Source organism: Leucopleurus acutus (assembly GCF_964270905.1).
Source record: "Leucopleurus acutus genome assembly, chromosome: 14".
NCBI lineage: Eukaryota > Metazoa > Chordata > Mammalia > Artiodactyla > Delphinidae > Leucopleurus > Leucopleurus acutus.
In genome coordinates, this window is record NC_139156.1 from 74,612,429 (window position 1) to 74,754,689 (window position 142,261).

Here is a 142,261-nt window from a genome sequence, read left to right on the forward strand (position 1 = left end):
TGTCTCATCTTATGAGAGAAACACCAAGACCAAGAAAAATCCCTCAATTCAGGTTAACAACCGTGCTCCAAGGAAGGAAAAGCACACAATACCTGCCGTACCCTTAAACACTCAGGTGAATTAACTATAAATATAGAAAGTGTGTTGGCTTCCCAGGGCTGTTGTAACAAATTACCACAAACTGGGTGGAATAAAACTACAGAAATGTATTCTCTCACAATTCTGGAAGCTAGAAGTCCAAAATCAAGGTGTTGGCAGGGCCATGCTCCCTCCAGAGTCTCCAGGGGAGGATCCTTCCTTGCCTCTTCTAGCTTCTGCATCACTCCAATATCTGCCTCCATCTTCACATGGTATTCTCCCCGTGTCTTCTCTGTGTCCCAATTATCCTCCAATCATTGAATTAGGGCCCACTCTAATCCAGTATGCCCGCATCTCAATTTGCATCTACAAAGGCCCTATTTTCAAATAAGGTCAAATTTACAGTTTCTGGAGGTGAGGACATATCTTGTGGGGAGCACAGTGCCACTATAGATGGTAACCTCATCAGTTTCAGGTAGCTACTGGTGCTAATATTTCTACATTAAACCTTGCCACCTTTGCTCAAACTTTGCCTGGCAGTAAACAAACATACGTCATAGGTGGTAAGCGTTTCAGGTAATCCACAGCTGTTCTCTATCTCCCGGCCCTTAACTGTAAGCCTTGAGCCCTTGATTGCAAACATTCCTTGCTGCTCTGTGATACCACCTCTGCAAATTTAACAGGGAGAGACTTACTTTGCAATATTAAATATACACCAGAGTATCTGGGACTATTTGTGAGATTCCAGAGGACTCCTCTACTCATAAGCAAGTTGATTCTGTTCTGGATATACATTTGCCTTCTCTCTTATATTTAATGCATACCCCAGACAAGTATTGGAACCGAACCTGACACTCTATGGGCTCAAATTTCCACTGATACGGAAAAATAATTGGAGCAGAACCTACTAAAGTTCACATAGATCTTACCAAACCATTACCTAAGCTTCCCCAATATCCCTTGAAGCCATAAGCATAGTAAGGGATCAAACAGATAGTTGAAAGCCTTAGCTCCGAAGGTCTTCTCAAACCCCACCCTTCTAATATGCCCATCCTGGCAGTAAAGAAACCCGTGGTCAGGTTTAAGACCGCAGGGCTGTCAACGAAATTGTTATTCCTCATTTCCTAATTCAAATACCATCCTGCAGGCCACCTGCTGTAGTGAATCTTAGCTCAGCTTTTTCAGTGTGCTTCTAGAACAAGACAATCAATAGTTTTCTTTGTGTGTGTATAGTAAAATACACATAAGATTTACAATTTTATCCATTTTTAAGTATACAGTTCAGTGGCATTAAGTACATTCCCATCGTTATGCAACCATCACCACTATCTCTAGAACTTTCTCATGACCCCAAACTGAAACTCTGTACCAATTAAACATTAAATTCCCACCTTCCCTTCCCCCAGCGCCTGGCAACGACCATTTGACTTTCTGTCTCTATGAATTTGACTTTTCTAAGTACTTCATATAAGTGGAATAATCTAGGGCTTGTCTCTTTGTGTCTGTCTTATTTCACTTAGCATGATGTTTTCAAGCTTCATCCATGTCGTAGCACATGTCAGAATTTCATTCCTTTTTAAGGCTGAATAATGACAGTCAATACCCTTTTGCCTTCACCTGGGGAGGGAATATGTTACAGCAGTGAAACTTTAGGGCGTCAATCCTTGGGTTCACCTTTCACAACTAGGAAGCAATCTGGAATTCCACACAATTGGAGGGCTATTCCAATAGGGGACCTCAAACTGAGGATTCTGAGACCCTCTAAAAGCAGCTGATCTTCAGAAGCAGACAGCTGACTCAAGACCTTTAGAACAACAGATGACCTAGGACAGTGGACAACTTCTGCCCAAGACGTCGGATCAAGACCCTAATTCTTGTTTTGTTTTTTTTATTTGCTTGCTTATTCTTCTTGTCATTTTCTATAGATCCCTGGTTGTCATTCATCAATAATGGACCTTTTCCTCTTTTGTTTTTTCTCTTTATTACAATGGTTAGGTCAGAGCATACTAATTCTAAATGCCATTGTTAGATTATCCCAAGCAGTAGCCAGTGCCCTAGATCTTAAACTGACTGCTGAATCTACTCTCCATCCCCAGAACCCCATGATGAAAACCACAAGGAAGTTATCATCTCATCAAGGGAGGCAATAAGGAATTACAGCTGTTGGCAGCTCCATTTGCAGCAACATGGAAAACAACCTTAAACAAGTTAACCTGTGAATTTTCTGCTTTCCCAGAAAAAGAACCAATTATTACAATCTATTGACCAGACCTTAGGTAATTCTAAATTCGGATTCAATAACTTCCATAGGGTGATGAGTCAAATGTTTGCCACCTGTAAGAGACCAACAGATATCTAAACATGTAACACAACTCATGTAAGACCTGGTTCCAGCCTTCTGTCACAAACAACTTCTTTCCTAGATCTCCACATATCCCTACCAGATATTACATCTTTTGCGGTCAGGATGCCTGGTCCTGTTTGCTTCAGACTAACATCTCATGCACGTTAGGAATAATATTCCAAGACTTGTCTGTACAAGTCTTGTCTGTATAAGTCTGTAAATTACCAAGGCTGAAAAATCCGAGCTCCAAAACAGTCACCTTGATTATTTAGCACTCTACCTGGGGGAATTACTTACTATTTATGTGAACAATTACAGCAGTGTTCCCACTGGTAGGAATCATGCATACAGGATTGTAAGAAACTTATCACTAACTCTGGCAGAAGTCATTAGCAGTACCACCTCTTCCGTAGATGGAACACAGATCAGTCCCATCTTGTTGGCACAAGTAGGGATGGACAGGTGCGTTGCTCTAGATTTCTTGTTCGTTAGTCATGATCTGTACCATTCCTAATACCACACTTGGATCAATGAAACAGGGAAGCTGGGACAGACCATCCAATGCCTTAAGGCAAAGCTACTGGGCTCTCTAAATTTGATCCTCATGGTCTATATGGGATTTATTCTTGGCTTGGACTGGGGTTCTTGCTTCAAAGCATCTTACAGGGGTTATTAACTGTTCTTGTTTTTGTCCTAGTGGTCATGATGCTGATCCACTGCATTCTATCCAGGTCTCAAATGCTTCTGCACAGCTACTTTCTCGTCAGATGATCACCATGATGATACAACAACAGAAAGGTCAAGAATACCTCACAGTACAGTTAACCACGGAGATGACTGAACAATCAGTTTCTAAGTGGTGAAGATCTGGACTTCTAAACTTACCTGAATTCATCAACCTACAAGCAAGAAAATTACCGAAAGGGGGGAACTGAGAGACTGAACATGCGAACAGACAGTGGCCAGACCACATATAACCGAAGATCTCTGACCCACGAACTCTGACCCACACCCTCTGCAGTAACTAGCCCAGAACGGTCAGAGTTTAGTCAATGACTGCCAGAGTCCCCATTTTTTTGGCCCCAATTTCCAACTTGAAACCAACGAGAGAAAACCAAATATATTCTCCAAGTGATCACAAGACGCTCTGTTCCTAGTTAGCTGCCTCCAGTCTCCCCATGTAAACAGCCTCCAATCACAGTACACCGGAAGCCTCCCCACTATTTTTTTTTCCTGTAAAGCTTTCCCACTCCTCTGCCTGCCTTTGAGTCTCTGCCAAAAGCAAGTGATGGTGGCTTCTCCCCTTGCTGTAGTTAAGTTCAAAATAAATAGCTCCTGCTCCTTCTCCTTCAGGTGGTCTTACTTATTTCTGCAAAGCTAAAGATTATTAGGTAATTTACCTCTCTTAAAAAAATACAACTTTGGGGGACTTCCCCGGCAGTCCGGTGCTTAGGACTCCGAGCTTCCACTGCAGGGGGCACGGGTTCGATCCCTGGTTGGGGAACCAACATCCCACAAGCTGCAGCGGTGCTGCCAAACAAAAGAATTTTCTGCCGCAACACTTCTTTTAACTTCTTTCAGTGACTATCCTGTGAGGCACCGGAGTCCTTCCCGCGTCTGTGTCCTTCCGGTCCTTAAAAATTGTTTCCTATTATCTTACCTTTCTTTCTATATATTCATGAAGTCCCTCAACCCCTTTACCCTGGAGTTTTGAGCAATCCAAGAGCTATGGCCTCTCAAGCCCTGTGGCCACAAAGCCTCAAGGAAGATTTTCAAGCTCTTTAAAACTCCCAGAAAAAAGGTAGAAAATATGGAGCAAGGCACATGCTCTGGTTGAGAGGAAACTCCGAGGACAGAGGCTGTGACACAGGCATGCGTGGGCTACCTGCAGTCCTCCAAACAAAGTCCCCTGCCTCAGGTAGCAAAAGGCAGCCTTAACGTTCCTCCTTCTTCCCAACCCACAGCAATGACTTTCCTCTGTGGGGAAATGACAAGTGCAGAAAAGGACTGGACTAAAGAAAAGGTGAGAAACAAGGGCAGCCAAAGAGTACCGTTGACAAAACTGACATCAATAAATAGGGACACGAAAAATGAACTTTGAACTTTTATTCAAGAAACTGACAGTCTGCGTGGTAAATACAGTCTGTGTATGAAATATCAAAATGGTTTCTTTCTCGAAAAATGATTTTTTTCCCCTTAGTTTTAGAATGTACTTTCCTTACCTTGCCTGCCCACGCCAATTTTGAACTGGGATTGCTCAGTGTCATCTGAGAGGATGCAGGATTATGGTCTCTCCTGATGTGGAACCCAAGTCCTGAAGTCGCAGTGATTGGCATGGTCTCTGGTCATGGCTCCCTCCACACTGCCTAGCCCAGTTCCCCGTGACACTGATGTCCCTGAAGCTGCCACAGCAAGACGGCCTCCCTGTCACAGCTCCCCTGAGAGATCTCCGTTGGCCAGGCCCTGTGGTTTAGCACATACCAGAAACATCTGCAAAAATATCTTGCCATTTGACACAGCAATAAAAGCCTGAGTTGCACAGATTAACCGGGATTTCTTTCAAGTGTTCACACACGTGCCTCTTTAACTCTGGGTGTGAAGCTTATTCTCCCAGCTGTCACCCAGTCACCCATCCAGCCTCAGCTGCAGGCACAGCAATGCGCCCCACATTGAAAAACTCTCTACATACAGGTGCTGGTTTCTCATGATCTCAGCCAAGAATCATTCACATGAATCTCAGTTCCCTAAAGAGGTGGGAGACTCTACAAAGTTCTTTGTTCTTTTTTTTGGCCGCGCGGCGTGGCGTGTTGGATCTTAATTCCCCAACCAGGGATCAAATCCGCGCTCCTTGCAGTGGAAGCTCAACGTTCTAACCACTGGACAGCCAGGGAAGTCCCTACAATGTTCGGAATGAGGCTACCAAGGTTGCTGCCATGGAGAAGGGGCGGGGCGGGGCAGGCAGCGTCAGCGGAGGGTGTTTTCTGGATGTACAGGCCCCCCCAGAGGGTAAGCACCACGTGCAAGTTCACGCTAAAGGGAAGGTGTGCCCTAACCGCTGCATGTGCCCTTGGGGCCCACTCTTACTACATCTTTTCCAGGGCCACGGAGATAAGGATTTCTCAGGCACTTTCTAGAACCACCCTAAATACCACCATCCAAATATCCTACATGTTAACATTTTCGAAGGAGGAGAGGAAACCATTTGCTCCTCTGCCTGGGAAAATGCTCTATTTATAGTGGGGGAAATTATGCTTTCCCTTTGAATTTTCTCTTATGCGTTAAGTATTTGTCCAAGACCTGTTCTCAGACATTATATTCAAACTACACTTCCACCCAAATAAGCTGGCCTCATGCCATCCTTTGTGGAGGTTGGTGGAGAACATGCTTTTTCAGAAAAATAAACCACACACACACACACACACACACACTCCCCTAATGGAAGTTCTCTGCTCTTGAAAAAGGGGTTTTTAGTTATTTTAGTATAAGCTTTTTTCAACATGGTTTCTAAACATTCAGAGGCAAAGGCTGTAGCAAATAACTGACCCTAGAAATTACGTTTATTTCCTGTCCCTGTGGTCCAGATTGAAGGAGGAAACTGAGAACAGATGCAGGTGCTGAGGGCGGGAGCTGTGGCACCGCGGGCCTGGGGCAGCCCCTGGGTGATGTGGGCACGTGACTGTGTGTGCACATGTGCACCCAGGACGGGACACAGGCCCTCAGCACCCAATGCACAAGGCAACCACACATCAGATTTATGCTGGTAACGACTCACGTTTCCCTATTGACCCACCTGCTCCTTGCCAGGTTTTTGAGGAGGAGCTCATACCATTCCTACACAGCCCGACAGGAAGACATAAACAGAAGCATTTAGTATTTTAAGTTTCACAGTGGTTCGGGTCAAAATTTTTCCTCTCATGGACCTTCGGTCATGTCTATGCATTTTACATTCTCTCCCACAACTGTCCAACTCCAGCTTCAAGAAATAAGCAGTCAGTAAATTGCTAGAGAATACCTGAACTCGACACTGGCTGCTGCTCTATTTTAGGAAGGAAACCTAAAGGAAGAATTCCTTGAATGGCAGGATGAGCTGAGTTTTAACAATGACTATAAATGTGGCTGTTCGTGTACATATTATGCAAGACAAGTCAACAGTATCACCAAGAACCTCCTAGTCCTTCAATCGGTATCACTTCCCTGGTGGTCACCACAACAGATTCCCTTGTGACACCTTACTCCTTACACTGAAACTTCAAAATCAAAAACCTGATGTTTCCAACCAGGAAGTTAAAAAGAGAAAAGAAGTTTACACATTTTAAGATACACGATTTTATTTACATAACTGAGATTATTTTCTTAGTCACCTTGATTACAAAAGCAAATTAACATGGTATGGTTTAATAACCTTTCATAAATAGATTTAACAAATTTTAATAACGGACAGATTGCTACTTAATACTCAGTAATGCTTAATAATTAGTCATCTCTGCGTATATGCATATGAAAACTCTGTCTGATAGGGCTAATAAGTATGAGTACCTTTATAACTTAGGAATAGACAATTAGATTATGAGTCAAGGGTTAATTCCCCATCACTGGGTCAGCCAGTTAGACCTGGAGTTCTCACCCTGCCGAGGACAACCTGCTGCACCCACTCACACTGAGTAGGCATTCTTAATAACTTGAGAAAGTTTATCCCCACTTCTGCATTTAACAAGATTATCATTAAGCACAGCTGAAACCCCAAAGTTTACCACAACTAGATATTTGTAAAAGAACGTATCACACAGCGTGTCTGAACAACGGCCCAAACTAAAGCCGCAATGCATCTGCAGTAAGTGTTTCTCCAGCGCTCTTCCTGGGTGTGTGCACACACATGGGCGCGTGCGCGCACACACACACACACACACACACGGCTCCTCCACATACTCATCCAAGCCTTCCTGGCCACAAAAATGCCATAATTTTACTGCTTTCGTGAAATGGTTATAAAATCCAGTATTTTAATGAGACGACATTAAGTCCTTTCACAGTGGTTTAAGTATGAAGCCCAGACAGTGTTTTGGTAACTGACCCTCTCCTGCAAAGTGACAGCGCTGGGACAGAAAGAAGAGCTGCCGGGACTTCCTGAAAGCCACCCCGGCAGGATGGGAGGAGTGCTGAGTGTCTGTGACCACAAACAAGCAGTGAAGAATGACAAGAAGCTTACGAGTCACGGTCAGAACCTAAAAAACAAAAATGTCTTCCCATAGCAGCATTATGTTACAAACACAGGAAGAGTGGACACATGTACCTTTTCACACAAGCTCTATAAGAGCCAAAACACTGTCTTTTCCATCAGAATCGTAATCAGAGGTGTCACTGTCGATGCTACTTCTAACCTAACTAGCTGAACTGTCCCTCTGAAACTGGGCACAAGTTCCACCCCACTAATGTGTGAGACGAGCCTCCGCCACTTTTCAGCGCTGGACGGGGGGACGCTGAAGGCTGTGGGGTGCAGGGATTCACCGCAAGTCTCTGCAGTCAGCAGTCCTTGGACATGAGGCCACTCCACTCAACGGCCCCACTCCTCCACACACTTCTCGTCAGGGGGTTAGTGATTACTCAGCGATGGGAACAACTGTGTCCTGGGAGCCCTCTCCCCTCACACCACCTACCTACACAGCAAATGCGGCATCATGTCTCTCCACTGTGCTAAATCTAAGAATCATTTTAATCATGATAAAAATCAAATGTCTCCCTAAGAAAAGGTTCCATGATTTAAAAAAAAAAAAAAACATTCTCAGGATCTCGAAGGCTGAGCCGAGGCCTGTCCCGAGGTCCCCTCTCCCGCTCCAGCCCTGGCTGGGCTTTGACAACCCTATGAGGCCTGGCCGGGCTCTCATTCTGAACAAGGACAGGTCGTCTGGGCCAGTTTTTTTTTCCTGCTGCCTTTTTGGTGTGTGTGCTTCATGTTTAAATCGTGTGGCCTCGTTTGGCGGCAACCGGAAAAATCAAACAGTTCGGAGAGTGCGCGAGGGACCCACACGTGTGAGCACGGAGTATGTGGTGCTCACTGCTGAACCCAGACCAGTGCTGGGTGCTGCCGTGGACTGAAGAGGAAGGGACACCTACATGCTGGACTCAGAACACTGGTCCAGAGCGCTACGTCTGCTGGGAGGGAAAATCACCAGCCAGTGTGAAATGTGCAAGGAGGGGCCAGCAGACTTTCTGTTCTCGGTATGTTTCTTCCCCTGTGAGTCCATTACCTTTCACAAAGAACTGTTAACTATCAAACGTGTCCATTAATTGTGCCGCGGAGGGTGAAACCATCCAGTTAGCATATACACTATCATTTGCATATCTTGGACACCCAGTGTTGGTGCCATCGGCTCTCGTGAGTGGTACAGGACTCTCTTCAGGCCAGTTCGGGTCTGACATGCCTAAAAATGAAAACAGATCATTTGTTCTGCACTGAAGAACCCAAACTCCACGTGCAGACAGTAAGGCCTTGGCAAAACTCCCTTTGAGGTTCAAACCAAACTTCTGGTTTCTGGGCCAACTGCCTGCAGAGTTTCGTGCTCCAGGTTTCCAAAACATGGGTAACATTTGGGCAGAAACATCACGTGCTCTCTGGTAACTGCAGCTTACCAGAAACTACCAATTTGGACTTTTATAAGCTTCAGACTCTCAAATCTGATAAATACTTGTTGACCTGTTTAACTCTTTTTCTAAGGCAGCATAAGGCATCAGCACCTTGCTGTACTACATGGCTTACTGCAGCAGGAAACTTTCTATAAAAAGTTCTCTAACGTAAAGGAGCCTACTTGTCTTCCATCCCAGCCTACCACGGAGGAGAATCTTCCAAACCAAGGGTGCACGCAGGCGAGCCCCACAGCGTCGACAGGACAAATGGCAAGTAGCACTAGCCAGTAAGGAATCAGTGACCCAGGAGGCATGCAAAAGGAACAATCTCGGCAGAAAAATGCCTGAAACTCCCAAGATTTCAAAACAATCCATGATGAAGTTAGGAAACAGGAAAAAATTTCAAGTACTGAATCGAAGACAAAAGAAGGAGTTTTGGCAAGAACCATATTTACTGTCCATTGCAAGACCACAGCACCACAGACTACGTTCTTTCAAAAAGCATTTTGCTCCAGCTTTTTGCACTGACTTCATAAGTGACAACTGTCATGACAGTTTGTAACGCAAAGGATGTGAAAACAGCAGTCTGCATGTGTCCTCCCATTCCCCCCCCCCCCCGCCATTGTGGTCCCCAGCACCAGGTGGCCTCCAAGAGCTGCCTTCCACCCAGGCAGGGTCTGGGGGAGCGGCCACTGGCTGTGCTCTTAGTGCAGGCAGAGTGGTGCTGGCTCCTCCTTTATAAATTAAATGCCTCCCCGGATCAGGTAAATTTATCCCAGTAGTTAAATTAGAAGTACTATGACTTGATACCCACCCAGGAAATGACTTAGTCATCATTTTCTCAATATCCCCTGAGAGTTCTGCCCTGCTCTCTTTCTTCTCTATCGTCCTAAGTTGCTGGGCAGTGTGGTAATTACACATATTTTCACATCCTTTTAAAAAAACATAATAGTAAAAATGCCTGAATGTAAACGGATGCAAAGTCAGACATTTACAAACAAAAAGGTTCAGAGCAGACTTTGGCTTCATTCAGACCAGAAACACTCTTAAAAAGCATTACAGAGAGTAAGGACAGTGCAGAGAGGAACAACGTGGCTAGAATCTAGTAAATGCATGTGAAATTCTACCATAGAGTTTGTTTTCAATCCACGTGGAGGGGAGGGTTCGAGGGAGGGGAGTGTTATTACAGTCCACCAGGGGCATCTCCTCCTCCGACAGGCCGTCGTCGTACAGCAGGGAATCAGATGGGGTGGACGCGGCCAGGTCCAAGTAGTCCTGGAAGGGAGAGAGGGCTGGTCACCCCGGCGCAGGCCACTACTGGACACGCCTGCCACTCCCTGCCCAAGAGCAGAAGCCCCGGCAGAGTCCCACCCCATGCCTACTGGCCTCTTGTGAGACCGGAGCCCCTCGCCAGGGTGCCAGCACTGAGCTCCTCCAGCCCCTGCCTCGCCTGGCCCTGCTCCATGGTCCTCATCGCTCCCCCCTCGACAATTACCTCCTTGGGGGCACAAATGTGCTCCCTCACTGTCCTCGTTCTCTCTCTGCAGTACTGGGGCACCAGGCCCAGCACTGGAGAATCAGCCTGTTTAAAAAACCCAAGGCTCTGAGAGAGCTCGCTGCAGTCCCATGACTCATTGCAGGAATGCCAAGAAGCACTCTCCGGCTTCCCTCCAAGCATCTCGAACATCATGTCAGGACTCAGAAATCTGAGGCACTGATGTGGGTTTTGCAGAGGACACTGCTATAGATAAGCTTCAGCTCCCAAGCATGACGATTCTTGAATACCTGCTATTTCCACTTCCCTGGTTAAACGTGTAAAGAATGGTTCCAGCGTTTTGCTGGCTGGTTCTCGGCACTGTTCTAGGAAGGCCATCTCTTGGCATCAGCTATCGCCTTTGTTTGGGACAACCCTGCACTCACAGGGTTCACCCAAACGGTACACTGATGCTCTGATGCTGAGTTTTATTACAAGTGGCCGAGTCCACGCATCTTGCTCTGAAGAAATAACTTTTAGTAAATGTGTCAATGGAAGGACAAAACGACGATGGCAAGGTCTGTGCCTGTTTTGTTTACTTGCGTGCCCAGCATCTAACACAGAACATGGGAGTCAGCGATTGCTTAATCAATGTTAGTGGAAACTTTGTTGACTTCCTCAGTCACCTGGAGTTGTAAATTTGGAGGCACACGGATATGACTGTTTGGCCCACACAGAGGTTTTGGAAATTTAAATGAGTTGCTATTAAAAACTGGGAAACAGGGCTTTCCTGGTGGCGCAGTGGTTGAGAGTCCGCCTGCCGATGCAGGGGACACGGGTTCGTGCCCCGGTCTGGGAAGATCCCACATGCCGCAGAGCGGCTGAGCCCGTGAGCCATGGCCACTGAGCCTGCGTGTCCGGAGCCTGTGCTCCTCAACGGGAGAGGCCACAACAGTGAGAGGCCCGCATACCGCAAACAAACAAAAAAACAAAAAAACTGGGAAACAAAATAAATATCCCTTAAAATTCAGAAGACCCGGCATGCCGGCACTCATGTTCATACAGGTTACAAGTGTCCACAGTGAGGGGCCTTTCAGGGGCAGCTGGTGGGCTCCTGTCTGTCACAGTCTGCTGGTGTCTAGTCACTTCCCACCCCCAGCCGGGCCCCTGACAGCATATGAATTTAGGACACAGTCATTTCAACTCTACTTCCTCATGTTCTGTTATTGAAAATGATTCTGTTTGGCTTTGGAATATTTTCCTTCCTAAGGAAGGAAATTTTCCTTCCTAAGGGTCAAGGTAAAAATCTTGGTTTCTTCCTGATTTAAAAGAAGCCCAAAAGGCCTGGATTAAGGACAAGGGTTCAGTCGCTGGCTCCCCCTGGGGGCAGCACGACCAACTCCCTCCAGGCAGCCTCGCTCTGCGTTCCGCGCTGGGAACTCCACTGACCGGAGGGCGGGAGGCCCGCGGGAAGCTGGCACCAGGAATCGTCTCGGGGTACTCACTCTGCTCTTAACCATCATCTTATCCAGGTCTTTGCTGATGTCAGCGAATACTGGCCTCTTGTCTGGCTCCTCCTTCCAGCACTGCAGCATCAGACTGTACCTGATGGGACACACAGGTGGGCGGTGACGATCCAGCAAGGACTGCCCGGTCATAGCCACCAAACTCAGTACAGTGCCCTGGGCCCCGCGGGCTCTGTTCCTGAACCTCAAAGCTGTTTTTGTGTCACTGACATCCTTCTCTGAGGTGGGTCAGAGTTTGAAGGGTCAGCAGGGGCTCACAGCGTCTGGTGCTATGATGGCTAAGGCAGAAATGCTGGTCGTTAAAACTCTTATGAAGGACGAACCGGGTATGAACACAAACACCTGCCAATCACACTCTGACTTGTACCTTCCTCCCTCCCCTGGGGCCCTGGCCTGGTTGCAGGGCTTCCAGAGCTACTGTGTGGGTGTGTGCTGGGCCCCTGCCTGCCAGCCCAGGCCGTCCAGGGAGGTGGCACCTACTCACCCTTGCGCTCCCCCATCTAGCCTCGAGCCAAGCACGTGGCAGGCGCATGACAGACTTCATAGAATGAATGGACCAGTGTCTCTCTGCCTGCAGATGACCCCTTCTCATGTGTTCTCAACCTGTCCTCTGAGAATCGTCTGATGGAACCACCATCAGATGAGAAGATTCCAGTGCCCTAGGGCTAAAGTCCAGGCTCCCCCTGCCCACTCCTTGCCTGCCTTTGTGCCGCCACTTGTGTACTCCCCTATATGTGCCCTTGGGGCCATTCTGAATTACCCACCCCTCTCCAAGCATCCTGGGACAGGTCTCTGGCTTCTGGCTCAAGCTGATCCCTCAGTCTGAAGCACCCTCTCATCCTTCCACCACCTTTCCCCAGGTCCTGCCCCCCCCCACCCCTGTAAGTCCCTCCAGGAGGCCGACCCAGCCCCCAGTGGAGTCAAGGGTCCCCAGCATCTGCCGTCACACCCAAGGGTGGTTCTCTGACTTCTGCCCCGTCATGCCCCGCCTGTCACTACCCGCCACCGAGCTCGCCCTGGGCTGGCACCCAGGGCTGCCCAGGAGCGGGAAGGAATGAGTGCATGTGTCTCATCCCCAGCAAAGTCCAGTGTGTCTGTGTCTGAGGAAGGCTGGGCCGGAGCAAAGCCTGCTCACATCTCCTCGCTGCAGTTGTCTGGCCTCTCCATCCGGTAGCCTGTCTTCAGAAGGTTGAAGAGCCGCTCTGGAGGAATCCCAGGGTAGGGGTTGCCCCCCAGGGTCACAATCTCCCACAGCAGGACACCGAAGGACCACCTGCAGGGAACAAGAGGACCAGTGAGTGGTTGCACTGGGTCTGCAGTGCCCTCTGCGCACCAGACACTCATCCGCCCCAGCAGCGTCTGACCCCGAGTCCCCAGTACAGAGAACGGCCCAAGTGCTCACAGCTTCAGCCTGTGCTGACCTAACAGATGGGGTGGGGAATAGAGGTGGGGATGAGCCATCTGCCTGCCCTGCCCCCACCCCTGCCAAGCCGCTGCCCAAGCTCAGCCCCTTCACCCGAAAGGGCACACGGCTGGCCCCTGAGGTGATGCTCTGAAGCATCAGAGATGGCACAGGGCAGCCAAGCAAGCATGTCAAAACGTAGGCGGGACCTAGGCCACAGGGCAGAGGGCTCCCTGCACAGTTCCTTCACCTTTTCTTGTGCTTGCAAATTTTAGTAAGATCTTAGAAGAAAAAAAAGCACTGCTATAGAAAACATACTTAACTGTGAGAGAAAATTTACTGTGAAGTGGGGACAAAATCATATCACAAAACAGTATTATCACACGAGCCCACTTACAGTAACAAAAAGCATATACCTGCACGCCACAGAAAACTCCAGGCCATGCCTGCGAGGGCCAGCAGTAGTTACTTAGGGGTGGTGGGATCCTAGTGGCTTTTAGTCTCTTCATTTTGCTTTCCCCTGCATTTCTAATTTTCTTACGGTCAACTTTGTAATCAGAACACAGTTGTTAAAACTGTCTAAGAACTGCCTTTTCACAGCCCACATTATTCAAAATATGCAAGCCTGTTCAGAGCAGAACACTTGGAAACAAGTCTGTTGTATTTTTGAAAACTATCAAAAATGTAATTGGGGGCTTCCCTGGTGGTGCAGTGGTTGAGAGTCGCCTGCCGATGCAGGGGATGCGGGTTCGTGCCCCGGTCCGGGAGGATCCCACATGCCGCGGAGCGGCTGGGCCCGTGAGCCATGGCCGCTGAGCCTGTGCGTCCGGAGCCTGTGCTCCGCAACAGGAGAGGCTACAACAGTGAGAGGCCCGCGTACAGCCAAAAAAAAAAAAAAAAAAATGTAATTGGACCTGGAAGACTGAGTTTTGGTCCCCAACTTGGAGTAGTTTGGGGCACCTGCCTAGAAACTCACTCAAGACCACCCCTGCCTATGGGCGGGGACCAGTCCCCAGGGACCTGCTTGAGCCCAGCCTGTGCTCAGGCCCATAGGAGGGGAACTGTTTGGCTGAGCCTGTGTGTCAGAGACACCCAGAGAGGAGAGGGGAGGGGAGAGGGAGGGAGGCGAGGGGGTCTGCAGCTATGGCTCACACCCTTACACTCCACCCTTACGCTCTGAAAGAAGCAGCTTTCAGAATTACTGCCTGGGCCCTCGCCAATTGCTGAGGGAATACACAAAGCCCCGGCAGCTTGGAGGGTTTACTCTGGATGGTTGGCATGAGCTGACAGGCGCTCAGGGCCAGCACTGTTCCCCAGTGGAGGTGCTGAGACAGGCGGCATGGCCCTATACACGTGTAACCTCCCCCGCTCCCGGGAAGGCAACACCCACTCACACATCACTCTGGGTGGTGTAGATGTGATCGAAGAGGGACTCGATGGCCATCCACTTGACTGGGATCCGACCCTAAAGAGGGTGTGAAAGCAAGGCATTAACGTAGCTCTGACATCCTGGGAACTGGCGGCGGGTGGGGGGAAGGGGGGCCACGTCCCAGGCTCTTCCAGCTCTGAGGGGATGCTGAGTAATGACACCAGAGTGTTCCTGGGTACAGGATTGGTGCCTCGCAGGGGCCGGAGCCCCAGCCTGGCCCTCCCAGGCTTGGCTGACACATCAGAGGGAGTCAGCTGGCCTGCCTACATCTACACAACGTGTGCCTGTCACGCACCACAGCCCTGTTGAGAAGAAACCCAAGAAGTTGATATTGAGCACAAGCCACGTCCCCCTATGGCCGCTTCCCTGGCTGCTGCCGCCCAGTGGGTGGGCCAGGAATACCATGCAGCGACGTCTCCCTTGATTTCTGAGGGTGAACGAGTTTGGGAAACTGACATCCAGCATTTTCCATCTTGGGGACTTCGGATGCAAACAAACACACTAAAGGCTCTTCTGAGAAGCTCTGAGGGAAGAAATCAGTGTGTGTGCCTTCGGGCTGGTTTTCACCTCTTATTTTATCCCAGGGCCCTTTCAGCATCCTCTGAAAGAGTGCCCCCTACCACAGAGGTGCTGGGGTCAGACCTAACAAATCCTTTCTAATGCAACTCGAGAAATAGCTTTTCAGTACAAATAGGTCAGCCTTAAGGCACAAATCAATTTTTTTTTTAAAAGGCATGCATTAGACTTCAATGCAACGTTTACTATAATTCTTTTTTAAAAAAGTATTCTTGGGCTTTCCTGGTGGTGCAGTGGTTAGGAATCCGCCTCCCAATGCAGGGGACATTGAGCCTGGTCCGGGAAGATCCCACATGCCGCAGTGCAATGAAGCCTGTGAACCGCAACTACTGAGCCTGCGCTCTAGAGCCCGCGAGCCACAGCTACTGAGCCCACGCACCTAGAACCCATGCTCCGCAAAAAGAGAAGCCACTGCAATGAGAAGCCCACGGGCTGCGATGAAGAGTAGTCCCCACTCGCCGCAAATAGAGAAAGTCCGCACACAGCAACGAAAACCCAGCGCAGCCAAAAATAAAAAATAAATAAATTAAAAAAAATTGTCTTTAGGATTTATATCCTTAATGAAGTGTGACTGTTTCGGGGGGGTGTGTTCCTAACAATGCTGCCTATAGCCTGTGCTCCTGGGGGACGTGCTTGGCCACATTGTGCTTCTTGCTTCATGACACGGGGCCTTCCTGAGGACCTATGTGTCAACAGGAAAGCTCTGTCCACCACCCTCCACAGGGCAGGGAGCAGCCCCTCTCCACTTCCCCTTCAGCACTTCTGAGATGTGCTGTCACAACAGACACCCCAGAAGAAATTAAACAACACCCTCACGGCCCCTGGCAACACCAGGTCTTCTCCTGACCCTCAGAGCAAAGCTGAGGTGTATGCCGTCACTTTCTGTGGTTTTCTTTTTGAGCAGCGTATGTTCTGAATGCCAGGCTAGCTGAGTGTCTTGAAGGTACCCGTGAGCTGGCCCTGTCCAGTCTGTCACAGGGAGGCTGCAGGAGAGGGGCTGAGAGGGCAACAGAACTAGAGGGTCAAGACCAATGCCACAGAGAACTGGACCGCGCCAGGGAACCAGATTTCCCGAGAAGGGGCCCTGACCACCTGTTTCAGTGACTCGGAAAAAGCTTCTGAAATCCCTACATTGTGACTCCAGACCCTGTCTCCAGGGCCTCCTGGTGCATCTTCCAAACTCTCTTAGGCAGGGGTTCCCAGGCCCTCGTCCCAGGAGAATCCCCACCTGTAAAGCGATTCATTCCCTTCTGCAAGGAATGAATAGCAAGCTTGGGTTTATTTCATTGCTCTCCTCTAAGCAAAGGACTAAAGGAAACAGTGACCTTCGCCCTGTAGGATCAAGAGGAACAACTGCAGAGAAGAAGGTTGTTATTTCTGCAGTGTTAGGTGACCTTCAAAAAGGACAGTGATCAAAAGCGAGAGAAGCTGCAGGGTCCCCACTACCCAGTGGGCAGCTCTGCAAGACCACGTGTGGCCCTGAGGAAGAGAAGAAACAGACTTGGGGCTGAGTCCTGAGCTGGGTCTCTGGGGACCCAGGACTGGGGAAGGGTTTAGGGATGAGGGCTGGAAATTTATACTCTAAAAACCTGCTTTATCTTCTCCAGATAAAAATCTTGCCCCTGCCCTGTGGGTACCCTGACGGTTGCCCACACCCAGCCCGGGAGCCCCAGGACCCGGTACCTTGCTCCTCTTCACGTAGGAATCCTCTTCATAAACATCTCGGGACAGACCAAAATCCGAGATCTTCATCCTGCGCCCCTCGGCTACTAGGACGTTTCTGGCTGCCAAGTCCCGATGGACGAGCTGCAAGGGCGACAACGGCAGGGACCCCTGACACCCGGGCCCATGGCAGGCGGAGGGGAGGGCAGGGCTGGGACGGCACACACCTTCATCTCGGCCAGGTACTGCATCCCCCGCGAGATCTGCCAGGCGAAGGAGATGAGGTCGCCCATGGTCAGGGCCCGCTCCTCCGGGTTGTCCAGGTAGCTGGAGTTGCGGCTGTCTCTGCTGCCCACGTAGCCGGGCCCCGCCTTGCGGCTCTCTCGGAGGAAGCCCCGCAGGGAGCCGTACTTGGCATACTCCACAATGAGGAGCAGCGGCCCTGGGGGCAGAGGGGGCTGTGGGCTGGCTGCCTGTAGTGCCCCGGGCAGGCCAAGTCAGGCCAGCTCTGGGCAACTGCTTCCCAGAGCACGGGCCAGGCCGCAGGGCCCCTGGGCAGGCTCTGCACCCGGGCAGACAGACCCAGCCCTGCTCTGGGGGGCAAGTGCCTGCGTTCTGGCAGCCTGAGGACTTAAGCTCCAGCTCACTCTCACATCACTGGCTCTCCGCCTTGCGGGGGCCATGCCAAAGCCAGCTGCCTGGGTGGTCGAGCGTGACCTCTTCCCTGGGTGCCCCAGGCAGCCGGTCACTACATTCAGGACTGTCCTGGGAGGCACCCCCTGCTGCTAGGATGTCAGGCCTTTCTGCATCCTCGGTCCTGCCACAGCATGGCCTGGGGACGGCTGACAGAGGCAGGGTCTGGATCTGCCCGTGGCCACCTGCTTCCTGCTCCTGTCTGCTCTCAGCAGCTCTGGGCTGCAGTCCTGCCCGAGGCCCAGCCCTGAGTTCTGCTGGCTCTGACCAGTGTCCCTGCTGCCCTCTCCCTGTCAGCCCCGTCTCCCTCACACCCCAAACACACACACACACACACACACACACATACACACACATACACACACACACACACATACAGTGGGAGGTCCCTTGGGTGATACAGCAGGTTTGGAAAACCAGCAGAGCAGGATGCTTTTGGAGGGCTGGGGTTGGGGTCACCCGGAGCTTATGGCATGTCTGGTTCCCCGTGCCCAGGAGGCAGTGCTCATTTCTGGAGCTCCCTGCCTTGGGGGCTCTGCCTGGAGCAGGGGGCTGACAACCAGGATGTCCCCAGAGACCTCATGGCAGCCCTGGCAGGCCCAGGAAACACACTGCGGGGAAGGCCTCACACAAGCACTCCTGCTGCACCCCTTCCGGCCCTCTCACTGACACGCAAGCTCCAGGCAGGAGCCAGAGACCCTGCTTCCGGGAGAAGAGAGAACAGGCGCCCAAGGAGGAAAGGATGGGGAAGGGGAAGGAGGCAGAATGGAGCGGCCCAGAGCCCCCTGGCCTGCGCCTGGTGGCTGCTCGTCCCTGGCTGGCCTTACCGTCCTGGCTGCAGGCCCCGTATAGCTTGATGACTTGCGGGTGGCTGACCTGCGTCAGGAGGTTGAACTCTGACAGCAGGTCCCGCAGCTCGCTCGCCGAGGCGTTCTCTGAAATGCACATAAACACAGCAGGTTGCAAAGCAGTCCCTTCTGTTAGCCCCTTCTGCAGCCCTGCTGGGTCACGGCACCCACAGCGCGGGGGTGGGGGGCGGTCTGCACAGACCCATTATCCCCTTCAGAGACATCCTACCCAGGTTCAGACGAGGCCTGCAAGGGTCCCACTGCTTGGAGCTACTCTCAGCCCGTGGGAGGGTCAACAGCAGCCTCGTGTGCCTCCGGGGAGTAAGAACCCGAGAAGCACACTTCCACACGAGCAGATCTTTCCATGGAAAGCCTCCCAGGGCTGGGCTGTATGCACAAATGGCATTATTTCCCTGCAATCACCATCTTTCAAAGACAGTGGTGCACAGAGACCCCCTCGTTAACCCTTCTGGGAAAGTAAAGGGACTCCCTGTTGTCCCCAAACACCTGCTGACCAAGCGCTCAACAGTGGCGGGTGAGGCCCTGCAGAAAGGTGAAGACCGCCAGACATCACAGAAGCCCTCCAGCCACGCTGAGCACGCGTGTCCCAAGGGTGGACAGAGCATGCTCGGGCTCCCACCAGAAGCTTGGGTGTGGAGGTATTCTGAGACAAAAGCTGTGGCTACCCAGTTCTCCTGGGTTGGTGGTCCCACAGCCCACTGCCCAGCTGTGTCACCTCCTCTGGGTGCAGACTTGTCTGGAGATGAGAAGACAGCTGGGAGATGGGGCACTGGGACTCTCTGGACCACATGTAGGTGACCCAGGGCCAGTCTCACTGTGCCCCTTAGGGCCTGGGATCTCATGGGCAAGGGGCGACCCCAGTCTGAGGGCCTGGGCAAGTATCCAGAAGCACTCTCCACTGCACGGCCCCCCGACTGCTGAACCCACGTGTGCAGCAGTCGACTGTGTCCACTGCACGGCCGCTGGGCCCTCAGTCGGTCCACCTGGGCCAGAGCCTGGCTGTGCCCAGTCTCTGCTGAGAAACTCCAGTGAGGATGCCTAGCTTGCGGCAAGCCTGGGGCGGGGCAGACCCGCTGAGGACCAGTGGGGATTGGGCAAGGCAGGGCCCTAGGGGGCAGGGACTGGTCCTTACAGGTGGTCTCTTCACCAGGACTCTGGTGGATGCTTGGCTGAGAGAAATGAATGCAGCAGACTGGGTTGGGGAGAGCTGTCAGTCCAAAACCCAAAGGGCTTTTAATTTAAACTCGGATCTTTACCCAACACTGGTACAGAAGTAGCACCACTCCAGAACCTTCCAAGGGAGGAATATCCTCACCCTGCTTCTCCAGGGACCACGCCAGCCCACATCATCCATGGTGGGGATCCCCAGACTGCAGCCACTCAGGAAGAGCAACGGGGGGGGCCTCTTCAGGAGGCAGCAGGCCAGCTGCCAGAACCCTGGCTGTCGCGTGGCTTCACCCATCCCTTGGGGCGCCCGCAGGTGTGCGTGGCAGAACCATCATTGTGTACTGCCTGGACAGATACCTTTCAGCATCTTTACAGCCACAGTCGTGTACCCTGCTTTGCCTTTCAGCCGGAAGGCCGTTGCCTTGACCACTTTTCCAAATTCTCCTTCTCCCAGAGTTTTTCCAAGAACCAAGTTCTTCCGAGGGAATTCCCACTTTGGATCCTCCTAGGTTGGGTGTGAAGGAAGGGAGACAAGAAGAGAGGGAAGAAAGATGGTGAGAAAAGAAAGAAGGCAAGATCTGGTGGACAGCTCCAGTGTGCAGACAACTGACCGTCACCTGAACCAGCCCGTGATAGTCACCATGTACAAGGGCAGGACCCCACAGTCAGGCCCTGAGGTGCCGTGACATGATGTGTCTCCCGCACGGGAAGGCAGGTGTTGCCACAAACCAGCCTGGACTCCGTCATGTCCGTACCCTTGCTGGCCCCTGTCTACTGAAGATGCCCTGTGCCACCCAGGCCCATGTCCTTGTCTGTCCAATGAGGGATTCGGGGCTTACTCAGCACCCACAGGTGCTCACAGGGGAGCATGGCCTCTTCCCTGGGAGTCAGACCCAAGCCGCTCAGCACCGCCTCCGCTTTGGACACCAGGCCACAAGGCACTGACTGGCCAGCAGCCCAGATCTTCAGGTGCCCTTTCCAGAGACCCCCCCAGGACTCCCAAGAGAACCGAACTGGCACCAGTGGCCCAAGTTGCCTACCAGCCAGCCCAGGACCCCTGGCTAATGGTGGGAGTGTCAAGGACACCTTCCCTGTGTGGCAGCCCCTGGAAAGGTGCCACTATGTTCCTCGGGAACCTCCACCCCAACGCGTGGAAAAGCCTGCTCCTCCCATAGGCCCAGTCGTTACCCTGAACCTGCACCCCCCTGCCTCCCCACCGAAGTCCCATCCACATACCATGCCCACTCAAGACCGCACCAGGGCAGCTTCCCAGACCCCCAGCCCGGCTCATGTACTTGAATTCTGGGGATGCTGAATCCAGTCTGGAACCTGCCCTCCTGTGCCAGCACTGGGCATCCTTTACCCCAAGCCTCGCTGCAACTGGGTGGCGAGTGGGTGTGGCTTCAGGTGCTGTTTACGCCGTGCCCTGCCAGGCTCGCCTAACACACGGAGATGACACCACTGGGGACGCAATGCCCCCCAGTGAACAGAGCCTTGTGTTCTGACATCTGGGAGCAAGGCAGTCTCCTCTCAGCACCATGGCCAGGGGCGCCTTCCAGCCAGTTCCCGGGCGTCCTGGTATCTCAGGTTCCCCAAGAACCCATTAGTCAGGGTCAGTGCTGACAACACGGTCACCACCGCCCTGGTGTCCACACTGCACTGGATAACAGTTTACTGCTCACAGACACTGCGCTAAGGTGGATATCACTGATTTAATCCTCTTAAAAATGTCAAAAACCATTCCCCCCACTTTACATGAGACAAAACAAAGGCCAAAAGATTGCGTAGCACATCGAAGACCTCGGAGCTGGTCAGTGGGGCCCCCGGACCTTGGGCCCGGCTCTGAGTTGCTCTGGGCTCTGGGCTGGAGGCAACACGGGCCGAGGGTGGTTTTTGCGGAGGAGTTCCCCCTGCGCATGCACCTTCCAGCACCACTCTCACCGTGCGCCTCAGCCCCAAACCGCCAGGGCATTTAAAGGAATCAAACGGCTCGTCCCACACGCCTGCTGTGGAGGCTGAGATGCCGCTGGGGCTGGAGAACCCCACCTGCGGAGCGATGGGAACTAGGGAAGTCAGGAGGGAGGCCTCTGTGGCCACCACGTCAGGGAATAGCCCTCACGGCCCAGACCCTCACCGAGGGGCCAGCACCCCTTGGGTGGCACCTCCTATGAATCCTGGCTACCTCCTACCCTGGGCTGCGGACGGTGGCCCCCGGGTGCCGAGCTTCCTGCACACGGCGCAACGCTCCCTACCCAGCCTCGTGGGGGGAACTTCTGTTCCCACGCACCCTCGGCTCTGGCCACCTCCCTCAGCCCCTCCCAGCACCCGGCTGCCAGCAACTTGGGCGCTCCCAGCAAGCACACTGAAGGGCACGGCAGGCAGAGGAGTGGCCTGGCCAGGTCGGGGTGGTGTCTGATGCGCACACGCTGACCGCAGGCCCAGGCCCTGCCATGCAGGAGGGGCTCGGGAAGCCTGCTGGCTCTGGGTGGCACTCTTCATCGACCGGCCAGCCACAGGCCCTGGCCAGGCTCCCCCGCAGGTGCCCTAGAGGCCCCTCAGTGCCCCCTCCCTCGGGGCCAGAGACAGACTCCCCTCTCTGCTGCTGCCACCCTGACCAAGCCCCCGCCTGCCAGCCTCTCTTGCCTGGATGAAGACAGTGCCTCATCACGGGGCTCCCACCCCACAGACTCCCAACAGAGCGGCCTGCGGAAATGAAGGCAGAACATGGGCCCCACCCCCAGGGGTCCCACCCTCTGAGAATAAAATCCACGGTCCTCCTCAGCGCCTCCCCCAAGCCTTCCTCCTCCCAGCGCTTGGAGCATCTGCAGGATAGCTCCCGGTCAGGTTCAGCACGGCCCACTCTCCCCGTATCCTAACGGCCCAGATCTCAGTCCATATAAATCAGCACCCATCATTCTCCACCCTGCTCCACGCTCTCCGCCGCTCCCTGGAAGGCCGCTCAGTGAAGACAGGGGGCTGTTGGAATGCTCAGGGTGTCCTCCCGGTGGGTGAGAACGTATTAGCCCCAGGTGACCCGTCCCCTCCTCCCCTCCCAGCTGCCCGAGACCAGAGGCCCGGCGCCACCTGCAGGCCCCCTCCCCCCGGGGGCGGCTGCCTCCCCAGCCCCGAGGCCACACGGGGAACCTCACCGGGATCTTGAAGGTGTGCACAGAGACCTGGTTCTCCACGGAGTCCAGCGAGGGCCGGCGGGCACTGGATGAGGAGTAGCTGACCGGAAAGGCCTGGGCAGGCCGGCGGAAGGTCATCTCAGCTGAGGCGATGGGTGGCTTGTGGGCGTTCTTGTGGTAGCGGTGGATGCAGAAGGTGGACAGCAGCACGGACATGATGAAGGAGAAGAGCACGGCTGCCGCGATCACTGTGCGGCAAAGCTCGTCACACAGAGGGTCTGCGGGCAGCAGGGGTGGGCCGTGAGAGATGACACCCCGGGAGGGGGACCCCAAATACCCTCAGGAGCTGGTACAGAGCAGCTCTCCAGCCCCCCACGCCCAGGATAGCCGGGAAGTGTCTGCTGTGACCAGCTTTGAGCATCCTGGAGAGCACTGCTTGTGTGAAGGTCTGAGAGTAATTGCCAACCCTCCAACAGAAGCGGCCCACAGGAGGAACTGTTCTGTACGTTCTTGCTGTTGGAGACTGTTACCACCCTTTTCCAGAAGGAATGAGAGTTTATAAGCAGCCTGCCTAAGGTCACACAACGGACATCATGCACACCTGCACCCACCCACCCTAGAATGCTGCACTGAAGCCAGAGGCCCAGGGGCACTGGTGGGGAGGTGCAGCTCTTCCCCTGTGTTCCTGATGTCTTTTGTATTTTCTTTATAGTCAGTATAAAGGAAGGAGGAAAGAAAACTGGCCCAGGACCTAGGGCTGTGCAATAACAACCCAAATACCAGAAAAGCATCCCTGGGCTCAGCACATCCGCATGTGCTCAGTGGGGCACCTGCTGTCCCAGAAGAAGCACCTAGAGGCTCTGGCTAGGAGGATGGGGACCCATTTGGCCAATGCCATGGGCCCAGCAAAGGCCCTGCACAGCGACAGTCCGAGCAGACACTGAGTTATCTGGTGAAAGAAATAATTTTCCAGCCCAACCCTTACCACAGAACTTTGGGCCAGGGAGTTCCCTGGTGATTCAGTGGTTAGGGATCTGTGCTTTCACTGCCAAGGGTACGGGTTCTATAATCCCTGGCTGGAAATGGAAGCAACCTAAGTGTCCATCGACAGATGAATGGATAAAGATGTGGCACATACATACCATGGAATATTACTCAGCCATAAAAAGGAACGATATTGAGTTATTTGTAGTGAGGTGCACGGACCTAGAGTCTGTCATACAGAGTGAAGTAAGTCAGAAAGAGAAAAACAAATACCGCATGCTAACACACATATATGGCATCTAAAAAAACAAACAAAAAAAGGTTCTGAAGAACCTAGGGGCAGGAGAGGAATAAAGACACAGACGTAGAGAATGGACTTGAGGACATGGGGAGGGGGAAGGGTAAGCTGGGAAGAAGTGAGAGAGTGGCATGGACATACATACACTACCAAATGTAAAACAGATAGCTAGTGGGAAGCAGCCACATAGCACAGGGAGATCAGCTCGGTGCTTTGTGACCACCTAGAGGGGTGGGATAGGGAGGGTGGGAGGGAGACGGAAGAGGGAGGGGATGTGGGGATACGTGTATAGCTGATTCACCTTGTTATAAAGCAGAAATTAACACACCATTGTAAAGCAATTGTACTCCAATAAAGATGTTAAAAAAAAAAAAATTCCCTGGCTGGGGAACTAAGATCCTGCAAGCACGCCAAAAAAACCCCCAAAACACCACCAAACTTCAGGCCAGAAGGCAGTCTTAGAGGCCCTGACCCAGCTACCAGTCTGCACTGATGGGGGAACCAAGACCCTGAGGGAAGGAAAAAGGTCTCCTGGGTTTCTGCGCCTTCCTGCAATTTCCTCCCTCGCTCCTCGGGGCTCAGGGAGGCGCGGGGATCCCTGCCCGCGTGGCCCCAGCCAGCTCACCTTGGCTGTCTTCTGGCTCGCAGAAACACTTCTTCTCCTCCGGGAAGCAGTTGCAGATACCGAAGCCGGCTTTAATCCCCCGGCGCTCCCCAGGCTCGTGCCCACCAATGATGCTGCCGCCCCCTGATGATGGACACAACTCACTCAGCAGCCCACTCAGCCTCGGGGGGACCTGACCAGCCAGACCACCCAGACAGGAGCGTGAGAGGCCCCTCCCCACCTGATGTCAGCACTCTCAGGCCCAGGGAGCGCGGTGAGCTCAGAAGTCTGTGTCACCCAGGCAGGAGTCTCAGCACGACAGGCCCCTGAATCAGTCCCCTGGCCACAGCGGGCGCGAGGAGGAACCCACAGGCTGCCCAGGGCCCTTGCTGAGGTCCACACATGGTTACTTTTCAGAAGCAGAGCACGGGCAGCAGGGGCAGCCTGGAGCCAGCGGAATGGGGGACAGGGCGCTGCACCCCCGTGAGTCGGCCAGGACAACACTGGAGAGGGTGGGTCAGGCCAGCAGGCGCTAGTCTTGGGGGAGGAGAGCCCTTTGTTCAAATGAAATGTTAGAAAAAGGCTCAGCACATGCAACCCAGGAAGTCGGCTGGCCTGGCTGAAGTGCAGGTGGGAGTCCGAGCCCCTTCAGCTTGCTACCTACACCCCCTTCCCAGGCCCTGCCCTTCCTCAGGTGCACGCGCAGGCTCAGTGCTTACGGAGGCAGTCCTGGGGGCAGATGTTGGCGTCTCTGCTTTCCACGGCGTCACAGTGGCCGTCGGGGCAGGTCTTGATGCTGGGGGAGCAGGTGGAGAAGTTCCTGGTGATCCCTATGGCACACAGCAGGCAGTTACTACCACAAGGGAGCACCCATCCTGGTCAGACTGCCAGAGCCGGGAGGGCCGCACCCCAGGGCCTCCCAGGCCAAGCCTGCACCGCCCCCCGCAAGGAGAAGCAAACCGAGGCCTGAGCCGAGAAAAACCACACGTGGAGCCCATCCCTGGGGAGAGCTTGGGGGTCCGGGGTGTACAGGGAAGCCCAGGCAGTGAGGGCTGGGCAGTCCCAGGGCTGTGCCCGGGCTCACATCAAGGAGGCCAGAAGAGACCAGACAAGCTGGGACCCTCTCAAGGCGGTACCATGAGCGGGACCCTCACACCGGTGGGCGAGGCTTGGAGCCAGCAGTGGGCTAAGCCCAAGGATGTGCAGGCCCCATCTGCTTAAGGCCACGCTCCCTGGGCTGGGATCTCCCAGGTAGAGCTTCTCTGAAGATTGTTTTGGATATTTTGAATTTTTTTTAAGGTTTGTGTTTTTATGAACTAAAGCCAACTATGAATGATGTGCACAGTATAACCTACCTTATACTCATCCACCTTTTGGATCTTTGAAAAGGGTCTGTGAACTATGTGTCTAAAAGCAGTGGGTGAGGGCTTCCCTGGTGGCGCAGTGGTTAAGAATCCGCCTACCAGTGCAGGGGACACGGGTTCGAGCCCTGGTCCGGGAAGCTCCCACATGCCGCAGAACAACTAAGCCCGTGTGCCGTAACTACTGAGCCTGCACTCTAGAGCCCACGAGCCACAACTACTGAGCCCATGTGCCACAACTACTGATGCTTGTGTGCCTAGAGCCCGTGCTCTGCAACAAGAGAAGCCACCGCAGTGAGAAGCCCGCATACCACAACGAAGAGTAGCCCCTGCTTGCCACAACTAGAGAAAAGCCCGTGCACAGCAACGAAGACCCAATGCAGCCAAAAATAAATAAATAAAATAAAATAAATTTATAAGAAATAAAAAAAAATAAAAGCAGAGGGGGAATGGGGGAAGGTTAGGGGGAGGGATAGTTAGGGAGTTTGGGATTGACATGTACACTCTGCTATATTTTAAATGGATAACCAACAAGGACCTACTGTAGAGCACAGGGAACTCTGCTCAATATTACATACAACCTAATCAGGAAAAGAATTTGGAAAAGAATAGATGCGTGTATGTGTATAACTGACTCACTATACTGTGCACCTGAAACTAACACAACGTTGTTAATCAACTATGCTCCAATATAAAATAAAAAGTTTAAAAAAAATAAAGGCATTGGGTGAATACGTTCACAACTGCACATGTAATTTATGTGTATATGGGTGGAGAAATGGAGACACAGATGCCAATTCACATCTAGTTTAGGGACAAATACATATACAGAAATTTAGAATAAAATAAAAAGAAAACATGCACATCCCAACTTTGGCCCAGACCCTCCCAAGCCCAGAGCGAGTCCAGCCTCAGGCACCTGTGATCCCACGGTGATAAACAGTCCCAGTGTCCTCATGCCACCCTGCACTAATGTCCACCCTCTCCTGGCATCAGGAGTCACAGCAGGGGACAAGGCGCTGGGGAAGAGACTCAGCGTGGACGGGGGTGGGGGGCATCGCAGAGGCTGGCAGGGCCCACACAGACGCCCTCTCCACTCAGCCGTCATCACCCTCCCGAACACCTGGCTCTGCACGGGGCCTACCTTTGCCGTCTCCCTGTCTCCACTCGCACCTGCCCGTCAGAGAGCCCAGGCCGCCGCATTCCTCACACTCGGGCCGCCTCTTGCTGACCGCGCAGGACAAGGGGCAGCCTGGCTCCTCTGCCACATCTGGGGGTGGCAGAAAGCAAGTCACAGGGGGCCAGCCTGGGCCCTGTGTCCAGCCGCCAGCACCCACGGGCGAGGGCAGCAGTGGCTTAGCTGTCCCCACAGGTTGAGCCCAGAGGGGAGGTAGTAACTAAGCACCGGGGCACAGGGCAGTGAGGGGGCTGCTGAGGAAGGGGTGGTACCACAGTCACAAAGCGGGGACAGCTACTGGGCTGAGATAAGTATGGAGGGAGGGTGTGAGGTGGCCAGACTCGGCCAGTGACACACAGGACACCCAGTTAAACCTGACCTTCAGGTAACGGTGAACACCTGCTTTGTGTAAATACGTCCCTAATATCACGGTGACACGCTTGGAAGTTTGTCTTCTAAGAGACACTGCAAAAGTTGCACGAGACGTACTTACACCCAAAAAATTGCTTGTTGTTTGCCTGAAATTCACGTTTAACCAGGGTCCTCTATTGTATCTGGCAGCCCTAAAGCAAGTGCATAGGTAGGACGCATTGACAGAGGTGATGGGCAGCAGTGACCGCCCACAATGCCATCACTCTGGGCTAAACCGTTTCACACTTTCCCCCTGTCATCCTTCCAGCTTGGCTGTGCAGCGTGCACCGTTTTCTCATCTTACAGGGAAGAAGGCTCAGGCTCAGGGAAGCCACCAGTTAGTGAGGGGGAGCGGGACCGGGGCCCTTCTGTGGGAGAAGCCCGACCCTCCCCGCAGCCCTGGCACTCACATGTCCCCTCCAGTGTGACGAGCAGTGGGGCCTGGGCTTGCCGGCGGGTTGGCCGTTCGACGGCCACTACCGTGTACTGGAGTTGGGCACACTCGGGCCGCTGCAGGGCCTCCGTGTCGTTCACGAACAGGGTCCCCCTGGTGTCCTCGGCCGAGGTGACCACCCCCAGGGCGCTGCAGTTGGCGCTGGAGAGCTGCAGCTTGTACTGCACGTGGATGCCACTGAACTCCTGGCAGTTTTCCACACAGACTTTCCCAATCTAGGCATAGGACACAGGAAATCCTTAGCTGGGTGGCTGGACCACCTGTGAGGGTGGCTGGAGGGGCTCCCTGGCAGCCTGAGTCCCAGGACAGTTTCCTACTCAGCCCAGGACGGTAGCTCCCCATCCCCCCATCCCGCACGCCCCCGGAACCTGCAGACCATCCGCCTGCCTGGTCCTGCCCTGCCCAGACCATGGGACCGCCACCCATACCTGCCCCTCAGAGCCGGAGGTGAAGGAACACGGGGCACTGGGGTTGGTTTTGGGGGCTGGCCCTCCAGGGAGGCGCTGCTGGCCTGCCCAGCTCATCCCTCACTTGCTCACTCATTCAGGCACAAAGGCAGCCCGTATGCCTCCTACACACCTCCCTCTCTTCTGGCCAGGCCAATTTTGCTCTGGGAGCAAAGCAAAGTTCCCACCTGGGGTGGTCCACGCGCGAGCCAGGTCACTCGCCTGGTTAGTCAGAACATGGCACCCGGGCCACGATTCATGCAGCATGGTTGTCTGTCCCACATGGGACCCAGGGGGCCTTCCTGGGACTTGGGCTGGAAGCCCTGGGAGAGAAGGGATCCTTCTCCCAGGGATGCCATGCTGGCAGCTGTGGCCTGGGGCCTGGAGCTGGTCAGTTGAACTCTCCTTTTTACCCCCTCAGCCACTTGAGTTACCGTAAGGGTTGCGGGTGGCTTGAGATCAGAAGCTCTGACTAGTCAAGGCTGAGGGCTGGGGGCCTGGTGGGGGGAGCGGGGATAGGGCCCTGCCTGCAGCCACACACCATGCCCTTGCTCAGCCCGACTCAGGCCCAGGGCAGAGCCAGGCTCCTCCAAGCCCATGCTCCACGCCACAATAAAACCACCTGCTGGACTCCAAGCACTTCCTTGTACAAACTGGGCTCACTTCCACTCTCTCCAGTGACCCTCAAAATTGCCCAAGGTCATCACCCTCAATTTACAATCATAAAAACTGGGGAGCCGGTGAGAGGCCACAGTGCGTCTGAGACTGCACTGGGACTCGGGTCCCTGTGCCCTCCTGAGTCTGCTGGAGCACAGGTGACCCACCTCCAGCAATGCCTGCTCCAGCTCAGACCCCCAGACACCCCTCAGGCCCCTCTGCTTTGTCACCTCCCACCACCCTTGACCCCTGCCTCCAGGAAAGGCCCGAGGTTGGGTGGCAGGTTGGGGAGCCTGGATGTGTCCCAGGGTGGGGTTCTTCGTTTGCTGGCCCCGGGTGGCTGCCAGGAGGTAAGGGAACCAAACACAGAAACTGGCAAAACCACTGGAAAACAGGAGATGGCCCTAAACGGGATGTTCTAAAGAGGATGTGGCCACAGCTGCCCCACTAGGAGAACGCAGTACGTTAAGTCATATGCTTGCTGCAACCACAAGTGAACTTTAAAAAGCGCTTAAGAGACACCTTCTCGGAAGAACTGCACCAAAATGTTACACACTGGCTAATATGAGAAAAAGAGATCACCCCTGTCTATCCCTTATCTCCTTTGACGAATACTTATTACTTTTATTTTTTCCACTTCTAATCGTTATTTTCCAACGACAAATGCAAAATAAGCTCTAGTAAACAGACTTGCAGAAAAGTGGAAAGTAGAAGCGCTCCCTATCTCTCCCTGCAGAGGGCGCCACCGTTCATTGCTGCCTGCATTTGCACTCTTGCAAACTCCCAGCAATGAGGACTTCGTTTTGAACCTAGGGAGCCACCTGAGACCAACACTTACGCAAACCATTTTTTCACCTAATTCACCAGGGACGTCTTTCCAAGTGTGCATGCATAGATTTACCTGGCGCTGCTCTTTCATGAGTACAAAATGTTTTAAAGATGCCAAGAAAGGAGACAGCAAAGAAGAGGGGCCCACAAAACCTACGAGCCCTGCTCATGACTCTTCCATGGCCCCAGCCCTCCTGGCCCCGTGCCTGCAGCTCCCTGGGGCCACTCCGTGCACTACTTAGCTCAGGGAGGGGGTGTCACCCACCCCCCAACCCTGCTTGAAATCTGCTCAACGGAGCACGCCACCCTGGGGGTCTCCTGCCCCTCCACACCCCTCCCCAGGCAGGCAGCAGGCTGGGGGCTCACCTGGGCGAAGCGGCGGGCCCGCCTGCTCGCGGCAAAGGAGTAGGTGCTGGGCAGGCGCAGGCTGACGGGCAGCACGGACACGTTGAAGTGGAGGAGGATGACGCCCTCCCCCGGGCCCTGGAAGTCCGAGTCGTTGACCAGCACGGCCAGCTGCACGGCCCGGCTCTCCGAGATGGGGAGGCTCCGGTTGAGAACCAGCCCTGAGGAGGGTGGGGGAGGGGGTGTGTCTGTGTGGACGGCACACGGTGATGATGGGCGGGGGCCCTGCGGGTTGGGACCACTGTCCCACGCCGCTGCATGCCTCCTCCCCAACGCACTCCCCACACACACGTGGAAACGGGTACCTCCACCCACACGGACACAGATAACAGACCTGGCGGGAGGCGTTAAGGTAGCACTACTATTTAAAGTGAGTCGCTGTGCTGAGCTGGGAGCCCAGAAGACCCTTCTCAGCTGGGAGGTAACCTTGGGTGTGTGTGTGTGTGTGTGTGTGTGTGTGTGTGTGTGTGTGTGTGTGTGTGTGTGTGTGTGTGTGTGTGTGTGTGTGTGTGTGTGATGTGAGTGTGGGGTAGGCCACACAAGGTAAAGAACCGCCACCACCCAGGCCCTGGGAAGACTGTGCTAGCCCCTGGGAACTCTCAACAGCAGCAGCCCCGTGGACCCTTGGATTCCACAGGCCTCCAGCACCCGGGAGCTTCCACGCTTCTGAGCACCTGCCGTGTGCCAAGGCTAAGGTTTTAGTTTAGTGGAGACAGAAAGCGGGAGGGGAGGCTCTGGTGCACATGGCACCAGAGTGAGTATGCAGGGGCAAGGATGACGTTTTCCCTCACGCAGGACAGACGGCTTCAGAGGCCTGGTGGGGGAGGGGAGCATGAGAAACAAATAGGATCAGGCCAGCCAGAAAGGGGTAAAGGCACCAGCGATCCTGGGTTCCCCAGAAGCAGACCCCCAAACAAGGACCCAAGGGCAAGTGCGGTATTTGAAAGGTGATGCTAGAAAACACGGGCAGGAGGGCAGGGGAGGGAGGCGGGGAAGCTTGAGGATGAGTATGCCCCGTCCGGCAGGTGAGCAATGCGGGCACCTGGAGCTCAGCCCTGAGGGTAGGCGCATTCCAGGAGCCAGACAGGACAATCATCGGGGAACCCTCCGACTCTAGGACACCGAGCTGCTATCGTATGGATACATCAACCCCTTGTGAGTAGAGAGTTGCTGGTGGGGGGAGGGGGCAATAATAACCCCTGGGCACTCGGGCACCTGGGAGGTGGCAAAGCAGGTGCCAGGGGCCAGAGGGAGGCCTTGGTGACGACATACGTGTTGCAGTGAGTCCTGGCGTGGCCAGCACGGGGAGGTGTTGTGGTGTCCTGCCAGGGTCGGCCTCAGGACAGTTCATGGAGAGGACAGCCTGCGAACACCCACCAAGGTGGCCCAGGCAAGCCCAGCAGAGACAAAGGCTGGGAGGAGGAGTGAAAGGGGCGGCTGCCTGGTGCTCAGAGGGCCAGGACAGGCGTCTGTGTGTGCAGGGTGCTGCCCCGTCCAAGGAGAGTGGGCCGCCGGTTCCCCAAGGGGCCCAGCCAGGCCACATCTGGCCTCTCTTACTGTAGTCATGCACGGTTGCCCGCACAAAGCTGCCGTTGGCCTGGGCCAAGGTCTCGTTGGGCGAGTGCTCTACGCGGAAGGTCTGGAGGGCCCAGGCGTCCCCGGAGAGCAGCGTGCTTGTGTACCGTCTCAGGAGCTCCCCGGATGCTGGTACCACATCTGCATCGAAGACGCGTAGTGTGGCCACAACAGTGCCCTGCAGAGAACAGGGGGTGCCAGTTAGGGCCCTTAAAGCCAGAGACCGTGCCCCACGAGTGGACCAGGTGTGTGCAGTCAGAGCTGGCTCTAGGGACAGACTGACCTGGGTTCAAGTTCCCTGGGGCCCCTAGTCAGCCTGCCCTGGTCACCCTTCCTGGGCCACTGCAGCTCACCTGCGCAGCAGGTGTGACAGGCATCTACAGATGCCCCATAAGGATGGATGAGAGCACATGCCCTGGTGCTCTGCTGAAGACCTCATCTAGGTCCCCATAGAGCAGAGCAAGCACTCATACTCTTCCCTGAGGAAACCAGGCCCCACAAGGCTGAGGAGTTAGCTCAGTGCCATAGAGTGACAGACGGCAGACCTGGGATCCAAGCCCAGGTATCCACAAGAATGCTCTCCTCCAAGCATTTTTTTTTTTTTTTTTTTGCGGTATGCGGGCCTCTCACTGTTGTGGCCTCTCCCATTGCGGAGCACAGGCTCTGGATGCACAGGCTCAGCGGCCATGGCTCACAGGCCCAGCCACTCCGCGGCATGTGGGATCTTCCCGGAGCGGGGCACGAACCCATGTCCCCTGCATCGGCAGGCGGACTCTCAACCACTGCGCCACCAGGGAAGCCCTCCTCCAAGCATCTTAATGCTCTTCTCCAAGTCTCTTCTGTACACCAGGCTGGAAAGGGTCACGAGGAAGGTTCTGAGCAAAGTCACAGGGCATCTCTGCTCTCACTGCTAACCAGGCTCCCCAATGTCACCACCAGGGGGTCCTGCCAGGCTCGTGAGACATTCCCCGTGTCATGTGCTTTCCTCTCCCCGGCTTATCCGCCAAACCTGTTCTTGGGGTGCCCAGAGAAGCAGGCAGTGACAACATTCTACGCCCCCACCCTTCCATTGCTCCTGCTGGCCTGCCAGCTGCAGGACAGCCCGAGGCCCAGCAGGTGGCAGTCACGCTCCACCTGCGTGGACCAGAAAAGGGTGGGGCCTGGATGGGGCACAGGGAGATCCCTGCCGATATGAGCCCTGGGGCCCCCAGCCCAGGGCGTCAGACACGGACTGGGCACTCAGGGCCCCCGGCCTCCCAAGGCAGTGGTCAGCTGGGTGCCGGTGGGGCTGGCCTCCTCCCTCCTCCTCAGCTGTCCTGGACACTGACAGAAAACCCCGACACACAGACTGATGGACAAATGAAAGACGAATAGCTAGATGGACGGTCAGCCACATGTCTGGATGGCTAGACGAACCGCTGAACAGACCGAGGAATAAATGGCGGATTGAGGAATCCAGACACGGAACAGAGAGACACCAGACAAATGGACAGGCACCTCCTTCCGCTTGAACTCCACCACGGCGCTGGCGGTGTCGACGCCCCCGAGGAAGCTGGGCGCAGAGTCGTCTTCGTCGTACACAGTCACGGGGAAGGGCACCATCACCTCCTCCTCACGCGTGCCGACACGCACCGTGCACGCAGCCACCAGCTCATACTTCTCCCGCTTCTCGCGGTCCAGGGCCCAGCGCGTGCTCACCTCCAGGCTGTCCACAGTGCAGCGGAAGGGCAGACTCTCACCTGCGCACCAAGCAGACCAGGAACCCCGGGCTGACCCCCGGGCTGGGGAAAGGGTGAGCTGCCTTCCTCAGGGGCCCACCGGGAGTGGCGGCACGGGAGGGGGCCCTGTGGATGGAGCTGGGGTGCATGCTGGCCCCGGGCCCTGGCTCCTCCTCGGCTCCACAGTGGGGCACGGCGCTCCAAGCACAGTTTGCAGTGAAGACTGTGCTCTGAGTTTCACTGTGGCTGCAGCCTGCACTGGTGCTAATGGGAAACAGAGGGACCGGGACCAGGATGCCTGCATCAGGACCTCAGCCTGATCACCTAGGAGGGCTGGGCACACCCCTTCACACACCTTGCCTCTGCTGTGGGGAGGGCTGGCACCAGCTCAGCCCAGAGATTCAGCTCCCAGCATTTGCTGGTTTCTGAAAAAAAAAGATTTAGGAATTTTTTTTTTTTTTTTAAATTATGGAAGTGGTATGTGCCTGTTTTAGAGAATGTGAGAAATAAAGCTATTCCACCACTTGGAAACAAACATGGTGGACATCTGGTGTGATTTTATATTAACACACAAGTATTTCTGACTGCCTGGTTTGAATCCTTGTCCTATACACCTTCTGGCTGTGTGGTCCAAGGCTGGTGGTTCTGTCTCTCTGTGCCTCAGTTTCCTCACCAGAAGAGGAGATGAAGACAAAAGTGTCTGTTCCCTGCCAGACACTGCTGTACGTTCAGTGACTCACGTGTCTTCCCACAACCCGGTGAGGGAGGACCGGTAACAACAATACACTCTTCAAGCCAAGCCTGTCCTGGAATTCATCCTCCAGAAATGACCCAGAAAAGGGGAAAGGCTGAAGGCTTGAAGGGCAACACTGACCACCCCACAGCCAAGCACGGGAGGGCTGTCAACTCCACTCAGTGGGAAATCACATCAGAGCCACACATTACATGTGAATTACACATGTGGGAAATGCTTATCATGCAAACATGTCCCTCTATTGTTCACGATTACAAAAAACCCTTTTTTTTTAGCGAAAAAGGCAGCTCGCTAAATCATACACTTGGCCGGCAATTCTGCACAAAGACATCTATCCCTGCTGCAGGATAAATGAAAAGATGCTGGGACAATGTGAGTGACTACTTTCCTTACGCTACTGAGATTTTCTTCAACATTATTACCGTGTGTATGCCATCAACCTGGTGTGAATCCAGGTTCTACTTACTAGTAAGTCCAGCTTGTAAGTGTCCCCTTTGAGTCCCAGTTCCTCGCCTTTAAATGGTTTAATGGCACCTCAGCTGCCTTCTCTCATCTCCACTGGGATCCAATTCCCTTCCCCTCCCCACATCCGTGCTCTTGGCCTCCCCAGGGCCATCTTGTGGCAGGACCATCTTGTGTCAAGGTCCACTGCCCTTGCGGCTGCTCAGGCGGAATCCTGGAACCATGCTTGGTCCCTTCTTTCTTTCGACACCCCACGTCCAACTCACCAGGATATCCTGCAGGATCCTTCTTCCAAACAAGCCCACAACGCGCCTGCTTCTTGTTGCCCAAAGGTTTCCACCCTCACCCCAGACCTCATCCTCTCACTCAAGGATTTCTCCTGCCTCCTAATTTGTTTCTCTGCTTGCCCCTAAACCACCCACCCCCAATCATTTCTAGCACAGCAGCTAGACTAAGCTCTTAACGGTAAGGTATGTCCTGTCAATGACGCCCCCTCCCAAACACCTTCCATGGCTCCCCAGTCCCTCGGCAGGAAGCCCTGCCCCCCACTTGGAACTGCTCTGCCCTCAGCAGCCTCCGCCCTGCCCTGCGGTTCCCTGCACTCCAGCTACATGGGGCTCCCACCTTGGTGCTCTTGAAGGGGCTCGCCCCGCTTGCCTCGCACCCCTCCCCTTTGCTCCAGGGTCCCCTTTTCCCAGCCATCTGATTTGAGACAGTGGTCTTCACCACCCCACACCCTCTCAGCTTTACGTCCCACCTAGTCCCTTCAGAGGCCACCCGATTTCCTTAGCACGTGTGTGTGGTCTCCACCTCCCACGGGATGGAAGCTCCAGGCAGGTGGGATTTTGGCCTGATGCGTTCGCTCTCTCATCCTTGGTCCCCAGAACAGTGCCTGGCCCATGGCAGGCTTACATGAGATACTCGTGGACTTCTGAATGAACGGATGATGGGGTGGTGCAGAGCAAACTCGACGGCTTGTGCAGAGGGACCGCAGCGCCGTGCCTAGCGCTCAGCAGGCACCGAGGAAGGCTCCACGTGGCGGGCACTCACCTCCCAGAAGCCTGTAGGCCGCGCTGACGTTGGGGCAGAGGAACTGCACAGGCAGCAGGCGGAATTGGTGGAAGGTGCCGGGAGGCCTGTTCTCCCGAATGCGGAAGGACAGGCCCATCTCGGGGAAGCAGAGGTCCCGGGGTTTGAGGGCACCGCAAGCCGGGAAGGAGGCGTTGATGATGGAGAAGTACACTCGGGCACAGCCCGGCCACTGGCACTCGCCCTCACGAAGGGACGCGGGTGACAGGAAGACCTGGAGGTAGACGGTGAGCAGCGGGAAGCCACCGTCTGCAGAGAGAGAAGTCGTCAGGCCCGCCGGGGTGTCAGCCACACCTGCCCAGCGGTGGGGAACGGAACAGGGAGGGGAGGGGGCAGGAGCTCGGGGGGCAAAGCCCAGTCCTCACTGGGGTCCACAGGGCTCCTCTGGGCTCTCTGGCCCGGCCACCACCTCCTCAGGGTGCCTCACCGGCCCACCTCCCTTGTTTTTTAGGTCTCAGCTCAAATACCCTTCCTCAGGGAGGTGCCCTGAGCCCCGGGTCTAACACCAAGTGGAGAGCTTCCCCAGGGAGGGCTCTTGCCCTGCCCCTTTCCCCAAGGCAGTTCTTTTTTTTTTTTTTTAGAAACACTTTCATCTATCCTATGTTCCTATCTTTGGCTACGCCGCTTGTGGGATCTTAAGTTCCCCGACCAGGGATTGGACCCGGGCCCTCGGGAGTGAAAGCACAGAGAGCCCTAAGCACTGGACTGCCAGGGAATCCATGTCCCCACCCCCGCCCCCAGGCAGTTTCACTGTCTTCGGAGACACAGACTTCCCCAGCACCGGGGAGGGGATTTCTGGCAAGTTCCAGCATGGAGGCACCACAGCAGCTCCCCCTCCAACTGGTCTGGATCTCAGCTGGGGTCGGGGGCTCTTCCAGGGCCCTCTATCTCAGCCCTGGGGAAGCGGCTGCCCCTCACATCTGCTCCTCCCGTATTCATTCGTTCTCTGTGCTTCTTACTAGCCTGTCCTCCATTGCTCCAATCTCCTGCTGTGGTTAATAGTTCTCTGTACAAACTTTCCCTGTTCAAATTACTGATTTCTCCCCTGACTGGACCCGACAGGTACCCGAGGTCACTCTCCAGTCACGAACAGAACAGGCCTCCTACGAAACTCAGACCCTCAGCAGATTCCACTCTGGCCTCCACCCCAGTGGCCCTGGTTCTTCAAGTTCCCCACTGGGGGCTCGAGATGCAGACGGCGGCAACTAAGTGTGTGCGGAACCAAGACCTACGTCAGGTGCTACCTCCGCCAGGAGCCGCCTGGGGTGCCCTGACGGGGGGCATCTTTACTTGCGGACCCTGGCTTCACTTGGCAGATGGCTGCGGTCATTCTGCCCCTGCCGGGCGGTGCCGCCCACTCCGTGTTCCCAGGCATGCCGGCTGTCTCAGCACACACGGGGGCTCAGGGCTGGCGTGAGGGTCCAGGGAGGCCATGTCTACGGTGGAGGGGCTCAGAGGGGGGCACTACTGGGTGTGTGATCACCATTTAGTGCCACGAGGCACAACTCTGCTCCACGACCCCTGCTCCCCGCAAGTCCCAGGGTCCCACGTGGCCTACGCTCCAGCTGGGACCTCTGCTCTGAGGAGTTGGCCAGGCCTTCCTCCCTGCTCCACTTCCATCTCTGGCTCCAGGCCCAAGTCCCTGGCAAGTGGCACAGTGGTTAAGACCCTGTGCTCCCAAAGCAGGGGGCCCGGGTTCGCTCCCCGGTCAGGGAACTAGATCCCACATGCATGCTGCAACTAGTTCGCATCCCACAACTAAGGAGCCCACCTGCTACAACTAAGGAGCCGGTGAGCCGCAACTAAGGAGAACTGCGAGCCACACTTTCCGTGGGAACTGCTGCTTCTCCAGCAAGTTGCAGACCACTTGCTAAAGCAAGATCTTGGGATTTTTCTCCTCTTAGCTCCTCTCTCACAACCCCAAATCCTTGTTAACCCAACTGGAAAAGGCATCTGGATCCTGCATGGACAGAGCACCCAAATCCTTCACATGGGTTCTCCAAAATCCAAACAGCCTCAGAAAGCCTAAGGGTCATCAGTGGTCCCCAAGCTCACCCTGGCTCTCTCACTGGCTGCGCACAGAGGCAGGCCAGCCTCATCTCACTCTCTCCGCTCTCACACAGCAGGAGCCATAGGGGAAGCCACCCTCGGTGTGCTGTGTGCTGTGTGAGGCTAAGGCGAGGGCGGGGGTGGGGGCGGTGAGGTGCGTAGGGGTCAGGGCTGCTCCCTTACTGCGGATGCTGAGCTTCTCCCAGGAGCTGTGGTCCAGGCTCCGGTTAAGGTAGAGAAGCCCCGTGTCCTCCTGGATACGGACCCAGTCGTTCTCGTGCAGCCGTGTGCGGTAGGCGCCGTAGAGGTGCTGGCCCAGGCGGAAGCTGGGCACCTCCTCGGGGACGTCCTGCAGGGCGTGGACGTAGAGCAGGGGCATGCCGGCCGGCTGGTCCACGTACAGCCTCTCCCAGTAAGCATCCCTTGAGAAGTAGAGTCCCAGTGGGGCTGCAGGAAGCAGGGAAGCACATGAGGGAGGGAGGGAGGGAGGGAGGGAGGGGTGATGACAGTGATGACAGAGCCCAGAGCAGGCCTCCTAGGCGGACCAGTATTCCCCAGCGGCTTTATTTCACAGTATTTTAAATTGGAGTATAGTTGCTTTACAATGTTGCATTAGTTGCTGCTGTACAGCAAAGTGAATCAGCTATATGTATACATATATCCCCTCCTGTTTGAATTTCCTTCCCATTTAGGTCACCACAGAGCACTGAGTAGAGTTCCCTGAGCTACAGAATAGGTTCTCATTAGTTATCTATTTTATACATAGTATGCAAAGTGTATATATGTCAATCCCAATCTCCCAATTCATCCCATCATCCCCCATTTTACATTTTAATAATAGATTCTTCGTGGACCAGAAAAGAAAACTTCACTAATTTAAAATTCTGATCTTAGTAGGTCTTTCTCATCTGCAGTCCTAAGTACATCAACGCACAATTATCTATATAGCTAAACACTAGCTGAGGGACCTCCCTGGTGGTGCAGTGGTTAAGATTCTGTGCTCCCAAAGCAGGGGGCCCGGGTTTGCTCCCTGGTCAGGGAGCTAGATCCCACATGCATGCTGCAACTAAGAGTTCGCATCCCACAACTAAGGAGCCCGCCTGCTGCAACTAAGAAGCTGGTGAGCCGCAACTAAGGAGAACTGCGAGCCACAAATAAGGAGCCTGGAAGCTGCAACTAAGACCCAGCGCAACTAAATAACTAACGAACTAACTAAATAAAAAACACTAGCTGAAAGGACACCGCTTTAAAACAGAAAAAGGAGGAAGTGAGGCAGCTTAAAACCGTTGCAAAATCGCTCTCAATTACCCAAGTTTGATAAGCAGGTGAACCACTCAGCGGGGAGTTCACCCAGGCTTCTGAACAAATCACCTGGAGCCAGAGTTTTCAAGGGTACAAGATGCTGCCAGACAAGCAGGGCAGGCAGGAGTCACCAAAGACGAACAGAGCACTAATAAATCTTTAGCTAAAGTCAATCACACTCCTACCACATGACCCAGAAATTCCACTCCATTTATCCAAGAGAAATGAAAACATAGGTCCATCAAATGACTTATTCACAAATGCTGGAGTTATTCACAGAGCCAAGAACTGGAAAGAGTCCAGATGTGCTCCAGCGGGTGAAGAGATAAGCAAACGGTGGTCCATCAGGGCCACTGATACACATGACAGCCTGGACGGATCTCACAGCCATCCTGCCAAGTAGAAGGAGCAGCATGAAAGAATCACACGTCATGGCTCCAGACTGATTTTAAGCGACAGAACTCAGACTGGCTACCTGCTGGTGGCGGGGGAGGCACCAGACCAGGAAGGGCAGGAGGCATGTTCTGGGGAACATAAAGGCTTTGTATCCCCATATGGGCGTGGCTCACACAGGCACATCCACTGGTTAACAGTGTACAGCCAAGATTTATGCACTTCAACCTATGCAGATTCTGCCGAAATTGATCGCCAAGGGACCGGGGGTAGAGCTGTAAATGCCACAAGGAAGGCGGATGCTGACCATGGCTGCGCTGGGTGAGCCCACGGGAGCCCTCATCCTACTAACTCTGTTGACTTTGTGTATGTTCAGCAGTTTTCATCACAAGAAGTTTTATAAAATAGTAAGAACTTTTTAAAAGGTGGATAAATGGGCAAGCAATGGTTAAAAAACCTGCAAGTGCTTAAAAACCTACTCTACGAAGCACAAAAAAGTACCAACGCACAAAGCAAACATGAGAAACACTACTTTTGTGTAACCGGTTTCTCCTTTCCATCGGTTTGTTTCCACCTACAGCCCGCTTCCCTTGCAGCCATGGGGGTGAGTGGCCGGTCCACTCCGCACGAGCAGAGGAACCCTGGGTCTGCCTGGGCCCTTGAGGACTCCCTTGGGTGTGGGAAACAACCAAGTGCCAGGTGAAGTCGGGTGAAGAGAACAGGCGAGACCTTTTGGATCCCAAAGTGGTACAACAGTAAGAAAACTAGAAGGCTGCTTGCACTGAGGGAGGTTTCCCAAGGATGACCTCGAAGGCAGCCAGGCTGGGAATGCCAACTTGGAGGGAAGTGTGCATTCGGTCCTGCCAGCCCAGTGCCCATTGTGGGTGCTGCCCTGCCAGACAGGCCTGGACCACAGAGCAAGGGTGAGAGAGAGAGAGCAGGAGAGAAACAGAGGGAGAGAGAGGGAAGGAGTGGAAAGAGAAAGGGGATCAGGTGAAAGGGGGAGAGGAAGCGGGGGAAAGAGCGATGCTCTGGCTAGAGCCAAAGGCCTGGCCCTGCACACCCCACACTAAAGACAGAGACGGAGGGAAGGGGGCTGCCCGCCTGGTGCCGACCTACTAGACCTTCAGAAATCTGCTCCCTAGGAGTGCTGTCCCTGGAGTGGGACCCAGAGTTCCTGGGCCTCTGCAGGTGCGGTACAGGGAAGGGCAGGCTAGGACCTCCAGGAGCCAGCCCCGTGCCCTGAGAGGGGCTCTGTGCTGTGGCCTTCCTGCCCTGCAGCCTTTTGGGGGAGGATCCACCCCAGAGCATCACACTGCCTGCCATCCAAGGCGAAGGCCGCTCAAGGAGCCGCAGAAAGAAGTCATGCTGGGGACTCTGGGGAGGGAGAGCTGAGACACTGCTTCCCCCACCCTGGGGTCTCAGACCACCGGCAGGAGCTGCCCACAAGTGGCTGAATGCCACCCTCCTGTCCCCACACCCTCCCTACTGGCCCAAGAAGACACAGGCTGCCCCGCAGATGCACTCAGGGCTGACTTCTTTGGGATTTAGTAGCTGATGCCCACAGACAGGCAGGCAGCTCAGAGGGCTGTGTCAGCCCCAAACGGCCACAGGACTGGACTCTTCCCTGCTCCTGTTAAAGGGCAGCCAGTGGCACCGGCTCGGAGCAGACCTTTTGCAAGCTGGGCCGAGTGATGGGCCACGGCTGACAGGTCCTCCCACACAGCGAGGATTCACTCCACAGGCTCGAGCTTCCCGGGAGAAGCTCACAGTTTGGGGTTCCAAAGAGGATCCTACAACACTGCTCATCACTGCTTTTTTTTTTTCTCTTTTCTTCATTTGAAAATATCTTCTTCCAATTTATGACTTATATATTGATTTTTTTTTTTTTTAACATCTTCATCACTGCTCTTGAGACAAAGGCAGGAGTACTTCCTGTGGTGTCTCCTCACCCAACAGGAGAGGAGAGTCACCCAACGGGAGGGGAGGGACAGCCGCAGAGGGGTCCCTGATGGGGCTCGTCCCCCACTAGGAGCGTGCCGGAGCCCCACCACGCCGCCTGGCAGAGTAACTCCCGGTCTGTGCTCCTCACAGAAATCAGATGGGCTCCCAGCCTATGGCAGTACCCTGCCCGGCCCAGCCTGGCTGAGTCTGGGAAGGCAGGTTCAGAAGGGGGATGAGAACCAGCCACAGCTCTGCTGCCACAAGACAAGGGCCCGAATCACGAGCAGCAGCCAGGCTTCCTTTCCCTCCAACCAACGGTCCACGAAGGCTGCGAGTCAGAGGCTCTAGCGGGAGCTCTGGGGTGGGGGGTGGCCAGGCAGGGGGAAGGACGCTGCTGCTCACTGCCCCGTGGACAGGAGAAGGGTGGGTCTCCCTTCCCTCTACCGCTGCCTTCTCCAAAGGACCTGGCCCGCCGCCTCACAGCGGTGTGGTGTGCAGTGAGCGCAGCCGGCTGGACCAACAGGGTGCAAGGCCAAGCCTCCCCGGCCCTCACACACACACACCGACCCTCCATTTTCTTCGCAATCCCAGACGGGGGTGCCAACGGGACCACTGCTTTGCAAACAGACACCGAGGCGGGAACAAAAGAAAGCTGTCTGCACACTCAAGGGCACACACACAGCCAGCCAGAGAACTGGGATTCGGACGGCAGTCCCTCCAGCAGCACACCCCTCTCCGGCCTGCTCAACCCCACTTCACAGCGGGCCGGGCCCTGCCGCCACCGTGCCCGCTGCCCCGCTGAGCCCTGCGTGGTGACCGCAAGTCAGCAACACCAGCCTGCAAAGAAGGTGGTCCCCGAGGGCTCACCTTCTCTTGGGAAGCTTGCATTCCCGACAACAAAGAGGATGAGAGACTGTAATTCCCAGTGGTTGACAGGGTGGTGATGGCCTGGTGGCAGCCCAGGCTCGTGACACCACGCTGGGTGGGAAGGGGCTCAGCCAGGGCCAGGGCCGCCGGCGTCCTCCTCACCCTGGCAGACAGGCGCGCACCGACCGCTAGTGATCTGGGATGCTGCCAGTGGGTCCTGTCTCACAGAGCTGCAGGCAACTCTGCCGGTGGGGAGCCCAGGGTGGATGTTGGTCCACAAGACAGCACACCGCCAAGGGCAGCCTGTGTCTGCCAGCCCGCTAGGCCACCAGCTCTCCGTGGTCTGCCAGACCCCTCCGTGGAGAGGTGAGGTCTGCGTTCCCGGCCCCCAGAGTACCAGCGAGAGTATGCTGTGTGACGACTGAGCCTGTGTCAGGAGAGGAACACAGCCTCTGCCGGCTCATCCTCTGGGGACACACACACGCACACACCCCGTGCCCGGCCCCGGTCAGCTGTGCAAGAACCAGCTGCCCTTGGAGCCACCAGTGGGGGGACCTTACAGATGGGTCTTCTGTGGCGGGGGGGAGAGGCCTGCCCCGCCTGCCAGGTAGGGAGGAACAGATCCAGAACGGGGCTCCTCCTCCGGGGCCCCCTGGGGTGCATGCACTTTCAATGGTCCGGGATCTGGGAGGTAGGAGGGGCCCGAGCTCCCGGGAGCCCCTACCTCCAAGCTGGTCCAGTCCCCACCATACAGACCACATGTGCAGGAGAGAATGGGCCTTGCCCGCTCTCATCTCACAGAGCCAAGCCCTACGGGATCCGTGTGGAGCTCAGTCTGTTGCTGCCTAAAGGGATTTGTGGGCTGGGCAATGCTTGTGAGCAGAAACAGACTTAAATGCATTTAAAATGCCTCCCAGGTGGTCCCTGCTCAGGGCACGGCTGCCTTAATCTCCTCCTTGTCACAAACACTTTCAGATGGAAAAACACATGGTCCGAGGTGGGGAATGAGGACGTGGGTGCAGGGCTGGCCTCAAGGGGGTATAGCCTGGGGAGACCACAGGGCCCCGTGCTTGGTTTAATGCCCTGCTGTCACTGTCCTGAAACCCTTCAAAATTCTAGAACAAGGGGCCCACATCTTCATTCCACACTGGGCCCCACAAATGATGTTGCCAATCCCGGTGGGTGAATGAGGAGAGCCTGGGACGGGCCATCGCAAGTGTCCAGTTTCACGGGGCTGTGCAGCCTCTGCAGAGTGGTGGCCTCCTCTGGACCTCGCTTTCTTCAACTGTGAACAAGAGAAGGGTAGGCTGGGGAGAGGAGGAGCAGCCTTTGCACAGGTTCATATTGTACAAAGCTCTCACTTCGGATTCACAATCACCGTGCGCAAATCCCTTCACTGCCCCATTTCACAGGTAAGAACACTGAGGCTGCGAGGTGAGAAGCTTTCCCAAGGTCAAACAGCTGGAGATTCTGCATCTCGGGGTTTGGTACAATGGCTAACAAAGTGGTGGTGGAAGTCAGGATCAGGGCAGATGCTGGTCCTGCTGGGAAGCCCAGGGCCCTGCCGGTTGACCGCCCCTCCCTGCCAGCATCGTTTTGCCAGGAAGAGCTTCCCGGCCTGTAAGCTCAGACCTGCTTCTGGTGAGAGCCTCCCCTGGAACTTCGGGCAGGTCAACACAGCAGGACTTGCAAAGCCTGTCCCATCCATGCCTTCCAGCCCTGAATGTCACCGGGTGACAGAATTCTCCCCCCACACAGTTTCATGTTTCTGCCTGGACAGAACATGAAATCACCTCGAGGTTCTGGTTCCTTAGGCTGCCCCGGCACCACAGCAAGGGGTAAGGAGCTGGTTTTTGCTCACACAGGAGGGGCGGGTCCCGCACTGCTCAGGACACAACTGCCAAAGGCCCAAGTCGCTGCTCGCGTTTGCAGAGACCCCAAGAAACTTCACGGCGTGTGTGTGTGTGTGTGTGCCCGGGCATGCAGGAGGTGGCAGAGGTGCATCGGTCCAAGACCCCATCTGCTCCCACCCTGCCCCACCCCTGCAGGGAGAAGATGTGGAACTAAGGTTCAGTGGGGGTGAGGTGCTGCTCTGCTCCGAGCAGGGCCTCCTTCAACATCTTTACAAGTACAGCGACCTGGGCGCTGACGGTCTCATGCGGCGCATGCAGTCACCAGCCTTCTTCTACCCCGGAAGGGCAGCTTTCAATGTTCCATACCTGGCTGGGATGTGTCATTTACTTGTATTTGGATGCAGACAGAACAAGGCCCAAGTCCCCACCTCACTCTCGTTCATTTAACTCTCCACAAGCTCAGACGTGCGTGCACACTCACACAGGCACTCTTACCCACACTGGTCACAGGGGCATACGTTCTCAGACATGCATGGGATGCTCTGAGCACCCCTCTCTGCGGTGGAGGACACCGCAGGTGGACAAGAGTTTCTGGTTGTCACCCCTTGCTTCTGCGGCACAGGGTGTGGGGACATCCTCTGGGCTCCACCTCAGTCACGTGCCAGACGCACACCGTCCCTCGGTGCCAGCGCAGCCCACGCCCTTACCCCGCGATCACCTTCCCCCAGCCTCCCAGACCAGACGCCTCTGTACGCCCGCTGACAGCCTCAATTCCCCTGTGCCTGGACGGTCGCCTCCTGCTAGCCTGCACAACCTAGCCAACTTCTCCATGTGCAGTGGGCTGTGACCCTTCCCTGGGTGTCCGCCCTTAGCCTGAGGGTGGCCCACAGAGCCCTCCTACACTCACCACTGCTGACCAACTCTTACGTTAACCTCTCCTGGTTCCTTTGCTGTGTGGGTACAGTCTCCAGACTGATACACACACATCTCCCTCTTACATATACACTTCTTATCTCACACGCACGTGGTTCCACACTCTCACATTGTTGCACACTCACCCCCCCCTTCCCCATTCTCTCATTCATTTAGTGAGACACACTGAGCCTGCCCAGCCCTGACCGTAGGCTCACCTCACCAGCTCTCCTGATCAGCCCTGGCCATCAGGGGCCACACACAGCTCCCCTGAGGTTCCCTCGACCTCCTCGCCAGCCTCAGTGGAGGATGTGCTGCCATCTGACCAGGCCAGGCCAGATCTAGGCAGCTACTTCCTAACCGGGTGCCCTTGGCTAACCAGGGTGAGTCACACTCACTGTGGTCATGGACACACCCAGGGCCCCAGACAACTAGAAGTGTCCTAGGGCTATACCTTGAAAGCCAGAATTTGGGGCTCTCAAGAAAGAAAAAACATTGTGAGACGGTATGATCTGAGAACCGTGTGGGGTTACAGCAGCGCCTGAATCTGTGTGCAAGGCAGCCCCTTCCTGCAGAATCCACTCACCGGGCAGCCCCGCTCCTGCCCTTGATGAGCACCAGATCATGCAGATGACAGTCTTATTATGGTCCAGCAGAACCTCCTTAACAGACGGTTTCCTAATGCCATCATCTTCACTGGGAATGGGAACCAGATCTCGTGGACTCCTCCCCGGGGGCGGCCCCTCCCCCTGCGGGCCAGCTGTCCCCGTGGGGGGGTCCCTCCAGCCCCAAGGCCCAGACAAGGGTGCTTGGCACCATCACCCTTTCCTCATCCACCTCACGCCCCTCCTCCCATATCCCGTTCACGTTTTCTCTTTATTCCAGTTCAATATTTGATATGTACAGAATATATTTTGCAAAACATTTATGCCAAAAGCATATTCTGTGACAAACATCCATGAACCCATGGCTGACGTCACTGGACACTTGGCAACACTGCTGCCCCTCCCACGCCCTCACCTTCCACCTCATCCATTCACAGCAAACGTGAATCTGTGTCTGTGTTTTTCTTATCGCCCTCCATTTTAAAACTTTTACCTCATTCTTTTTTTTTTTGAATTTTATTTTATTTATTTTTTTATATAGCAGGTTCTTATTAGTTATCCATTTTATACATATTAGCCTATATATGTCAATCCCAATCTCCCAATTCATCACACCCCAGCCCCGCCGCTTTCCCCCCTTGGTGTCCACGTGTTTGTTCTCTAATCTGTGTCTATTTCTGCCCTGCAAACTGGTTCATCTGTACCATTTTTCTAGGTTCCACATATATGCGTTAATATACAATATTTGTTTTTCTCTTTCTGACTTACTTCACTCTGTATGCCAGTCTCTAGATGCATCCACATCTCTACAAAAGATCCAATTTCATTCCTTTTTATGGCTGAGTAATATTCCATTGCATATATGTGCCACATCTTCTTTATGCATTCATCTGTTGATGGGCATTTAGGTTGCTTCCATGACCTGGCTATTATAAATAGTGCTGCAATGAACACTGGGGTACATGTGTCTTTTTGAATTATGGTTTTCTCTGGGTATATGCCCAGTAGTGAGATTGCTGGGTTGTATGGTAATTCTATTTTTAGTTTTTTAAGGAACCTCCATACTGTTCTCCATAGTGGCTGTATCAATTACATTCCCACCAAAAGTGCAAGAGGGTTCACTTTTCTCCACACCCTCTCCACCACTTGTGGTTTGCAGATTTTCTGATGATGCCCATTCTAACTGGTGTGAGGTGACACCTATTGTAATTTTGATTTGCATTTCTCTAATAATTAGTGATGTTGTGCTTCTTGGCCACCTGTATGTCTTCTTTGGAGAAATGTCTATTTAGGTCTTCTGCCCACTTTTGGATTTGGATTGTTTTTATGGTTTTTTTTTTTTGCGGTACGCAGGCCTCTCACTGTTGTGGCCTCTCCCGTTGCGGAGCACAGGCTCCGGACGCGCAGGCTCAGCAGCCATGGCTCACAGGCCCAGCCGCTCCGCAGCATGTGGGATCTTCCCGGACCGGGGCACGAACCCGTGTCCCCTGCATCCACAGGCGGACCCTCAACCACTGCGCCACCAGGGAAGCCCTGTGTTTTTAATATTGAGCTGCACAAGCTGTTTATATATTTTGGAGATTAATCCTTTGTCTGTTGATTCATTTGCAAATATTTTCTCCCATTTTGAAGGCTGTCTTTTCGTCTTGTTTGTAGTTTCCTTTGCTTTACAAAAGCTTTTAAGTTTCATTAGGTCCCATTTGTTTATTTTTGTTTTTATTTCCATTACTCTAGGAGGTGGATCAAAGAGATCTTGCTGTGATTTATGTCAAAGAGTGTTCTTCCTATGTTTTCCTCTAAGAGCATTATAATGTCCGGTCTTACATTTAGGTCTCTAATCCATTTTGAGATTATTTTTGTGTATGGTGTTAGGAAGTATCCTAATTTCATTGTTTTCCATGTAGCTGTCCAGTTTTCCCAGCACCACTTATTAAAGAGGCTGTCTTTTTTCCACTGTATATTCTTGCATCCTTTATCAAAGGTAAGGTGACCATATGTACATGGGTTTATCTCTAGGCTTTCTATCCTGTTCCGTTGATCTATATTTCTGTTTTTCTGCCAGTTCCATATTGTCTTGATTAGCTTTGTAGTATAGTCTGAAGTCAGGGAGTCTGATTCCTCCAGCTCTGTTTTTTTCCCTCAAGACTAATTTGGCTATTCAGGGTCTTTTGTGTTTCCATCAAAATTTTAAGATTTTTTTGTTCTAGTTCTGCAAAAAAATGCCATTCGTAATTTGATAGGGATTGCATCGAATCTGTAGATTGCTTTGGGTAGTATAGTCATTTTCACAATATTGATTCTTCCAATCCAAGAACATTGTATGTATCTCTCCATCTGTTTGTATTATCTTTAATTTCTCTCATCAGTGTCTTATACTTTTCTGAATACAGGTCTTTTGTCTCCCTAGGTAGGTTTATTCCTAGGTATTTTATTCTTTTTGTTGCAATGGTAAGTGGGAGTGTTTCCTTAATTTCTCTTTCAGATTTTTCATCATTAGTGTATAGGAATGCAAGAGATTTCTATGCGTTAATTTTGTATCCTGCAACTTTACCAAATTCATTGATCAGCTCTAGTAGTTTTCTGGTGGCATCTTTAGGATTTCCTACGTGTAGTATCACGTCATCTGCAAACAGTGACAGTTTTACTTCTTCTTTTCCAATTTGGATTCCTTTTATTTCCTTTTCTTCTCTGATTGCCATGGCTAGGACCTCCAAAACTATGTTGAATAACAGTGGCAAGAGTGCACATCCTCGTCTTGTTCCTGATCTTAGAGGAAATGGTTTCAGTTTTTCACCATTGAGAATGGTGTTTGCTGTGGGTCTGTTGTATATGGCCTTTATTATGTTGAGGTAGGTTTCCTCTATGCCCACTCTCTGGAGAGTTTTTGTCATACATGGATGTATGACAAAAGCTTTCTCAAAAGCTTTTTCTGCATCTATTGAGATGATCATATGGTTTTTATTCTTCAATTTGTTAATATGGTGTATCACATTGATTGATTTGAAGAATGCTTCCATCACTGGGATAAATCCCACTTGATCATGGTGTATGATCCTTCTAATGTGTTGTTGGATTCTGTTTGCTAGTATTTTGTTGAGGATTTTTGCATCTGTATTCATCACTGATATTGGTCTGTAATTTTTTTTTTTTTGTAGTATCTTTGTCTGGTTTTGGTATCAGGGTGATGGTGGCCCTCACAGAATGAGTTTGGGAGTGTTCCTTTGCAATTTTTTGGAAGAGTTTGAGAAAGATGAGTGTTAGCTCTTCTCTAAATGTTTGATAGAATTCACATGTGAAGCCATCTGGTCCTGGACTTTTGTTTGTTGGAAGATTTTTAATCACAGTTTCAATTTCATTGCTTTTGATTGGTCTGTTCATATTTTCTATTTCTTCCTGGTTCAGCCTTGGAAGGTTATACCTTTCTAAGAATTTGTCCATTTCTTCCAGATTGTCCATTTTACTGGCATAGAGTTGCTTGCAGTAGTCTCTTAGGATGCTTTGTATTTCTGTGGTGTTTGTTGTAACTTATCCTTTTTCATTTCTAATTTTATTGATTTGAGTCCTCTCCCTCTTTTTCTTGATGAGTCTGGCTAACGGTTTATCAATTTTGTTTATCTTCTCAAAGAACCAGCTTTTAGTTTTATTGATCTTTGCTATCGTTTTCTTTGTTTCTGTTTCATTTATTTCTGCTCTGATCTTTATGATTTCTTTCCTTCTACTAACTTTGGGTTTTGTTTGTTCTTCTTTCTCTAGTTCCTTTAGGTGTAAGGTTAGACTGAGATTTTTCTTGTTTCTTGAGGTAGGCTAGTATAGCTATAAACTTCCCTCTTAGAACTGCTTTTGCTGCATCCCATAGGCTTTGGAACGTCGTGTTTTCGTTGTCTCTAGGTATTTTTTGATTTCTTCAGTGATCTCTTGGTTATTTAGTAACGTATTGTTTAGCCTCCATGTGTTTGTGTTTTTTATGTTTTATTCCCTGTAACTGATTTCTAATCTCATAGTGTTGTGGTCAGAAAAGATGCTTGATATGATTTCAATTTTCTTAAATTTACTGAGGCTTGATTTGTGACCCAAGATGTGATCTATCCTGGAGAATGTTCTGTGTGCACTTGAGAAGAAAGTGTAATCTGCTGTTTTTGGATGGAATGTCCTATAAATATCAATTAAATCTATCTGGTCTATTGTGTCATTTAAAACTTGTGTTTCCCTATTAATTTTCTGTTTGGATGATCTGTCCATTGGTGTAAGTGAGGTGCTAAAGTCCCCCACTATTATTGTGTTACTGTTGATTTCCTCTTTTAGAGCTGTGAGCAGTTGCCTTATGCATTGAGGTGCTCCTATGTTGGGTGCATATATATTTATAATTGTTATATCTTCTTCTTGGATTGATCCCTTGATCATTATGTAGTGTCCTTCCTTGTCTCTCGTAACAGTCTTTATTTTAAAGTCTATTTTATCTGATATGAGTATTGCTACTCCACCTTTCTTTTGATTTCCATTTGCATGGAATATCTTTTTCCATCCCCTCACTTTCAGTCTGTATGTGTCCCTAGGTCTCAAGTGGGTCTCTTGTGGACAGCATATATATGGGTCTTGTTTTTGTATTCATTCAGCGAGCCTGTGTCTTTTGGTTGGAGCATTTAATCCATTCATGTTTAAGGTAATTTTCGATATGTATGTTACTACTCCATTTTCTTAATGGTTATGGGTTTGTTTATGTAGGTCCTTTTCTTCTCTTGTGTTTCCCACTTAGAGAAGTTCCTTTAGCATTTGTTGTAGAGCTGGTTTGGTGGTGTTGAATTCTCTTAGCTTTTGATTGTCTGTAAAGCTTTTGATTTCTCCGTTGAATCTGAATGAGATCCTTGCCGGTTAGAGTCATCTTGGTTGTAGGTTCTTCCCTTTCATCACTTTAAATATATCTTGCCACTCCCTTCTGGCTTGTAGAGTTTCTGCTGAGAAAGCAGCTGTTAACCTTATGTGAGTTCCCTTGTATGTTATTTGTCATTTTTCCCTTGTTGATTTCAATAATTCTTCTTAGTCTTTAATTTCTGTCAATTTGATTACTGTGTGTCTCAGCATGTTTCTTCTTGGGTTTATCCTGCCTGGGACTCTCTGTGCTTCCTCAACTTGGGTGGCTTTCCTCTCCCATGTTAGGGAAGTTTTTGAGTATAATCTCTTCAAATATTTTCTCTGGTCCTTTCTCTCTCTCTTCTCCTTCTTGGACCCCTGTAATGCGAATGTTGTTGCATTTAATGTTGTCCCAGAGGTCTCTTAAGCTGTCTTCATTTCTTTTCATTCTTTTTTCTTTATTCTGTTCCGTGGTAGTGAATTCCACCATTCTGTCTTCCAGGTCACTTATCCGTTCTTCTGACTCAGTTATTCTGCTATTGATTCCTTCTAGTGTATTTTTCATTTCAGTTATTGTGTTGTTCATCTCTGTTTGTTTGTTCTTTAATTCTTGTAGGTGTTTGTTAAACATTTCTTGCATCTTCTTGATCTTTGCCTCCATTCTTTTTCCGCGGTCCTGAATCATCTTCACTATCATTATTCTGAATTTTTTCTGGAATGTTGCCTATCTCCTTTTACCTCATTCTTGGAAGGCACTTTTGCTGGGTAGAGAATTCTGCAGGACTGTTATTCTGTCCTTCAAAGGCATGTTTCTGCTGCCCTGCTTCTGAAAGCTCTGTGCTTATTCTAATTGTCCCTCCTTGGTGTTCTCTCTTCTCTCTGGTTGCTTCTAGGACCTCCTGTGTTTGGTGCTCTCCACTTTCACTCCTATTAGCCAGCCTGCTCACCCCCATGTGCCTTTCCTCCTTCTCAGCTTATCCTCCGGGTGCTCTCTCTCCAGATTCTCCTCTAGCAAACGGCAGCCAGTCCCATGGCTCGAATGACTGCCTCTGGGCTGAGGACTGCCACGTTCACCAGCCCTGACCTCCTCCTGAGTGCTAGATGCACCCCTACCAACTTGCTCCATCCTCTCCCTTGTCTCAGTCCAGCTTAGAGAACCACACAGCCTCCCCACCCCAGTCTAGGCGCCATGCACCTCAGACTCGCTCTGAGCCCTTCCCTCTTCCATCCCTTACACCAGCCCACAGATTGCCCTCTGCCACCCCCCGCCCAAGCTGCTGTGCACCCTCACCTCGCTCACCTGGACAACACCATGATGCCAACCAGTCTCCCTGAGCCCACTCTTGACCCCACAGCCCACTTGCCCCAGAGCAGCCAGGGTTAGTCAAATCATGTCACCCTCTGCCTGAAAGAACTGTCTGACAGAACAAACTAATAAGTGAACCAATGAATGAATCAAGGAAGCAACAAACTGATACATAAATGGTTTCATGAACACATGTGGGTAACGGCTGGGCACATTTGGGAAATGGTCAGAATTGGGGATAGGAGAGGGGGTGGGGCCAGGGAGGTGGTTCAGATCAGATCAGACTTGGCTATGACACTCTGGCTTGGTCTGGGAGCCATAGGTGGATGGTCAGCAGCAGGATGAGCTGGATGGAGCCTCGTGGATGCCCCTCCTGTGCTCACAAGGCTCTCGTGGAGCACGCAGGCGCCCTTTAGCGCACTAGCCGCCTTAGTGAGGCCAGCAGTTGGTGTTGAGCAAACAGCCATGAGAACAGCTGAGAACAAAATCACTGACCCTGGCTCAGGAAATGACATACTGGTAACTGAGGAACACTGTCACTTGGAGACGTTAGGCAGAACATGTGTGCTCATTCACACATGTGCACGTGCACACGCACACACACACACACATGTGTGCACTCTCAGGCAGGGTCACCCTGCACTATGTTCACACACCGTCATCTCGATGCTTTGTCCCAGCTGGAGGCTGGCTTTGCAAGGGATTGTAATGTAATTTTGCTCTTCGGAAAAAAGCACAGATGAGGGAAGGCTCTACTGAGCATAATGAATTTGGGGGTAAAGAGGATCCTAGTTTTTAAAATTAATTGTGGTAAAATACACATAACATAACGTACCATCTTAACCATTAAGTGTACATTTCAGTGTCATTAAAATAAATTCACATTGTTTTTCAACCATCACCACCATCCATCATCTCCAGAACTCTTTCATCTTGCAAAACTGAAACTCTACACCTATTAAACACTAACTCCCATTCCCCACCTCCTCCAGCCCCTGGCAACCACCATGTGACATTTTGCCTCTGAATCTGACTACTCCAGGTACCTCATATGAGTGGAATCATACAGCATTTGGCTTTCTGTCACTGGCTTAATTTCATTTACCATAATGTCCTCAAGGTTTATCTATGTTGTAGCATGTATCAGAATTTCCTTCCTTTCTGAAGGTTGAATAGTATTCTGTTGTATGGATATACCACATTTGGTTTATCCATTCATCCACTGATAGACAGTTGGGTTGCTTCCACCTTTTAGCTATTGCGAATAATTCTGCTATGTACATGGGCATACAAATATCACTTTGAGACCTTGATTTTCAGTGTATACTCAGAAGTGGAATTGCTGGATCATATGGTAATCTTATTTTTGAGTTTTTGAAGAACTTTCACACTGTTTTTCACAGTGGCTGCACCATTATACATTCCCACCAACAGTGAATAAAGCGTTCTAATTTCTCCACATCCTTGCCAACACTTGTGATTTGCCATTTTTTAAAACATCTTTTTTAGAGTATAACTGCTTTACAGTGGTGTGTTAGTTTCTGCTTTATAACAAAGTGAATTAGCTATACCTATACATATATCCCCATATCTCTTCCCTCTTGTGTCTCCCTCCCACCCTCCCTATCCCACCCCTCTATGTAGTCACAAAGCACCAAGCTGATCTCCCTGTGCTATGTGGCTGTTTCCCACTAGCTACCTATTTTACTTCTGGTAGTATATATAAGTCCATGCCACTCTCTCACTTCGTCCCAGCTTATCCTTCCCCCTCCCCATGTCCTCAAGTCCATTCTCTACGTCTGTGTCTTTATTCCTGTCCTGCCCCTAGGTTCTTCATAACCTTTTTTTTTTCTTTAGATTCCATATGTATGTGTTAGCATGCGGTATTTGTTTTTCTCTTTCTGACTTACTTCACTCTGTATGACAGACTCTAGGTCCATCCACCTCATTACAAATAACTCAATTTCATTGCCATCTTTTTTGACAGTAGCCAACCTAATGGGTGTGTGGTTATATCACACTGTGGTTTTGATTTGCATTTCCCTAATGATCAGTAATGTTGAGCATCTTTTCATGTGCTTACTGGCTACTTCTTCTCAGGAGGAATGTCTGTTCAAGTGCTTTGCCCATTTTTTTTAAAGTCTTTATTGAATTTGTTACAATAATGCTTCTGTTTTGTGTTTTGGTTTGGAAAACCAGTGGACTGCCAGGGAAGTCCCGTTTTGCCCATTTTTGAATTGGGTTTTTTTGTTGTTGTTGAGTTGTAGTTCTTTATATGTTCTGGATGGTAACCTTTTATCAGACAGCTGATTTGCAAATATTTTCTCCCATTTCACAGGCTGCCTTTTCACTTTGTTGACTGTGTCCTTTGATGTTTTAAATTTTGACGCAATACAATTTATCTATTTTTTCTTTTGCTGCCTGTGCTTTGGTGTCACGTATGTTTTAAAGATGTGCCCACAACTCTTCCTTTAGAACCGAGTAAGAACAGAACCAGTAAATTCCTGGCTCCATCTGGCATCCCACCCACGCTGCCCTGGCTGCCTGCCACCAGCCAGGTAAATGCCTGTGCACTGCAGGTTTCTGCTGTGGTTCCTGCCTTGGCTCACAGCACCACAGTACCCAGGTACAGGAGAGACCTGAATGGTTGAGGGGCTCACCATCCACTGGGAGAGTGCACACACAAGCCTGGCCATGTGGGTCCACCCTTAGTGCCAGAGTCCCAGGGGTCCTCCATTTCCAATAGGCACCGACACTGCAGATGCTGGGGCATGCGCTTGCCACTCTAACTGCCTCAGCGCACACAGTGGGCACAGTGCCCAGGGGCCCACACAAATGTTTTAGTTGATGTTAAAGTCAGAAGGAAGAACAAAATGTAATAATAATGACTGTGTAACAATAAAGCAGCCTGGATTATATTTGTCTTTATATTAATAGTCATGAAATATAATCCTACTTTTTCATGGGGAAAGGGGCCCACAGAGGTCACAGGGCCTGAACCCACAGTCAGTAGTCATGACGTGGCCCTGGCCCTGGCTCTCCCCACAGAGAAGGCGGAGCCCAGTCCCAGGCCAGCTGAGTTTGGCTCAGAGCCCTTCCCTCTGCCTGTGTGGCCACACCTCCTCCCCACACGTGCCAAGGTGCCAACCCCAGAAGTCCTGTGTGACCACTCAGTGCACCCTGCCCAACAGCTCAGTTTCCTCCTGCCTTCCCTGCACCCAGGGTTCAGAGGGCTCCTGGCCTCCCGCCTGCCCCGGGCAGCCACCACACACGCCTGCTCCCAGGTGTCTTTCTGAGCCCTTCGCTGGGCTTCCTGTGCCCGATGCCTGCAGGTCCCACTGTGGTACCCTGGCTCCGGACCTCGTGCTCACTCTTCCCAGCCTTGCCCACGACCCCCGGGTACGTGGTCCCCCACCCCGTCTTCTCTCCTGGGCAAGCCCCTGCCCAGCTCAGCCCTCTCCCCGCGTTCCCCCAGCCATGCTGGCCTTTCCCCTCTTCACTCCCAGAGCACCGACCTCATGCTAAAAGAAGCAGAGACTGTAAGACCCACAGGGCCAGCACTGGGCCTGTCTTGCTCACCACTGCATCCCCACAACCTTGCCTGATGCCTGGCACAGAGGAGGTGTGAAGGGAAGGGCTGGGTGGGCTCTAGTAATTTGACATCCGCAGGAAGCTCACCTTTTTTAAAAAAAATTAATTAATTAATTAAGTTTTGGCTGTGTGGGGTCTTTGTTGCTGCTCACGGGCTTTCTCTAGTTGCGGCGAGCGGGGGCTACTCTTTGTTGTGGTGCACGGTCTTCTCATTGCGGTGGCCTCTCTTGTTGCGGAGCATGGGCTCCAGGTGTGTGGGCTTCAGTAGTTGTGGCTCGCGGACTCTAGAGCACAGGCTCAGTAGCTGTGGCCTACGGGCTTAGTTGCTCTGCGGCATGTGGGATCTTCCCGGACCAGGGCTTGAACCCGTGTCCCCTGCATTGGCAGGCGGATGCTCAACCACTGCACCACCAGGGAAGCCCAGACAGCTCACTTTGAGAGCCAGCTGCCTCTGTCCATGGGTCCCTGGCTCAGCTCAGCTGTACTCAGTCACAAGCCAATGTCTCCCTGAGGGGGGAATCTGACAGCTTGTCCCAGTCCTGATGCTGCGAATTGAAGCCTTTGTCTACAAAATCATGGAGAAAACTCTGGCCTCTGCAGGCGTACCCAACAGATGGCCAGCTTAGTGCATACACTGGGCGCTCAGTAAATGCCAGGGCTATCTTCGGCCCTGACGCCCAATGACGACAGCAGTCACCACTAGTGCAGCCTTGATTCCAGTCGTAAATTTCTTCTCCCCCAAATGCTGCCAGCAGCCCTCAGTGGGCAGCACGTGCCAGGGTGGCCACAAGTCTGAGTGGCCTTCCTGGTCTGGCCTGGGCACCCAGCGAGGGCCAGCTGCTTGGGTCCACACACAAGCAGGAGCAAGCAGCCATCCTGGCACACACTGGGTGCCCAGGGCTCTCCACGCTCCTGAGAGCTCTGCCTGGTACAGAGCCCGCGCTCCTGCCTGCCTGTCTGGTTTGCGGCTTCACACACAGCACAGCTCTCTGGGCCCTTCCCACCAACATCCCTCCAGCCTGAGCCCTCTCTGTGTGGTCCGTGGTGGGGAGGGCAGAGGACCCCATGTGGGGGTGCAGTGTCTCCCCGGACGCCGGTCTTCCTGGGCCCTGACTGGACAGGGTGGCCAGTGGCCTGTAAGAGCAGCTGTACGGAGGAGGAGAGACCTGAGGGCCAGCCCGTGCCCCAGAGGCCCCACCGGCCCTGCACGGACAGGCACCCTCCTCCACACGTGCGAAAAGCTCTGCCATGCACACCTTGCCTGAGCTCTCGCTGTAGACCTCACTCTCCCCATTCAACCCTGGGAAACACAATTCACCTCTTGCCCTCAGAGCGGAACCGCAACCAGGCCCGGGTCCCCTGACACCCCACCACGCCATGCATGCAGCCCTCTGCTGAGAGTGGGGAAGGCGTCAGGGCGAGGCTGGAGTTTGGGGGAGTGAGGCGTGCAGCCGAGGTCTGCGGCCCGGCAGCCCGGGTGCCAGCAGCCCAGACTCATCCCCGGCACACAAGCCCCAGCCTTCTGTTCCCAGAGGCCTGGGGCCCAGGCTGCACCCAGCACGCACCCGGGGCCACCACCCACGCTTCTCCACCCGCCCAGGCCAGATGCAGAGGCCTCGCTCAGATGATGGACGCTCCTGCCCAAATGTGATTTCCCAGCTGATGCCGAGTTAATCACCAGCCTCACTGGCAGTTCTTTCCGGCTTCTGTGCAAAGGAAACTGCCAATTAGGTTACAATTAATTTCTTACCCAGGGCAAGGCCTGGCTGGAAAAAGACTGGCCACCCAAGTGGCCTGCTGATGACTGTGCGGGTCACCAGGCTCGCTCGGCTCCAGGGCTCTTGTGCCCTGCAGCCCCAGCCCCGGCTTGGGGGTGATGGGTCAGGACATCCCCGGCCTGGACCCTGGTGCCACTGCTTGGGCAACCGTCCCCTCTCCCACCCAGCAGGGCACTGCGATTCAGACTTAAATCTGTCACCCCACCTATCCAGAGCTCCTCAGACAGAGGTGGTCCTGCCCATCTCTGCCCCTCCCCCAGCACCCCTCTCGCCCTGATTCAACATTAACCGGCGTTCCCGAGAGGCCCTGTTCTAAGCGCTTCACGCACGTTGTCCCACTTAATCAACACGACATCTGCCAGAGGTAACGACAACAGCCAGAGGTAACAAAGGCAACTTTGTTCCCTGTCTTACAGAAGGGGAAACCAAGGCAGAGAAAGGCTACCTTGCCCAAGGCCACACAGAGAGTGAGCCAGGACTTAAGCCGAGGGTCCCACCCAGCCCAGTGTACGTGGCCACCAGGCTCCTCTGCTCAGTGACGGTCGTGCACACGTGTGCGGAAAAGCCAGGGCACCATGACCTGGGACTCCGGGCCACCCACCCACCTGCTTGCTAACCAGGCGGAAAATGCAACCATAAATAACCATCCACAGCCTCCTTCAGCCTCCTCGAAAAGGCAGGAGTCCCTATAAGCCCCTCATGTAAATTTGCTCTTTCACGTCTCAGTGAAAGAGGGCGAAGGCCCAGGAAGGCATGACCAGGTGGCGCTCAGCCAGCGCCCGCCTGACAGGTACAGACACAGACATGGCTGCTGTGTGCGCGGGCACCCATGGATACTGGGGGCCTGACGTGCCCTTGCCCGCTGGACAAAGAAGAGAGCCTTGAGGGTCCTTCACTCTGCCCCTGTCAGGTCCTAGTACCACCTTGAGAAGTGGGTCTAGATACAAAGGAGAGATTTCAGTATGACTTGCGGAAGCAGAGAGACAAGGGCAGAGGCAGGCCAGAGCCGTGCTCCTTCACTGCCCTGCTGTATGGCCAGCTCGGCATTCAGCCTCTCTGGGTCTGTTCCCAGCTGTGAACTGGGATAGGAACCCCTCCGTAGAAGCACTGCTGGGACAGAGCGCCTGCTGGTAGAAGCCAGAGCCAGTTCTCCTTTCTCCCTCCCTGACTCTTGAATCAGACCTGCCTGGGCCCACAAAGGCTTCCTGCTAACCCGGGTCAAGGCCTTCCACCCTGTGCTGGGCCCCAGAGCTCATGCAGCTTCTGGGTGCAAGCTTCTCGGTGGCGGGTGGACGGCACTGCCTTGGTACGTTCTGCTGTCCCGGGAAAACGGCCTCAAGGGACTGGCAGCATGACATCACACAGCTGCAATTACGGTAATCAACTTACACCAGATCCGCCTGGTTATTTTTAGAGTCTGGACTGAGAGTTTAGCAAGACAGGGCAGCCCTGGGTTCCCCTGCTGCTGAGTCCCACCTTGTCAGGTGGGCAGGATGGGTCACTGGTTCCCTGAACCCCTCCCTTCCTCCCACCCCCTGGGTCCTTCACAGGATGGTCTTTGGGCATTGGCACCTCACATACAAGATGTGACACCACTGCTTCCGGGACATTAGAGCTCAATGTGGCTTTAGGGTCCGGGTCTTCTGAGAATGTCCTCAGGGTCCCAGTGGGGTCATGGTGACTCAGCCCCCACAGAAGGACACTGGAGGAACCCATGTCCTCTTCAAAAGGGACCTCCGGCTCAGACACTGAAATGTCCCTGGACAAAAACTGATCTGCAACACTTGGTGGAACTTTGATAGAGCAAACTCAACAACAAACAGACACACCCACCCAATTAAAACATGGGCAGAGGACCTGAATAGACACTTCTCCAAAGAAGATACAAACGGCCAAGAAGCACACAAAAGATTCTCAACATCACCAATAATTAAGGAAATGCAAATCAAACCCACATGAGATACCACTTTGTACCCAGGAGGATGGATACAATTTAAAAATATAAATAGAAAATAACAAGGATTGGTGAGGATGTGGTGAAACTGGAACCCTCACATACTGCTGGTGGGACTGTAAAATGTTTCAGTTGTTGTGGAAAACAGTTTGCCGGTTCCTCAAAAGATGAGACTTGGAATTACCATGTGACTCAGCAATTCTACCGCGAAGTATACACCTAAGAGAACTGAAAACAGGGACTCAAACAGGTATCTGCACGTAAATGCTCACAGCAGCACTATTCACAAGAGCCAAAAGGTGTAAACAACCCAAACGTCCACCAAGAGATGAACGAATTAATACATGTGATACATGCACGCAATGGGATATTGCTCAGCCTTGAAAGGGACGAAGCACTGATACATACTGCAATGTGGACGCACCTTGAAAACGTCAAACTAAGTAAAAGGAGTCTAACACAAAGGCCAATTTATACTAAATACCCAAGATGGACAAGTCCATAGAGACAGACGCAGAGTGGCAGTTGCCAGGGGCTGGGGTGGGGGGACTAGGCAACACTGCCTAATGGGTATGGGGTTTCCTTTTGGGGGTGATGAAAATGTTCTGGAACTACACAGGGGTGATGCCTATGCAACACTGTGAATGTACTGAATGCCACCGAATTACTCACTTGAGGACAGTTAATTTTATGTTATGTTCTGGGCGCCAGCCTCCCTTGCAGAGAGAAGGACCCTGTGACAGACCAGCCCGTGGACATGGGCAAAGTGCCCCAGGCCCCTCCAGGCCTGGCTCCTCAGGGCTCTGTGCCCCTCCCCGTGCACATGGCCAGGTGTGGAGCGGCTGACAGGGGCAGGGGGGTGGGACACCACGAACAGGAGACAAACGGACTGTGTTGAGACGCTGAGACTGGGGGTTTCTGTCGCCCCCAAGTACACGGTCTCTCCTGCTCACAGATACAGGTGGGTGGGAGGCTGCAGAAGCAAAGATTCGGGAGGGTCCACAGTGGCGACTTTACGACGCTCTGTGGAGTCCCGTGTGTGGTCCTGCTGGATGACTCTCCTACGGAGACCACCTGCAGGTGCCCGTCTGACAAGGCTCAACCCCTCCCAGTGGCAAAGCTAGTGCTCACAGAGCTAAGTGCGTGTTAACCCTGCTTCCACAGGCGAGGAGGCAGCGGGTGCTGCGCCCACTTCATGGCTAAGTGGCGGCTGGAACAGAGTCCTGCTTCTCAACTCCATCCTTTCTCCTTCCCAGAAAAAAGAGAACAGACAGCAGTGGACGGCCCACAGGCAATGCTGGAAGGGCAGGATGGGGGAGCAGGCAAGGAGAAAGCCCACCCAAGAGCTGCCCCCAGCTTCTGGGTCTCCCACCACTTCACTTTGTCTGTGTCTTTGGCTGTTTCAGAGGCAGGAAAGTTTGAGTAAGAAACTGAGTAAACTCCTTCCCTCCACTCGGACTCCCACCATCGCTCTGTGTGCCCCCAGGTCATCCCCCATTCACCCCGCTCTCGGGTCCTGGCACACAGAGTGCACATCTTCCCAAGCATTTTCCAGGCTGTTAGTTAAAGTTTAGGAACTTACATTGTTCCTTTTCCCCTTTTTGTCGAGAGTGAGAACCCTCGGAATTTTCTGGCAATCCCATAGCCACATGGGAGGGGGGGACTGCAACCAGTTTTGACATCCACTGTCTTGCCAGGGGCTTTCTGATTGTTTTAGCAGCGGAACCCTTTCTCCAATCAGAGCGCAGGTCAGGGCCAGTGCTCAGGGCAGAGCTCGGAGCTTTGCCTCCCTCTCCCTGCCACCCTGCCCCTCAGGCACTTCTCTGGAGCCCAGGGCCCTGCGGAACCCAGACAGTAGCAGCCCATGTCAGAAGAGCGAAGGCTTAGGACTGTGATAAGGTGCGACCGCCGGTACCCAAATCTGGGAGGGGGGCTGGGGCCCCCACGGGCATCTCCCCTGAGCAGGTCCCAGAACTGGTCCCTGCCTGCCAGAGCCCACCAGGCATTCCTGATGTCATGGAGAGCCTGCACCAGCTGGACCACCAGGTGGGTACACGCCTGTGCAGGTGCACAGGTGACCTTTCTGCAGAGGTGCCCTGGCTGCTACACTCTGTGGAGCCACTCACAAGGCGAAAGCAAACAGAGGTGTTTGCTCGGGCCCGGCCACCTGCTCTCCTTGAGGGCCCAGGTGGCGCCTGAACTGCCTCCCCCAAGGTCCCATTGGCGTCAATGCGCCCACAACCATGCTTTCTTGGGGGTGTCAGCTCCAGTGGGGGAGGAGCTAAGGGAACAGTGGCACCTCGCTGCTGCTCTCACCGCCCCCCACCTTGCCCAGTGGACAGCTCAGAGGGCCACTGGCTTTACATCCTCCAGCCTCAGGGACAGAAGCGGGTCCCAGGGGCTCCCACAATTACATAGCTGTGAGGCCAGAGCTTGATGAAGCCCAGGCGTCACCTGGCCCCAGAGCTCAGGGAAGGTGGACTGTGGGAGGACCAGGCAGGGGGAGGAGGGCAGGACGAGGGTCCCGTCCACAGGGGCTCCCAGGTGTCCTGGAGGTGCAGCCCGAAGAGGGCCCCATCCTCTAAGGTCCTCTGAGGTGCGATGGAGCCCTGTCTCAGGAGTTACAGCCTCCCCTGAACCCCTAAACACGCTGCAACTCTCTGCTGCTCTGAGGCAGGGAGAGGACAGCCGTGTGGGTTCTGGAGGCCTGAGCCTTCCCACCCCTTCAAGCCCCCCAGGAGCGCCCTCTCCAGGCCACCCAGGTCACGGCCCTCAGAGGGACATCCTGGGCCTGGTCTCTCTGAGCCATACCAATGCCCCAGCCTTCCAGGGGTTAAGGACCCCCACCCAGAAAGCGCGGAAGATGGGCCCTTGAAAACCCAGGGGAGGCAAATGGGGGGGGAGGGCAAAAGATGACCCCCGCTGCCATCACACCCCTGTGGCCCAGGGCCAGGAGGGCCACTTCCCCGCCTGGCTGCCCACCATCCCCTCCCACCCTACCCCTCAGCCGGCCTCCTGCCGTGTACCTCAGTCTGAAATCACACCCATACATTTGAGATAAGTGGCTACTTAGGGCCTCCTTTACTGCCCATCTCTCCCTACAGGGAGACAGCTCTGAGGTCAAAGGGACCTTCCATTGTCTCCCGGAGTGCATCCCTAGCCCCGGAGAAGCTCCCCAGGCAGCAGGTGGTCCCTCGGGGAGCGTTTGTGGGCCCATCACTATTACTGTTACTGTTGAGTCACTCAGAAAAACAACTGCAGAAATGAGAAGGAAGAAGAAAAAAACGAGGAGAAGGAAGAAAACACGAGAAGGAGGAGAGGACACGGGGGCTTGAGCCTGAACACTGCACCCACACAAGGAAGCGCCCCCTCTCACGCCCACGGGGAGGGGGAGAGGTTCCACAGCCGAAATGCAGCCGCTCCTATAGGACAGAAGGCATCGCTACTGTTTGGGGGGGCGCTTCTCCAGCTCTGCCTTTTTCCCAGTTGGGTGCTTTCTTCTCCCAGTCTGTCCTGGAGCCCCGGGCAGGAGGGCCCTTTCTTGGACAAGGAGACACAGTTGTACCCATGTGCCCTGAAGTCCAGCCCCTCCTCAGCACAGTAGCGTCTGTCGGGTTCTGGGTCCCCAGGCAGAGGGTGGGTGCAGGGGCCACACACCCAGCCTACACCACCAGCACAGAGGCCTCTCTTCCTGCCACACCAGAGGACACATGCCCCTCCCCTGGGGCTGGCTATGACCAGACCCCAGCTGTTGGCAGTTCCCGGACCCGCAGGACTCCCAGACATCAGCTAAAGCAGCGGTCCCACCTGAGCATCAGCCAGACCCCGAGGGGCTCCTGATTCAGGTGCTGAAGCACAGTGGCACACTTCCCTCCCAGACCCGGGCCAGGCTGTCCCCAGGGCCCCTGGAGCCCCGAGCAGGAGGGTCACCAGTGGGTGAGTGGGCTCAGGGCCACCTTCCTCTCCCAGGACCCCTCCTGGTCCCCACCGCCACTGGCCCAGAGGAGGGGCCCAGAGGACCCGAGCGGGGAGACACAAAGTCCTCTCCATGGATTCAAGTTCACAGGCTGTGGGAGCCTCAGTTTCCTTACCTGTGAAATGGGAAAATAAGGCTACATCCCTCAGGGTTTCGGGAGGATACAGTGAGCTAGCAGACAGGCAGTGCTCAGGACGGGACTGGCAGGCCATGAGCCCCCTGGGGGTGGCTACTGCTGGCATCAGCCTTATCCAGTGAAGACCAGGGGATGCAGGAGTCCTCTCTCAAGTCACAGAGGCGGGAAGGCCTCAGAGGAAGCAGCAGCTTCCTGGCCCTCCCTTCCCCTTGGCACCCCATGCTCCAGTTTAAGAGATACCATGATTTTAAATGAGTTTTCTCCTCCCCTGGCTGAAAGGCCATTAGCTCCCCATTAGGTGAATGCGTCCCATTTTCTTCTCACCACCAAGGAAACAGTGATTTACTTAGCTGTCCCTAAAGCAATTCTGCAGAATAAAGGCAATTTTGCAATGGTCTCAATAAACTTCCCCATTTGCTTTCTGCTCACAGACCCCACCCTGAGGAGTCCACCAGCTGACCCAGCCCTTTGGTCCCTGAGTAGGCTGGACTCTGCTAGGGCCCAGGACAGCCAGTGTGGGCCACAGGCAGCTCGCAGAGGCCAGAGTGGCTTAGTGGGCTGGGGCGGAAGAGAGAGAAGGCTGGGCCCAGGCAAGCCCAGTGGAGCAGGACACCACTCATCTCTGGCCAAAGGGGGAAGGGGCTGAAAGGGAGAGAAAGAAGTGAGCAGGGCAGCCCTCCTGGCTGAGGGCTCCTGCCGGTCCAGGCAAAAGTGGCAAACCCAGGTCCAACAGCAGAGGGGTGGGCCCAGCAGCCTGGAGAGGGGCCTGCTAAGTCGTGGCCAGCTTTCCTTTCTTCAGTACCTGGGAGTGAGAGGCCCAGAGGGTGTGCACGCAGAGAGGGCAGGTCTTTCCTTGTGGCTAGAGGTGCTGAGCAAAAAGGAACCCAAGAAGCCAGGCCAGAAAGATGAGCGATGTGAGGCCTGGTGAGGAGCAGCTGGAGGTCAGGGAGATGGTGATGGGTGACGGGTCAGCCTGAGACATTCAGGGGGATCCCCAGAAGCTGGGGCTCAGTTTCTTCATCCATGCCATGGGGATGCCTGTACCTGCGCTGGAGCAGCAAAAGGCCAGAAACTTCTAAGAACAACTTTTAGATGGAAGTTCTTTAGCTCTGGTTCCAGGATACTCAGGGTTGATGGGCTGTGCTCCTGAGTATGAGCGGGGAGGGGCAGGTGTCCCTGTGGGGGGACACATGTGGGGGTCCCAGTGTGTGTGAGTGGCAGAGAGAGGGGCTGGGTTCCCTGGGGGAGGGTGGAGTGGGAAGGGCCAAGCCACGCTGCGTGAGTGTGTGTGTGTCCACAAGCCTCATGATCACATATCCTTGAGAAAGGGCAGGAGTGTGTCTTAGCGATGACCAAGAGTGAGTGTCAGTGTGTGAGCGTGGATTCAAGTGTGTGTGGGGGGGGGGCCGTGCGTGCGCTCACACGGATACCAGCGTGTGGGTGAGGAGTCCTGCCTTACTCTGGGAGTCTGTGTCTGGGTTGGCACCTTTTTCTGAAGGTGTGTGCATTCACACACAATGAGAGTGTGTACACGAGGAGGGGGGCACACCGTGAGGTCTGTTTATGCCCCAGGACCTTGCTCTGAGCATCTCTAGGCCCTCAAGCCCACCCCTGCCAGCCCTGGGGCAGTGCTTCCCTTCCCCGGCCGCTGCCTCTTCATCTGGTTGCCTCCCTACCCTCCTCTCCTCAGTCCCCCAGCACAGAAGAGAGCTTCGCGTCTCGCGTCTCGGGGAGGTGTCTGGGCCAGCACGGGAAGGCTTTCCTCCTCTGGAGACCCGGCCCATGCCCCAGGCAACAGGCCTGGCCACAGGAGGGCTGCGTCCACGAGAGGGCGCCCCGGGGCCGAGCTGCTCCCAGCCTGGTCGAGTCTGGGTGGGAGCAGCGGCCCAGCTCACTGGTGGCGGTCTGCAGCAGCTCACTGAGAGCCAGGCTCAACAGCTCCAGCACTGCTACTCCGGGTAGAGGGTGCCCGCAGGCCTCTCCACGGGCCCGTTGTCTCCTCTTGGGTATCGCGGGGCCACCTCTCAACCCCCAGTGCTACCAATCGTGGTTTCTTGCTCATCCCATGGGAGGGTGGGCGAGGCAGGGGACTTGCTTTCCCTGGATTGGAGAGCCTTTCTCTGATCACCCAACTCCATGCGTCCAGGCTGTGAAGAAGCCACCTGCATTCCCGCCAAGTGTCACAGGCTGCCCTCGCACCCCTACCCCCCAACTCCAGCCCCCCACGGCCTCAGCTGGGACCCCTGACTAAGCTTGGGACAGGCACAGGAAATCCTCCACAAGCTTCGGAGGCTGCCCAGCACGCCCTGGCTTCCGGCTCACACCTGATCACCCGCCCACAACTACAAAGTTGCAACCCCGAGTTACAAGAGGTCTTCTGAACACCTTGTGTTTACTTCTGCCCTGCCTGCAGCCTCCTCCTGCCTGTTTTCCCCTCACAGCACTGGACCCCCAGACTCCCGATGCTTTCCCCCATTCTTCCCCAGGTCAAAGAAAGGGTTTCTCCCCTGCCTTCCCTATGATGGGCTAGGGGCCCGTTCTAGCTTCAGTATCTGCCTCGTGAGCTCAAGATGCAGTCACACAAATGAAGCCTTGGGCAGGCCTGGGAACCCAGAGTCTGTGCAGGACCCAGGGCCAGACGCAGGGGATCACCACCTCTTCTGTTCCCAAAGGCCACAGGGAGAGAAAGCCCTTTGTAAGCAGAGGGGGAGGGTGGCCGGAGCTCCTCTCTCAGAGGGCAACTTGGTGCATACTGAGTACTGAAGAAGAGGAAGTCAAGGACAGTTCGAGAGAAACTAAAATTCGTGGTGTGTGGGCAGGGGGGCGGGCAAAGATTCGACAGCCTTGGGGTTCACTCATCCCGTCAGGGTTTTGGAGGTGGAGGCAGTGACCAGCCTTTGCAAGGCCACATCTAATCCTCCCAGCACCGATGTTGGCGGCACACCGCCCTACTCCACTGCAGGATGGTCAAAAGCACTTGGTACAGGTCGGCCCAGAGCCGTCAAATGGTCCCAAAGGCCGCACCTTCAGGTGTCCCCGCCTGGCATCAGCGCGGGACTCGGAAGCCGCGCGTGGGAGTGAAGCCGCGCGTGGGAGTGGAGCCACGGCGGGCCCTCAGCCGGCTGCGCTGGGCCAGTCCGAGCGGGCCCTCGAGGGCAGCCTCCCTAGAAACCACAGCCTTTTGGGTTTTTTAAGGACTAGAGCGGCAAAAACGCACAAGGGAAAAGCAACCATTCTTCAAAACAGCAGATCCCCTCCGCATCCCGCGGCTAGCCAGGGTATCAGAGCTGGAGGAAGAATGCACCGACGTGTAGAGCGACAAGGAAACGAAGACGGAGCAATCTTTTACAGAAACACAACTCCTCCCCGCCCAAGTCGCAGACTTTCTAGGGCTACCTCACCCGCCCTCCCCCACCTGCACCGAAACGGCTACAAGCTCCGTTCGGTTCGCTCCAAGACGCTGCTGTGGTGCGAGGCGCCACCAGGCTGGGGAGCGCGGCTGCGACAAGGGCCCTGGGCACCGACCCCGGCCACCCGGCCCGCGTGCCGCTCCGACCCGAGTCCGGCTCCAGCCCGAGACCCGCCCAGTGCGCGGGGCCCGAGGCGCCCTGCACACCCCACCACCCCGCTCGCAGCCGAGCCCGGGCGGCCGGCAACAGCGCAGCCCGCTGCCCACCGCAAACAGAAACGCGTTTCCGAATGTGTCCACTCAGCCGGTCGGCGCGCGGTGCCAACTTCGCCTCGGCCGCTGCGGGCACCAGTCCCCGGCAGGACTCACCTTCGCCGAGCAGCGGCAGCAGCAGCAGCAACCGCAGCCCCACGGTGCCGGCCGTCGCCTTCTCCATCGCCGGTGCACGCTGGGGCCGCGGCGAGAGGGACGGTGGCTTGGGCTGGGGGTCTCGGCGGCGGGGTGCGGCGCTCAGCCGGGCTGCCCCATGCCCGGCCGGGACGCGGTGGACGAGATGAACACTGCGGGCGCAAAGCGTCGGGGCACGGGCTCCACGGTACTCTCCGCAGCTGCGCGCCGGGCTCCGGTCGCGGGGCCTGAGGCGAGGCGGGGCGGGGTGGGGCGGGGCGGTGAGGGGGCGGGGCGGGCGGGGCGGGCGGGGCCCGGGTGCGGGCGGGGTGCGGGAGTAAGGGCGGGGCACTGGGTACCCGCCCAGGCGATGCCTGGTGTGGTTCCCGCGGGGCGCGGTTTAGGAGACCAGTGCCGGACGCGGGGTGCGGGCCGGGCGGGGCGCGAGTAGGGGCGAGGTGCGGGACCCGGGGTACCGGCCCGCCAGCCGCAGCCCCAATCCGCGCGCCTCCGCACGCACAGCCACTCTTCCTCACTCTATGCGCCCGCTCTCGGTCTGTGCGTTTCGACCTTCCCCGCCGCCCAGAGAGGGCAGGGAAACCACGGGGATGCGGGGGTGCGCCCGAGTGGACGTGGAGACTAGGCAGGCGCCCCGCCTCCAGGCTCTGGGCGCGGTGCGCATCCTCAGCCATTTCTCGGAGGGGGGAGGCGCGGTGGGAGCGCGGCCTCTCTTGGGGCCGGAGGCGGGAGGAGGGGAAGTGCCCGGGTGGGGGAAGGGGAGCCTGGGCGTTTTCTGCGCACGCCAGGGGTGAGCCTGGCCTGTGGCTTCCAATGTCTGCGGTCGCTCTAGGGGTGTCCTAGGGTTAGTTTGTGAACCTGCCTCTTTAGGACTGGTCCAACCAATGAAACCAGGAAACTGACTCTGGAGCTGGCTTTAATGGGGTGCTTGGAGGGTAGGTACTCCCTCTCCCCAACCAAACAGAAGAATTCTTAGGATGGGGGGCTGACTGGGTAGCGGAGCAAGTAGCGAGGAGGAACTGGAGCCCCAAAGAATTTAATTTTTGCCCCAAGAAATGATGTCCATAAACACATCCAGTACTCAAAAGGGAAGACTCTGGGTCCCCAACATGGGGGGTCCTGGAGGTTGGAGGTGAGCTCTAGGCCCCTGTGGGAAAAGTCCACTGTTCTACTCCCACCCGCTAGCTGCCTTTTGTGGTCTGGCCCTCACCTAGGCACAGAGGAATGCAAGCCTAAGGGGCCTTGGGGTGGGAGGGTCCAGGGTACCTAGGCCTGGGGTGCCCCTATTTCAGTGTCTCTTCTTCCGGCTGTGCACAGAGCCCCGCCCTCTTGCCTGGCTGAGCTCAGGGCTGAATAAGGGCTCTCTGCACATCACTCTGCAGATATGAAGTCAAAGTGAAGTCACCCTCGCAGGCATGAGGAGGAGCTGCCAAGACAGGCTGGCTGGGGGCTCTGCCGGCTGAGATGTCCAAGCCGGCCTGCTGGCTGGAGGCCAGGGCACAGTGCTGCCAGCTCGGGAGAGCCACCCTGCGGCCACCAGACCTTGTGTTGCCTGCCTCACGCTCCCCGAGCCCCAAGCCCTTGGATTTATGGGGCCGGAGTTGGCCGTGGGGGACTCCCCTGGGTGTAGACAGGCCCTACCTCTGGTGCTAGTAACAACTACCAAGGCTGCACATTCAGGCCTGTGCACGGGGAAGGGACCTGAGTGGGAAGGGAGGGCCTGAGGGGAACTTCTTTGTTACCAACAGGCTCCTGTGGCAGAAGAATGCAGAAGGAAGAGGGGTGGCCTGGCCCATTCTTCCAACCAGCCCCACCCCTGTGCCCCCCCAGGGACCACCCTGGCCAAGCCTTGGCTGACACGGGTCAGGCTGGATGTCTGGTTGTGCTCCGTGTGACCACCTCAAGGACCCATTTGAGGCTGTGTCCCTTCTTCAGTCCTCAGGCCCTTCCACTCTCCTCCACCACCCTTGGGGGTCTTGAGAGGACATCTGATACTATGCTGGGGACATTGCCCTCTTCTTAGAAAAAGGTCTGGGGAGCCTCATATGTGTACCCCTGTACCCTCATATGTTGTACCCCTGTACCCACATGTGCATACACCTGTGTTCACGTACAGGGATATGGGTGCATACCCTCACCCGCGTGCATGCCCAGAGGAGGATCCAGGAAAGCACAGAGGTGAAGTGCTTGGCTTGCTGACCTCGGGTCCTGCATATCCATAAGAGACACCCCTGTGAGACTCAGACAAGGCCTGACCTCAACTCTGCCCTACTCACCCTTCCATGGGTTCTTCAACGGAGTTGTTTTTCTCCTCTGAATGTCCTGCCCCACCTTCCTTTCCTCCCTTCCTTCCTCTGCTCTCCCCTTCTCCTCATTCCCCTCCTTCCCTCCCATTCTCTGCAAGAATCTCTTCTCCATTCCTTTGCCCCAGCACAAGAACCAGGCTAGCTGCCTCACTGGGGCCTCAGCGTCTTCATCTGTAACATGGAAATAACGATATAGTAACTGCCTTGCAGTGTTGTGAGGCTGAACCCAAATGAAGCATTGACAGAATCAGCACAGTTTCTGGCTCCCCAGAAAATGAGCTTTTTTTTTTTTTTCTCTTCTTCCAGGGTCCTCTGAAGTCCAAGGAGCTGTCTGGGTGGGAGGCTGGGGGCAGTGACATTGTGTGAAGGTTGAAGGTGCGCTCTGAGTTGTATCCTGGCTGGGTCTCTGGTCTGTGTGACCTCGGCAAGTTTGCAACGTCTCTGGGCCTCAGGAAGGCAGAGCTCCATCCCCCCAGGTGCCTGAAGACAGGTGAGTCCCCGGCAATCAGCATGAGCTGTCACTGTCACCATTGATTCCCATCAGCTGTGACGCTGAGGCCGAGGCCAAAGTGGTCAGTGGACATTGCTAAGGTGACACGGAAAGCAGGTGGTCCCTACAGCAAGCTGTCTGCTGCCCTCAGCTCTGGCTCCCCACCTGTATAGGTAACGAATCACACCCTGTATGGAGATGGCCGCCAGTGAGACCGGCCTGTAGGAGCCAACACCTGTCTCTGGCCCTCCCCATAGGACCTGCAGCTTTCTCAGTGATCGGAGGGAGAACCCTGGAGCCCCAGAGGCCTCTCTGCCACAGCAGCACTTATCTGGGCGTATACTTACACATTCAGGAGCAGTGGGTTGATTCATGCTGACGCCTCACTGAGGCTCACACCGAGTCCCCAGCCCGAGGGTACCACTGGAACCTGATGGGGCCTCAGGCCTGGCAGTGCCCGCCTCTTGCCTCAAGGACACCAAAGAGAAGGCCCATCCTGGCTCTCGAGTGAGCGTGGTAATAACAGGGAGCTTGAATTGGCGAGTCTGGCAGATACGGCCTGAATGCTTTTTGGAAAAAGCATCTCCCAAGGCAGTTTCATAATCTGCCTCGTAATGCAGATTTAGACAAGTTTTTACGAATGCACTTTTTAAAATAGGTCTTAATGGATCCTTTGCAGTAGTTACAGTCCATTGTGTAAATGCAAACAGAAGGCTTTTTGAAAACATGTATTATTGATCAGAAAGGCAGCAGCAATTAGAAGCCAGTGTGTCATATCATTCAATACACACTTCCTATACAGCCCTGCTTGTGCTCTCTCATAACTTTCTGACAAATTATCCTGTCCCTGGGAAGCCCTTTCTTTTCCCTTTTGCTTCCGGGAGCGAAGGAGGACCTCCCCATCAGTTACTAGCTAGAGGTGAATGAAAAATTAAGCTTCCCCTTTACCATCGCAGAAGCTATTTACGACTTCTCCGGTTTCAAGACTGAGATGACAAAACCTTCAGGTAAGACGGACGATGCTTCTCAATTTGGTCTATGGGCCACAGTGAAAAAAACCAAAACAAAACTGGTGACAGATAGCATGTTCTGTGGGAGGGCGGAATCACAAAGCTGGGGAGGTCTGAGCCAGGAGCCCTGCAGGGGAGCCTGCTTTGTGGGAGGGGTGTTCAACCAGGGTCCACAGGGAGGAGCTCTGGATGCCCCTCCCCAGTCATGGAACCTAAAATGATCCACTAGGATAAAGCTGAGACTTGTTTTTGCTTAAAAATCCATATTTGGGTCTGTATTTCACCCGATCTGCACATTTCCCATTTGCCCTTCTTCTTGAAAAGTTCATTTATTTAACAAACATTTGCTGGGCACTCACTGTATTCCAGGCACCCTTTCCAAAGTCCAGTGAACGAAACAATCTGGGTGCTTCTTAAGGACAATCATCAACACGTAAGGCACACATGCAGCACAGTCAGAAGTGACCCCAGATGGGGTGAGACACGGGGCGGGGTGTTTATCAGGGCTGGATGTCCTGGAGAGCTGACTTTGGGCAAAGACAGAGCTGTGGGGACAGCGCTGCCCGCAGGGAGCAGGGAGGTGACAGGACGTACCCTGGAGTTCCCTGCGTTGCCCCAGCAGGGACAGGGGGCCGTCCTTTGTCTCCCCACGATAGCATCTTCTCAGCAGCCTCAGCTCACCCCTCTGGAAGATGCAGCTCTGGTCTCTGAGAGGGTTACAGCCTGCAGGATCTGCAGAGTGAAGACTCTGACCTGGGCAGTCTTTTGGAGCCGAAAAAACGTGCTGTGCTCTTGGTGTGCTGACAAATAGGAAGTCCGTTGACTTAACACCCTACGATGTCTTCCAAAGCCTCCCTGCCCAGGATGGTGTGGGCTGCAGCTCCAGGCACAGTGTGCAACTTCCACATCCATCTCAGGCCTGCGGATGATGAGGCGGTGTGCTGTGAGCTGGAGGAGAGAGGGAGAGGGGGGCCAGCCACCTGCCCTTTTGGGGGGGGGTGGCCAGGGTGTGAGGGCACAGCCTGGGTGGCTCCCCTAGTCCCCTGTGCTTGCAGACAGGCCCAGGAGAAGCAGAGCACTTACTTGCCCCCTTCTCCCCACCCCCACCCCGGAAGTGCCCCGAAGACCTCGCTCAGCTATTGCAGCTGCCCCAGGTGGGAGGGGGCGCTGTTCTCAGGTAGATCTAGGGTGCCCTCCTTGCTTCCTCTCCAGCACCTCCCTAGGGTTGCTACCTGAGCTTAGGCGCACTGGGGGCTCCCAGTCCTGCTGAAGACCCCCCACCCAGCCCGGATGGGGCCCCTCCCTGCTTGCTGAGAAGCCGGCCAGCCAGGCCTTCATCCCCTAGCGCTGTGCAGTGGAACGTTCTGCAGTGGTGGTAACTTCCTGCCCTCTGCTCTCCAACGCGATGGCCACTGGCCAAGTGTGGCTGGTGTGACCGAGGAACTGAATTTATAATAACGTAAAATTAAATAGTCATATGTGGCTAGTGTACTTGCTGGGCGTTGATGCTCTAAGAAACACCTTCCCAGCCTCTCTTGGAGGCTTCTGGGGGCTGGGCAGGCTCCTAGCCCAAAGCTCCCCCACTGGAGGGCGAGCGGAGAAATCAGAGCCTGCCGATTCGCCAGCCCCAGTGGGCTCTCTGATCCAGCAGCTGCCGCTCTGTTTCCTGGTGGTTTGAAGATGCCGTAGTCACCCCCCCTGCCCAGAACGACAGTGGCATTGCTGGGGTTCACCCTGGGCATGCTCTCTCACTCGCCCTGGGGAATCTTCCGTTCCCCTCCAGGCTTGGCCCCCGAGCCTGACCATGCCTCCTGAAATCCCTGCTTCCTGTAGGCAGAGTGAGCCCTGCAGGGCCCTGCTCTCAGGGGCCTCTTTGGAAAGGGGCTGATGAGCTCGTGCATATTAAGATGCGGTGATGAAGGGCTGTCAGGGGACTCTGTGCAACAGCCTGAGACCCAAGGGCCTGCTCGCTAGTGCTGGGAGCTCAGCATCCGGCCCCTCTCCAGGGCCCTTGTCCCTCTGCTCCCAAGCACCCCTCCGTGGTCCCAGACTCCCCACGTGTTCTCTGGCCACTGACCTCCACCGGCTGTTCCTTCTGCCTGGGAAGCTCTTCATGCCTCCTCCTGGTCCCTTCTGTTGTTCAGCTCCTATTCAATGCTCAGAAGTCTCGGCTCCAAAGTACCCCTCTCCCCAGTCCGTGCTCAAATGCTCCATCTAGACAATCTGAAGGAGGCCCAGTGTGCATCCTGGTTTTTGTTTTTTTGGCTGCAAGGCATGCGGAATCTTAGTTCCGCAGCCAGGGATAGAACCCACGCCCCCTGCATTGGAAGCGCAGAGTCTTAACCACTGGACCTCCAGGGAAGTCCCGCTTCCTGGTTTAACTGTGCTGTATTTATCTCTAGCCCTCTGCGTGGGGACCTGCTGAGGACTCAGAGTGCTGGTCGGGTGACCTGCCATGAGAAATGACCCTCGTGGCCAAGAGGACAACCTGGGCAGAGGCACAAGGTATGCTCAGGAGGCAGGAGGGAAGGGCGTGCCGTCTGCGGTGACAGCATCAGTGCTTGCCACCCGTGTGCACACTCACACCCCTTTGCGCCCCTTCTTCCTCTGGGCTGCCCTCTCAGTGTGAATGGGGGCCCGTCTGGTCTATAAACATCAGCAGAAGGGGCGACAGGAGCAGGGGCTGGAGCCGGAAGATGACTCACAAGGAGGGAACAAGGCACCCCAAATAAATCATCTGGGGCCTGACATTTGGAGCGTTTGAGTTTGAGACCAAACACAGATGCCCTTTAGATAAATACATTTTTGAGACGTGTTCTGCAGGAGACGTTTATGACTTTAATAGGTTTTTAGTGTCAGACGAGCATCAGGAAGTGTTTTGTTGAGAGACTTTCTCTTAAAAGCTCAGAATCCTTCTTTTCCCTCCGGCCCTTTAAACATAAGGATACAGAGATCCTCAGCAAGGGAAGCTTCTCTTTCTCCCGGTTCCCTGGGGGTTGGCTCTGGGCTGGGATGGCTCAACTGAGGAATGTTCTGGGAGGTTCTGAAGACCTCAGTGCTCCAGGCCATGGGGGGCGGAGGATGGGGGGTCACGGGAAGCTGATTTAGAAGCTTAGAAGCACCCTCCTCCCTCAGAGCAACTCCTCTCCTCCCCAATCCCCCCACCTAGAGGAGGCTGATGGCTGGTCCTCAGGGATGAGAAGGGCTCTGTATGGAGGACGGGGGTCCCTGAGGCCTCCGGAGGTTGGCAATTTTCTGTGGATTGGAAACTTTACAAAGATCCCTCACGCTGAAGCCCAGGAGTACGAAGGATCTGAGCTCACCACAGGCCCTATGCCAGCAAGGAGACACAAGGAGAAGGTCAGATGCAATCATGTCTGGAAGCTTCTCCCTTCCGACTTAGAGACAGGCCCCCACCTGCCCATCCTGGGCTCTGTCCCAGGACCTCCAGGGAGCCCCGGGTCCTGCAGCCGCCCTCTGCCCAGCTCTTGCCTGAGCACAAGTGGCCACATGTGGGGCTGCTTCTAGTACCCCGTGCGTGCTGCTTAGCCCTCTCCCTGCCCCCCAAGACAGGGGCTGGATGCCAGCTCTCCCATCCTTGAATGAGGCCAGCATGCAAGAACTCACCCCAGGTCATCTGTGCTGTGGCTCTGGGCCATGTGGGGAGGACCCCTGGCCGAGGTGGACGGACCTTGGGCTTGTCCTCCCAGCACAGCGGGTGTGGGTGGGTCAGGGGCACACGGCACCAGGCGGGAAAAGGAGGGGCCCACTGAGATCCAGAACCTGGCTCGCAGAAAACACACAGATGGAACTGAGAGGAAGCCCAAGTGAACTTAGTGGTGGTGCGGGCTTCAAGGGCACGGGCAGGCCACTTCCTAGCACAGCTGTGAGATGAGCACTGGGGTAGTGGGGGATGGGAGGGAAGGGACAGTCGAGTCTGTGCTGTTGTCCAGACAGGACATCTCCCGGGGGCAGGAGAAATGTTCTCATCAACCAGTACACCGAGACTCCACATTGATTGCAAGGAGGTCCCCTCGTTGCCCTCAGGTGACACCTAAGGGAGACCTTCTGAGGACACCTGGAACCACATTTTCAACAGCTCCAGCTGCTGTAATTGAGAAACCTGACCTCAGTTTTTCCATTTCTGTGGATAATTCAGCCCTCCCACCCTTCTCCTCCATCTCCCGCCCCACTAGCCCTGGCCTGTCTCAGACCCTCTCCTCACCCCAGACCCCTCTCCTGGTCCTGGTCATTTTATCCCAGGCTGTGTCAGGAATGAATGCACAAGGAGATGGATGCAGAGAGGCTGGGATTGAGCAGGGACCTGGGTGCCGGCCCTCCCTATCCCCCGCCCAGCCCCCTACCCCAGGCCACTAAGTCACCCCCTCAGCCCCTGGGACTTGTCAAGACCCTCATCAGGAGTCCGCGTAAGGGATGGATGAGAAGAGTTTGAATGGAGCACCTATGATCTTCTAAAGCTTCGCTCCTGCCTCGTAATTATTTCCTTACAGGATCCAGACACTGGCCCATTTCTTAACCCCATTCACAACAACCTTTGTTTTTTTCACGGTTGTCTTGGAAGCAGCTGCCCACAAACTGAAAGCAGCCCATAAACTACATATCATTGTTGGGGTCTCTCATGACCTTGCCTGTGTGGGGGGCAGGAGGGAACGACCTCTGTTTTATTTCCCAGGTGGATACCCTGGCTGGGGCAGGGGGTGCGGAGGTTGATTGGTTACCCATTTGCATCTGTAATTTATCAGCATTCTCAAAATCCTAAAGGTTTGGGGCTTAATTATTCATGTCTGACCCCTAGAAGAAAGGCTGAGTGAGGTCACCCTGGATGGCAAAACTGTGGGGTCTGAATCATCTCTCCTAGAAAAGGAGAGAGGTCCTGGGTGGGCGCAAGTGAGAACAGCTAATGGCTATGGACAGCCCACCTGGGCGCAGCCCTGGGCTGGAGCTTCTAACTCATTCAGGGTCATAGCACCTGCCCGGGTGGTAGCAGCATCCCATTTGACAGGTGAGGTGCAAACCCAGGGGTTCTTTCTCTGGGCTTCTTTCCCTCACTCCACACTGCTTCCGGTTCTCAAATGCTAGGGCAGGGCTGGTCAAACACTATGTGAGCCCACCCTGCAGATTCTAAGGCTGCCCTCAGGACCAGTTCCCAGGGGTTCCTGATGCTGCTGGTCCTGGGTCCACACTGTGGGATCCACTGCCCCAGAGCATGATGGGATAGGAGAGATGCGGGTAAGGGTCTCAAGGTGGAAGGTACCCGCTTCACCCTCCCGCCAGCACACCCTGTCCCCAGTTAGCCTCTCCTCCTCTGTGTCTCCTCCCTTTTCCCAGCCTCCTTCCGGCCCTGGCTTACATCCGTGGTCCTGGCATTGCTGGGAGCCCACGCAGAACACTCCTTCTTCACTCCCCTGCAGGGACTCACCTCTGTTTGCATACAGCTGTCTCCTCCTAACACCCATTTCTTTAGCTGGGTCCCTCATGTGAGACTCAGGCCTGTTGGAGCCCACTGGGGGACCCAGCACCCTCACTGTGTAGGTAAAGGGGGGGTCATTTCTGTGACTGGGCTGGACCCTACTGTGACCTGTGACCCAACCCTTGCACGGTACTGAGCTTCAGGGAGGCTACAGCAAACGTATTTCCCCCATCTGCAGAGCAAGAGGGCTATCGCCATCGCCATCACCCAGAACACGCCTGCTCTGCTCCCCTGCAGGGGACCTATTTCTTCAACTGGGTCCGTCAGAGCAGTATGGCTGTTGCCATCTTCCTGATGACCATATGCACAGCTGTAGGGGACTTGGTCTCTGGCAAGGCATGGTCACTTGGTAGAGCCTGACTCAGGAGCTGTGTATGGCCAAGGGGGGGACTGGGGAAGCTGAAGGAAGAGGGGAGGCCAGGGGACCCTGCACCCTTAGTCAGGGTCTCATAGACCCCTCCAGACAGCACACATAGGTGGCGGTGGTGACGGTGGCAGTGACTCTGGCTGGCCTGTGCGTTGTTATTTCCAAAGGCTGAGTCTTTGGAGCAAAGGAATTTTCATTCCTTTTTCATTAATGAAAACCTTGCAGCCAGGGGAAGCACCCCACTAAATGACTGATACTCCACGAGATATGTACGCACTGCTCAGAAATGTCTCCTACTCAATGAAGAAGAGATAACAGTCAGTGGAATAAAAATTAATCTGGCCACTATAGGAATTAATATAAAAACATCAGATGCGGGACTTATAAGGGATGCCGCCTCCAACTAACCCTCCCTGGGTTAAATACCCCAGGGACGATGATTTACATTCTGTGCTACAGGCCTCTGCTGGCATAATCGATAGGAATGAGAAATGGGGCCACCCAGCTGTACCTACCCATGGGGCTGGGGAAGGGAGCCGGGGGGCCGGCGGCTAGGGCTGCCCTGGAGGCTGCTGGGAGCAGGGGCCCATCTGAGCCATCTGCTCTTCCTCCCCCTTCCTCTACCTCCCTGGTGAGCCCCAGGCCTGCAGCTGATGGGTTTCTGGAAGTCTGGGTCATGGCACCATCTCACGAGGCCTCACCCCAGCGCCCGACTCCTCTGGGGGTACAGGGGGTACGGCCGGGGGAGAAGAGGGCAGGGCAGACTGGGCCAGGTGCTGCCGGAGACCAGAGCAGTGGGACCCCCACTGGGAGCTGGGCTTAGCTGAACCTCCTGATGGTAATACTCACTCACCCATCTTTGCTCTGCAAGAATTACCGCTCCAAACTCTTGGTTTAGGGTGAAACTTGCCTAAGCGACTGTTTATTCTCACCATCGCAAACTTAGGATCTGCTGTTTCAGTCGAGGAGCTTTAAGTCGAAGCCCTTGCCGGTCAGTCCCCGGGGTGCTTCTCTGCAGGGAGCTTCGAGCTGGGGCTCATGCCCAGAAGCAGATGGGCTTCACCACAGCTGCAGGGCTGGCCTTCCTGCTGTGCCAGGTGAGCAGTGAGTTATCCTCGCTCCTCCATGGATTTGCACCACTATGCACCAGCCACACCCGGGTTGGGGGTGGGCAAGCCAGTGTCAGGGCCAGCCAGGCTGCCCCCAGCTGGCTCCCTGCTCTCCGTCCTCCTTGGACCTGCTCCTGGGGGGCGGGGCAGAGGAATACCCTGTCATGGCCCTCGATGTGGAGACCCCAGAGGAGGCTGATGCAAGGAGGACAAAGTGTTGATCCCACAGCCCCTCCCCGCCAAGCCCCGACTGTCCCTCAGCCACACTCTCTACTCTGGAGTTCCGGCAGCTGTCCGGGGCGGGCACCAGCTCCCCACTGTGCCAGCCTCTCATCACGTCCTGCCCTGCCTCTGCTCTTACGTTAAACCCTAGTCATTGCTCTTCAGACGTGTCGTCGTCTGCTGCTGGAGTCTGACCATACAGCCCCCAAGGAAAACTCCTGTAGAGCTAGTAGTGAGGAAACTTTGGGGGGAAGGGAAATTTTGGTCCCTTGTTCTTGACGACACAAGAGCCTGGCCCTTCCCAGGGAGGCCTACTGGTGTCTCCTTTGTGTGCCGCAGCCTGGCAGGGTGCCCTGGGTGATCCCCACACTTCTGCTCACCGTCACAGTGGGTGGCCCCGGGGCAGGCCTCCATGCCTTATGGCGTAAAGCCAGGGACTAGTGACCTTGAGCAACCTCGGGAATAGAGAGGCCCAAAGGGACCACTCAATCTAAGCCTCATCATATAGACGGAGAAACTGAGGCCCCAGACAGATGGGCCAAGGCCACAGAGTAAAGCAGGCCTCCTGGCCCCAGGGCAGTGCCCTCTGCCCACCGAATCGCCCATGTCGCTGGTCTGGGCTACCGTGCAGTCATCCTGAATCCTACTGAGACAAACATAAACCCTAATATTATTCTTTTCATTGTATTAGGAGTTGAATTGCATCCCCCCAAATCCATATGTTGGAGTCTTTAACTCCCTGTACCTCAGAATGTCACCTGATTTGGACATAGGGTCTTCACAGATATAATCAAGTTACAATGAGGTCACTGCAGTGGGCCTCAATCAAATATAACCGGTGTCCTTATAAACAAGGGAAATTTGGACAGAAACATGCACAGAGGGAAGTTGAGGTGAAGAGACATGAGCTGAGGAGAGAGGCCTCGGACAGATCCTTCTCTCATGGTCCTCAGAGGAACCAACCCTCATTTCAGACTTCTGGCCTCCAGAACTGTGAGACAATAAACTTCTATTGTTCAAGCCGCGCAGTCACGGGAAACTGATAGACCGTAAGGAAGGTTCTGGTAATGAACTTACAGCACTAGTAGTTTTATTTGTTTTTTAATTTTTTGGCGGGGGTGTGTGTTGGTATTTCAGATTTTTTGTGTGCTTTTAATTTTTTAGTTTGTTTTGTTTTTATGGATCCACAAATTGGAATGTATTTATTACCGACCAGAGGTTCAGGAGGAGATGCTGAAGGAAAAGGCTGCCTGGTGCATGCTAGGGGCCGAGGCCCTTTGGGGATGTTGGCTCTGATGTTGCTGGGGTAGAGGTCAGAGAATTGCTGGAGACGTGGGCTTTGGGAGGCCTGGAGTGGACAAGAGAGCCATAGCCCACATCTCCTGCTGTCTTGGTGGTTTTCTGTACCCACTGATGGCAGAGACCTTGGATCCAAAACCCCATGGTGACCCATCTAGGGCACCTCCATCCAGCCAAAGAGATGGAAGGAATGGGCTACTGAGTGATTGCTTGCCCTTTCACGTAGTAACAGGTCAGTGTTGTTCTAATGAAAAGGACTTCACGGGCATTACTGGTGTAGGCGTAATCACACAATATGTATTTTAAACAAAATCACAGACCCCCACTTGGTGAAACTTATTCCCGAGAATTTCAGCATGTTGTTTGATGCCCCGTTGGCCCACCCTGCTCAGTGTGCTTTTGCTCTCACAGCAGCCCTGCCACTGGTGGTTTTCAGTGGAGGCTTAAAAAAAAAGCAATTTCTCCTCAGGCCAGAGCTCAGCTTGCTGTAAGATCGCAGGAGGGATTCAGAGACCTCACAACCTTTGGGAAAATGGCCAAATATCTCATTCTGAAGGCTAATACTTAACATTTTGCTACCAGGAAAACATTTCCCATTGAATAGAAACCCCCAGGCAAAGCTTCCAGGCATGATTCACTTCCCCTCCAATGCGTGGCAGACCCCCTTGAGTGGCTCTCACAGACCCAAACCAATTAGAGCTTCCCAGGACGAGGAGCCCTGGGTCCACACACGTCCTCAGTAGGTCATCCACAGAGCGAGTGCTGCATCCCTGGGACAGAGAAATTCAGGGAAGGCGAGGGATCACCTAGGGCACTGTTCTCAGGTCTATAGCTCAGTCTATCGCTGAATAACAAACCATCCCCAAACTGTCTTAAAACAACCCCATTATTTCTTTTGCTTATGAGTCAGTCTGTAACATGGGTAGTGCTCAGCTGGGGTAGCTTGTCTCTGCTCCACTCCGCTTAGCTTAGGGTGGCTTGCAGGCAGGGCTGGAATCACCCAGGGTTCCCCCTCACGTGACCGTGGTGGGTGCTGGCTGCCAGCCCAGACCCTCTGCTTTCACTGGAACCGTCCACCAGGACACAGACATACAGCCCTGTAGGAGCTGGGCTTGCTTACAACATGGTGGTCAAAGTCATATCACCTTCTGCATCCTAGCCTCAGAAGCTACCCTACATCCCTCTGCCATGTTCTCTTCATCATGGCAGCCATGAAGGCCTGTGCAGTTTCAAGGAGAGGGGAAATAGAATCTGAATGGGGGCAGTGGGGTGGATGGCAAGATTCTGGAACAGCATGTAGGGCAGAAATATTGCTGTGGTCATTTGGGGAAAATGTAGGCTACCACATCATGGCCCAGAGGTCACACCAGAGAGTCTGGGTCAAGGGGGCAGGTGCCCGATACACCGTCAGGAGTTAGGGACACAGTGCAAAAAATGCCTCCCTACTGCCGCTGAAGTGAGTCTGAGTCCATACTCCACAGGCCACACCTGTGTTCCCCTTTGGCCCCGTGGGCCCATCAGCCCAAAGACCATTTGTAATCTTCTCTCAAGGCTCCTCAGCTTCGGCCATCTGTGATGCCAGGACTCTCCAATCTATGGAATGAGTCATCGGTGGAATCTCCTTCAGCAAATGACCAACTCAAAGGGAGGATGTGTCATGCCTGGGGCGTTTTATGAATCTTGTTGCTTCGTCCGGCAAGTTGTGATTCCATCAGTAACGACACAGCCAGCACGAGGAGATGCTGCCAGGGCGGACGCTCTGATCAAGGGCACACAGGAGGGACGTGTGACCCACGCCCGGGCTGCCTCTTCCCACCTGCCTCAGGGGGACCCTGGGTGGCCGGCTCCTCCCAGCCAGGGTATTTGGGTGGGGTAGGGCTGCAGCCTCACCAAGCCTGCACTCTATACCTGTGACACTTTTGTGAGTGACAGAACGCCCTGAGCCAGGCTCCCCTGGACCCCAACACGAGGGGGCCGCTGGCCGGGTGCAGGGACAGCTGTTTGCACACAAGGACCCAGACCCACTCCCTGCTCTTCCACTGCCTGGTGTGGGCCAGTGTTCACCGGCTCACCTGAGGCCTCCTTCCTCACCTGGCGCACAGGTGACACCCACCTCGCAGCAATATATGTCAAAGGGCTCAGCCGGAAGCACTGACTCCAGTCTTGTCTAAGCCTGAAGGCTGAAGGCCTCCACCCCACTGGCCTGCGGTGACCCTCCACTGTCCACATGCGCCCAGCGCCCGGCAGCCCTGGATGTGCCCATCTGCCTGCCGGCCGCCCCACACCCACCCCGGACCTCTCCTCGCTTGGCTTCCCGGACACAGCCCCTCCTCTTGCTCATCCGTGTGCCTTCCTCGGCTCCATTTCTAAACATGGATGTGTTTGCAAAGGATGCCCACCCTGGGCCATCAGCTTACCCCACACTCACTCCTGGATGAGCGACCTCACCAGCCCACCCCGCCCCCAACGCTCCCCTCCAACCCGCCTCTGCTCCCTCAGCCTCTCCTCCCCCTTGAAGTTCACTTACTGAGCTGCCTGCCCTCCATGGCCTCCAGTGGGCAACTCAGGTTTAATGCATCGAAAACAAACTTTTTTTTTTTTTTGGCCACACAGCGCAGCTGGCAGGATCTTAGTTCCCCGACCAGGGATTGAACCCGGGTCCTCGTCAGTGAAAACGCGGAGTCCTAACCACTGGACCGCCAGGGAACTCCCCAAAACAAACTCTTAATTTCTGCTTTTCCCACCGCCAAATCTTGCTTCTCTTTCAGTTTTTCCCATCTTAGTAAAACGTGCCATATTCACTCAGTTTCTCAGGACAGAGCCCAAAGAGCTCACGAGTGATTCCCTTCTGGCTTTTTTTTTTTTTTTCTTTGCGGTACGCGGGCCTCTCACCGTTGTGGCCCCTCCCGTTGCGGAGCACAGGCTCCGGACGCGCAGGCTCAGCAGCCATGGCTCACGGGCCCAGCCGCTCCGCGGCATGTGGGATCCTCCCGGACCGGGGCACGAACCCGTGTCCCCTGCATCGGCAGGTGGCCTCGCAACCACTGCGCCACCAGGGAAGCCCCCTTCTGGCTTTTATACCGTGAATCTGATCCAGTAGCATGTTCTGCTGGTTCTCCAGAGCACATTCAGAATCTCACCCACCTGTGTTGGTCATGGCCACCTTGGTCCAAGCTGCAGTCCTCCCCAGGCCGTTGCAGTGGCCTCCTGTGGGGCTCCCACCTTTGTCCTCAACCTCTTCTGTCCTCCTCACAGCCCCAGAGTGATGCTGGGAAAAAAACAAGGCCCATCACACGGAGGAGGCAGCTGAGGCCCCAACCCAGCTGGGGCGATATCCCAGCAGCTGCACCAGTTTGCCTGCCCCTGAGTCTGCAGCCTACAAGATGAGTGGTCCAGAGCCTGCGCAGATGGGTGGGTGCTTCCCCCCCTCAGCTCACCCCATCTCCCTGGCCTCAGTGTCCCCCGCCTCCCGCCCTCCCTCCTTCTCACTCCACCTGGCCTCCTCCAGCCTGCTGTGCTTGTCCTTAAATACAGCATGCCTGTTGGTACTCGGCCCTCTGCACTGGCTGTCTGCTCTATCTGGGAGGTGCTAGTGCCACATGCCCTTGACCTCTCCCTACTTTGCCCAGATGTCTGCTCAGATGTTCCTCAGTGGCTACGCGCTATGAAGCAGTACTCCCACGCTCTCCCCGCTCCACTTTGCTTTCCTTAGAACCCTGTTATATTTGCATTGTTGTATTTCTTTACATGCTCATTTGCACGTGTGTGTGTGTGTGTGTGTGTGTGTGTGTGGTTTTACACTATAACGTAAGCTTCCAAGAACAGGGAGTTTGCTCTTCTGTGTCCCTGGTGCCTAGAGCAATGCTTGGAACACAGTAGAGGCTAAAGAAATCGCTGTTGATTAAATAAATGAGATGATGATGCACCCACATCAGGACATGTGGCTTCCCTGGGTCTTCCCAGTAGCTGTGTGCTATTCCATTCTGTGGATGAGCCCAAGTTTAATTAACTGGCCCCCTACTTGAGGACATTGAGTGTTTTTATTCTTTTGCTATAATAAACAAAGTTGCATTGTACATCTTTGTATACCTATCTTTACATTCATGTGTGAATATAGTGAAAAATCCATAATTCCAGGCTCTGGACTTGCTGGGTCAAGGAGTATGTGCGTTTAAAGCTTTGAGAGATAGTGCTAAACTGTCCCCCAAGAGTATTTTTAACAAATTATGATTTTTTAAATATTTGAAAACACCTATTTAAAAGAATGAAATTAGCATCACTCCCTTATAAAGCCCCGGAGACTCTGAGATCAGGTTCAGGGACCGAGTGTCATTTCACAAGGGTGAGGCTGTCTCAGAGAGGGCGTGAGGTCTATGATTTCTTGACCGTGGGCATGGTAACCAGGATGGCTCCAGCACTGGGGTCTCACACCCCAGCCTCTTTCACTCTTACAGAAATCAACCTTCAGTGATTGTCACTGGATCACTTTGTAACACAGGAAAATAAAAGGACAGTCACTGAGGGTGGCTGTTTTCCTGCATCGTAAAGAACTTCTTGAAGTTTACCAGCACCAACCCAACAAGCATCTATTCAGTGCCGGCTATGTGCTGTGACGGTGTGGGTGGTGAGGATACAGCCTGCAACAACATAGAAAAGCCCTGCCCTCAAAGAGCTTGCATTTTCACTTGAGGAAACAGACAATGAACAGAATGGTAAGTCGGATGAGAAGAAATACTACGAGAAAACCAGCAGGAACAGTGTGGTCGCCAGTTTCAGAAGTGGCTTCAGGCGTTCACACCTCCAGGTGCTCACACTCTTGTGCAATCCCCTCCCTCTGAGTGTGGGCTGGACATGGACCTTGCTTTTCATGAATAGGAAAGGCAGAGTGATGGGCTGGCACTTCCAAGACTCGGTTACAGATGACCGTGAGTCTGTCTTATTGGCATCCCACCCCATTCCTCCTTGCTCACTTTGATGTTTCGAGCGGCACCAGGTGGGCCCATGTGCAAGGGACTGAGGGCAGCCCAAGAGGAGCTTATTTCTGCCCACAGCCTCATGAGACAGCCTGATGAAGATCCAGCCCTGAGAGGACCGCAGCCTAGCCAACACTTTGACTGAAGTTATGAGAGACCCAGAGGAACAGCTAAGCCACACCCAGATTCCTGACCCATAGAACCTGCGAGATAAATGTACAAATGTTGTCTTAAGCCTCTACATTTTGGGCTAATTTGTCACTCAGCAGTAGCTAACTCATACAAAGAGGAGTAGAGAGTGCCAGGGTAGGGGGTACAGTTTAAAATAGAGTGGGAGGGGAGGAGTTATTTGAGAAGACTTGAAGAAGGGAGAGACTGAGCCCCAGGATCCCACGGGCAGAGTTAGATTCAGAACAGGAATTGATGGGAGCTCAGGAGACAAAGGTGGCTGGAACAGAGCGAGAGGGGCGAGAGGCAGGGGCAGGGCAGGGAGGGTGGAGGGATGTCACACTAGCATTTGACCTTCAACTCTGAACTTGGGGAAAGGGAGCCTTTAAGACTTTGAGCAGATGCACATTTTAACAGGGTCCAGGCAGGTGATAAGTGTTAGGGAAGGTGGGGGGCAGCAGCAGGGAGATGGCCAGAGGTGTCAGATCCTGGGTTTACTTGAAAGGTGACCACAGGATTAGACGTGGGGTGTGAGGGAGGCGTTCCTGCATCTAAAGGCAGGTGGTGGTGGGCAGGTTTGGGGAGACCTGGAGGTCGGGGTTCACAGGCCCCAGATGCTCGTCCGACCTTGAGGCGGAGGGTTGAGGAGGCGGTTAGGCCAGGCAGTGTGTAGAGTGTTTGTAGCCACAGGACAGGCATGAGTGTGGGGAGAGGTGAGGAGAGGACCGAGGGGTGGGGAGGCCAGGGCAGGGAGCCTGCAACGCAGCCGAGGACAGGGTGGGGCAGCGGGACCGGAGCACTGAGTGACCACAAGGTGAGGCTGAGTGCTGACTTAGCAACCTGACGGTCTGGGTCCAACAGAGGGATGTCTGAAAGATGGGCAAATAACAGTACATTCGGACCTGATGGGAATGATCGAGCTGGAGAGGGAAACACCCAGGACACAGCAGGGAGGGAGGCGGCTGGAACCAGGCCTGAGAGAGGGAGAGAGAAACATTCCTGGGAGCCAGTCGGGAAATCAGAGCGTCTGGTCCTCAGGAAGTTCCGGAGGACACAGGTGCCCCTGCAGCACACGCCCGGCCCCTGACTTCCCGCGGCGGACAAGTGACCCTGGGGGTGACGGAGTGAGCTGGAGCCGAGCTGGGCGACTGCCCTCGGAATTTCCTGACCTGGATGAGGTTCAGCCTTTAATCTCATATTGCATCTACAGCCTTGTCTCCTGTGGCGTGTGAGAAACTGGGGGGAAAAAAAGGGCTCCTAAGCTTTGCAGCCAACCCAAGACACATTTGACTGAGCTCTAAGGTGCTGGGGACAGGACAGACACTCTGGGGGCCTGAGCTGAGGGTGCAGTCAGGGGTCCGAGCGTGCTGGGCTGCAAGACCAGGCCCAGGTCCAGGTGCCCGCTGTGGGGCTGGCCTTCTTAAGCCTCGGTTTCTTCATCTGGCAAACGGAGTGACTGAGAACACCACCTCGCAGGCTGTGTCAGCAGGAGCCCTTGGGGGGCAGTGACTCTGTGTAGTTCTGGGAGAGTGACCAAGGTGGCACTGGCAGGTGGGGAGAGTGCCCTGGAGAGTCAAAGTATTGCTCTGCCTGGGGGCCAAAATCACTCTGAAAGTATAAACTTGCCACTGAATTGAGGAAAAACCCCTTGTTTGATACAGCATCTGTTTCCCTTCCTCTTCATCTGGGCCTAGGAGGATTTGGTGCCTCTCCATGGCCAAGAAAGCAGGTAGTAAGATCAGGACCCGAGGGCTGGATGTCTTGACAAATGGAATTTTCCTTCTTTTCTGGCCTCTTGGGAGAGATATTATTTCCTCCATTGATGCAAATGTGTTCAAAGTGCACTTCCCACAAACTCAGAAATATCGAACTGCCTTTCTGCTGAGGCCTGGGACTGTGGCCATGGCCCTCCTGCTGAAGGTGGCCCGTGCCTGGCCACAGAGCCAGCACCTGGCACTGGGGCAGAGCCCAGGTGCCATGATGTGTGAGCCAGGGGAACCTGCAGAAGGTGTGCAGAGGAGAGCAACCCCAGGAAGCATCTGATGCACCCCCTTTGCTTTGCAGAACTGGGGCCCAGAGAAGGCACTGAGTTGCCCGGGGCACGCAGGGAGTCCTGGGCGCCCAGCCTGCTTCTCCTCCCCCGGCCATCTCGGACCAGGCTTTTTCTGGGAAGCAGCAAGGAGGCCTCAGCCAGGAGTTGGTCTTCAGCCAGGAGTTTGGGTTTCAGCCAAGAGTTGATATTTGTTAAAAGAGATGGAAAAGGTGAAGCTGTTATCAAGAAACAGTATCTGGGGTCTGAGTTCACTGCAGGGTCTCAGGAACTAGATACCATCAGCCTGGCCTGCCCAGCGGACATGAAGGGAAGCTGTGGCGGTCACACATGGGAGCCGCCTCCTCCCTGGCTGGCCTGCCCAGTGCTCCCAATAGCCCAGAAGATGGAAAGCAGGTTAACAGTCCAGGAGGAAAGGAGTAGAGGTGCCCTTGCTGCCAAGGGCTGGGTCTAGAAAGACTGCTTCTGGCTCCCTCACTGTCCTGGAGCTGGCAGCAATGGCCATTTCTGGCAGAGAGGTGCCTGGCTTTGGAAGTTGGAACTGGGGGCTTTGGAAGCCCTGGCTCCTGCTCTGCAAGGCTCTCAGCCCCCAAGAAAATTCTAAGTCCCCAAGAAAATGTGAGCTCTCAGCTGGTCCCCATAGCTGGACGTTTGCCTCTTGTTTCACAGTGGGTGGGCCTCTATTTAGGTGGACCCCAAGAGCAGGAGAAAATGTTTGGTGAACCTCACCACCCACTTCCAATTCACTAAACATGGTCACACAGATTTTTCTTTCATGGGATAAAGAAAATAATGGCAGGCTCTGCAAGGTCATTCCCAGCCTCCTCTCCCTTGTGATCTGCACTGTTGAGACTGAAAAGCTAACTATATTCCCAGCCTGTCTTGAACTAAGTGTGGTCACATATCATTGTTCTGGTAAATGAGATATGATTGGCAGTCAGCTGGGGGATTCTGGGAAGGCTTGTTTTCTTGATAAAAGAGCCATATGTGGCGGGTATTTCCAGTTTTCTCTCCATTTCTCTATGTCCTGCCTTGCAGGTGATGTGATGTCGGGAGTTGAGGCAGCCATAATGTAACACTGAGGCAGAATGCATGAAAAAGAGGCAAAGCACTTGCGGAGACAGGCCCTGATATGGCTGAGCTGCTGAACCCAGGCCAGCAGCTGTCAACTTGCAGCACTCTTGTACACTGAGGTAAAACGAAACCTTATTAGTTTAAGCTGTTGTGTTTGGAATTTCTGCAGCTGCAAGCATCGCTGGCTAATGCACACCACTGTAACTATCAGCCAGCATCACATGTGACAGTGAAACCCTAGCTGCATTCCCATCGCATTTTGAGACAAGGGTGTGTCCACTGTAACCACTAGGTATGATAATACAAATAACATTTTTGAGTGTTCATTACATGCTAGCAACTATCCTAAGCACTTGGCATATTGGCTCATCTGATCTTCCAGTAACCCGAGGGGGAACATTCTACAGGTGTCAAGGCACAGAGAGGTTGAGGGAACTTGCCCAAGTTGGTAAGCAGTGAGCCAAGATGTGAATGCAGAAAGTCTGGCTCTAGGATCCATCCCCACAATCACAGATGGTACTCACCATGTATCTCTACGATCAGGAGGCAGGGAAGAACAGCACAGCCCTGATGAGGTGTCTTGTCCTGTGCTTCACGGCCACCTCATTCCGTCCCTCCACGCACTGCTCTGGGGAAGCCAGTTACCTGCCAAAGGAGGGTGGAGAGCCAGGATCAGAGCTGGGGAGGTGCCATCTAAAATGTTTGAGAGGGACTTCCCTGATGGCGCAGTGGTTAAGAATCCACCTGCCAATGCAGGGGACACGGGTTCGAGCCTTGGTCCGGGAAGATCCCACATGCTGCGGAGCAACTAAGCCCGTGCGCCACAACTACTGAGCCTGCGCTCTAGAGCTCGTGAGCCACAACTACTGAGCCCACGTGCCACAACTACTGAAGCCCACGTGCCTAGAGCCTGTGCTCCGCAACAAGAGAAGTCACTGCAACGAGAAGCCCGCGCATCACAATTAAGAGTGGTCCCTGCTCGCTGCAACTTGAGAAAGCCCGCGCGCAGCAACTGAGACCCAACGCAGCCAAAAAATAAATAAATAAATTTATTATTTTTTTTAAGTTTTAAAAAAATTAAAAAAATAAAATGTTTGAGAGCCTCACCCTGGGGGAGCCTGTGGGGCTACCTCACAGAGAACAGAGACTTTGGGCTAAGGTCCCTCCTCTGCTCCAGGGCATGTATGAACGAACACTGCCAAGATTTTCTCTTCCTTCTTCTTCCGTTTCCAAAGCTGATTGACCTCACTTCTGATGAACATCATTTTCTTTATTTAAAAAAATTTTTTTAAATAAATTTATTTATCTATTTTTGGCTGTGTTGGGTCTTTGTTGCTGCACGTGGGCTTTCTCTAGCTGCCGCGAGCGGGGGCTACTCTTCGTTGCAGTGCACAGGCTTCTCATTGCGGTGGCTTCTCTTGTTGTGGAGCACGGGCTCTAGGTACGTGGGCTTCAGTAGTTGTGGCTCGCGGGCTCTAGAGAGCAGACTCAGTAGCTGTGGCGCACGAGCTTAGTTGCTCCGCGGTATGTGGGATCTTCCCAGACCAGGGCTCGAACCCGTGTCCCCTGCACTGGCAGGCCGATTCTTAACCACTGCGCCACCAGGGAAGCCCCTTCTTTATTTTTAAAGCTACTTGAGTATTCAGTAATGCTGTAGAGTCTATAGCTGGGGAGCTGGCTGTCTCTTCTTCACCTACTATCACTTAAAGCTTTTTTTTTTTATTGTGAAAGTAATACGTGGCTGCTATAAAACCTTCAGATAGTTCACAAGTGTGTGAAATGAAAAGTATAATTTTCTGCTCCCATGTTTTCAACTTCCACAACCTTCCCCCACAATTCAGAGGGATAACATCGCCTAGGAGATTAGAGGGTGTCCTTTCAGTTTTCCCTACACAAACAGACTCACCTATGTAAGATGCACACATCTGATCTTAATTTTTTAAAAAAATCAGTCTATACATGGCATTCTGTAAGTTGCTTCTTCTCTGAAAATAATTCATCGACTTAAATTTGGTTCATTGATTTCAGTGTATGCTGGGTGTTCTTTAGGAAGGAGTACTGCAATTTCCTTAGTTAACTTTGTGTCCATGGACACTGGTTGTTTCTGATGTGTTGCTTTTGTGTACTTGTGTTCTAGTTTGGGTTGAAGAGACTCCTACAAGTGGCACGGCTGTGTCCATGTGCACGCCTATCACCATCTGACAGGTAGGGCCAAATGCCCTTCCTCACTGCTTCTCTAGTCACTCTCTCACTGACTGAGGACAAGTGTGTTCCTCAGCCATGCCTCACTAATTCTGGATACTTTCAGTCTTTAAAAATGTTGCAAACACCCCAGTCACAACATCCAGTACCCAAACCTTGGTTTCTAAATCCAGTCTCCACTAAAAGGAGCCAGGGACCAAGGCTCCTTGGAGAAATGACTGATTCCAGGGCTGGGACAGGGAACTTAAAAATGGGCTTAGGATAGCTTGCTGTGACAGAAAGTAAGGAAGTAATCAAACTATGATGGGGACGTGTCAAGGGGACACAGGAGACAACTTGAAGGGGCTCCCATTGACCCAATCAGGACATTTTGAGCATTAAAATAAGTATCAATAATTACAGTGATGAATTATAACCACTAGAATTAAGACTCCATGCATCTATAACAGGATTAAATAAGTAAATAGAAAAGCAAAAGCTAGTCTTTGTAGTAGAACGTCAGCTAATAAACGGAGATGGAATTTAGGAAAATTATCATTTGGCAACAATTGTAATAATAATTGATCAGACAAGGGTCATCAGCAGATGCTAAATTTGTGGGTGAACGTTTGAGCAGCAAGAGTGGAATCACTGGACTTGTTTATTACAAAAGGAAAAGTAGTAACTTGGGGCCTTCCCAGGGCAGACCAGGGTCTGGGGAGATAAAGTCGTGGCAGCCCTTATGCAGTGGGGTGTGGGTGTGGGAGTGGGGGTGGTCAGTGTTCCAGCTGCACATCCTCCCCATGCATGATCCTGAAAGCTTCTCAGGGGGAGCCCAGCAGCCCCCACTGATGGCCACCCCTCTCCTTTCTCTCACTCCTGCCTCCTGCCCTCGCCTTCCAAACCAGCTACCCACCCCATGTCCCTGTCTCAGGCCAGGCTTTGGGGGACTGAGGCAACATGCTTGGTGGGCTCCAGGGGCCCCAGGGAGGCCGTGCGTCTTGGGAGACGGGTCAGGAGCGATTGCTGTGGTCTAGTTGAGGGCCAATATGGGTGGGACCCCTGGGTGGGGTGGGAGGGTTTGCTGATGGAGGGTGGGGGACAACAGCAGAGTCACTGTGGCTTCGCCCCCAGGCTTTTGAATGGAGCACTGGGAAGGACGAGGTTGCCACCCGCTGCCCTGGAGGAGAGGCCTGGGCCGAGCAGTGTGAGTGCCAGGGACGGAGCAGGAGTTGCTACAAGTCACCCTGGCGGTGCCTTTCAGAGGATCAGAGCGATCTTCGTGGGTGGCATCAGTGCACAGATGCACGAAGCCAGGGCCTGGATGAGCTCACCGAGGAGGGAGTAGGGAGAGAGAAGACGACCAAGAACGGAGGCTCCCGGGACATTCCGAAGTCCACAAGTCAGGATGAGAGGGCGGAGCCGGCCAGGGAACCAGCGGGGGTGGGTGGCAGGTGAGGTGAAACTCCAGGGCCATCTGTGTGGGCCAGGATTCTGCTTTGGCCACCCGCTGCTGCTCCGTGGGTCCCGGCCAGGGAGGAAAGCGCTTCCAGGAGGGAGTGACTCACCGCATCAAGGGCCGCCAGCAACGTGGAGGTCGCAACGGGCCTGGAAGTGAGCACATCCCTCAGACGTCCTGAGATCCAGAGAGGGGTGGCCAGCTCCTTCATGGGCCGTTGCATCTCTGACATGTCATTAGCACTCAGGGCAGGAGGACAACTGACCTTTTTTTCTTTATGTTTTTTTAATTTCTCAATTCTCCACTTGGAATAGATGTTATTTTTTTGTAAGGAAAAAAACATGAATTTTACTTTATTTAAATGTAAGTTAGGTTCCAGAGATGTTCTGGATCCCATAGGCATGGTGGTGGGCTGGTGAGAGCCTCACGGCTCGCGCATGGGTCTGGGGACTTCACACGCAGGTGAGGGCAGGTCACCTGGGCTTTGGTTCAGTGGGGCTGGACTTCTGGGTGATCCTGAGAAGCGTCCACTGCAGAGAACCAGACCCCCGTTTCAGACCGACTGTGGGGCCTTGGGGAGTCCCTTGGCCCCTCTCTGGCTGTTCCTGCCTGTGTCCACGAGGGCGGAAGAGTGGCCTCTGCACAGCGGGCTGGCACGAGGCAGAGGCGTGTCATCGCCTGTCATTCTGTTCACCTGCCGTGACCTTCCTAAGAAGGCAGGCGTGGAGGTCATCATCTCCCAGCTCCAAGGCCGGCTCAGAAGGACCGTTTGGCAGCCATGGCGAGTGTTCATGGTTAACGTGGATTTATTCAGCATTCACCTGTCACACAGTCACTGAGTGCCCACCGTGTGCCGTCCACTGTTCTGGTCGCTGGGTATGTAGGAGTTAACAGGAGATGCTGGCAGAGTGAGATCAGGGACAGTGGGATGGCCGTGACCGTGGACATGACAGGCAGAGGCAGGCCTGGGGCCCAGAGCTGAGCTGGTGCGGCAGTCCGATCTGTTGATAACTGGGCGTGGCCAGGCCCGAGAGCCCCCTGGCAGAAGCATCGCCACACCGGGTGAGGCATCTGAGGACTGGAGAGGGAAGGGCTGCCCAGGCCTGTGAGTGGTGCCCTTCTCCCAGGGCCTAGGCCCACTCTCCCTCACCCTAACTGCCTATTCCATGCCCCTGGCCCCATCAACGCCTGCCTCTCCCAGGAAAGGTGACCTCGGTCTGTACCACAGGGACAGGTCACAGGCAATAGCTCCTCCACAGGACAGGCCACACTGAGTCATTTACAAACACAGTTTTAAAGGTCAGTGCAAGTCATAGGACATCACCAAACCCGTCAAAAACCAATGTGGTAAAGCAGAAAACCAAAACCAAAAGCCCGCTGATGAGCTACCGTGAGTAGCTTTCTCTGGACACTGGGACCTGGGTGATTTCTATGGTGATGCTCCTTTGGGGCCTTGGACCCCTGGAAAAGTGGGAGTCAGCCCTGCAGTTCTTCTCACAGCATCTCCATCAACTGCCCTTTCAGGCCAAGTCTCCAGGCTGAGAACCCTCTCATTGCTTTGTTGTTTTTGCCTGTCTTTTCCAAACTGTGCACACAGAGTGAGTTACTTTTAGAACTGAAAAGCCAATCCTTTCTTTAAAATGTAAAAGAAAGTTTACAGTTGACTTTTAAAAACAATAGAAGCAGCTCTGGCTAAGCCTGGGTTGGGTAAAGTGTGTGCCCTAGGGTCCTTCTGGCCAGCGCCTGACCCGCTGCCGGAGCCTCGGGGTATTTGGCAGGACAAATAGGCGAGTGGCTGCCGATTCACGGGGTCTCTTGGTTTGGGCTTGTAATCTTCTTGGCCTCTGGGTCTCCTCCTGTTCCTGGCCCCTCCCATTTTTCTTCTTCCAAAATGACCAAAAGAAATACAACCTCCTACTTCAGTGGGGAAAAAAATTCATCTAAGTAACCTTTTAATAAAAACAGAGGCTCTCGCTTGATCACAAAATCAATTGGTCGGTGGAGAATTTTATTAGTCAATCATGTAAGTAATTAAAAATATTGATTGATGGGAGCGCCTGTGGCTGAGAGCTGCTGCTTCACCCCAGCAATATGGGGCAGCGGCTGGCACAGGGGCACTGGAAAGTGATCTAGAGTGGGGGCTCTTACATCATTTTCTAGTGCGCCTCTTCCAAGGTCAATTTGGGACACATTAGACAAGGGACTCAGCTGATCTTGGAACCTCCATTTTCTCACATGAAAAATAACAGGGCTGACCGCATGGGATTCTCTTGTGGATTAAATGAGACAGAGTGTGAATGGTGAGTGGCCCAGCCTCTGGTTCATGACAGGTGGGGAATTCTGGGCTCCAAGTCTAGCATGGTCCTGGGGCCGTGGGCTAAGAGGGACAGAACGGTCACTGGGGCCCTGTCTCCTGAGTCAGGCTGCACCAGGCAAGGGCTCTCCCAGGTTCATCTGACCAGAGGTGGACCAGGTGATGTGGGCACTCAGCCTCCCATGCTCAGCACCCACCTCGAGTTCAAGGGAAGAGGAAACAGACTCCCTCTTGGCGGAAAGTGGCAAGGTTCTGAGAGAGTGTGTGGAACTAGAAATACTTTTGTGGCCATTTTTGGAAAATTTCACCTGCTGCACAGGACCGCCTCTTCCAGAGGCCCAAGGATGGTGTCCTCCGTCATGAGAAGCGCCTGCCTTGGCACCCACTTCAGAGGCATAATGAGAGGGGAACGAACCTCCACTGACTGAGTGCCCTGCCCCGTGCCCGGCACCAAGCGAATTATCCTACTGTCTCCTCTCCATGGCACGTGAGGTGGAAATGACTTCCCCACTCTGCAGATGAGGAATGGGGATCTGGGAGGCTCCGTGACTTACTGGTCCAAGGTCCCCCTGCCGGCATGCAGGAGTAGAGCTGGGATTCTAGCCCGGCCCACAGGGCTCTAGAGTCTGCACCCCTCTCCCCGTGCCTCCGGCCCAGAGGCCTTGCCTTGGCCGGGGGGCTGACCACTGGCTTTGGTCCTGGCTCCTTGCCCACCTGCTCAGTCTTGGCAGCCTTGCCTGTGGTGGGCTCAACCTCCCTGAGCAGTGACAGGAGGTGTGAGTGTCTGCAATGAGGCCACAGGGCCAGGTGGCCCACCTTTACTGCCCTGAAAATGACCTCCTGGCCCTCTGAGCAGCTCCAGCCTGCCCACCAGAGGCCGGCCTCACAGTCCTGAGCCGCTGCCGACTTGCTGGCTCTCCGTGCACGTGGCTCTTGCCTGGACACAATGCACAGGGGTCGTGTGAACCCGCATGGGCCCAGCACCCTGACAACCTTCCTTGACTGTGGTGATAGCCTGGGCCCAGTCCGTCCCCGCCCTGTGAGTGGCTGCAGCTGGACCTGCCCCTCAAGGAGTGTGGGCACCTAGGGCCCGCTGTGTGCGGCAGGGTCTCGGGGACCCCCCAGCCCCTAATGGATCCAGCTCCCTGGATGCTGTGTGCGCTGAGGCACTAGCGGCTCCCCCAGCACCCCAACCAGGAGAAGGCCCCAGTATGTTCAGGCTCTGGTGTTAAGTTTCTTCCCCCATTCTGGGCCTCCCTGTCCCCCTGTCCAGTGGATGCAGTGAGGTCCAGCTCACCTTGGGAGGTCCCTCAGTATCAGACCCCCGGGTGCCTTCCCTAACACAGAGATGGACGGAGGAAAGATGGGGCTCCAGGAAGGGGACCCCTGTAGGGGGAGGGGAGGAAGGGAGAGACCCTGAGCCTGAGTCGTCTGCTGTCAGCCCCTCCCCCATCCTTTTGCCCGCAGGGCACAGGCCAGCCCTGCCTGAGGGTCCTCAGGAGGGAGCCCAGTCTGATGGGAGCCCAGTTCCTCAGGGCCACCTGAGACAGTCACCCCACACCAGGCCCAGGGTCCACCCGCCCCTTCCTCCCCAGGAACCCTGTAAGCCTTACCTCTCTGGGCCCTAAATACTTGCCCCACCAGGAAGGATTCCGAGCTTCCTTCCTGGCGCACAATTTTTCAAAGCCACCTCAAGCAGCGGGCCCTGGAGGTGCTTGCATGCAGGCTGCTCATCCTCTGTAAAACCTGGCTATTTGTTTAGACTAGCTGACATTTCCATGGTCTTTTATTACAGAAAATATCCTGGGGAGAAGGCAGGATGTTTGCACAGAGCTTACACCCTCCGCCTCTTGTCCCCAGGGCCCCGGAGCGGCTGGGCCTGCACACCTTGAGTGGGCAGGCGAGGCAACAGGGGTGCCGGCCTCTCCCCCGGCCTTCTTTCCTGAGAAGGAGGGGTGGTAGGCAGCCCCCCCGGCCCCCAGGCACAGGGACCCTCCAGGTCTCTGCCTGGCCCTGTGCTGTGCTCTGAGGGGCAGGACAGACAGGCCACGTAAGACCACGGCTTCCTCCTCCGTGGGGCAGTGGTTCAGTGACTGTCACCCAGCTCCATCGGCTGTGCCCTGCCGTAGCCTGTCTTGGGCTTCGGTGTGCTGTACCCTTTCCTCTCCTTTGTGTCTTTGTTGTCAGCGTCTGCCAGGGGCCCTGGTAGCCAAAGGGGTGGGTTGGCTGCTGGCAAACTCCATTTTGAGCTAACAGTCCTAATTATTCTCCAGAATCCATCTCAAGGACTATTTCCTCCCTGAGGCCTCCCCAGCCTGGCGCACCTGTGGCCTGAGGAGCAGTCTTCTCCCTCAGCCCTCACCCAGGCACTTCGGACGTGACTGCGCTTGGGTCTTGCGTCCTCCCCAGCACTAGGCCGTGGTGTCAGTCACACTGACCGGGGTGTGGGTCCCAGCCCTGCCCGACTGGCTGTGCCCTCGTGCGCAGTTGCCGTGTGGAGAGCCCTAGGGTGCTTACCTTACATACATGCTTGACCCTCCCCAGGGCAGCAACCTAGGGGTCCCCGTGTTCCCCGCTATGCCTGGAATGCAGTCTAGGTACGAGGTCCTGGAACCCGAGCTGGTAAGCAGTGGGAACATCGGCACTTTCCGAGGCTATGTTCCTACCTTCATGTCCTGGAGAGGAGAAAAGAAGGGCTGGCTCAGCACCGTCATCCCGCAACGCCCGGCAGGGAGGGCCAAAGCCCAGGGCTGGTTTGGCCTTAATTAAATCACCCACGGGCCCAACTCATCGAGATAAATTGCTTTCACTCCTGTGGACCCATTTCGGGCAGTATCCTTCCAAGTCTGTGTAAACATCCCCATGCTCTCCACTCCAGCTCCCACCTGCAAATCACGGGAGGCGTTTCTATTTTAATTGAGATCAGCTGCTGACAATTAGGGATCCTCTGTCTCAGTCACCAGGAAAGGGCTACACATTTGTCATTAGGAGACTGAGCTGGGCCTGTGGCGGCCCAGGGGGCCATGCAGGCTGAGTAGGTGGGATGGCGTGGGGATGCCTCCCTGCTGCAGCCCAGAGCCCACCTGCCCGAGGTGGGGATGAGCCCAACTGCCAGGAAGCTCCCCTGTGGACAAAGTTTTAGTCTTGTCGGCATATGGGGGTGGGGGGCGGAGTCCCAGGTGCTGAGAGCCTGCCTGAGGGGTCAGGCCCGGGCAACTCTGGCATCCTCACAGGAGGGGGGCGGGAGAAGAAAGGGAGGGGACAGCACCACCACCTCTGTCCGAGAGCAGCGCGGAAGCCTCTCCCTGGCCTCCCTGCTCCCCTCTGGGCGCCCCCAGCACCTCCCCCACTCACGCACACATTAGCCAGAGCTAGCTTTCCAAAATGACAGTCCAATCCTGATGCACCTTCATGCGTGTCTCTTAGTAGCTTCCTGTCGCAGGTAGAATAAATTCCGCATTCCTTCCATTGGCCCCCAGGGCCCTTCGTGGCCTCCTGGCCCCTCTCCTTCTTCAGCCACTTCCTTCCCTGGGACTACACTGCCGCCCGTCCTTCTGGCCTCTGGCCCCTGTACTTTTCTTTTGTCGGGTCCCCTTTCTCCTCACCTGTCTGGCTTTATCGCTCCCATCAGCTTGAGCCCAGCAGTCGCTTCTCCAGAGAGGCCCTCCCGGCCATTCTGTGTGAATCACGCCTCCCAGCAGTCTCTGTCCCCCTAGCCTGTCCCCCTTCTCTGCGCCTGCCCCTCAGCGTCGGCCGGTATCTTCCTTATTGACTTGTTCGCCTTCTCTCTGCTAAGAGAGGTGGGGGCTCACCTGTCTGGCCCGGGCACTGAGTGGTCGCAGCGTCAGGCACGTCAGTTTCGCCCCCCTCCGCAGGCTGTCAGCTCATTGAAGGCAGAGGCCGAGTTTCCCGTTGTCATCGACATCGTTCCTCGCGCCTCCAAGCCGGGCACCGTGAGGCCCTTACCTGCGTGGGCTCCGTTCACTGAAGGTCATGGTGCTGGTCTTCTCCCCATTGTACAGATGAGGAAACACTGCCTTGAAGCCCCCATGCCCTGGAGGGGCACTCCCGAGTGGAGAAGCAACAGGGCCCATGCTGGCTGGAAGGCCTGTGCAGTTATGGCTCTGTGGCCCCTCAGCCGAGGCCCTGCCCCTGACGAGACGCACAGGGCCCTGCGCCTGGTGGCCCTCCAGCTGTGGCAGACATCTGCAGCAGCTGGGCCTGGCCCGCCGCTCTGCCACATGTGTTCTCATACCTTCCACTGGGGACGTCCCTCACACTGCGATTTCCTGTGATGTAATTTGCTCCCCGGAGCCTGGGGAATGGCCACCTGTGGGTGGGCGGAGGGTGGGCTCCCCTGCAGGCGTGCGTGTGCATGCACGTGTGCACGTGCGTGTGTGGAGCTGCTCCTCGGGGACCGAGGGGTCTGGGGTGGAGAGGCAGCACAGTTTGGACTTCTTGTTAAAGAGAATGTGTCACAGGCTGTCTAAGCATTTTGGAAACTCAGAGGCCCCGCTCCCTGGTGCCCGACCCTGACAAGTGGCTCAGCCTCTCAAGGTTCTCAGAATATTCCTCCATAAAACAGGGTAACAACTCTACCTCATTCTCAGGCTCGCTGTGAGGATGAAAATGCATGCCGAGTGCTGAGGGCCACACCTGCCCGGACAAGGTGCTGGGAAATGTCACTGAGCGGACTGGGGTGGGGCAGGAGGGAGACCTCGGGGTTCAGCCCACTTAGTGGAGGGACCTCAGGGAAGCCGGTAACCTCAGAGGTGACCTCTTCCCCAACTACTCAGGAAGCAGCTGTGAAGGTCCCTGAGGAGGCGGGCCCAAGCAGCCCAGCCTGGTGCCAGGAGTTAGACAGTTACTCTCATGGCTGAAATCTGAGCTCTGTTCAGGCCTCAGCTGCTGGGTGTGGGCATATCTGGGGGAACTGCCTTTTTCCCTGGAACCTCCTGAGATTTTCCAGCCTGGGAAGATGGAGAGCACCAGCTTCAGAACCTGCCCTCCGCTGCAGGGGGTGTGTGCACCAGCCCCTCCGTCCAGGCCAAGGGGTGTTGTGGGGCTGCCGGGGCAGGGGCAGGGGAGTAGCTGAGATCACACCCCGACCCCTTGGTCTCCGCAGGGCAGGCCTCCGGAGGCTGTAGGCAGGTCTGCAGGGCACGGCCGCTGGAGGCTCAGGGTCCGTGTCGCTCTCCAAGGTGCTCTTCTCCTCCTTCAGCAGCCGGACTTGGCATGTGGGAAGGATGAAAAACAAGAGCTGTCAATCCCAATGTACTAATATATACAATAGATAATAGGGACCTGCTGTATAGCACAGGGAATTCTACTCAATGCTCTGTAATGGCCTAAACGGGAAAAGAATCTTAAAAAAGAGTGGATGTATGTATATGTATAACTGATTCACTTTGCTGTACACCTGAAACTAACACAACATTGTAAATCAACTCTACTCCAATTAAAAAAAAAAAAAAAAGCAGCAGCAGCAGTAGCGGGAAAGGCTCTCTAGCCACCCAGGGTGGGGGGAGGTCCCTGCACCTCCCAGACCTCAGCTGTTTCATGGGAGTATGGCCTGCCCTGCCTGCTCCCAGGGCCACCGGAGGTCCAAGTGGCAGTGTTGTGTGAAAGGATGGAGGTAATAAAAACGATAAAAACAAGACAGCAGGTTATGATTTTGCCCTCCATGTCCTTGTTCCGCTGACTCCGCTGGCTCTGGGCTGAGCTGAATGCCTCCTGTGTAATGAGATGATGGACAGTTTATTCCTTTGTGTGCAGCCGACCAGAAACCCAGCTTAGGGTGCCACAGTCTGTGCCTGGAGGACAGTCCCCAAGCCTCTGCGTGGGGGTCTGTGGGTGAGCCTCGCTCTCTCTACCTCGGTTTCTCCTCCTGGGATTTGGGGCACTGGCATGGGGTTGCCTCAGAGCTTTCTTCCTTTCTGAATTGAGCTGTGTTTTTCCTGTGTTCCCTGGGGTCTTTCCAAGATGGCTTTCCCTGAGGCATGGCATGGATTGTTCTAGCTCTCCAGGGGTACATGCCATCTCAGGGGATGGGAGCTGGAGGACACTGAACCCCTGAACCCCGTGTTTCCCATGGCCTGGGCACATCCCCCAGAGCATGAGACAGCCCAGCTGCCAAACTGAGGCTACCTGGCTATGCCCTCTGCTTGGTGGGACTCCTTGAAGGCAGGCCTGGACCATAGACCAGGCACCAGCCTCTGAGCCCTTCCTCCCCCAGCACCGCAGGGCACTGGGCAGAGGCCCTGTGCTTCTCACCATAGCTCTGAGGCCCAGAGGTTCTGCACAGAGGGACTGTCGTCACACAGGCAGGGTGCAGACACTGGAGAGGTCACCGCAGCTCCCTCTGAGGTGGGGATCAGCACCCCATCATGCCACACACAGCCTCCACCCGGTGGCCAGCCATGGCCCTGGTCCCTCCCACTGCAATCCTGGGGCACCCCATTCTCTCAGCCTCACGTGTGTCCTGGCTTTAGGCATCGTCTGCACTATCCCTTCTGTATCCCCACATGTGCCTCTTCTGTGAGGCCTCCTGTGACTGCAGGACTGGGGAGAGGGCCAGCTCCCTGCCTCTCTGTGTCTCCAGGCTGTTCTGCTCCAGGGAAGGGCAGCAGGTCACCTGCCCCACCCCCAGGCCCATGCTGGCAAGTTAAATGAATGAGTACCCAGTGGCCAGGCCTCCATCTTCTCCAAAGCCCTGCTGGGCTGGGCCAGTGGGTCACAGACCTGGTGATAAAGTCAGAATCACAGACTCCATCCAACAGGCCAAGCTCCTGGTCCCTGCCTGGGGATGGGTCGGTTCACGAGTCCATGGGCAGGAGGCATGTGTCACGCTCTTCTCTCAGACAGTCCCAGGTCCCTGAGCTCCCAGCCTGACCTGCCCCGGGCTGCAGGCTTCTGCTGATGGGATGAATCCTTCACTCTGTGCCCAGTGTTAGACAGGCATTTGTTTGCTGCTTTTTGTTACCCCTAACACAGGTTCCAGGGTTAATTACGAAGTCATATTTGAAAAATAGTTATTACAGAGCCAGCCCATCATGAACACCATAACTCGATAAACAGCAAAAAATGGAGATCACCATACCACTGACCACTCTCCTCTATGAAGACAGATGCAAAAACCTTAAATAAATTATTAGCAAATGGAATAATATGCCACAACCAGGAGGCCATCCCTCTGTTGAGTAAGGCTGTACACTGTAAGGAAGGCTATTAACACAGTCCACTCGTTAATGGGTCAGACGGCAGACAGCGATTGGAAGGGTGCGGAGGGGCTTCAGGACCTGGCAGTGCTCTGACCTGGGTGGGTGACACAGACATATGCAGTTTGGAGAATTTGTGGAGCTGCATATTTGGAGTTACGCAGTCTCTGTGTGGTGCTACACTTCAAAAACAATTCAGTGAGAAAAGCAACCAACAGGGAGAAGATGTTTGCTGTACATACAGCAAACTGAAGATTAGCAACTTAAACATCAATAAGAAAAAATACAAATAACCTATCGGAAAAGAGGGCAAAGGATAAAAAAAGAGCAATTTGCCGAAGAGGAAACATGAATGGCCAGTAAAAAATATGAAATCAGATGTTCAACATCACTAATGATTGAGAAAATACAAATGAACAAAAATGGAATACCATTTTGTATGCATCAGTTTGGGTAAAAATGGTGTCTGATAATCCCAAGTGGGGATGAAATGATGAACAGTAAGAAATTTCACACCCACAGACGGGGTGCAAATTAATCCAATCACGTGGAGGACTGGACAGAAATGTGTGAATTCGAAAAAGTGCATGCCTCAAGATGTGGAAATTCCACTCTGGGTACACGTCCTTGGGTACCACTGGGAGGCTGAATAAGAATGTTATCATTATGGTATAGTTTGTTATAGAAAAAAAACTAGAAATAATTTAAATCATTAAAGAAGTAGACAAATTGTGAGATATTTATGAGATAGAATCCTCGTGGAAAAGTTAAAATGAGTGAATTAGATCTGTATATATCAATGTGGATGAACTCGAATTTAGATTGTAGTGTTTTTTTTGGAAATTAGAACCATTTTTAATTAAATGTCATGGAAAATACAACGTATCAAACTTTATAGGATGCCATTAAACATGTTTAGAAGAAAATTCATAGCTTGACACTATTTTTGAAGCACTTATGGCTTCACCATCCACATGTGCTTATCGGCCCTGTGTGCATGTGTGTGTCTATATGTCTCAAAATTATGGAAAGCACCTTGAGTCAGGAGGGAAGTTATTCTGCAATATTTTGTTGCTTTTACATGAATTTAAAACTTCTGAAGTAAACATGACCAGGTCTCAACATTTATAAATTCCAACACTGGTGTCTGCTATAGTCTGTACTTTTCTATAGTTTTAAAACTTTCTAAACAGAAAAGAACCACAAAACCCAGGGACTTTCCTGGTGGCACAGTGGTTAAGAATCCACCTGCCAATGCAGGGGACACAGGTTTCAGCCCTGGTCCGGGAAGATCCCACATGCCACGGAGCAACTAAGCCCGTGCGCCACAGCTACTGAGCCTGCGCTCTAGAGCCTGCAAGCCACGACTACTGAGCCCATGTGCCACAACCACTGAGCCCGCACGCCTAGAGCCCGTGCTCCACAACAAAAAGAAGCGACCGCAATGAGAAGCCCACACACTGCAACGAAGAGTAGTCCCCGCTTACAACAACTAGAGAAAGCCCGTGCGCAGCAGCGAAGACCCAATACAGCCATAAATAAATAAATAAACAAATAAATAAATAAATAGAAAGGAAAGCCAAGGGAATTAACTAGGAAAAAAAAAAACAAGTGTTAAAAGAAGGTGGGTGGATTTGGAGAAAGTGGCAGCCGCTGCTACTCCAGAACAGTGCAGGCCCCTGGCCAGGCTGGATCTCAGGGCTTCACACTCATGAACTCACCCAGCCCATGACTGGGTCTGTGTTTGCAGAGGCTCCTGGCTGACCTAAGAGGATGGCGCCCACGGGTGCCCTGGATTATAGAACTAGTCACTGCTCACTCAGGCCATGCAGGCCCTCAGTCTCTGACTTCTGGGCAGCTCCTCTGGTCTCTAGCTCACCCTCCTCCAGGAAGCTGCTTGGGGATCTGGTGGCTGTGGCCCCAGCCCAAGGTCAGCCCTGTCCACTCCCAGCCACCCCCAGACTCCAGAGCTCAGACCAGCTCAGAGCTCCAGGCAGCCCTCCACACGCCCCTCCTGGTCTGGGCCCGGAGGAGAAGCCGGGTTTATAACAGAGCTATAAAGATAACAGCCCACATTTATCTTGTGCTTAGAATCCACTGTTATCACTGGTCTATCCCTCACAACCACCAGGAGACCAGGACCCCTCACAAGGGAAATCCATGTTCCTTTTACCCCAATCAAGACCCAGGAACAAGGAAAGGACTCAGAATAGACAGGGAGAGGGGAAAAGGCTGGAAAACTATTATTTTGACATTTTTTGTTTTTGTTCCTGACACATGGAAGTCAGGGTGAGCTCATATCTGAGTGGTGATAAGAATGAGTGGTCTCCCAGCGCTGGCTGCCCTTCCAGGCTTGGGAGCTCCCTCCTGCCTCGGGAGGAAGGGCTAGGGGAGGGACAGAGTTGCCCTATGGTCAGGAGAGGTAGGGTCCAGGCCAGCACTGTTGAGTGAGGTAGGCACTGCACTGTGTCCTGGGGTGTCACCTGTTGGGCCCCTTGCCCTCCAGCTCTGGTCCCTCCTCACAGCCCCACGGCGTGGGCACCCAGAGGCTTCACCTGACCCTTGCCCCCGGCTGGCCTACTCAGGTCTCAGGGGCGGGGGCCAGGGGTGCACCACCCCTAGAGTGAGCAGGAGCTGGTCTCTTGACTTCTAACCAGCACTCGGCATGAACGGAAATACGTTCCAGGGACCCAGCATCATGCCGTGCTCTCCACAGCCCACGACGCTCTTTAGAGTCAAAGAATTCTGTGGTCACGTCTGTTTCTTCCTGCTGGAGCCCATCCATGTTCGCACAGCAGAGTGCAGTGGTGATGGAGCTGGGCTTGCCTTTCTGGGCTGCACCCCCTATCTCCCCCCTGAGAAGCTGGCCATGGTGTCTGCTCACAGTGGACCCCAGGGAGGGAGGCTCAGAGCTGGGAGAGTCTGAAAGGATAGTAATGCAATCACCACCCTGAGACCCTGTGCAGAGTGCTTGTGTCGCAGTATCATGTTTGTGCCTCGTGACCCCAGCACACGGCTGGACGGGGAGCCCTGGTTGTGGCCAAGGCCCTTCTGGGGTTGGCACCCTCCGTCTGTCCAGCATTAGCTCCTGCCGTGCCCCCTACAAACATTTCTTGGACCACCTGTGCTCATTCCCACCTTCACACTGTGCTCATGCAGGTCCCCCTTCCCAGGATGGCTGTCTTCTGAGCCAGAGGCCCTGCTCAGAGGCCACATCCCCCCAGACATCCGCTTGTCTGACTGCCCCTGCAAGAAGACGACTCTCCTATCTCAGAAGGCATCTCATTTACATGCCCAGTGTCTCAGAGGAAAGTTGTGAGAAGTAAATCTGACAAATTCACGTTAGTATGCTCAAGTTCATTAGAAATAGTCATCATCATCTTTGGGAAAACAAGGTTGAGCTAAAAAGAAAAAGTATACAAAACAGGGCAGCTGAACACCAGCAGGTGTTCTATCAGGAAACGCAAATCATTTTGCAAAATCTGGGTGAAGACCCATGTTTGGTCTTGCACAGGCTTGGAAGCTCTGCAGTGGAAAGTGGAAGCTGGAGCAGGTCGGCTCTAAGTCGGGGAGGTCTCCTTCCGGACACCAACCCAGTAGCCCAGGGCAGCGGGGGAGGCCCGGGTCAGCTGGGTGCTGGGCCAGGGCCCTGCCCAGCCCTTCTCATTCTCAGACTCCTGTGGGTCTGCATCCTGAGGTCCTGGGGCCAAAAGGGCAGCTGTCACATGGCCTGGCTCTGCTCCTGGCAACCAGGCTTGTATTGTACATCAGCAAGATGGGTCAACCCTGCGGACCCCACTCACCTCATAGAGCTGCAAGTTAGAAGCCATCCAGGTGGGAATAAGGGTGGGAGGTCCTGGGGGCAGAAGCTGTTGCGTTGTCTCTATCTCTGGGCCCTGGAGGTGCCCGTCCCATCCTAGGTGCTTGACAGATACTCAGTGGGTAGTTGATGCGTTTATTCAGCAAATAGTTATTTAGCACAGGTGCCAGGCGTGGGACTGGGGCCAGTGGCTGATAGGACAGACACAGCCCTGCTCCTGGAAGCTCGTGTTCTAGTGGGCGAACCAGATCCATAAACAGAGCAGCCTGGGCAGCAGGAGGCATCCCTGAGAGAAGAGGCCCCGGGGCACGGGAGGACCCCTGCCCTGTGAAGTCCCAATTACGTGGACACGGAATCAGCCCAGGCAGAGAGCAGGGGACAGGAGGCATGGCCGGTCTCGGCTATGGCCATCTGGAAATTCTTAACATTTTACCTTTGAACTTGTGTTCTCTGAGTGAGGTTCTGGAACAATGGAGCACGCGTGATCTGGGGAGACATGTGGATACGTGTGCAGGTCCATCCTCATTATCTTCACGAAGCCTCATGAGCACAGGGTGCTGGTGGACGGTGTGTGACTCAGTGAGGACAAGGAAAGCTTGTCACGTCGATGACTGAGTAAGGGTGGCAGTGAGACCAAAGGGGCCGTGCGTTCTGGTAGAATCCAGAGGCTCTCGGCACTGGCAGGGTTTCTTAAAACCCAAACAAGGGGCCCATCATGTCCTTTCTTTCTGGTGTCACTTCCTGTATCAGTATCAGTGGATGAAAATGATGACAGAAGGAGAGGGACTTCCTTCCTTGCCAGTATGCTGAGGTTGAGGGTGTTGGTAGAAAGTACCCTGGTGTCAAGAAGTGAAATTAAAACAGTTGAGTTAGTTGTGTGAACCGTTTGCACTAGAGCAACTGCTGTTTCCAGAGCACCGATTCTGTGTCAGGGATTTTCAATGTTTCATCTCAGATCTTCATGTGAGTTTAACTGACCAAGGGGCAGTAGGGATGCCTTTCCATTCATTTAGATCCTCTTTCAGGTCATTCAGGAATGTTTTGTAGTTTTCAGTGAACAAATCTTGCACATCTTTTATCAAAATGTTTTCTTAGTATTTAATTCTTTTTGATTCTATTAAATATCTCATTTGCAAATTGTTGTTTGCAAGTATATAGAAGTACATGGATTTTTGTCTGTTGGTTGCTGAACTCATGTATTAGTTTTAAGTTTTCTTAAGGATTCCTTAGAATTTTTTAGGCACGAGATTACAAATAGTGATGGATTTACTTCTGCCTTTCCAAGCTATATGCCTTTTCTTTCTTCCTCCCTCCCTCCCTCCCTTCCTTCCTTCTTTTTTCTTTTTTTTTTTTTTTTTGCGGTACGCGGGGCTCTCACTGTTGTGGCCTCTCCCGTTGCGGAGCACAGGCTCCGGACGCGCAGGCTCAGCGGCCATGGCTCACGGGCCCAGCCGCTCCACGGCATGTGGGGTCTTCCCGGACCGGGGCACGAACCCGTGTCCCCTGCAAAGGCAGGCGGCCTCTCAACCACTGCGCCACCAGGGAAGCCCCCTTCCTTTTTTTTCTTGTCTAATTGCCCTGGTTCGAACCTCCAGTACAGTGTTGAATAGAAGTGGCGAAAGCAGGCATCTTTGTCTTCTTCCTCATCTTAGTGGGAAAGTACTCAGTCTTTTACCATTAAGTATGATTCTGTGGGCTTTTCATGGATGCCCTTCTGAAGATTAAGGATGTTCCCTTCTATTCCTAGTTTGTGGATTGTTTTTCACACGAAAATATGTTGTATTTTGTCTAATGCTTCTTCTACATCTACTGATATAATCATATGAATCTTTTCCCTTCATTCTCTTTAATGTGGTATTTTACATTGATTCTTTTTTGTATGTTATACCAACTTTGCATTCCTGGATAAATCTCACTTGATTACAGTATGTAATCCTTTTTAAAAAACATGTTGCTGGATTTGATTTGCTAGTACTTTTGTGTCTATATTTATAAGGGATATTGGTCTGTAGTATTCTTTTATTGTGGTGTCTTTGTCGAGTTTTGGATTCAAGGTATTATTGGCCTCATGGAATGAGTTGGGAAGTGATCCCTTCTATTTTTTAGAAGAGTGTGTGAAGAATTGGTAGCATCTTATCTTTAAATGTTTGGTATAATTCACCAGTGAAGCTATCAGGGCCTTGGTTTTTCTTTGTGAGTAATAATTTGATTATTAATTCAACTTCTGTACTTATTATAAGTCTATTCAGAAGTTCTATTTATTCTTGAGTCCATTTCAGTAGTCTGTGAAATAGATACTCTATCTAGGTACCTAATTTGTTGGCACACAATTATTCATAGTGTTCCTTTATAATCCTTTTTGTTTCTGTATGGTTGGTAGTAATGTTCCCTATTTATTCCATTTCTGATTTTAGTAATTTGAGTCTTCTCTTTCTCTAGTCAGTCTGCCTAAGGTTTGTTCCTCTATTTCTCCATTACTTCCTTCTTTTGTGTCATATTTTCTAGCATACTCTTTTAGTGTCCTTGTTGTTTCTTTTACTGTATTTTTTTTTTTTTTTTTTTTTTTGCGGTACGCAGGCCTCTCACTGCTGTGGCCCCTCCCGTTGCGGAGCACAGGCTCCGGACGCGCAGGCTCAGTGGCCATGGCTCACGGGCCCAGCCGCTCCACGGCATGCGGGATCTTCCCGGACCAGGGCACGAACCCGTGTCCCCTGCATCGGCAGGCGGACTCTCAACCACTGCGCCACCAGGGAAGCCCTCTTTTACTGTATTTTTAAAGTTATTTTCTTAATGGGTTCCTGCAGATAACAATAAACATATTAATGATCAGCTAATGATTGGGAAGAGATTTCCTTAAATGCTTTTAACAAATAAATCCTCTAGCCTTTTCTGAGGGACTGTGTGTGTGTGTGTGTGTGTCAGAGCTCACCTTCAATGCTCAGGCATGCAGTTTACAAGTTTGCCTTAACTTTCACTTTCTGCTTGCAGAGAGCCTCAAGTTACACCAGAAGTGAGAGATTAGGTCCTTAACAGGTTTTTCCTAAGCATGTGCATGGCCCTGCACTTGCATATGACCTTTTAGATTCCCAGAAATATGTCAGAGCTTTTTAAAGCCCCCTATAGACATCACATTCCCTTGGTTTTCTTTTGCAGTTTTTTTGTTCTGCCTCTTGTTGGCCCCAACTACTATTGCTACTTCAAACAGCTACAGTGTAGAACACCTGCTGCTCATTTCTGTCAACAAACACCTTAGGCGTAGAGCTATTCATATGCAGTGAGCCCTGATTTTTTAAAAAAATCATTTATGGAGGATCCTAGAATGGAATGCAGAACGTGACCAAAGAATCTAACGGCACTAAAACTGTCAGACATTATTTCACTGAAGAGGATGGGGAAGAAAGGTGCTGACCTAAGTAACTTCAGAAATGAGTGGAGTTTGTAAGACTAAAGACAAAAGGAACTGTACATAAGCACTGTATTCTAGTTGATATAGTTGTTCCTCCCAGAAGTATGGGTTCATGATTCTGAAGCCATTCTACATGTATAGTGAAACTGAACAATTAAGTATAAGGATGGTTGATGGTGGGAGCCAGGTTTCTCACTGTCGGGGCGGGAGCTTACAGATGAACAAGGGGGGAAAGGCAGAATGATCTATAGCCAAGCCAAGTTGACACAGAAAATTAACCATCACATGCAGTATGGGCACTAATTTCTTTGCTTTGTCAGCTAAGAGACCCTAGAAGCAACAACACCACAGTAACAATGAGCACGCTCAGCCCCCAGATCTTGATTTCTAAAACCATTCTCCAGTAAAAGGAACCAGAGCACCTTGGAGAACGGCTGAATCTAGGCTGGGGTTGGAAATATACAAGATGAGCCTGGAGCATCTGGTAGTACCAGAAAGTAAGAAAGTGGTAAACAAAACAAAACAAAACATAATGATGGGGCTAAAAGGGACACAGGAGTCAACTGAAAGAGCTCTCAGTGGCCAAAGTTGGAACAATTTGAGTGACAAAATAAACTAGTATTGGATTATAACCCAAAGTATAAAATAAATATTGAGGTAAATAAAATTACTAAATAAATAAACAAATGGGCAGAATAGACAAATACTCTGTGCAAAGGAATTCCAAACAATTGTAGATACTCCACACTTAGAGGCAGAGTATAACTCCCACTCCTTAAATGTGGGCTGTTCTCAGTTATTTTCTTTTATAGAATACATTCTACTTTGTAAAAAAAAATAAAGAAAAGAAAGAAAAAAAAGAGTAACTTTATATAGTAGAGAAGCCTCACAAATACTATCTCAGCCAAGTGACCAAGGTCAATATTGACAATCCTTAGCCATATTAACAGCAAAGACACTTAATGTCATATGATGAGAAGGGCATGTTTTTTTTTTGTTTTTTTTTGTTTTTTTTTTTTTGCGGTACGCGGGCCTCTCACTGTTGTGGCCCCTCCCGTTGCGGAGCACAGGCTCCGGACGCGCAGGCTCAGCGGCCATGGCTCACGGGCCCAGCTGCTCCGCGGCATGTGGGATCCTCCCGAACCGGGGCACAAACCCGTGTCCCCTGCATCGGCAGGCGGACTCTCAACCACTGCGCCACCAGGGAAGCCGAGAAGGGCATTTTTTCTCTGTGGTCTTCCTCTCCAAAACATATTACCCCAGTCTAATCATGATGTACCATCAGACATATCCCAATTGATGGATACCCTACAAAATACCTGACCAGTACTCCTTGAAACCATCAAGGTCATCAAAAACAAGGAAAGTCTGAGAAACGGTCACGGCCAAGTGGAGCTGCAGGAGACACAATGATTACATGTAATGTGGTATCCTGGATGGGGTCCTGGAACAGAAAAAGGACATCAGGTAAAACCATGAAAATCCAAATAAGATGTACTGTTTAATTAATGATAATGTATTAATATCGGTACCTTAGTTGTGACAAGTGTACCATATTGACATAAGATGCTAATAATAGGGGAAACTGGGTGTGGGGTATAGGAGAACTCTCTGTCCTATCTTCACAATCGTTCTGTAAATCTAACGCTCTTCTAAAATAAAATTTTTATTTTAAAAGATGGATTGGAAGTTTTGTATAGAGAGATGTGATCGATGTGCCAGCATTTTAAGGAAAGGATCTTTCCCTAAACGCCTTTTCTCTGGGATGATTTCATTTCCCTGGAGAAAAGTCCTCTAATTTCTGGCCTGGGGGCTACAGAAAGGCTGCTGGTACTTGAGCTGCTGCTTCATGGCAGAAGGGGGTGGGGAGCCTATGTCATCGCTCAGAAGGCAGATGTTCACTCACCTGCCCCTCACTTCCAACATGATGCCTCCCCTTCTCAGTAGGTCCTTGATGTTCCCAATACAGGACCTCTCTGGCTCATCTCGGAACACACCTCCTACCTCCTGCAGGCATGCGGTGGGGGTCTTGAGGCCTGACACTGGGGATCCGTCACTGCTTCTCATCCATTTCCCTCCATGGGACTCAGGGCTGTTTCCACCACATCACCTGCTTTCCATGTTCCCATAGTGTGTTGGTATCAGTTGTTCCGTTGTCTCTTCCCCTGTGTTTTGATTGACTTGTTGTTTATTTTGTCTTTGTAGGTTTCAAACTTCTCTTTTTATGTATGGTCACTTTGGTAGGATTTGGGGAGAGAGCGAAAATAAATGAGATGCTCAATCAGCCAAGTTTAACTGAAAGTTTTATGGTTCCTCCACCATGATCAAATACTCTGTAGGAAAATTGGGGCATGACATTTCCTACCCTAAGACCCTGGGACTGAGTGCTGGCCCTGAGGCTCCTGTCAGACAAAAACTAATCAGAAAATGGGCAGATAAAATATCTGAGCTGAAAGATCAAAGTCAGAATCCCCATCTCCCTAAAGCCCCAGTTTCTCTTGGAAACGCACAACCCCATTACCTCGAAGGAAATATGGCCATACAGGTGAGCTTCTCCGAGGATCAGCTTGTCTGGGTAGGTGGCAGCTTCTGCCTTGTGGCTCGGGAATTCCGTGGCAGCTCTGATCTCACTGGGGCCCACAGGAGCCTCTCAACAGAGCCTGAGTCACCATCATGAAGTCAGCCAGCACCCTGTTCCATCCCCAAGTAGGCCAGCAGAGCTCGGGCATGCTCCCATTGCCCTGATGGACAACTCAGAGAACTGGACTTGCACCCAGCAAGTCCCCTGACCCCCTGTTATCCTGACATACTCACATTTAAGGTGTAAGCTGCAGCCCCAGTGGAGATATAAAAAGGAAGTCAATTCCATGGGGTTTTCCTCCCAAAAAGAAAGCTAAATACCCGTCACTCAGGCCAACGTAGCCTGAACACGAGGTGTGAAGCTTCAGGAAAGAACTTAAGAGGCTGCCTCTAGAAGTCTGCTGCTCAGGGCTCTGTCTTTACCTGGAGCCAGGAGGATGCTGTGTGGGATTCTGCTCCCAGTTGCCCACCAGCCTTGGTGTCACCTCGTTTTACTCGGGGTGACAACCAGGCCAGGAGATGCTGGCCTGAGACTTGCCCCTGCCATACAGGGAGACTGTCTGAGGCGATGTCCCTTCCCTGCTGGGCTGAATGTCCCTCTGAAAGGCCTTCCCCTCCCAGCAACCTCACAGCATGGAAAATGCCACAACTGTGTGGTGCTCTCACCTCCTGGCAGCTAGACTGCATCATTTCTCCTCCAGCCCGCATGGAAGTGGACATGATCCGCACTGCTCTCTACTGGCTCTGCGGCCCTGGGAGCCCTGCTGGGAGGCTGAGGCAGGCCTTGGCGTACCCAGGACGTTCCCTCCTGCACAGTCTAACTCAGTCCCTAGAGTCCAGCAAAGCCTCCTCCAGCCAACCTGGTCGGGTCCATTTACCTGGGGATGGATGGGGGTCCCAGCCCCCTCCTAGGGGTGAGTAGCCATGTCTCCAGCAAGGCTTAGCTCCTGTGGTGATGGGGATCTCCCCCGAGCATCCACCCCTCACCCTGCCCTCCTGGGACCGACCTCAGCATCCCCTCTGCTGCGTGCCCTCTCCTGCTGGGGCCCCGGCACCACGCCCTAAACGCAGCCCTCCTCACTGCATTCCAGCCCTGACCTCATCTCTAGACCCATCACCCCTGCCAGGTGCTGCCCGCACGGGGAAGGAGATCCCTGAGGGCAGAGCTCAGAGCAGCAGACCTGGGGGGCCTCACAGGGAGGCAGGTGAGGCCACCCGAGGAGGTCACCACCAAATGTCAGGGGCCCCACTGCCTCTCACCACCTCTCCCCAGGCAGGGGCCGGATCCAGGCAGGCAGGCGGCAGTCAGGTGCATCTCAGGGCAAGTCTGAGAGCCCCACTCCACTCCCTCCAGAAAACAGGCTCTGCTCCATCTTCATGTATTTATAATAGCCCTTTCTTGTTTTTTGTCAAGCTGTGTTTTCTGTGTATCAATAAAATCAATGATACGAATCCCACACCAGGGCCTGATTTGAGATCTCTGCTGGGAAACGCTCCTTCTAAAGCGCTCCCTCTTCAAAGAGCTCTTTCTAAAAGGAAGTAATGGTCTCTGCCCATGCAGGAGCCTTGGGGGACACAGAGGGCCATGGCTCTGCAACCTGGCCTTCCATAGGGCTCTCTCATCTGCACCCCCGTAAGTGGATCAATCAGAGATGCCCAGCTGAGGAGAGCACAGTATGGGTGTCTTCCCCCAAAGGGACCCTAGGGTGCAGAGCACCAGCAGGATGAGGGCTCAGGGGCCTGGGAGGTACGGGCTGCTCTGGGTCTCAGGCCCTGCCACCCTCAACCCCACACCCCCACCTCAGCCTGAAGGTGCAAGCTGGAGCCCCTGAGGAACGTCCGTACTGGGCCAGGAAGCCTGGAGTCTAGTCTAGGGAGGGGTGAGCGCTGAGCACCGCCGCTTGGGAGAGCCCTGAGGAACTCCTGGGTGAGGCCCCAAAGCTGCAGAGCGCAGAAAGGCGCTCTCAGCAGAGGGCCTAAGGCCAGAGGTCTGGAGATGGACTGCATGGGGCTCCTGGACCTGCTCTAGAGCATCGGAGTTGGGATGCAGATTCCCAGGCCCTCTTTCTTTCGGGGCCTTGCCTTCTCCAGGACATGGCAAGTCCCACATGTCTCATGGAAACACCAGCTCCTGTCGGGGTCACCAGGTGGGCTCACAGGCATGGGGTCAGCACAGTGGTGGTGGGATCAGCAGGGAGAGAACTGGGGACTAACAGCCCTCGGTACCTGATGACCTCCATCCCTCTAAAGGGAGGCTGGCTCAGGGTTTCTGGATTCCAGGGAGGGCAGGTAGGACCCCTGGGGGTGCCCTGGACCTGTCCCGGGTCTGTCTGAGGGCCTTGGATCTCCTGGGGTTCACCAGCACACGGCTGGGCAGGGGACATGCCGTGAGAGCAGTTATGAATTAAACTGTGTCCTCCTCAAATGCGTATGTTGAAGCCCTAGCCCCTACTGTGACTGTACTGGGAGACTGGGCCTAAAGGGAGGTAATTAAGGTTAAATGGGGTCATGAGGGTGGGGCCCTAATCTGATAGGACTGGTGTCCTTATTTTTTTTTTTAAGATTTTTTTTTGATGTGAACCATTTTTAACGTCTTTATTGAATTTTTTACAATATTGCTTCAGTTTTGTGTTTTGGTTTTTTGGCCGCAAGGCATGTGGGATCTTAGCTCCCCAACCTGGGATCGAACCCACACCCCCTGCATTGGAAGGCGAAGTCTTAACCACTGGACCGCCAGGGAAGTCCCAGGACTGGTGTCCTTACAAGAAGAGGAAGAGACCTCAGAGAGCTCTCCACCTCTCTCTCTCCCTCTTTCCACAGGCATGGAGGACAGGCCATGTGAGGACATGGGAGAAGGTGGCTGCCTACAATCTAGGAAGAGAGGCCTCACCAGAAACCAACCCTGCCTTCAGAACTGTGAGAAATAAATTTCTGTTGGATAGCAGCCTTAGCTGACTGATACAATGGCCCCAGTAGGAATGTTGTACATAGAAAGATGCTCTGGGCTGTGAGTCTGGGGCAGCAGGGGTATGATCAGCAAGAGGCACAGACAGCACAGGTGCCTGGAAGTGGGGCCTATAGCGACTGGGGCTCACAGGACCCCTCCCCTGGAGAACCCCTCTGAAGCCAGGGACATACTGGGCCCATTGTGGAGCTGGATCGTCGTGCTGAGCAGTTCTCAAAGGTGTCTGAGACCACTGATGACAAGCTGATGACAAGATTGGCACTGAGGGTTGAAAGTGCAAGGTGACCAACACATCCCTGGAAGTTAGCTCGTGGGCCAGCTGTCATGGGACAGGCATATTGCGGGTGTTACTCTTGGCTGGGGACCTGAGGTTTCCATGAGGTCCAACCTCCAGGGTATGACCCATGGCACAGATGCAGGCCCTGGATGCCTCCCAGTGGGGAGTACGGGCTTACCCTCCTGGGCACTCCCAGAGGGGCTGGGCACACAAACCACAGAGGAACAAGGATTTCAAGGTCAGGGTCTCGGAGGCTGCACCTTCTGTCTCCCCTGGGGCTCCCACTCCCAGTAGATGCATCTGGTGGACAGTTGCAGGTGTCCTGGGCCAGGTGCCTCTTGGCATGCAGTCCTGGGCTCTTCAGCAATGGGGCTTAACCCTCTGTCCATGGCTACATATGGGACAAGTCTGGCCCTTTTATGGGGGCCAGCTGTTTGCGTTCCAGGTTTTCTGCCACCAGCTAATACTTATCCAGTGTCAGCTGTGTGACAAGAACTACACTGGGTATTTACAACCCTGTGAGGCAAGAGCTCTCACATCCCTATTTCACAGAGAGGTAACTGAGGGTAGGTAGCTTGCCCCAGGCCACAGCTGGTTGAGGGTCTGAGTCAGGTTTACACCTCAACCCACTGAACTTCACAGCCCAAGCTGCCTCTCTTCACAGCAGCATTGACCTTGGGGGTGGTTCCCTCAGCCCATGGCTGCTGACCTCACAGACCCCAGAAGTGCTGGCTGAGGCAGTGTGGTCCTGCCCTACTTGAGGGACCCTTCCTGGAAGCACAGAAGAGTGGATCCTTTCTGGGTACAGTGGGCCCAGGGTCATCCCCCACTCTTGGGCTCTGTATTAGGGTTCTCCAGAGAAACAGAACCAGTAAGATACCCTATCTATCTATCTATCTATCTATCTATCTATCTATCTATCTATCTATCTACCTATTTATCTATCTATCATCTATCTATCTATGCATCTATCTAGGGAGATTTATTATAAAGAATTGGTTCACCTGATTGTGGAGGCTGAGAAGTCCCAAGATTTGCAGTTGGCAGCTGGAGACCCAGGAATGCTGATGGGATAAGTTCTAGTCTGACAGGCTTGAGACGCAGTATTTCAAGTCTGAAGGTCAGAAAAGATCGATGTCTCAGTTCAACAGTCAGGCAGGAAGAGTTCCCTTTTGTTCTGGGGAGGCTCAGCCTTTTGTGCTATTCAGGTTTTCAACTGACTGGATGAGGCCCACCCGCATCAGGGAGGGAAATCTGTTTATATCGTCTTCTGATTCAATGCTAATGTCACTAACACAACACTGTAACTCAACTATACTTCAATTTAAAACATGCTAATGTCATCCAGAAACACCCTCACAGAAACACTCAGAATACTGCTTGAGCAAATATCCCGGCACCCCACCGACCTAGTCATGCTGACACGTAGAATTCACTATCACAGGTTCTGAGACTCCAGGCCCAGGAGCCCCGAGTGCGCGCCAGCTCCCAGCCATACACCTTGCTCTGGGACAGGCTTTGGCTGTAGGGCCTGGATGTGGATGAGATCAGTTAACAGCACGTCCCCTGAGCATGCCCTTCACACTCTGAACCTCCTTCCTCCTCCGTACGTGGGTGTACTGTCCATGACCAGTGACCCATGCAGTGTAGACCAGGGCACTGGGATTCGGAGAGGTCCCACAGTCAGTCAGAGGTGCTGCCGGGATCTGAACCCAGGTGCTCTGGCTCCCAGCCCCAGCCTATTCTGCTGCCTGCCTCCCGCTAGGGGATGGTGTGTTTCCCCACTCTCACTGGGCAAACGGCTGTTTCTGAAGTTGGGCGGCCTGCCAGCCTGGGGTCCCCGGAACAGTTTGGGATGTGAAGAGGAAGCTAATGCAGAGTGGGGGGCCCTGAGGGTGAAGAGGGCGACTCTCTCCTGCCGAGAGAGGACCATGTCCCTCCCTTGAACCCACCAGGGGCTGGCCTCGCAGGGGATTGTCCAGAAGAGGCAGTCAGGGAGGCTGGATGTCCTCGAAGGGGGCAAGTCTCCCAATGCCGTGGTGAGATGACCCCCACGTGGCAACCCCTAGACTTGCCGTAAGATTCCAGACAGAATGATCTTCACATGCAGTTTAAGAACGGCTCCTTCTAAAAATCAGGACGGGCCATTACACACTGAAGTAATTCTGGTACATGCTGAGATTTGTAGAACTGGGTCCAAAGTCCCGGTGTGTGTGTGTGTGTGTGTGTGTGTGTGTGTGTGTGTGTGTGTGTGTGTGTGTGTGTGTGTGTGTGTGTGACGGGGGTGAGTGTGGCCCTAAGCAGGCTTCCAACCACAGAGGATGGCCTTCGAGGTCCTGGAGGGTGGATCCAGGGTTCTGCTTAAGGCTGGCACACTTTTGACAGGGTCCTTGAGGGCTCAGGACCCAGAGATGGAGGCTGTTGAGAAAAACAATGAGCATCACTGGCAGGGAAAGCTCTGGCCCACGGCCGCTCACGGCGAGACCCAGGCCCACACAGTTCACACCCTCCAGGCCTCAGAGACCCGCACGCCCCTCCTCTGTCTTCCAGATGAGGCCCCTGAGGGAAAGGAGCAGGTTCCTGCCAGGCCCCACGTGCCAAGGCCAGCCAGGTGCTTGGTCACTGCCCCACACTGGACCCCAGGCGTCAGCCCCTCCTTCTCCCTTTGTGTCTTGTCCACAATCCCTTTAGCTTTGTTATCACTTCCTGTAAATCAACTCGCTTTTTAACCTAGTCTCATCCTAAGCAATGTCAGCCTTCGAACAGTCTCTCAACGTACTTGGGTCTCTTTTCCCTCCACACACTGTCTCGATGAAAATGACTCATAGAGATGAAGATGGTTCAGGCACTTCCTGACTTAAGGAGTCAAGCTTTGCTCTGCAGCCTCTCATTGGACGGCCCCGTCCCCAGAAGGACGGGGTTGGTCGGGCTGTTCTCTGGGAGCCAGGCTGTCCTGAGCGGATCTTGACCATGACACCACAACCTTCAAGGAAATGCCTTTTTCTTTGCAAAGCCAGGCCACATGCCATGACTGACTTGACCTCATAGGTGTGAGGGTTCAGTAGAGGAAAGCGAGCTTCACTTTCTCCTGTGTCTTCTCCGAGTGGCCATATATATCCCCGTGACACTTGGTATCTGAAAGTCCATATTGTTTGGGGATGAACACATCCACATTTAGTGCTCATGTGACAGGATTCCCCTCTTGCCTTCTACCTTTCTATGCTTCAGTGTGACACTTGGCAGCAACAGAAGGCTAGATTTTGCTTTTGTGTCCAATCTGACAGTCTCTGTGGAGTACATTTGTGGTTATTTTTTTAATTGATCTATGAGAACTTCATTCCAGCTCTTAATTTTTGTCCTGGATTTTTCTAGACTTCTATTTTCCCTCTCCTTCCTAACTCCTATCAGAGTGACTAAATTTTCTGTCTTCCCTTTTCCTCTTCCTAATGGTTTGGAAGTCGTGGTTGGCTGATAATAGTTCCCAAAGACACAATCGCACACTAATTCCCAGAACCTGAGAATATTACCTTATATGCAAATATGTCCTGAAATTAATGATCTCGAGAGCAGAAGTTTATCCTGGGTTCTCTGGGTGGGCCCTAAATGCAATCACATATATCCTTATAAGAGAGAAGCAGCGGGAGATCTTACACAAACCTACACAGACGAGAAGGCTTTGTAAGGACTGGCAGAGACTGCAGTGATGTGGCCACAAGCCCAGGAAAGCTAGGGCAGCCACCAGAAGCTGGAAGGGGCAAGGAAAGATTCTCCCATAAATCCTCAGGAGGGAGAACTACGCTGCCTTCTTGACACTTGGTTTCTGTCTTCCGGCCACCAGAACTGTAGAAGAAGTTTCTGTGGCTGTCAACCACCAATTTTGTGGTAACTTGTTGTAGCAGTCACAGGAAACTAACACAGAGGTCATATTTTCTACTTCTACTACTTTAATAAGTTGCCCTGAAATTCTTTCCCTGTCTACTAGAACATGCAGACTCTTCTTAGACACAGTCAGCATCTCTGCCCTGCTCCGCACGAGTGTGCTGGACTTTGCTGCTCAGTATATCCATTCCCACCTTCTCTCACGGGCCCAAGCTCTTTTTTTTTTTTTTTTTTTTTTTTTTTTTGGCGGTACGCGGGCCTCTCACTGTTGTGGCCTCTCCCGTTGCGGAGCACAGGCTCCGGACGCACAGGCTCAGTGGCCATGGCTCACGGGCCCAGCCGCTCCGCGGCATGTGGGATCTTCCCGGACCGGGGCACGAACCCGCGTCCCCTGCATCGGCAGGCGGACTCTCAACCACTGCGCCACCAGGGAAGAGGGCCCAAGCTCTTGACTCCTCTCCTGTGAGGACCTTTAAAACTGGAAGCAGGCCAAGACGCTACATTCACCAAAGGGCTAATTCATGGAAAGTCAATTTGCTAAAAGTCGGTTTTTCAAAAAATCAATTTGCTGAAGACAGGTTTTGCCAGCTGACCAATATGGCAAACTTACCAATTTAAGAAACATTTGTTTCCTTGATGAAAATGAAGTGTGCAGCTATTGGGTGATAGAGTTGTTAACAGTTTCTAAAGCTTTCTGTGAAGGTTTAGCTGCTGGCAGCCCTCTAAGGCAGGTCCAGCTAGCTGGATGCTGAGGTCGTGGGGTGCAGTCGGTCTTTTGTGTGTATCTTCAAGCCCCAGTCCTGGGCTGGGCAGGCGTCCCCCCGTCCTGCTCTCATTAGCACAGCATCAGATCAGTGCCTGGGTTCCATGCTGTGCTTTCTCGCTCTTCATCTCTGTCTCTGGAAATGCCCCTCGCTGCCTCGAAAGCTCAGTCGTGCATTTAAATGTTTGTTATATGTTGCCCAGTTTTTCTAAGCCCTGTGTGGAGGGGGTGGGGTAAGGGGAGAGGATTTCCAAGGTCTCCAGGGTGGCTGGAATGGAGTTTGCTGTGCCCGTTTTGGGGACAGGGAAGCTGGGGCCCGCAGCAGGAGACCTGCCCTACAACAGTTGCACAGAGACGGGGTGGAGTTGAGATTTGATCCTGGCTCTGCCTCCTGCGGCCTCTTCAACGGACGGTGAAGGATCTTCCATTGAATATTCAAGTCCTCGTCAAGGTTCACAAAGTGGCTTTGAGGAGGAGGGGCTGCGAGCCCCCCTAAGGCCCCCGGGGCCCCCAGTTGAGAAAGATCCTGACGACTCATCTGGGCTCAGAAGGGATGGGGGTGTAAGTGACCCCCAGTGCTGGTGCTGGTGCCAGCTTTGCTGCCCACCTCGACTGCAGGCCTGGCAGCGATGGAAGGGCAGCAAGGAGAGGCCCGCAGGCTCTGCCGTGGGGCGCAGACCCCTCGTCCCCGCCTGGCGCACAGGGGAACCACCTAGGCCTGTTCCTGTGCCTCTTCGGGCTCCGTCCTGGGAGTGCACGTTAACGAGCTGTTACCTATTGCATGAGGCAGCCTGCTGATGAAGCACGCGGGATTCTTGCTTACAGGCAACCCGCCCCTGAGCTCAACGCCCAGAGGTCCCAGTAGCTTGGTCGTCGGGTCGATTGCACCTTGGAAAGGCCGGGCCGGGCCTGAGTTCCTCCCTGACCACTTTGCTTTGGGAGGAGCAGGTCTCCCTCCCACCCCCGGCCACAGCTGCGCCCAGCTGGCAGCCCAGAGCCCGGTGAATGTGGGGGGCTGGCTCTGAGTCCCCGCCCCCCCGACTGGCGGCCATAGGCCGCCATGACCTTCTCTGACCTGCCTCACCTCACCCTCCCCTGCCTGGGACTGCACCCCCATCTGTGCCACTCCCCAGCCTCAGCCTCGGCTGTTGCAGTCGGCTGATCCTTTAGCCACTGAAGCTCACCTTCACCCTGAGCGAGCTCAGGTGACACATGTCACAGACTGTCCTCATGGGTGGCTGACACGCCAGGCAGATCCCACCTGTGGAAGGGGAGCTCTCATGGGAGTGCTGGCCTGCAGGCTTCGTCCCGTCCAGAGCTGCCCACCGTTGGTCTCTGTGGCCTGCAGGACTGCGCAGGCTCTCTCCTGCCTCCTGACCAGCCACATTTCCCAGGACGGAAACGGCCTTTACCTGGACCTGTTTGGATGAAGAGACAAGGTGGGGCTTGCCTCCTGGTGCTGACGCGGGCAGTTCTGTGGGTCCCTGGACACCTGCCACCCGCCCCTCAGGCCTGCCCTCCGGCCATCTCTGTGGAGCAGCCCCCAGCGTAGGTGGTGGACACGGGTGGCCCTGGGTGCATGTCCCACGCAGGCCGGAGAGCGATCTGCAGGGCTGCAGGGCGGGCCCCGAGGGGAACACCCCACCACGAGCTGGTCTGGGCTGGCTGACCACTGGGTGTGACGGGCCTGCTATCGAGCAGGAGTTCCTTCCTCCCTGAGGATCTGCATCTGCCCCCACGGTGAGCCCCTCTGGGCCTGTCCCTGCCTAGAGGTGACAAGGGGTCCTCACGACATTCTCGGGTCCACCCCGGAGTGTTCACGTCCTCCTGAGCTGAAAGTTTGGGGGTTAGGCCCACAAGCTGTTGTCTCTGAGCTGGTGTTTCAGAGGAAGTGATGTTGGCCTCTGAATCACGCGGGGTTCGCCCTGCGGCCCAGAGCAGGTAGTGGTGCGAGCTGGGGATGCGGGAAGGAGGTCCACAGCTAAGGTACCCGCTCACGTGGCTGAGATGTGGGCTCTTTCTCCAAGGGGCTGACCGGCCCCCCCGGGTGCCCCCTCCCCTCTACAGCGGCTGCCTCACCACCTTGCACAAGCCCTCTGGCTCCTTGGCCTGGTCTGGCCCTGGGTGCAAGGGTGCAGCCTACCCATGGCCCCTTGGCCTGAGCCTCCAGCCTGGCCAGTGCAGGGACCCAGACTTTCTGTAATCAGGAGTCCCAGAGGCCAGCCACTGCCCCTGTGCCACCCCCACTCCCAGGGAATGAAAGGAGGTCACACGCAATAACCACATGGGCTTCTATCAACCCCCTGTCTTTGGAGTTACCACATCCCGTCTGTGAAAACGGGATGCCAGCCCCTGGCCAGGCAACGTGGAGGAAGGTGCAGCTGGTCAGCACCCTCCCCCATCTCTCTCCCGATCGGCGTGTTGTCAGTAACAGTGTCTCCACATATCACTGCACTGAATTACAGAGGGGTCCTGGCTAGAGGCAGCTAAATGCTAGGAGCTGACAGACACAAACCTCCCGGCCTGGCGAGGCTCCAAGGCTCGGACAGCGGACCCAGCCTGGGAGGGACGAGGGACAAAGGGGCCCTGGCCCCAGTGAGCCCACAGTGTGTCCGAAGGATGGGGTTGTGCTGCGACCCTCAGGCCCTGACTGCTAGGGAGGGGCCTGCTCAAGGCCGCACAGCCAGCTGGGCCTGGCCAGGCTGCGGATCCCTGAGTCGTGAGCCAGCTGTCCGTCTGCTGCCCGCCCTGGGCTCCACTCCCTGGTCAGGCTCAATGTGCAGGTGCTTGTGTGTCTCACGGGCCTTCTAGCGCCCTTGGGCCAGCCTGGCGGCCCTCCAGCTTCTCAGCCTGGAGCCAGTGGGGTGCTGGTTGTGGTGGTGCCACGAGGGCGGGTTTATCACCCAAGCCCTGCACTGGCCACAAGGCGACAAGTTCTCCTCGGGATGCTGCTGTCAGCAGGTGCTTCCGTGGGAGTGGTGACAGCGTGCTGCTGGAGGCCCAGTTAGGAGAGTCAAGTGAGGGCTGCGGGGCAGTGCTGCGCGGCCGTCCCTCACCTCCGAGACCGCTGAGGACACTTCGTCTCAGAGTGGGCATGCAGGACCCTTTCAGGCCTGGCCAGAGACCCTCCTTACCAGCCTTCGCCCCTCCTGTCCTTTGTCTTACGCACCACTGGCCCTGAGGCCTTTGGAGCGCAGCAGAAATGTCAGGGGTCCTCACTTCTCCCCGCGGCCAACTGCCAGGTCTTCACAGCCCTCCTGCGAGCTGTCCCCGAGTGCCCTGCCTAGGACACGGCCCAGATCGAACTCTGCCAGGGATGCGGGTGTGGGCCCCCAACAAGCTTTTCTGGGCAGGGCCTCGACCGCTGTCTGTGACACGCTGTCCCTGCCTGAGCACGGGGCTCACAGAAGGACAAGGGCAAAGACAGCCATGAGACCCATCCTTGCTACACCCATGGGGAGATGGGTTAAGGAAGGTGGGACCTCAGGCCTCGGGCCACAGAGAGGACTCAGGCCCGGGCCCAGGCTGTTGCCCCACCCATGCTCTCTGCACACTCATGAGGGTCGTTGTGGGGAATGGCCACCCTTTTGAGATTTTGAAAAGCAGAGGCAGGATATACCTGTCCCCTACCCTATCACCCCACGTCCCCTCCACGTGGGCGGCTCTGAGACACCAGGGGCCCAGGGCAGTCCCGCCTGCAGACCGTGTTCTGGCAAGGCCCAGGCGTGAGCACTCTTAAATCCTGTGCTGGACCTGGGGCGGAGGGGGTTGAGCCTTCCCCTTCGCTCCTTCCCAGGCCAGGGCCCAGGTCTGAGGCTCGCACTGCCCTCCTGGCTGCCTCTCGTCCCGGCCCGTGTGCTAATAGGGAGAGCTTCCATTAAGGCTGATGACAGGAACTGCCACCCGGGAGATACCCTTTGATCTCAGGGCAGCAGGATGCAGAGTAGTCAAGAAGGGGGGCTGCGCTTCCTGACACACACCACTGTTGACCGGCTCTCTGAGTTTCCTGGACCTGGGGGGTGGCAGGTGAGGGGACAGGAGGGCAGGGCTCTGGGGGGCAGGCCCCTGACCTGGATGGAACTGTCCAGCCTAGGGAGGTCTGGGGAGGGTGCTCCAGAGCGAGCTCAGCGGGCCCCAGTATGCCTTGACCTATCACGAGGGCTGGCAGCTCTGGGAGGGTGGGGCCGACCCTTTTCCAGAGCCCCTCTTGGAAATCTCCCTGCCCTTGCAGCAGTGACAACCTCCAGGAGACAGGCTGAAGTGAACAAGCTGCACGGCGGCTCCTCAAAATGCTCCCTGCACGGCCCCTCTGGGCCACCTGCCCCTGCCAGCAGGGACCCCTCAGCTGCCCACACCTCAGCTTCTTTCTTGAGAAATCTGAGGACCCGATGCTACTCCGATCCCCTGTGCCGAGGTCTGAACACCCTCCTAATGCAGCCTGAATTTAAGGAAGGCCCTAAAGGTGGCCTGACGAAGCTTGGGGTCCCAGCCTCTGAGCTGGCAGGGTGCTCTGAGGCATGGTGCCCCTTCTTCCGCACCTGCGGACACGTATGGAGCCTGGCACCCAGGCCGCCCCTGCCTGGCTCACCCCAGTTTTCCGACAGGGGTGCAGGCAACTAAGGCCTGAGCATCCAGCCCATGGCCCAGTAGGGCGCCCTTCCCAGTGGGGTGCAGTACCCACATGTCAAGGGCCTCTAAATGTTCTCTCACCAGAGCTTATGCCGTTGGGAACCGGCGTTCTACGGAAGCTGTCTGAGCCTGAGGATGGAACCTCGTCCAGCCTGGCCCGCGGTTGGCAGTGACCCTCAGCCCCTGATGGTCCACACAGAGGCAGAGTCCTGATCACCCCGCAAATCTGACCTTGCCTCTCCCTGCCAGCAGCAGCCAGGAGTGGAGGGGCGTGAGGAAGGGATGCTGTGAAACATGGCATCCACTGAATGCTGGGGAGATTCTCCAGAACCCAGACCCATGCCTCCAGGCTGTTCAGGCCTGTAAGGCTCAGCAAACATGGGTGGGAACAGTGAGGCCTGCAGGGGCAGGGAGGGCACCATGTGAGCTCACCTCAGGGGAGCCCACCCAACGCGGTTCCCTGTGATGCCGCGGCAGGGCAGGAGCCTTCCGGCAGGAGGAGACTTCTCCGAGCCACTGGGGCAGAGGCCCCCGTGCAGGGCAGCCCATCACCCGTTCCAGGCTCAGGCATCCCAGCACCGAGGGCCTTCCCGAGACCTGGCCGTGAACATCACCAATCCTGGTCCAGGGAAAACTGGACGTGGGCCATCGTGGGGATGGGTTGGACAGACAGACAGGATGTCAGAAGGAGAAGCAGAGAAAAATAAGAAAGAGACTAAGAGAAAGGAAAAAGAATGACAGACAGGGAGGCAAAGACAGAAGAAAGAGAGACAGAGAGGACGGTGTGAAGGAGACCAGAGAAGGAAGAGAGGCACTGAGGCTGAAGCCAGGACAAGGGCAGGAGGGAGCTGGTGTCTCATGGAGAGGAGGCGGAGGACGATCCTGCAGCCAGTTCCCGGGCAGCACACTTAGGCGCTGAGCTTTTCTGAGGGACTGGGCCAGTGACTTGGGGTCTTAGCGTGGGGCTCTCCGGGCCCCTGCTCTGCTGCCGTGCAGAGTGCCAGGGCTGGAGGGGTCTTAGAGACCACAGCCTGAGCCCCTTTCACTGAGGCAGCCACCACGGCCAGAGAAGCATGGGTTTTGGACCCCCCAGAAGTCAGCCCTGAGCCGGGCCAAACCCAGAGACCCAGACTCCTCACCCAGGCTCCTGCCGGCACTCCCCCCACCCAAATCAGAGCCTAAGTTAAGAGGGTGGACATGAAAAGGCCAAGAGGCACAGGTGGCCTGGCTCCCGGGGCTGGGCAGACGAGGGGCTCAGAGCACTGCCATGGAGGGTAGGACTGACCCTCCCCACAGGTCGCCCCCGCCACTTCCCAGTTAGCCAGGACGGGGCCGCCTGGCCATGAATATGCAGTGATAGGCACATGGGTGGGCTGATAGGCTGGGTCCAGGGTGGAAAGGAAAGTGTCCAGGGTCGACAGGAAAGTGTCAAGGGTCAAAGTCATCCTGCTGGAATCCCACCCCTGGGCATACGCCTGGACAAAACTATAATTCAAAAAGATACATGCACCCCTATGTTCACAGCAGCGCTATTCACAATACACAAGATGTGGAAGCAACCTAAATGTTCATCGACAGAGGAATGGATAAAGAAAATGTGGTACATATATACAGTGGAACACTACTCAGCCGTAAAAAAGAACAAAATAATGCCATCTGCAGCAACATGGATGCAACTAGAGATTATCATACTTAGCGAAGTACGTCAGAAAGAGAAAGACAAATACCACATGATGTCACTTATACGTGGAACCTAACATATGACACAAATGAACCTATCTGTGAAACAGAAACAGACTCATGGACATACACAACAGACTGGAGGTTGCCGAGGGGGAGGGGGTTGGAGGAGGGACGGAGTGGGAGGTTGGTGTTAGCAGATGTAAGCTTTTACATATAGAATGGATAAACAACAAGGTCCTACCGTATAGCACAGACAACTATATTCAATATCCTATGATAAACCATGATGGAAAAGAATACAGTTAAAAAAAAAAAAAAGAAGGTATCTATATGTATAACTGAATCACTTTGCTGTACAGCAGTTATTAATATAACATTGTAAAACAGCTATACTTCAATTTAAAAAAGAAAATATTGAAAAAAAATTAAGCAATCTGTGAGAGAACAATTTAAGATGATAAAAACATCCTGATCCTTATCAAAATTTCTTCTAGATTTAGCATCAATTAAAGATTGTTCCCTGAATCAAAAAGAAAAAAAAAAAGTCATCTTGTTGGAGGCAGGTTCAGCAGGTGCCCAGGCTGAGCCCTGCTGGACTCCTTGGCCTCCTTGGGGAGGGACACGTCTGCCCTACAGCCCGTGGTATCATGGACAGTTGGCCCAATTTGCTCTACTGTGGGCAATGCCAACCCTGGACTCCCATTTCCGAGAAGAAAGTTGTTCAGGCTATTGGCTTGAATTCCAGCGCCCGGCCCTCACCATCTATTTAATCCTGGGAGGGTGGGGACACCTCGAGCCTTGGTTTTCTGCTTTGCAATGTGGAGACCGGAATGCCTGGGGTTGATGGGACGCTGAGTGAGAAGAGGGGCTCAGGTGCCCCAGCTGTGGGGCGGGAGGGGCAGGGGTGAGCCTCTGGGTGCGGAGCCAGCACGAGCCTGCAGGACTCCCGGCCTGAGAGCACCCGCCCGGCGCTCCTGAGTCAATAGCCCGGACTCCAGGAAAAGGGAGGGTCAGCAAAACAGGGCAGCGCAGCCCTCGCTGAGAGGCAGCAGAAACGTCCCGGGAGGTAAGCGCCAGGCCATAAACATAAAAAGGAGTCCAGCAGGACAAACTAATGGCCCTTCAGTGGGAGAGGCAGATAGCTGGGATTCACAGGCGGGCTTCCAGATCAATACTTGTGTGCTGATTTGCTGAAGAGGCTCTTATGAAGTTTAAGCAGAGTTCATTGTTAAATACTCTTCTGTACAAAGGATGTGGGCGGCCGTATTAATTCCTTTTCTCTTACGGATCAATAATTACATTGCTGATTTGCTTAAAAGGCTCAGGTCGAGGCAGGGGTGAGGGAAGCGGGCCTCATGGCTCCAGAGAGCATGGCTGCAGGTCCAGGAAGACCACGCTGTGGTCGACGGAAACCACCAGGGGCCAGAAGGGGCTGGTGACAAAGGGACATGTAGCAAAGCTGGCAGCCAGTTCAGCGTCGCCTCCATTCCCCAAACTTCCCTCTAGCTCCGTCCTCCCCTCTTCTTGAAGCCCTTTTCTCGGAGCCGGGCTGACAGTGAGGTCCTGGCTTCCTCTGGAGGCAACTCTTCAGCCCACTTGCAGGCCCCCGTCCTGGTCTCCTCTGCTCTTCCCAACAGCCCGTCCCTCGGGCCCAGCTGAGAAGAGCTGGGAGAGGAGGCCGTGCCCTGTGAGCCAGGACAGAAGGGAGGGAGCGGGCAGGCCCAAGTGGGCCAAGGCCAGCAGAGGGGCCAGTGCTGACACGGTTCTCAAACAACCAGGGAGCTGGTGGGGAATCTGTGCCCCAACCCGCTGTCACACTCAGGCTGAGAGCAACCCCTCCTCGCAGGGAAGGAGGCAGGACAGGCGGCCATAGGCTTTCCTCAGCCTTGACAGTCGGCCTTGATGTTCACTCTCCAATATCATAAACCCACGGAGCACAGCTTGTTTGCTGGTGACTGCCAGTAATCCCGGCCTTGTCTAGCAAGCATCTGGGGTGGTCTACACAACAGCCCTGTAGGACGGGAGATAGGCAGGCTTGGGGCTGCTCTTTCCTGACCCTGGAATACAGTCCTGGGCTGGGTCTACTTTAACAGCCTGGAGGAAGTTCAGCTGGAGGAACCCAGTCACCTAATGTTATCCATGCTCAGAAGTCATAATGAAGGAAGGAAGGGAGGAAGGGAGGGAGGAAGGAAGGAAGGAAGGAAAGAAGGAAGGAGGAAGGGAGGGAAGGAGGGAGGGAGGAAGGAAGGAATGAAGGAAGGAAGGAAAGAAGGAAGGAAGGAAGGAAGGAAGGAAGGAAGGAAAGAAGGAAAGAAGGAAGGAAGAAGGGAGGGAGGGAGGGAGGGAGGGAAGGAAGGAAGGGGGAGGGAGGGAGGAAGGAAGGGTGGTACGAGCCATTAATTAACTTCTCTTGTCTAGATGGTCAAGAAGTTTCCTTGTCCACGCTCACTAATATCATCTGTTGATGGCTGTGTAGGGGAGCCATGTCTGAACTCTGGGGTGAAGAGTGCCTATAATTGATTAATAATGTCTGCCATGGGCATGGAATAGGCAGTGGTGGAACATAAAAATCTATGTCATATATTTTTAGCTTCGATGAACCACAGAATCTGTTTGGTACCAAGAATGCCACATGGCTTGAGACCTGGTTTGAAGAATCTCTTGAAAAAGTCTGTATCCTGGCTGAGGGGCCTCCTAGGGTCCTGCCTGACCCTGCACATGTACACAGGTGCACAGATGCTGTCAGGAGGCTATTATGAATTCTAATGCATCTAATAGCCTGGTCAGGAAATAGAAAGGTATATTACAGATCATTAAGTGGGTAAAGGAATTTGACAACCTTTGATCTGAGTCGGGAAAATAGATGGTATGAATTAATTTGCCCGCTTGTGAAGAGAAGAAAAGTCATCCCTCAACAGTGACAGGCAAGGAGTTCAACCTCCAGGGGCCTGGTCCCAGGGAAGGCATGCAGCAGCAATCCTGGGAGTGGAGGGCTCGGATGCACAGGGGCCAGCAGGTGTCTGAGGGCCATGGCTTCCAGGCTACCCTCCCCCTGCTCCAGTCCAAGGCACAGACCTGTCCCTCACCTCACCACCGTCAGGGCACTGGCTCCCAGAGAATGTCCACTAAGGCAGGGACAGCCCTCAGGGACAATACAGGCACTAGGCAACCCTGTGTGTCAGGCCCATGTGTGGTACCCAGGTCCCATCACATCCGCCAGGATCCCTAGGGGATTTGCTGCATTGGTGCTGTGCTGACCCTGTGGGAGGCCAGGGACAAGGGCCCAGAGCGGTGATGTCACGGCGGGCTCACAGATCCAGTGTCCAGTCACACACACTTCCACTGGGGTGTCCAGTAGGTTTTCAAAAGGCACCTGCCTGGTCTCCCTCCCCCCACCCCAGCTGATGGCAGCTCCGACCTTCCAGTTTCTTAAGTAACAAGTCCTGGTGTCTCCCAGCGCCTTTTCCTCCCATCCCTCACGGTGCATCTTCCAGCAGATCCTGTGGCCTGTACCTTCCAAATACACCAGAACCTGACTTCTGCTCACCTCCCTGCCCACCCCACCGAAGCCCTAACGTCTCTTACTCAGTTCCTGCACTAGCCAATGCCTGTTCTTCTGTGCCTCCCTGCCCTACAGTCTGTCCTCTCCCAGAAGCCACAGTAGTCCTTCTGAGGTTTAAGTCAGAACCCAGCAGTGGCCGCCCTCCTCCCCACAGCAACTTCTTTGACCTTGCCCTGCTCATCCTCCAGGTCCTGCCTCCGCTGGCCCCGTGCTCATCTCTAATCCTCCAGGCCACGCCTGGCCGGGGCCCGAGCTCCGGTGCTTGTCCTGCTTGGTGCCTCAGTGCGGGCTGTCCTCGGTGAACAATGCAGCCCTTTGGGCAGGTTTGTTTGTCCTGTCGCTGCAGTGTCCGAGTGCCCAGAGTCGGGCCTGACACACAGTGGGCCCTCAATCAGTGACTGTTGAATGAAAGTGTCCAGGCCTGAATAGCACGCTGCCTGGGGTGCAGTGTGGTCAGGAAAGGGCTGGCGAATGTGAACTCAGGACAGGCAGGGACTAGTCGCAGGGGTGCAAGCACAGCATCGTGGAGCTCCAACGCCTCTTGAATTGCAGGGAAGAATTTTAACTGGGGGAGTGAGTGGGCATATATCCCGACAAAACTATAATTCAAGAAGATACATGCCTACGTATGTTCATAGCAGCGCTATTCACAATAGACAAGACATGGAAGCAACCTAAGTGGCCATCAACGGAGGAACGGATAAAGAAGATGTGGTACATATATACAATGGAATATCACTCAGCCATAAAAAGAATGAAATAATGCCATTTGCAGCAACATGGATGAAACTAGAGATGATCATACTAAGTGAAGTAAGTCAGACAGACAAAGACAAATACCATGTGATATCACTTATATGTGGAATCTAAACTATGACACAAACGAACCTATCTCTGAAACGGAAACAGAATCACAGACATAGAAAACAGACTTGTGGTTGCCAAGGGGGAGGGGGTTGGGGGAGGGATGGAGGGGGAGGTTGGGATTAGCGGATGTAAGTTTTTATAAATACTGTAGAATGGAAAAACAACAAGGTCCTAGTGTATAGTACAGAGAGCTATATTCAATATCCTATGATAAGCCATAATGGAAAAGAATATATATTAAGAAAAAAGAATGTGTATGTATGTTTAACTGAATCACTTTGCTGTACAGCAGTACTTAACACTGTAAATCAACTATACGTCAATAAAATTAAATAAATTTTAAAAAGACACCAAAAAAGAAGGGAGTGAGAACATTTTGCATTTAGAAGTTTAAGCTGGTGGTGGGCGGGACGGATTGGAGGGGAGAGAAAATGCAGGGAGAACAGTGAGGGGGCAGTACCATGAGCCAGGCAGGAAGGGGGAAACTGAGTCGGCCAAAGGAGAGTGGGAGTGGGGTGGGGGGGGTGGCGTCTGAGCAATTTTCTAGAGGGTTCGCAGCTTCCCCGTCCACCAGCTGCGTGGACTTGGGTATGTTCCCTTATTTTCCCATCCTCAATGTCCTCACCTGTAAAATGGGCTAACAGTGGGAATCCCTCAAGGGCAGACTGAAGTTAGATGAGGTTGGTGTGCAGAGCAGCTGCCCACAGCCCAGGCCCCTGCAGGCTGAGCTTCTGCCCCTGGCTGCCCCGGACCCTGGAAGGGGCTGAGTGCACACAGCCCCTCTGAGCCCCCGCCTCCCATTGACGCTCCTGTTCTCAGCCTGCCTGGTGATAGTTCAGAGGGCAGGGCCTTGATGGGTAATGAGACCTTTCTCTCGAAGCACACCCGGTGCTCAGTGGAAACATGTCCTTAGTATGCAAGGACGCTGGATCCATTAGCTTTGAGTACACCGTCATATTGCTGGAGTGATTGTTCCTCAAATAGAATTACTTCCTACAATTATCCTCTAAAAAGACAGGCCCCGGGCTACGGGCGAGAGGCGCTGGGAGGCCAAAGCCAAGCAAATCGGGGCCTGGTTCTTTGGAGGTGAGTCTGGCACTGGGGTCTGCGCGGCGCATATGTACGCGGGGACCGTCGGGACGCTCAGTTGTGCCACCCGTGTTATTTCCTCAGCCCCAAGCCAAAGAGATCGGAGCCCCAGCCAGCAGAGCAGGCTGACCAAGGACACTGCTGAGTGAGGGAGGAAATGGCAGGCAGACACAAGAAGCACGAAAAAGAGGGACTCTGTTTAAGGTGTATTCTGCTCTGAGTGAAGCCGAGTCTACGGTGGCCTCATGGCCCTGTGCTGTCTGCTCTCCCTGTGCTCCCTGACTGCACTGCCCCAAACAGATGAAGCGGCTCAACATTAATGGCATTAATAGTAATCAGACCAAACGCTGGCCTAAAGCCCCAGATGCAGCCTTCATTTAATCCCCACGACTATAATTGCCCCCGTTTTACAGATGAGGAAACAGAGGCACAGGAGGCCGTTCAGTCAGCGTAGCTGGGGCACTGAGCACCTTCAAGGCCCTGCTCTGGGCATCACGGCGAATGAGATGAAGAGCCAAACAGCTGACACGTCAGGGTGAAAGGGGAGACTCGCCATCGGGGTGGAAACGAACACACGAGCCAGCTCGGCTCAGGGGGTGGTAAGAGTGAGTAGAGGGGGCCCCAGGGAGGGGTTCTGGCTGGGCTGGAGAGAAAGCCCCCGAGGGGACATCTGAGTGGAGGGAAGGAGCTGGCCTGCAGAGATACGAGATAAAGCGTTCCCAACAGAAGGTATAGCCAAGCAAAACCCAGAGGCTGGACGGACGTGGTGAGGTTGACAAGGGCAGCCGTGGCTGGAGCATCTGATGCAGGTGCTGAGGTAGGAGAGGAGATGGAATTGGAAGGTGAGCGAGAGCTGGAGGGCTGAGTGGGCGCGAGGTGGGTGGGTTTGTCGTGGCTGCATCGGCAGCTACTGACGGGGTTAAGCCCGGAAGCAACGGGACCAGCATGCACTTGGGAAGATCCTGGTGTTGCAGGTGTTGGGGGTGGGAGGGGGGTATGCAGAGTCTGGTTGGACTAGGGTAGCTGCCGAGGTGACAGGGTAGACGAGTCCACGTGAGAGAGGGGTTCAAGTGAGGTGCGTCCAGGCGAGGGTGGCTGTGATCAGGCATTCTGGAGGTTGGCAAGAGAGCTTCCTTGGATTGGATGCAGGGGTGAGGGGACAGTGGTGAGGGGACTCAAAGGGGTTTGACCTGAGTAGCAGGGACGGGTCAATTCAGGCAGGGAGATCTGAGGTGGACCTCAGTCTGGTTCTGGGCCCTGGGTACCAGATGCCGTAGGGGATGCAAAGCGTGCAGCTGGCAGGCGAGTCTCCAGCTGAAGAGAGGCGGGGCCCAGGGAGAGGAGGGCCCAGGGCACGAGTCTGAGTAGCCAGCACAAGGTGGCAACGGAGTGGAGGTGCTGAATGAGACCATAGCCGGGCAAGGGGACAGGGATGGAATCGAAGTGCCCGACTTATGTGATGTGAGCGATGGAGAGAAAGGCGAAGTCTGCAGCCAGCTCTGGCTCACCCGCCTGGCTCCACCTGGGACCTGCCAGTTCACACAGCTGCACACAGCTCTCCCCCGCCCTGCACACACGCTGCCCTTCCTACCCCTGCCTTGAGTCTGGACCCCAGGCGGGCCCCAGAGCACATGTCACCCTGCTTCCTCTGACTCCCACCAGGATGGGGCCCTGTGCCTGCCTGTCAGGACAGAAAAAGCTGGACTTTATCTCATTTGTCTCTGTACCCCCATAGCACTTAGCAAAGAGTAGACCCTCTGAACGCTATTCCATTAAATTGAATAAACCAGGGCATTTTCTTATCTCGTTCCTGCTCAGAAGTGGGCTTGCCTCCACTTGCATCTGGGCCCATCATTCAGCGCGCTCTATTCTGTGGGGCACACGCCTGCCAGATTAGGATCGCGGTCAATATCTGTTTTATTGTCCTTCCACACCAGTGCGGCGGAGCATGATCGATCGCCCTCCTGGCTGCTGATAAGGAGGGCTCTCCGCTCGGTCAGACGAAGATTCAGGCGCCGGAGCTGAGGACCCCGGCCTCCTTGCCTCCCCACCTCCCCAGCTCCAGAAAGCCCTGCCCTCCGCCAGCCTGCCCTCCAGTCTGGGATGACTCAGAAGGGAGTGGAAGTGAATGTCCAGGAGCACCTATGGTGGGCAACACAGGGTGGGGACACAGCAGTCCCGGGCACCTGATTTGGGGCTGGTCCGTGAATGAAGTGGCCCTGGTCAGGGTGGAGGACGCTGGGGTGCCTGACAACCGTAGGCCACCTGAGTGAGAGCCACTTGCTCTCACATGGCGCCCACCACCGTTGGGGCCCACACCTAAGCTTACCATGCAGAAACGGCCCAGCCTCTGCCCACGGGTCATCCCCCCAGTTTGCAAGATCACGACCTCACCATGCTCACGGCCGCCCCTTGGCGAGTGTTGCCTGGCCTGGACCCGTCAGAATAGAGTCCCACTCCCACCCCACCCTGGCAGGGTAGGGGGAGGTGTGGCACAGCGCAAATCAGGGTATCTGGAACAGAGCAGTGCCTGCTCCCCTCTCAGCTGTGGCTCAAGGCATCGAGGACCAGCCCTTTCCATTCTCTATCTCACCTGTGTACCCTTCACTTCCCCCACCCTCTTTGCTCCTCATGGACAGGTCGTGAGCCCCTCTCCTGGTGCTCAAGCCAAGACTTCCAACGGTTTGCATCTGCTGTCTCAGAGCCCCCACTTTTCCCTGTGGCCCTCGATGCAGACCGGAGCTGAGTGGAGGACAGGGACCTTAGAGTGTGACTGGCAGGGCCCCTGGTCCCTCCCCCCACCCCCATGCATGCACCAGCAGAGCTGTCGAACTCAACGTGGGGTCTTGGTCAATCCTTAGCGTGTCGCTGAGAGATACATTTATTCCCACTTCACAGATGAGGAATTAAGATCCAGACCCTCCTGGTCCCTTTCCATGAGGCCTCTCCTCCTTTGCTCCCACAACGGGCTTTGCCCCCACAGTTAGACGCTGAGCGTCTCCTGTGCAGCCCTCCAAGCATCTGAGGGAGACCTGCAGTATGTTGGCTTCCCGTGTCTGCGCCCCGGCTGTCCCGGCTGCCGTTCAGCAACTGAGGCCAGGTACCAGTACCAGTGTCCCTTTACGTGGCCATGAACTTCCCCTGTGTGGGAGAGGGGTGTAGGAGGGGTCAGCACACAGTGCCTTCCCCCGAAACTGCCATTGCCCCTCTGTGTATTTGCCCAGCTCGGAGGCAGGGAGGCTCCCCCAGCTTGTTCAAAGGTGAGCTGCTTCGGATGTCACCCTCCACTCTGGGCTAGACTGTCCAGCCCAGATGGCACTGGTCAGTGACGGCATTAGCCTGGGTACCTAGAGACTCTGGTGAGTCGCCAAGCCAGGGGCATGGACTCTTCAAGCCAAATGGGATGGCAGCAAAGATGGCAGAAGGAATTTCTGAGTAAAAAGACTCCCTTGGAGCTCACGGAGAGGCCTGGCCTTCTCACCTTGTGGCTCTGTCCCCTCAGAAGGCCCTCTTCCCACTCCCTGTGCCCACCGCACCCTGCTGCTTCTCACACTGCAACGATCACGTCCATTAGTTGTCATAGCAACCCAGACCGGACAAGTCATTTTCTAGAGGGCCCTGTGCAAATTACGGCATTACACCAACTTATTGCCAATCTTTTTAATTAAAACATTTTGCTTTCAACTCTACTAATGGCAGAGATCAGTAAACAGGGAAGATTGAATTACTGATATTGAAGCTCCCACATCTCTTAAAAGGCTTAATTACTGGTGGGACCACAGTGAGGCCAGAGAGAGGCTGCTAACAAGCAGGTGGGCCTCACCCAGGAAGGCCAGTCCCTGTGAAGGTAACGAAACAAAGCCCAGAGCACCGAAAAGATACACATTAAAAAAATTTTTTTAGAACACTTAAAGGACATAAAAAGTTGCTAGAGTTATGGCTACAATTTCAGTTTCCAGGAACCATGATGTCACATTGCTGGCTGCTCAATTTCTGTTGAATTAAATTGCCTGGCCTGACACCTGGAGGCAGAACCCTGTGTCCATGCGTGCACAGTGTGTGTGTGACTGACTGATAAGGGGGCCACAGATCCCACTGGCCAGTGGCTGACTGATAAGCGGGCCACAGACCTCACTGGCCACTTGCTCCAAAGTCCCTCCCACCGCTCCTCCCGCAGTTAACATCCTTCTAACCAAAGCCCCCAGGGAGCACTTCCCCTCCCAGCAGGCCCCAGCAGGGTGGCTAGAAGAGGCTCAGCAGGAAATGCCCTCCGATGGGCCTCATTTAGTGAAGGGAAAACAAAGGCCCCAGGGAGAAGGGTCACACCAAAGCTCCTTTTGTGTATAATGAATTGTGCTAATTACAGTTATCTCCTTCATCTCCTCCAGGGTCTATAATGCCCAGGTAGGAAGGAGTAGCTATTTTTAAATGGAAATTTTCTGTTAATTAAAACTGCTTCGAGTGTGTGTGTGTGTGTGTAGATCTGTGTGAGGCGTGTATGTGCAGGAGTGTGCGTGTAGCACAAACTGAAGCACAGACACTTCTAGGCTCTTTATTCCTGAGGGTTCAGGACCAGTTAAGGTCCCTACATCAGAGCAGAACTTGGTTCCCATGACTGCACTTAAAATCAGATCATAGAAAAAGGTAAAGGGATAAAATATATACCCTGAAAGTCCTAGACCAAAATGTCAAAAAAAGTTCACATGGCAATAGTAATTTCAGACACAACAGAATGCAAGGCAGAAAGCATTAATGAGGATAAAGAAAGACACTACAATTATGTCCACCAATATGACTCACTGACCATGAACTTGTGTGCACTTAGTAATACAATCTTGCAAATTTGCAAGATTCGCATAAAACTAACAAATTCACTCCTCAGTGGAAGCTTTAAGATATTTCAAAATCAGAAATGGATAGCTCAACGTGACAAAAAATTAGTTAAGTAAAAGGAAAGAAAGTCTCATGAACGTTCGAAGAACGATATCATACAGCCCACACTCTGACCACAGTGCAGTAAGTTGGAAATCAAAAACTAAGAAATACTTACATAAAAGTGTTCTTGGAAATTTAGAAATGTACTCCTAAATGACTGAATTCAAGATGAAATTTCAAACGATTTAGCATAGTAGGGCAGGATATAATATATAAACTACTATATATTAAAACTTGTGGAATGCGGCTAAATTGGTATTTAGAGGAAAATATATAGCCTTGAATACATTAATTGAACAGCAAGAAATATCTTAAAGTTTTTAAATTAAAAAACAGAAAAAGCAAGTAAAGCAGTGCTAAAAGGCAGAGATTAACTTTAAAAAAATTAAGAAGAAACAAGCACAAATAAGGCTGAACGTTATTTGTTTTTTAAAATACTAATGAAATTGACGAGGAAGGAAGAAACCCTGTTTTAAGAACCCAGGCACCTGGGTGCCCCCCACCACCCCTGTCCCCCCAGGTCTGATCTCTGGCCCTGGTAGAGTTATCTCCTCTAGTTCTCAGGGCACCTAGGTACTCTCTAAGGCCTTGTGGTTTGGACAGCCTGTGTTCTGTAAAACAGTGGCAAGTAATTTTGCCTGTCTCTGCCCTGTCTTCTTCCCAGGGTAAGCAAGCAAAGGGAAGTTGAGGATGACCAAGCTCTTGGTCAACCATAAAACTCTATGTAACGTATGAGAATCAACGTGAAGTAGCATGTAAGGAGTTTAATGCAGGTGAGCACTTGCCCAGCTCTTTATTCGCTCAACTTGTTCTAAAGTTTTAAAGTTAAAAACAGAGGGAAGTGGAACCTGGAGTTTGCACTCCCGCCTCCCCAAATGTGAACAAGAGCTCCAGTGGGCAGTGTGCTTCCCCACAAGATAGAGGGCTCAGAGGACAGGATGATGTCCTGCTGTGGCCTTCAGCCCCGTCTAGTGTCCATCTAGGTGCTCTGATTCCAGGGGTCTGCAGGAAGCAGAAGTTCCCACCAAAGGATCTGAGTCAGGGAGGCGCTACCCCCAAGCTCCACTGCCTGCCCTCTTGGGGTCTTCTCAGGAACAGAGCCAAATGCCCTGGTCTTTCCTCAGGCCTCCTAATAACAAGCACTTCCACAAAACGTCACCCTGCGGCTAGCAGGGAGTGCTAGCACCCATCCCCATGAGATACTATCAGCATCGCCACCCTCACTTCATGGATGAGAGAACTGAGGCTCAGAGAGGATAAATAACCTGTCCAGGAGCCCAGGGCAGGAAGATGGAGTGCGGATTTAAATGGGGCACCCTGCCTCCCAGCCCCCATGCTCACACGCTGGCCCCAGCCTGCCCCTGGCCCTCCGTCCAGACAGTGAGGCAGCCCGTGCCTGGGGCCCAGCCTCTGTCCCCTTCAGAGCTATGTCCACAAGCTCTGCTTCTCAGGGGCACAGCCTCACTCTATCAGTCTTATCTGCCAGCCCGAGGGAGAGCTGGCAGCTGAATCACAGAAAAGCGTCCTCTCTCCCAGTGGAGCTGGAGATAAGGAAGGCTGCATTAACCCCAGATCCCGCCTGAAATGCTCCCTGTGCTCAGGAAGCGGCTGCAGTCATAGTCACAGACCCCATCAATCGCCCTCAGCAGCGGCTGATACACTGTCGGCTGTCGATACACAGGCCTTGGGTGGGCGGGTGGTTGGTGGGGGAATCCATCTCCCTCCCCTTGCTATACGGGGGCACAGGGACCCTGACCATCAAGCCGTCGGGAATTTCTCATTTGCCCATGATGTGTCCCCAAAGCGAATGTTTATCAGTAGGTCCAATCTGTGACCCCATCCATAACGCACAGCCTGGTAAAACGGTCTTCTTATACTCATGGGAGGTGTCGTGTTCCTTGTTCTTCTGGAAGACGGGATATTTGGGCCGCAGACTGTACCTCTGCCCAGGAACCCTGCGTCCTGCACGCCTGAGCTCACATCTGGTCAGCGCCTCTACTCTGCTCACGCTGGGACTGAGGGTGCTGATGTGGTCAATGGTGGCCCAGTGCATGTCCCCAGGGATGAATCAGCCCATGCCCACTGGCACTGGGGCGGGGGCGGGGGCGGGGGCGCGGGGCGTCCTGGCTTTAAATCCTGCTCCTGACTCCGTGGTCTCTTCTCTGAACTTCAGAGGGACGAGGGCTGCCAGTCTGTCTGTCGCTGGCCCTGATGCTTCCAGTTCCCTCCCGGGGTTACTGGCGTGGGGAAGTAGATCGTGTGGGTGGCTCACTGGGCCCAGGGCAGGTGGGAAACACCTTTGACTCCCACTGCAGGTCAGGGCACTTCCCTGCCTTTGCCTCCCTCTGCCCTCTGCCCCCAGGACCGTCCCTCTCCCTGTTTGCCCCACGCCTGTCCCCTCCAGAGTGGCTCTGAGCTGGTGTTGGAGGTTCTGGGAGGTGCAGAGCCTCAGGGAGGAGACGTGGGGGTGTCTGGGGCTCTGCAGGGTTGGGCCGCCTGAAGGGGAGGTTCCAGGCTCCTGAGACTGACAGCTTGTTTGATTACTCTGGGCTGTGCTCAGCTCCAGGGCACGTGCTGGCGGGAAATCTCAGGGGTCCTTTCAAATCGCTCAGGGTCAGCCCAGGGCAGCTTGGAGGAAGGCCGGCACTGCTGCTGGAGAAGCAGCCTCTCCCGGTCCCACACAGCCTCTCAGGCCTGGCCTTACCATGCGGGGAGGTCCAGCGGCCATTGCAGGCTGCCCACCGTCGCAGGTGCGCCAGGGCCTAGCCCCCTCCTCCCGGGGTGTCCGCCTCACCCCCAGGCACTCAGAGCCCAGAGAGGATGGGGGACTGGGCCCTCAGTGTTCAGCTTTCTCTTTCGCTTGTTCAGGAGTGCGGGCTGAGCCCCAGCGTCCTGGCCTTGGGCAAGGTTTCTGGAAAGGCCTGTGGGAGGCCGAGGGGAAGGCCATGGGTTTTGGAACTCAGAGATGGCAGAGCATGGAGGCAGAGCCACGAGGAGGCTCCTTCCCTGAACCTCAGGCTCTTCCGTAAAGTGGGACTAGGGCTGTCCTGCAGGGGCAATTCTGAAGAGCAAAGACCCTCAGAATGGGCTGTCTTGGGGAACCGACCCCTCCGATAACGTGCTCTGAGCCTCTCCCCAGGGCTCTGCAGTCATGTCTGGGGCCCCAGCAGGCCCAGCCTGAAGCTGCAGGGCCTCATTTTCTCCCAGTCCACCAGCTGCTGCTTCTAGCCCCCTCTCTCCAGGGGCCCCAGGGAGACCCTCTCTCCCTCTCACCACCTGCTCTGTGCCCCCTACCCCTGCCAAGAAACACCCGCCTTCCCAGTGATGAAAGTCCCCATGAACATGGGTGTATTGTTTGTGTGTGTGTTTGTGTGTGTCGAGGACAGAGACAGAGAGACAGAGAGTCATGGTCTTGGTGGCCAACTCCCGCTCTTACACGGGTTGGGGAGAGTGCAGAAACAAGAAAGAGAAGACCCCGCGCAAACTGCAGCCTCCACCCACCTCTCCTTCTCTCTGGGTGTCCCAGCCTAGGGCCTGTTTCCTCGATTTCCCCTGCTGCTCCCACCCAGCCCACCCCTTGTTCACCCTGCCCAGCCCTGCGTGCATCCGTGCAAGAGCCTCCAGGAGATTAGGGGGTGATTTGGAGCAGTAATAAATGCTGACGCCCTGCTGCCTGCCCCTCCACTCCACCCCAGAGGAAGGCATCTACTTTTAGAGCATGGACTCAGGGTGGTAGCGGGTCCACTGGATGGTGTAAGAGACCTGGCAAGTGGGGGTGGGGACTCGGGACACCCCTCTCCTGACCCCAGGATGTCAGAGCCAGTAGTATGGCCCACAGTTGACAGGACATTCCCTCCTGACTCGGCCCTACCTAGATCAAGCCAGTCTTCAGCCAGGCGCCCACTTGGAGAGCAGCACCTGGCTGGATTTCAGCCTCTACTTGTCCCTTGGCGGGGTATCTTGGGCTGTTGTAAAAGGAAGCCCTCTCTGGTCCAGGCAGGCATGCTGGCATCCCAAGTTGGAAGCTCCTATGGGGCCCCAGCTCTGTCAATCCAAGAGATGGGACAGAAAATGTTCCTTCAAGGAAACTGAGCCCTTACAATGAGGAGGCCTGGCAGTCAGCACCTCACCATGCAATGGGGCCGGCGGTGGGTGACCTCACTGGGAACCCCTCGTCCACACCAAGGAAGCCCTGTCTGCAGGACAGCCTCCCTCAAATGGGCTAAGAAGTATCGAATCAAGCTACCAGGCCTAACTTCTAGTTTACAGGCAATATAGGGGACAGAGGAACAAGTTCAGTGACACCATGAGGAAACAGGCAGATCCTGGACGCGGGTCTTCCATGAGACAATGGGCCCTGGATTCTTTGGAAAGACAACATCATAACAAGGGCTCTTCTCAACTAGAAAGACCACAGGGGCAAAACCAAATGGCAGCGTGGTCCCAGATTGGTTTGGACTTTTTAAAAAGGACATAAAACAGATTCTTAGATCAGTTTGGGAAATCTGAGTGGAGACTGCATGATATTTTGGAGTCATTCTTAATTTTCTAAGGTCTCATAATGGAATATAAGGAAATGTCCTCCCTTTTGTGTGATGCAGGCTGAAATATCAATATCTAGGCCTGAAGTGTCATGACATTTGCAACTTAATTTCAAATCATTTAGTAAAATTATCTGTGCATCTGTGTGTATAGGTGTGTGTGTGTGTGTGTGTGTGTGTGTGTGTGTGTGCAAGGAGAGAGAGGGAGGGAGAGAGGAGAGAATAAGCGTTAACAGTATTCACAGCTGCTCAGTCCAGGTGGGCTTGTGCTACTCTTTCAACTCTTCCAACATCTGTGTTTGATACTTTTCGTAATAAAATGTGGGGTACAAAAGTGCCATGTGGGCCAGCCCCGCCAGACACAAAGCTCTCTCTCCAAGGACATGTGCCTCTCCACTGTTCCTGGGTGGCATTCTTCTTCCAGCCGAAGCCAGGTGGCCCTGCTTGTCTGCTCTCTTCTCACCTCCCCACCCGCCGTGCCGGGCCTGTCAGTCCTGCCCTAGGCCGCAGGGGCCTTTGGCCTTGGCGTCCCATCCCTGCTTTTCCCTGCCTGGAGCCCTCCTCCCTCACCCCCACTCCAACCTTCATGCTTGTAATATCCCTTCACCAGGGAGCCTTTTCCGGCTGCTACGCACTGTGGGCATGGCCCCGAGACATGGTCCTGTCCTTTCTCATTTGATGTCGCCTTTATCAAGCCAGAGTGACTGGGTTGCTGTCTGCCAGGCCAGGATCTGATGACTGGGGACCACTGATGGCGGCGATGAGGTCTGAGGGAGACTGGGGACGCTGTGGGGGGCGGGCAGCCAACACCAGCTACGGGGCCATTCCCTCTCGCTAGCTTCAGTCCTTTTCCCAAACCGATGTGATTGCACTGACCTGGGTCAGGCTTGGTCCGGGCAACCCCAGCACACCGTGGGCATCACTCATTTCCCACCCTGGGTCATATGCTTCCCATGCTGCTCTAAAGACCAAGCCCCAGCCTGTTAGGGTCACACCTCGATGAAGCTTCCTTGGTGTGTCCTGGAGCCAGCAAAGCCCAGTTCCTCTAGGCTCTGGACACGTCCACCTAGGCTGTCCCCTCCTCCCTTGCCAGGGTGGGGCTCCTTGTGGCCAAGGAGGTGAAAGGTGGGCGCCCTGGGGCTGCGGCTCCTTTCCCTGCAAAGCACCTGGGAGGGCCCGAGAGCGGCTCCACAGGACACAGCACCCTATTCAAGGATATTTTTCATTTGGCACAAATTAAATATGTTCTGAAAAGAAGTCAATAGAACTAAATTTGATAATGTCCAGTCCTTCCTAATAGGGAACGTGGCAATTTTCTGATAAAGGAATGAGAGTTCCAGATCCTGGCGCTGAACTGCCCGACCAGCTCCTCAGCCTGTGTGTGGTCTGCTGCAGGGCCCATGCAACCTGGCCCAGCCCTCCCCAGTCGCATCCAGCCTGAGACCCGAGGATGCCGAGCCCCGGGCCCTCACACCTCTCCAGGGTCAGCATTCGCCCTGATTCACAGGCACATTTGCAGCTCATTGGCCTCCCTGGGCTCCCCCTTGGCCAAGAGGAAAGTCTGGCTTCCAGGCAGCACAGAAAGTCAGAGGTGCTGCGTTTCCCGGCAGGGACACAGACCACCAGGCACAGGCTTCCCGGTTTCCTGGTGATCCAGAAAGATGCCCTTGACCCTTCCCTTCCTCGAGGTCAAGGTGAGGAAACCCCAGTTTACGATCACCCCAAGAGACCGCCCTGAGCCTCTGTCTCCCGTTTATTGCTTCTGTAGGTTTTCAGGAGGGTTGGCTGAAGAGGGCTGCACCCAGCACCTGGCACAGCGTGCCCCAGGTGAGACAGTGACCCACCAGGGCTCACGTGGGACACAGGAGCCCCCGAAAGGCCCTGCCAGAGAGAAGGGCGTGAGCTGCTGGGGGCCCTGGGGGACCCACCTCACCATCCAGATCTCAGCAGAGCAGACCCTGGTGTGGCAGCCTGTGGTCTGGGTCCCCTGACTGCCCACCCAGCTGTCCCTGGAG

At 54.1% G+C, this 142,261-nt stretch overlaps 1 protein-coding gene across 16 annotated transcripts; it reads right to left on the minus strand.

Moving 5' to 3' along the window:
- Positions 1-8,683: 8,683 nt before the first annotated feature.
- On the minus strand, positions 8,684-67,551 carry RET (ret proto-oncogene; the record flags this gene model as incomplete). 16 transcript variants are annotated; one of them, XM_082853882.1, is made up of 20 exons in its annotated part: positions 8,684-8,841; positions 10,171-10,318; positions 12,023-12,122; positions 13,179-13,316; positions 14,840-14,910; positions 17,134-17,256; positions 17,340-17,554; positions 18,633-18,740; positions 20,199-20,346; positions 22,991-23,112; positions 24,877-24,999; positions 25,575-25,685; positions 27,361-27,486; positions 28,215-28,473; positions 30,556-30,755; positions 32,152-32,347; positions 33,667-33,908; positions 36,154-36,441; positions 38,425-38,688; positions 67,485-67,551. In XM_082853882.1, the coding sequence occupies 20 exons, from the start codon at positions 67,549-67,551 to the stop codon at positions 8,684-8,686; spliced, it is 3,207 nt and encodes a 1,068-aa protein (XP_082710008.1). The 16 variants fall into 16 exon arrangements, with proteins under 16 accessions (XP_082710008.1, XP_082710007.1, XP_082709999.1 ...); XM_082853881.1 differs by having other exon boundaries at positions 10,231-10,318; positions 22,991-23,247; XM_082853873.1 differs by having other exon boundaries at positions 22,991-23,247.
- Between the last annotated feature and the right edge of the window lie 74,710 nt (positions 67,552-142,261).